We start from the raw sequence: 144179 nt of genomic DNA, 5'->3' as shown, positions 1-144179 counted from the left end.
CTTTGGTTTTGGCCTTCCTAGCCACTGTGCTTCTACACCTGCATTGCTTCCTGTTTGGGGTTTTAGGCTGGGTTTCTGTACAGCACTTTGAGATATCAGCTGATGTACGAAGGGCTTTATAAATACATTTGATTTTATTTGATTTGGTCTATTACAGGTGTAATACAATATTGAGAGTTATTATTTCCCAGAAGTTTGTGATGCTTTTTGTAGATATTTTAAAAACCCAAATAATGAAATCCTCTGAGATTTGTAAAGATGACATCATCCTCAGTGTTTCATAAGCGAGACTTATACTGTGCCAAATGCCAGCTGCCCACCAACCATTACATAAGGTTGACATTATTAACATTTCTAATGAAGTGTTTTGGAAACATTGGGGCTTCCTGAATGTCAAACCATTGAATGTCAATGTGGGAAAACGATTTTAGGTTAAAAAGTTTTAAAGGTTTTATTCTTAACTTTGCCAAATACACTAAATGAGTGCACTCACTCAAGGCACCCATAATCAAGGTACACATTACACATACCGTGCCTGATAGAAGTCACTTATTTTGGCCACTGTTCAAAACAGGACATTTGGTGGTTGGGGGCACTAATGTAGCCTACACAGAGCTGAAACTGCTTTCCAAGTCCTGGGGCCATGTAGGCGTGCTGATCTAGGATCAGTTTAGCCTTTTAAAGCACAATGATCCTAATAGCACCCCTGCTCTGAGACTCTTTGTGAATATGGGCACAGAACCCTTCATTTAGATAGGGAACAAAACCTATTTATCTAATTACATTCATAGTCATTCTTGATTTCACTGAGCAGAAATAACATATGATGTTTAGTTTTGTAATGGCATCTTGACTTCCAAGAGATTTTTCCTATTCTATTTGAATGGTCTGGTGTTGTGACTTGATGCGCTCACAAATAATTTGGGAGCCCTTCTAGACCAACACAGGAAGCTGCCTCCTTTTCCTGTTTAGTCTACCGTGATTGGGCTGTGAGGAGTATTTTCATGACATTTCAGTCATCACCACCATCACTAAACCTCGTCATAACATATATTTAACAATGGCCAAAGAGAGTGCAGCAATAAGTTAGTCCAAATGAAAGGTTGATAGATGCATCATTTTTTACCCTTGCCCCTGTGTATTCCTTCCATCCAATTTTGGTTATAGAAATCTGGATAACAGCATTCCCTGGAAAGCAGTGGCAATTGTTATAGAGTCGATCCTGGTTAAATTACCCATAGCACTTTATAATAACTCATCATGAATTAAATACAACTATACAGTAGGTAGTCAAGGGCCACCCACCATAAAATGCTTCAGAAAAGGTGTTTTTCGTTGTCCAGGAAGCAGAACTGCAAAATAAGGTGTTTTTACTGACCATGTGCCCTCACCAGGAACAACTCTGGACCCTTCTTCTTTGCCTAGACTGTTTCCTTCCTGGTCTGGTCATGTGGTCCACAAGAGAAACTCCTGGCCCTAAATATAGACTGGCCTACTGTGCCATAAGTATATTTCTGGATCAATAGCATGGTCTGGAGCAACATAGCCCACTGTGGGAACATAGGAGCATTGTGATAAGGGAACCATTCTAGAGGCCTTCTGGTGTGTGTATCTGTGTAGGCTGGCGGTTCTTCTCATACAATTGAATGGCCACAAGGGAACCCATTAAAGGACAATTATGATTTATTCTGCTCAAGGCTGTTACATAACAAAAGTCTCTCTCTCTCTCTCTCTCTCTCTCTCTCTCTCTCTCTCTCTCTCTCTCTCTCTCTCTCTCTCTCTCTCTCTCTCTCTCTCTCTCTCTCTCTCTCTCAATAAAATTGCTCCTACCAGAGTTAGGCTACCATAGACCGATGGGAAATGTAATAGTTTATTATTTGGAAAGTTATTTAATAGATGACGACTTGTTCAGGGCAGATCAGGACAGAGCAGTAGAGTAGGCCATGAAGTAACGGAGTGTATAAAAACAGAAAAACAAGGGATTTCTACTGCAGGCCTATTACAAAAAAAGGGATTTCATGTGAAGGAATTCCCCTTAAACCCCTCCTCAAATTACAGTCTAATCTAGTCTAGCCTATTCTATTCAAATGTTGCAACTCCCCCTCTTAAAAACAGTCACCACTTTGTCTGGTAGTCTGGGTGGAAAAATAGGAAATTAGATCATCATGAGCCTGATGTAACCCTGTCTCAAGACGAAGAGAACATAGGCTAAATAGAGAAGAAAAAAAGCTGACATAATCTCACACACTAGTTACTCATTCTCCTCCGCAGACTTTAAACTCTCATCTGTAAACCGTATTAGGAAATGTGTAGTCGTCGTGTCATGTGTGTCACTCCAGTAGCCTACTATAGGGTGCGAGGCAATGAACAATGTTTATTTAGCCCGCCTTCACGGCTCAAGAAGGTCAGGTCACTTCCTGTCTGACACACTGGACTTTCAGAGAGAAAATGAAACAATAACCCAGTGAGTCCTGTTTGGTGAATCTGATCATGAATCCAGGGCCATTTCCACAAAGTATTTGTTGCTAAAATTCTGCCATTGAACAGGCCAAGGTTCTATTGAATTGGCTGTATAGAAATTAAGACTAGGCCTTCTTCCAATAATTATTTGATAAAAGTCTGTGTCACCCATACTGCCTTGACAGGCCTAGCCTATATATAGACTGGGTCCACCTCCACATAAGGCACGAGGTGAAGAATATCTCAAAGAATGCAAAAATGTCTTTACAGATAACATGGACATGCATCTGAATTTGTTGCCATTGAAAACAAAAGGCACAACTGTAAATAGTTGTCAGTATGTATATATAAACATATTAATGAATGTGTATACAGTATATGACTTGATGAAAATTATTTTTCAAGAATATAGGATCTAAGACAGGCCTACAGTTTTACAATGTGAAGTGAAGTTACCAGTTTTGCCAATAGCTGCAACATTTTCAAGAAATGTTTACAAGACCTCCACTTTGCTGATCCTCAACACAGGGGCCCCACAAGGGTGCGTGTTCAGCCCCCTCCTGTACTCCCTGTTCACGCATGACTGCGTGGCCAGGCACACCTCCAACTCAATCATGAAGTTTGCAGACGACACAACAGTAGTAGGCCTGATTACCAACAATGAGACAGCCTACAGGGAGCAGGTGAGGGCCCTGGCGGAATGGTGCCAGGAATATAACCTCTCCCTCAATGTCAACAAAATGAAGGAGCTGATTGTGGACTTCAGGAAACAGCAGAGGGAGTTGACCACTATCCACATCGACAGGACCACAGTGCAAAAGGTGGAAAGCTTCAAGTTCCTCGGCGTACAAATCACTGACAATCTGAAATGGTCCACCCACACAGAGTGTGGTGAAGAAGGTGCAACAGCGCCTCTTCAACCTCAGGAGGTTGGAGAAATTCTGCTTGCCCCCTAAGACCATTTTTATAGATGCACAATTGAGAGCATCCTGTTGGGCTGTATCACCGCCTGGTACGGCAACTGCACCGCCCACAACCGCAGGGCTCTCCAGAGGGTGGTGCGGTCTGCCCAATGCATCACCAGGGGCAAACTACCTGCCCTCTAGGACACCTACAGCACCCGATATCACAGGAAGGCCAAAAAGATAATCAAGGACATCAACCACCCGAGCCACGGCCTGTTCACCCCTCTATCATCCAGAAGGCGAGGTCAGTACAGGTGCATCAAAGCAGGGACCGAGAGACTGAAAAACAGCTTCTATCTCAAGGCTATCAGACTGTTAAATAGCCATCACTAGCCGGCTACCACCTGGTTACTCAACGCTGCACCTTAGAGGCTGCCGCCCCATATACATAGACATGGAATCACTGGTCACTTTAATAATGTTTACATACTGCTTTACTCCTTTCATATGTATATACTGTATTCTGTTCTATTGTATTTTAGTCAATGCCACGCCTACATTGCTCATCCTAATATTTATATATTTCTTAATTCCATTCTTGTACTTTTAGATTTGTGTGTATTGTTGAGAATTGTTAGATACTACTGCACTGTGAACACTACACCCACAATAACATCTGCTAAAAATGTGACCAATACAATTTGATTAGATTTGATTTACTCAGAGGCTGGTGGGAGGACCTATAGGAGGACGGACTCATTATAATGGCCGGAATGGAATAAATTGAACTGAGTCAAATGTGGTTTCTATATGTATTTATTTATTCCATTCCAGCCATTACAATGAGCCCATCCTCCTATAGCTCCTCCCACTAGCCTCACAGGGGCCCATATGATTGCGTTAGTAATGCTGCGTTTGTTTCCAAGAGGGAGGTGGGAATTTACCAGTTGTGAAGTCATATATACCAGTTGGATGCATTCACATGCTTTGAACTAATTGAGAAATGCTCATTGGCTAAACTAAAAACCATAAACTAAAAGTACAGCTATCATGCTTGTAAACAAATTATAGAGTTCAAAAAAACATATTAATAGATGGCTTTTTATAAATAATGTTTTGTTGTTGCATTTAACTGCCGAAATTGCTTTCCTTAGTAGGTATAGGTATGTGGAGAAGTGGGAGCTCAGGATGAAAGATGAGCTTCCACTAGTAATTACCAATTGGAGGGCTGTTCAAGTAGATTTTTCACAGTCGTATGTTGTAAAGTCCCACTTCCTTGTTGGGTTTGCGAACACAGCATTGAACAAAACAACAGAGGCCCCTTGCTATTCCCAGAAGTAAACATTTCAATGAGCCTGCCTGTGATATATGCACGTACAGTAATACAATAGTAGGTTACAACACACAGAACACAGCCAGGGTGCAAATAGCATAGCGACATCCTGAGGAAGTAGTTTTCCATAACAGAGCTTACAGTAAATACCCTTCAAAGGCGGCCATCTTGGATGCAGGCCAGAGACGGGTGTGCAACTAAGTGGGGTTTGAGTGTGTACGAACGATATCGGGAACCATAACAAAGATAACACCCTCTGACTGTTAAATATGAGATAACACCATCTTCTGAGGTTGCGTGTTGAGTGTTTTTGGGGTCCTTTTGAATGTTTTGGACCAATAGGCCTAACATAAAAACATGACAAAAAGTGTTGTGAAACAATGGCTTAAATATCTGCTTTTACGCTCATTCCTCAAGAAGCAAAATAACATTTCCTTTTGGGAAGGGATAAGGAAGTTCTGGGAACTTGGTATTTTGCTAAATGGAATGTTCGGTGGGGCGAGCGGGAACCTTTTGTTTTCTTTAAGAAAGACATCTCAAATATCATCCCTTGGACTGGGACTGGGCATTGTTATCACTGAAGTCAATGTAGAAACTGACTGAGACTAGTTAAGGGGTGGAGGGGACGCGCACACACACACACACCCACACACAGGCACACTCACTACCGGCAAACCTTTCTGATTACTAGGTTATCCTGCATGGCTACCTGGTAACCCGACTTGCACTCTTATCTTCAACAGACCTCGGTGGTCAGAGGCATAATTTGTGTCAGTGGAAGCCTGGGTCACTCAATACCAATGTCCTGTACTACTGTAATTATATCACAGGAGGACTCTGGGATTGGGTTGGCTGATCAACATAGGCATGTGACACCAATACATTTCTAACCCATTTCTCTCTAACCACTCTCCAAATGAAGTATAGGTTTACTGAGGTGTCAAATATACCACACACATATACATATTTATATATTGAACAAAAATATAAACGCAACATGTAAAGTGTTTGGTCCCATGTTTGAGCTGAAATAAAAGATCCCAGAAAATGTTCCATAGCTCAGTGCGATGATGCTGTGACACACCGCCCCAGACCACGACGGACCCTCCACCTCCAAATCAATCCCGCCCCAGACCACGACGGACCCTCCACCTCCAAATCAATCCCGCTCCAGAGTAAAGGCCTCGGTATAACGCTCATTCCTTCGACGATAAACGCGAATCCGACCATCACCCCTGGTGAGACAAAACCACGACTCGTCAGTGAAGAGCACTTTTTGCCAGTCCTGTCTGGTCCAGCGACAGTGGGTTTATGCCCGTAGGCAAAGTTGTTGCCTGTGATGTCTGGTGAGGACCTGCCTTACAACAGGCCTACAAGCCCTCAGTCCAGCCTCCATCAGTCTAAGCACTGATGGAGGGATTGTGCGTTCCTGGTGTAACTCGGGCAGTTGTTGTTATCATCCTGTACCTGTCCCGCAGGTGTGATTTTCAGATGTACCGATCCTGTGCAGATGTTGTTAAACGTGGTCTGCCACTGCGAGGACGATCAGCTGTCCATCCCGTCTCCCTGTGGTGCTGTCTTAGGCGTCTCACAGTACAGACATTGCAATTTATTGCCCCGACTACGTCTGTAGTCCTCGTACCTCCTTGCAGCATGCCGAAGGCACGTTCACGCAGATGAGCAGGGACCCTGGGCATCTTTCTTTTGGTGTTTTTCCAGAGTCAGTAGAAAGGCCTCTTTAGTGTCCTAAGTTTTCCTAACTGTGACCTCAATTGCCTACCGTCTGTTGATTAATTGTTTATGGTTCATTGAACAAGCATGGGAAACAGTGTTTAAACCCTTTACAATATATATATATATATATATATATATATATATATATATATATATATATATATATATACACATACATTCACACACAATTTTCCTCCAGTCATTCAATGCCAAGCATCTCAAACACATCATGAACATAGTATCAAGGCACAAGGTGAGACCCAGATACAGGAGGCAGATGGTTGGAGTCTTACAATGTTCATTAATCCAAAAGGAGAAGGCAAGAGGTTGTGGACAGGCAAAAAGGTCAAAACCAGATCAGAGTCCAGGAGGTACAGAGTGGCAGACAGGCTCGTGGTCAAGGCAGGCAGAATGGTCAGGCAGGCGGGTACAAAGTCCAGAAACAGACAAAGGTCAAAATCAGGAGGACTAGAAAAGGGAGAATGCAAAAAGCAGGAGAACAGGAAAACCGCCACTTGGAAACATACGAGACGAACTGGCAAAGAGAGACAAGAAACACAGGGATAAATACACTGGGGAAAATCAGCGACACCTGGAGTGGGGTGGAGATAATCACAAGGACAGGTGAAACAGATCATGGCGTGACACATAGTGTATTCTGTTTAGGGCAGAGCAAAGTAATGCAACATTACAACAACCTATAGTTTGGATTATAGGCTTTGGTGTCTGACTCACTGACACAGATATTTTTTGCACCACAGGAGGTTGGTGCACATTAATTGTGGAGAATGACTCGAGTGGAATGGTAACAAATACATCAAACACATGGTCTCCAGGTGTTTGATGCCATTCCATTTGCTCCGTTACGGCCATTATTATGAGTCGTCCTCCCCTCAGCAGCCTCCTGTGACACACACCCACCCACCTAGTACAGAACATTTTCTACCAACAGACACTTTAGGATAAGTAAACACATAGGCACTGTATGGCGTGTTGTGAGTTACAAATCATAGTGACTATTGCTGTTTCCATCTCTGAGCCTTATCAAACTTCCCCTTTTCAGTAACTCATTTGTAAGAAAACATACATGAGTCGGGAACATGGTGTGGTGTTTGTGTTAACTGAACCATAACCTGATCCTAGACTGCTATTGGTTGACATGATGACTTTGCTGAAAAGTAGTGTTTGTTTGTCATAAAAGGCTGTTGATGGGTAGGGAAGTACAATGATTAAACTGAGATCATTGATTATCTTAACATGGTGTGTCAATTCACACATCAATCAATGTTTATCTCAAGTCATTCTTAATCAACTGAAATGTAATTACCACATCAACTACTGCCATTATGCCCAGGCCAAATGTATATTCCATTTTGTTTGCAATATTTTTCTCCTGTTCTTTCACAAAAGCCAACATCTGAGAACAAACTTCCACTTGATAACTGGAAGTTGAGTGAATAAAAGGGTGGAGGATGCTCTGATTGTCCCAAGAATGTGGATTTATTAGCCTCGCAAACCTGCCTGATCCTTCGAGCTTGCATGGATGTTGCTGCATGCGCAGCAGTAGTCCGTCTGGATTTACGGGGCTATAGTTTTGTTCCCTTCTGTCAACAATCTTGGCATGTTCTACATGCACTGATGTCCAACAATGTATCGATAGGGGCATGAGATAGCAGCCTACTGGATTGCTGGGTTCACTGCTGCTGCCGTAGGCATCGAAGCGACTCGTGTTTTTATCTACACAGCGTCTTGTTTAACATACTGTTCCACTAGAATGAGATACAACATGGTGCTAAAAGAAAAAGTCTGAGATTTCTTGTTATACCGCCACCTTGTTATGTTCTTCTTCAGAGATGCAGGAAGAAGCGGCTGATAAGAGATGGAAACAAAAACAGAGGTTACTCGTCTTAATTTGACTACAGTACAGACAGGGTCTCAGGATGGATGTTAGCCACCCACCGCAACCAGCCTCAACCAGCAAATACTCTGGTGTGAGTTTCCTGAAAGCTTCGTACCACTAATATCCATCTTTCACCCATTACTTTCACCCTTATTTTTCGGATTGTGAATTCAGAGCCTAGATAGTTCTGCTCTATTTCCCTGATAGAGCTTAAATCCTGTTAGTTTGGTTGGGCGGGTATGAGAGCCAAATAGGCAAATAGGTATACAATGGTAGTTGGCACATAGCGTCATCAGTGCCCAATAATAGTTCCACTTTGCTATGATAGGCAAATAGGCATACGATGGTAGTTGGCACATAGTGTCATCGGTGCCCAATAATAGTTCTACTGTGTTCTATAAGGTACTTTGGTTGGTATGACGTCCAAACCTCAACAGTTCCTGCTGGGCCAAACCCAAATTACGGCCAAACCCAAATTAGACAGGGGCACACTGTTCCCCTCTGAAACACACACACACACACATGGAACCGTTTAGTGTTTTCCTTCATGCCCCCCAACATAAACAGATGAAGAAATAGAACAGAGAAACTAGGGTTAACGACCCTCATTAGCAAGAGGCTATGAGCAGGGTTGTAGTGCTAACCAAGGGCGAGGGAGTGGCGCAATTTGAGAATACACAGAGCTGGTAAAACTATTTCACATAATGATGAGTATTTTACAAAACAGAACCGAATACCTGCCTAATAGCATAGTAGGCACACAACGTTACTGTTACACCAAAAACACCTACTCATTTCTAGTGAGATTTTAGGATGGGAAGCTGAGTAGTTACATTTCTCTTCTCATGCGTCCAAAACTCAACTGTGCGCATCACTAGACAGGACATATGATTTGATTGAAACAAAATACAAGAAAGGCTAATAGTTTGTTAGCGCCATCTGCTCTAATTCGCTCAATAAACAGTCATTCAAGAAGATCTGAATCCATATTCCCATGACACTGAGATCAAATGATTGGCATGCGGATGCCGTTTGGACATTTCACTGGTAAAACGTAAACAATTCTCATTCGCGATTGACAGTGACAAATGAGAGTTGCTAGAAACAATATGTGTGGGCATAGGCAGACTATGCAATTGGAGGATGCATTTTATGCATATTCTATAATAATATTCAATAGGCTACATCTGTCGGTACAAACTTCGATTGAGAAATGATGGCATAATGTGCTTTTTTGCCACTCCCGCACCTAAAGATTATAGCAATACACCACCAGCATTGAGTGACACAATGTACCGATGAGCAGTAGTGGTTTTCAGACGTTCTTGTGGCTATAAACCTAGGCTACTGCAGTTGCTGACAGTGCCTTCAGAAAGCATTTGTACCCCTTGACTTATTCCACATTTTATTAAGTTACAGCTTGAATTAAAAATGTATAATATAGATTGTTTTTCTCACCCATCTACACACAATGACCCATAAATGACAAAACCGAAAACATGTTTTTAGAAATGTTTGCTAATTTGTGGAAAAAATGAAATACATACTGTTACACTCCAAATTGAGTTCAGGCTCACCCTTGATTGGAGTCAACCTGTGGCCATTTCAATTGTTTGGACATGATTTAGAAAGAAGCACCTGTCTATAAAAGGTCCCACAGTTGACAGTGCAGAAACCATACCATGAGGTTCAAGGAATTGCCTATAGATGTTTTATTTGACCTTCATTTAAGTCAGTTAAGTCAGTTAAGAACCCATTCTTATTTTCATGATGGCCTAGGAACAGTGGGTTAACTGCCTGTTCAGGTGCAGAACAACAGATTTGTACCTTGTCAGCTTGTGGATTTGAACTTGCAACCTTTCGGTTACTAGTCCAACACACTAACCACTAGGCTACCCTGCTGCCCCAGAGCTCTGAAATAGAATTGTGATGAGGCCAGGGCCGGCCTGCTCATTAGGCAGGATTAGGCTGCCGCCTATGGTGACATTTTCTGAGCTAAACTGGCCAAGACAACACATAAAACCTCACATAATTCTGCCCCAAAACAATTACAATTTCTCTCAACCAGTGCTTTTTAGGTGAGCACTGATACCGCTCACAGGGATGCAGGGATTTTGCAGGGACGCAAAATATTTCTTGTCCATTCCCAGCACGCCTTTCAGGGTGCTGTTGGAGAGGACGCAGCTCTGCAGCGCTCCACCAACATTCCGTCAAAAATATTTATCGAACATAAATCATGTAGCAGATATAGTGTATGGTAGAAAGAGTATGTGGCCACTTCTGTAGCCCACAGGCTGGAGATAAAATGTATGACAATGTAATGAGACAAACGTTTTTATTTCTTATGAAGGTTTCTCCGATCAAATAGCCTAACCTAAATGAACCGAAGTGTAAAAGTCCTTGAGTGGCCCAATCAAAGCCCAGATTTGAATCCAATTGAAAATCTGTGGAAAGACCTGAAGATTGCCGTTCACCACCACTACCCATCTTACTTAACAGAGCTTGAGAAAATTTGCAAGGAAGAATGGGAGGAAATCATACCCAAGATGACTCAAAGCTGTAATCACCGCCAAAGGTGCTTCTACAAAGTATTGACTCAAGGGTGTGAATACTTATATTTCATTTTCAAGAAATGTGCCCAAAAATATTTTACCATGTTTTCACTTAGTCATTATGGTGTATTGCATCACCAGTCACTGAAATTCAGCAGATCAGTATTGCACACGCCAACGAGAAGAGAGCATGAGTGTTTAGTTCCGAACATTCATGGGTGAGAAAAAATATAATCAATTTTGAATTCAGGCTGTAACACATTAAAATGTAGAGTATGAAGGGGTATGAATACTTTCATAAGGCACTGTGTCCTTGTCACTGAATGGTAGAGCTCCGATATTTATTATAACAAAGGGAGTAGGCAAAGGCAGGTAGGGGACAGACGAGAGTTCATAAACCAGGTCAGAGTCCAAACAGTACCAGACGATAGGCAATCTCGAGGCCAGGCAGGGGTCAGAAACCAGATCTGAGACCAAAAACATTACAACAGGATAGGCAGACTGGTAGTCAGAACAGGCAGAGTGGTCAGGCAGGCAGGTTCGGAGTCAGGACAGGCAAGAGTTGAAACCAGGAGGACTAGAAATAAACAGAGACTGGGAAAAATAGAAGCAAGGAAAACCGCTGGTTGACTTGGCGAAACAAGACAAACTGGCACAGACAAACAGGAAACAGGAAACAGGGATATACACACAGGGGAATAATAAGCAACAACTGGAGGGGGTGGAGACAATCACAAGGACAGGTGAACCAGATCAGAGTGTGACGTTATTTATACTTTTACTTTTGATACTTAAGTATATTTAAAATCAAATACTTTTACTCAAGTAGTATTTTACTGGGTGACTTTCACTTTTACTTGAGTCATGTTCTATTAAGGTATCTTTATATATGGCAGTTGGGTGTTTTTCCAACAAATGGCTAATGGCCTAATTATGTCAAGTTACCATGAATGTGGCTATACTTATGCTAGCAGAAATTAACTTTCTGTTTGTTTACAACACACAGTGACAAAGGTGGTATCCTTCCTTATCCCCCTTATCAAGTCAATGCATACCTTCTATATTAACCCTTAATGTTGCCTCCAGGCACTATTTTTTTCCTGGCCTTGTATTTTCTCCTTGTCTCCTGGGCACCTTTCATTAAGTCACATACACATGCACACTTTATCTTCTTCTATCCTCATGGTGACCTAAAATTAAATTCCATTCAAAATCCTATTTTCCATAACCCCTAACCCTACTAACCCATTAGAAATGTCCCCACACGGGAGAATTGTCCTTGTTTTACTGTCATTGTGGGGATTTTAGCTGTGCACAACGATAGAAGAACCAACCCCCCTCCCATACAAATACACCACAATGCAAACGTCTCCCTCCTGGCCACCTTTGACTCACTCACACGCACACGCACACACTCACTCGCACACACCCCACAAACTCAAATGCTCGTTCATTTGCATCGTAGCCCGAAGGCGCGCCCACGCTGTTCAGGTTCATAAGCGCAGTACGAGGAGGCGTCACCAGTCATTCAAATTCAGAGGATGAGTATTGCTCACGCCAACGAGAAGAGAGTATGAGTGTTTAGTTCCGAACATTCATAGTAGCCTAAATTGTGCCACGTTCTTTGCGAGTTTTAGTCAATTAACATTATTATTGGAATTTAGCGTCAATCTTGAGCAGGCAATGTTGAACGAAGCTTCGGGTCAGAAGTACTTTGATGTTCGAAACTGTACTATTGGAATGTATAATGTAATATCGTCAGTGATGCTGGCTGCTGAGAGAAATTGAGGGTTTTGGTTGGTCTTATTAATGTTATTCCAATACCTATAATAATTGATAAACACCTGTTCATTTGCATCCGGTCAGTTATGAAGACGGGTACTCATAGAAGCGCCAGGACATCATTTGCATGAAACTGCAGCAAGGTAAAATGCGCTACCTTTTTCACTCTACCGACAAACCAGTTTCATGTGACTGTTACAATGATTTTTCAGAATGAATTACAATTATTTGATAATTCGACATTGTTAATCTATTATAGTGGCATTTCCAAAGTACATACGTTTATCATGCGTCAAAGGGTAAGCCAATTCTGTTGCAAAACATTTCTTAAATGGAAGATAAGGGAACGAAACGGGGGCTTACCCTTTTTACGCATGGCATGTTGAATGTGATGCCGAGACTGCTTTTCCACGTTTAAAATGTATATCAAACAAAGCAATGATTGTGAAGTTTAACGAACCATAAAACTCTATGCACAAGGACTACTTTTAACAATTTCCACAAAGATGGTTTGTGCCGTTCTGTTACCATATTTTGCATCTGTTCTAGAAGTAAATGTGTTTTGTAAGATTCGGTGGGAATTGTTAAAAGTGGTCCTTGTGCTTAGTTTGATTAACTTTGCAATTGTTTTTTGTTCGACATTTTTAGGTAAAAAAAAATCTGAGTCTCAGCATCACTCTTATCTTGCAACTGCCCAGCTGACTTTTCGATAACTCATCCTAGGTGCCATCTTTAAAAACAAAACGCTCCACTGAAAGGAAAACCTTGTCAATTCCCACCCCTCTCCAAATTCACGTCTGCACTGGCACACAGACACAGACCTGATTGTCTGCCACTAGGACAGTACATTCGTACCCTACTTCAGATAACATAATCAGGGAGTTTACACATTACTCTATTTACTCACGGACATCTTTGATCCTATTAAAATGCACTCTGACCACATTTTGAACAATGCGTTATGATGGAAGTTGCTGCATGTGTTCCACTATCGTTAAGCTACCTGCTTGTAAACATGCCAAGAGAACTGGACATATTTACTGTGGAAGATTACTTCACCTTTTAAGGAGGGGGGGGGGGGGCGCTCTGTCTGTTATAACACTTAATGTGTGTATTTCTGATGTGTCCCTAGGTCAGTTGAAATCTCTGCTTTATGTGACGCACACGAAACCATGCCATTGTTTTTAGGAGGAGAAATATTTTGTTGTGTGTGGGGGGGGTAGAATGCAAAGCTGTTTCCTGAGAAGTGGGCTCGCCTAACAATGGCCTATCGTCTCGGAACAGTTGGCGGTTCTCGGGCCAAAGCAACATCTGAGGGGGGCGGTAGGATGTTGAGAGATTAGCTGAGAAAAGAGAAAGGGTCAACATAATGACTTGAGACATAGAGGAGTGGTGTTTTTGGGACTTTCTTAAAATACAGTTATGTCCAGCTGGAGGTGTTGTCTAACGGGGCTTAAGCAGTCACATTTGCCCATGTAGTTTCAGCACTAAGTCTCAGACAATTCGATTCAATAACATATGTTCAGTCCACTTCACTTCTTACCACACATGAACTTGCAATACATTTCAAGTCACTTTTTAGAGTTGTAATGTAAAAACATATTGGTTTAAATTAAAGACTACAGTGTCAAATACTTTGTTCACCTTATGGTTGTCATGTCGTTAACTAAGCCTAAAGATCATACACTAGAGGCAAGGGTTAAAGCCTATGATAACTAGGTAATGACAGGTGTTAAGATGGACATTGACACCTCACGGGACTGAATTGTTTAGCTGTTTTAAGTGTCTGTTAATATGGGTATAAGAGTGAGTGGGAAGGGTTTATTCCCCTTCAAGGCACAGTAACTGTTAAATATTTGATGGCTCTGTACTGAATCTAGTGACTGGTGGTAAATGAATATTGTCTCCGACTGCGTCATTGCTGCACCTGATCCTGCCCCCCCCCCCCTTCCCCCAGTACATTATGTCCTAACTGTCCTGTTTAACTATAACACATGTCCAAGTGCTGGTCTCCACTCTGCATAATGTGTTGAAAGGGATAGTTTGCCTCAATCCCAAAAAAATAAGTAAAATATCTGAAAGATATGAGCTGTGTCCATATTCCACATTATAACGTATCTTGTGGTGTTAAAATCAGCAGACATGAATTGTCAATGTTATGTGGCAATGCATTTAACTAAACCCACTTTAACCCCATGTTCTTTTTCTGTCTTGCAGATCAAGACGTTGAGTCCAACTGGACCCGATTTCAAAGAAGCTGGGAAACAAGCCTGGGGAAAAGGACTGAGGACCACGACACCTGTGCCCAGTCTACTCCCAAAACGAACCCCTCCCACAAAAAAAGAAACCTTAAATCTACCATGTCTCTCAACACCTTCCACCTGATGGAGACCCTCAAGAACTCCCCGTCCGTTTTACGCCGCCGCTTCCGCCGTGACCGCACCGAGTCCCTCTCCCACGGCGACCCGCTCTTCAAGGTCCACTACCTGGGCACTGAGAAAATCTTCTCCCTGGATCTACAGCAGGCCCAGGATGCCATAGCCCGGCTGCTCGACGGGGCCTCCAACGGAAAGAAACTGAGCAAAGACCACGCATTGGTGGTTCGTCCACGCTATGTTGAAGTCAAAGAGCTCAGCACTGGACGCCAGCTCACTAAGACGTACCTCCAGGACATCGCCTACTGCGCGGCCGACGCCACCAGACCCAACGTGTTTCTGTACATCTGTAAGCATCACGGGCAACAGCTGCACTGCAGGGTGTTCTGGTGTAGCCGGGCAGAGCGGGCACGGGACATGACGGCCTGCCTGGCACACTCCTTCCAGAGGGCACTGAATGACTGGCAGGGGGACGGGGACGTTGGGTTAGGGGGAAGTACCGACACGCTGACCCCAGAAAAGGACGGGGTGAAGGAGGGAGAGGATATGCCCAGCACCACTACTAACCCCAAAAGCTCCATACAACCAGACAACTGTGGAAGAGGTGAGAACACAGGCCTGACATGCTGAAATATTAATAGAAACCAAATTGTTAAGGGGGGTTGCCTAGCAATAGGGGAAACTGTCAAAGGGATGAATTGATAGTCTTTCGTTCACACATGAATGTCTGTACCTGTATTTCCACATTGCACCTGTCTGCTCTTGAGAGTTGTTTGCAATAAAACCAAGCTCAGCCCGCCTGTCCAACCCCTCTCTCTCTTCTGTTTGTTTGCAGTCCGTTGGAAGAAGAGGAGCTCCCTGTCTCGTAGTCCACTGAGAGCCATGACCAGGAAGGGCTCTGCCTCTGACATCTGGCACTGAGTCCCCGATCCCCAGCATGGGACACGGAACTGACGACATCCCCAGTGGCTAGCTACAGCACGGAGGGAGGGATTGAAAGAACCCACCACTACTGGACACAACAGGATTGAAAAAAAAGGAGTGTGAGGGAGATCACTGCTGGACTTTCTTTCAAATGAGACATTGCCTTGCTTACATGGTGAGTCTACAGTACCGTTCATGACTGGCATGAATGGTAGCCTACAAACTGTGGAAGTTAATGACTAGCTAGCTACCTTGGCTTTTGCCTCTGGATTACTAGAGAACAAGGTGCTAGGTTGATAGCGTTGTACTGTACGCTGTTGGTAGAAACCAGTATTCACCTCAGTGGCCTTGTGACTCGCTTTCACTGTTGGAACGCTTCAAGGCTGAACTGCTAATTTCCAATGCTACTCCAAGTTACTTGTTTTCCACTGAGTGGCCTTGATACTCTGAACTGTCAGTTATGCTTAGAAGAAAGGAGCTCAAGGTCCTGTGTGCCTTTTTTAGCTAGACAAGGATATGACTACAGAGTTTACCAAACCTCAATTTCCTCTCCATACAATGCTGAACACAGCCTGGACTGGTTTAAACTGGTCAGACAGTCATGGCAATGTTACAAATGTTTTTAAAAAAAACAGACGTTTGTATTTATTTTAATGAGAAGTCTTGTTTGTAACACACGGTTCATGCACCTCTTCTCTTCCTGAAACACTAGATAGTTTTTTTTAAAGGGAGGAGGAGCTTAAGTTTGAGCCGAATGTGAGCAGTGTTCGTCTTGGGAGAGGGGTTAAAAACGGAGGTGTGTGTGAGGGTTCATGGGGCATAAAGGGTTCATTTAAATTTAAGCAGACCATAGAAGAACATGGGCTATGTTGACATAATTACACAGTAGTGTGCGTTCATAGGCAGGGTTCTAATACATTTTAGTATCAATTATTCGGTTCAGACTTCACCACGTGTAATTTAGTCCAGTTGTTCCCAACCTTTTTCGGTCACTGTACCACCAACTGAATTTCTCTGCCTGGAGTACCCCTGAAGTACACCCTCATGTGCATTTTACCAGTAGGACTATGGTCTCATGAGTCTTATCAAGTACCCCCTGTGGCTAGACCAAGTACCCCCAGGTGTCCTAGTACTCTTGTTGGGAACCACTAGCCTAGTCAATGCACACTGACTGTTCACATTATTTATTTTTTGTCATAACATATTACTTACTATTCAAGTAAAATGTAATCCTAAATCAAGTAAAATGTAATCCTTAATTAAGTTCCATAAGCTTAATTTGTTCCTATAAGGTGTTAGTGTTTGCTAGAACTGAGTTTTTCTTCTTCTTCATACTGTCACAGGAGGTTGGTGGCACCTTAATTGGGGAGGACAGACTCGTAATAGCTGGCGTGGAATAGTATCCAATACATCAAACACATGGTTTCCATGCTTTTGCCATTACATTTGTTCCGTTCCAGCCATTATTATGAGCTGTCCTCCCCTCAGCAGCCTCCATTGATGTATGTATATATTTGCATTTATGTGGAAAAATCACTCACCCATGATCCTCCTTGTTCCTCATTATTCCCGTGTGGGTGAAGTATAACCCTGGGTGAGTGATTTTGGGGGCATGTGTGGGGCAGGAATGTTGGTTTGGAACTTCGGCAGTGCACCTGCATTCCTATGGGGACATTAAAGTTCTCGTATCCTCCTTGGCTCTGCCCACTCTCTCCCCTCAGTCTGGCTTAACCTAACCTCATGACTCTGCATGTTTCATAGCATTAGTGTGTTGGCGTCCTGGCCCCAAGCTCAAATACCGGTCTACACACAAGCACTCTCCTCACACACTTTCTCATGCCACATCCGCTCATTCCATACAATATACTTCTGACTCCTCTGACCACCACGTCAGGGTTGTATTCATTCCACCACGTCAGGGTTGTATTCATTGGGCACCTCATATCTCCATGGTTTACAGTGAAAGGTGCCTCAGTTATTTGACTTGACAAGATGTCAATGATATCAATGGATAGTTTTTTTTAAAACCATTTTATTTTAAATGACTGTTGTGCATCTCAAACGACAAATGGCACAACCCCATCTTGGGAGGGCAAGTGTCTGGTTTTATGTTGTACTTGTTTTGTACATCCTTGTTTACATATTTTTAAATGCGTGTAAGCTATGGAATAAACTTTCATACAATGATACTTTTGGAAATGTCTTTCTACCTCAACTGACGATGCAGCGCTTCCAAATGGCCAACCTCAAGCTAAAAACAAACGTACCACACTACAGCCTGTGCTGTCTGTTTTAGTACTCGTGCCAAACATTTGATGGAGACTAAACAAGCAGAGGCATATCTATTTAAAATATTATGGGTGGGTCTAACTCTGACTGAAAGAAAACAACATTCCGCTGTGGGGCTGGAGATGGTAGACAGAAGTTCATGGGTTAGGGGGTCATGGGATAGGGGGTCATGGGATAAGTTATGCTGCTTATTTCTCAAGGTACTTTATTCTGACATTTTCCCTTTAGTTTTACCTCAAGCTTCACTGACGGGAGGTACATTTACAGTACCCCCACGAGATTAAGTACCGTCATTCAAATGTGCCCTTATGGTACTAGAGCAAAACATTTCCTGAAATGGAGGGACTACCTGGACTTATCAGATAAGAAACAGTTTTTGGCTGCAAATAGTTTTGCTACAGTGTGCACTAATGAATATGACTCTGGTCACTCTTCCTCTGAGGACTCTCCTGAAGCAGGAGTGGCTGGCCTGGTGCTGCTGCCCTGTTGTCTTTGCACCGCAGTCTGGATATGGAGATGCCTCAGACTTCACCTCTTCTATGAAGGGAGAGCCTCGAGGAAGAGGGAATGAGAGGACAGAGCGCTCAATTAACAGGAAGGCCATTGTCACATACAGTCCAACAGCGCCACCTGGCAGCTATTGACTAGAGCAACATATGTTTATGAATATTATTGGTTAGATAATGCCATTTCTAAACACTTGAATTTGTTGACCTGCAATGCCATGTTTTGGTTCTGTATCCTCACTTTTTGCCATTTCACAACAAAAAGTCCCTAAACCCCAGCCCCTAAGGTCTGTCTAGATTTGGCTCTGGATACAGAGATTAGGCGTATTTAAAAATAGAAAAAAAAATGAGCAGGGCTCTAGGGACCAGGAAGTGCTCTGGGAAGGCTTTTCAGGTTAGTGCATATCCAGGGTGATTGGGTTAGAGGTAGATGGAATGGTGCACAGGCACAGCAGCTCACACGCTACATCTCATAGCCATATTCCTATAAGGAGAGGCAACGGGCGAAATGTATAGCTGATCAGGTAAGTATTGGATTCTGTGTTTCGCTGGACTATTGCTTTGGCGGGATGCAAATTAAAAATGTCAACTGTCGGAACCCTGTGATCCCCATGTCTGTGATGGACTTGAGTTTCTTGGGCGTGTCCTTCACCATTGAATCAGTGCCACTGATGTTGATCAGGCGCTCGTGATTGGACCGTATCCAGGCTTACAGGCGGCCATTCATGGCGTAGCCGGCCAATGGGAAAATTGTGCTTGAATATCATATTTTCCAGAAAAATAACATTTGCTGGTGAAACTTAGACAATTTCACAGGTAATTTTGGAGGGTCAAAATCACATTTCATTAGGAATTCAAGTCCACCAAGTTTATTAAACAGACTGTTAGGGATATTAGACAGACATAATTTCAACCATTTAATTCTAAAAGCACCCACTAACAACTCAAACTCAATAGCCTGTAAACAAACCTCCATGATCATAGTCTTTCACTAATTGTGATTTCTGAATATAATGCGTTTTTTTTTCCTCCAAACAAATGTAAATATAACAATTTACTTTTTGTTGTGTTATTAGAAGAAAGAAAACAGGTCTGACTTGGGTAAATGATTCTGTATTGGACAAAAGAACATGACCCAAAATTGAGATATCACGTTGCAGCCACTGACTTAATGAAGCTCTCATGGAATTAATCACATTATCGATGTTTAAAGATTCTTTATCTGAAACGTTTTTTAGTGATAACAATTCTTAAATATTTAACTTCCTTTTTAACAGTTATGTAGGCAATGTTGACGGAGTCACAGCAATGAATTGGCATGAGATCACATTTGTTTGAGAGTCAACCCAAATTTCTTGATTGTCAATAGCCAAGGGAATAGCTGCCCTGTCCCTTAGAAAAAGGGCTGTATCATCTGCAAATTGACTGATATTTATATCTTTACCAAAAATACGTCTCACTTTGAAATTCTCAGATTTGTTAAGAAAAATGGCTAGTAAATCAGTGGCTAAAATAAATAAAAGTGGGGAGATTGGACAACTCGGTCTAATTCCTCTAGCAATAGAGAAACGAGGAGATGTGCCATTACTCATAGCCACCAAACTGCTAATATCATTATACATCATCCTTATCACTTTACAGACATTCTCCCCAAACCCAAAAGTAGAGAGAGTTCTAAATAAAAAGTTGTTTTCTAAAGTGTCAAAAGCCTTTAAAAAAAACTAAAACCATCTATGAACTATAATCTAAAATGTCTAAAACCAATTGACTATGGTTATGGATACTCCTTCCTTTAATGAAGGCTGATTGAGTTTCACTGATTATATCATCAAGGCCTTTTTTCAGCCTATTGACATAGACATGGGCTAGTAACTTACAGTCAGTTGCCAACAATGTGATTGGTCTCCAATTGTCCAGGTAAAGAGAGTCCTTCTTTGGTTTGGGTATAAGAACTATTAGTCCCTGTTCTCAAAGAAGGAGGTAAGATAGCATTAGCAAAATCCTCTTTGTAGACCGAAAGCAATAACTCTCTATCAGGCCAAAAATGTCGATAGAATTCAGGAGTCAGGCCATCCGGTCCAAGAGATTTACCTATAAGCATTTGTTTAATGGCTTGGTCCAACTCAGTAATATCTATATCAGAATCACAGAGTTTCTTAAACCTTTTGGAGGTATTAACTGAATCAAAAAAGGAACCCAAATCACCTTCTGAAAGATGAGACTGATATAGTGAACTGTAGAAAGAGTGTATTTTCTTATGAATCACTTCAAGATCACCAGATAGTGTCATTTGCATAAATGGATGTAATACTATTCCTAGTCTGCCTACTCTTCTCCAAATTAAAGAAATAAGATGGGTTTTTTCACCTTTTTCAATTCATTTGGCCTTTGAACAGATGAAGGCACCCTGTGCCTTAACGTTGTATATGTCGTCCAGATCACATTGGCATTTAGCAAGCTCTGCCTTTTCATCTTCATTTAAATCAAGTTTATTGCTCAGCCTGTTAATATCAATAATAATATCCATCTGCTTGGGAAGTCTTTTCTGAGCTAGCACTTTACCAGTAGAGATGGCAATTCTACTGGTATTCTGAATTGAATCATTTTCCATTTGTTAGTAGAAGAGCAGAATCGAGACAGGTCTCTCTAAGAACTTTAGACTGTAAACAAAATGGCTCAATCTTTAAAAGAAAAGGAGGTACATTTCCAGTATGCTTTAGAAAATCTTGTCATTCTCAAAACAAAAGGAAAGAATAATGGAACAATGGTCTGTCAGAGGAGCTGAGAAAATACTACATTCACTGACTTCCTGAAGAGATGACAGTCAGAATGGAATATGACTGTTTGATTCCTTATTGAAACTGAGTGGAATACAATGATGACTACTCACAGGAACTGCTATCTCCCTCTCACTGGGGGAGGCTGGTAGGAGATGGACTTCACTGCTGCTCCTGTGGAAAATGATAGTACAATTATTGTGTGAGTGCATGAGTTCAAGTGTTTGTGTTTCAAATATGCACGTGTGTATTTGTGTGTGTAGGTTTTTACTCATCTAGCCCCTTATTTGTGGGTATGGTGGTTGGGCCCCTGGGATGAGTGCTGCTGCTGCTGCCTTGGCATGTGTTGTGGGCCCTGATGAGGCCTCTGGTGGTCCCTGGGCAGGGGGGGGATGGTGTCACTAGCCAGGCTGTCGGTGCTATTGACGGAGGAGGCTGCCGACACCATGAACACAGGGGAATGCCAACCCTGAAGGGGCAGACCAGGGTCATGTTCAGTATGGCACACAACATCAAAAGGTTTGCAACAGAAAATTAAAATCTGTGTTCTAGTTGAACAAGTTAAGGTAGAATTTCCCTGTTCTAAAATGTTTTCTCATTACTGTCCTGGAATAAAAGAAGAATCATAATATAGACTTAATATAGGCTCATTGTCGATTTCTGGATGTTTGAGAAAACAGGATAGACAGAGTTATTAGTTGTACTCTTCATTGACTACATTTACAACCTCAGCCAAGGTTGAAGGTACCGGAAACCATATATGGAGAGACAAGACAGGAGTGCCCTGATGATAATTCAAGGGTGATCGTTCAAGATTGATGCAGAAATTGGACATCATTTCATGTCCTGAGGATGTTGGGAAATGCCTTCAAAACAGCCACTAGGGGCAACAGTGAGTGATATTACCATCAAATAGGCTTGGTGTTTGTGGACATGGGAGGAGGATGGGTGTAATTCCATGTTTCTAGATTTGAAAGTTGTGTGTTCCAGTCATGGACACTTTTTTTTATTTTTTAAACCCTATCTCAAACCATAACCTTTCAGAATGTGTGCCTAAACGTAACCCTTAACTTCGAAATTTGAAGTTTGGAGAAATGGAACGATACAGAGCAGCAGGAGAAACAAAAACACTTTGAAACTGTATGTTTGGAGAAACTTTTACATTTTAAATTTGGGAACATGGATGAACATCTAATTCTGCAGTGAGACTGTGAGAGCTTTTTGCATAATTAATGTTTTCTGGATCTTTAAGTCATTTATACATTGATTGGATGGAGAGTTATCTGGTTCTATAACTATAAGAACTATCCTGCAATGATCCCAATAAGGCCAGGTCTGTCAGAAAGTGCTGCAGTTTCTTCCTCTGCTCCCTCTCTTGCTTGTGCCACACACACACTTAGATTTTTTTCTCAATTTTATACATTCATCTTATTTTGTGAGTTTCATATTTTGGCAAATGTTGTTTTTCTGAAAGGGAGGACCTCATCAGGGTGCATGGAAAATCAAATACCCCCTCATCTCCTAGCAACGCCTTCGCATCAACAGCCTTGACAAGTAGCCTAATATATGGTGCACAATAAATACATCTACTGACATTTAGATGCATGGTGATGAATGCAAAGGAAATATAAATAAAAAAGGTTATCACGAGCTGTGTTTGAATCATTCGATAACATTTCAACTGTGGGTGATTGAATAGGCCTACAGAACACGTTTCATTGTAATCAACCGATTCATAATGATTCATTTACAAAACAGAATAGAGGCCTTGTTTTAGGCTGGTTACTTACACTGCCGCTGCTCATCACTGTAAAAACCTAAACCTAGAACGGTGTATTTTAGCACATTTGCTGTGCGCTAAGTTTCGCTGTCAAACCTACATAAAAAGATGCGATTGCAAACGCACATATTCCTTCCCTCTTTTTTTCATTCATCTTCATTTAATTTATTCAGCATCATCAATTAATGCGTCTTTCTGCGATACAATTAGAAAATGTTTTTTAATTAAAGACAGAGATCTACATTATGGATCTTATTTCGGGAGACACTTGTTTTTCGAGCTCATCTCTCAGGTGTAGTCTAACACACGCAAGGAATCATCTATATATTCCCGTAACAAAGAACGTAGGATAAATGCGGGTCTTGGCATATGTGGACCTGTTGGTAAGGCCTATACATTTAAGCCTATGGTTATTTTAGAAATACGTATGATGGCCAATTAATGAATGGGTTTTGAATATTTGCTTGAAAATTGTCTACTTTTATCATGAGTTGACAGCCAAGTAGAAGTTATTGATTGTGCCTTGTTGACTGGTGGATCTAATGAAAGCAATCAGCTCTCTACCAATTAGGGCATGGACAGGTGTGGCTGCCACTGACAGTCAAAATGGTGCCAATCATGGATGAAGTTTGATGAATTGCAAAAGAAAATAGAGAAAGATAAGGAAATAGAAATTAAGTTACTTTTCACTACACCTTTACACAATACCAAACATGACCATACCTTGTACAATGAAAGTTAGGGCTATCAAAATCATTCTGTGGTGAGTTTTAAGAGGTAAATGTAGTGACTGTGGTAATATCTAGTCACATTAATAGAATAGGTCGTCCATATATACATTTGAATTCCTCACTTCTACCAATATTTCTTCCAGCATACTGTTACTCTGTGCTACACTCAGTACTCCAACTCCTGTACCAGTTGGTAAGTTTGATTTACAGTACTGTTGTTTATTTACTAGGAACCAAACAGAACCAACAGGGGAGGGACCTACTTGAGCTTTGTCCAATGTAAGCTGTCATTTTCATTGTAAAACGTTTTCTGTTGGGACTAAACGGTTTCTGTTGCAAAACGTTTTGAACTAATGGTTACACCCCTGGGGGGTATTCAGTATGCCAATTCTGAAAAACGTTTTGAACTAATGGTTACACCCCTGGGGGGTATTCAGTATGCCAATTCTGAAAAACGTTTTGTAACAAATCATATACTCCAAATGGAAATTGTTTTGAAAGAATAGTTTCTATTGGACAAAATTCAGGTTGGTCCCTCTCTGTTTGTTTCTTAAATGGTAAACTGTCTCCATTGCAGGACGTAATGAATACAGCCCTGCTCTCACCCACCATATTCTCTCACTAGAACTATGTCGTATGAGTGTCGTCCCCTGTTGGCCATTTATAGCATAACCTTTCAGTACAGTAAAGGAGACTTCTGCCAAATAGATTTCTGGGAGAGTGGAGACCCGCACACTTGTCAAATGTGGACCAATCCAAAACTGAGACTCCAATGCAAAAATGGAGAGGATTTATTTGGATATCATCCAATGAAAGACTCACAATAAAAGTCAATCTTAGATTCATGCATATCTAACATGATTTGAAAATAACCCTGAAACAAGGACACAATAAAACAGTACATAATCTGATTATTCATTCACCATGTTGTTATTGTGATTGAATGTGGCTAATTTCTGTGTCATAGAAAGACGGATACGCCATAAACATCATCTGTTCAATAAACAGCATGCCACTGTTTAGTCAGCCTCTTCGCTTTGATGGCTGATTCATACTGAACAAAACGTGTTCTGTGTCAATGAATTCAAGGTAATGATTCCATCTGTCTTGTGTTATAGGAACATTCCGGTCTGAGTGTCATGAGCGTCACTTCTGGCTGTTTGTCAGGTCTGGCTTCCTTGGCATTATGAGCCGATTCGACGTTCAAGGTGCGAGAGTAATATTATTGGTTGAATTATGGATACAGCCATTCTTTTACCCAACTGCCACTGGTGTGTTGTACTTTTACATTTTTATTTAGCTAGGCAAGTCGGTTAAGAACACATTTTTATTTTCAATGACGGCCTAGTGGGTTAACTGCCTTGTTCAGGGGCAGAAGGAAAGATTTTGACCTTATCAGCTCGGGGATTCGATCTTGCAACCTTTCGGTTACTAGTCCAACGCTCTAGGCTACCTGCCGCCCCACTACTTGATAATCTTAAACAGAATTTGTCTAGAATGTGAACGTTTCGGGGAGAACAAGAATGTCATCTGACAGTAGAGTAGACCCATAGAGATAGTTAGAGGACGTAACATTGTATCCGGTCCCATGGCGTCTGAGAGCATGGGCAGTGCCATTGAGGCCATATCCATTTCGAAGTAGTAATTTTTCTTCTACTACTTCTATGAGTTCGTAAACAAACTAACAGGGTGCATACTGCCACCTGGAGTGTGTAGGTACTAAGCCCGGGTTGGGGATTTACTACCACCTGCAGTTATGGAATGTTTGCTCACAAATATAATTTATTGCCTTATCTCTCCTGATGACCTGGATGGAATTATTTGGTCCTTCCTTAACCCATAGAAAGTCCCACCCAGTTGACTACTTGAAAATGGTGAAAGTCCTCAATGGAGCTGCCCATGTTAAAACTGACTTTCTGGGCACTTGAGTCCTCTATCTATCTCTATGAAGACACCATAACCAGCTGCACTGTGAATATTGACGCTTCCTTTAAACCGCTGTCATCAGACCACCAGGGAGTTCACTTCCTGTCCGGCCGAAAGGCCACTGAGTGTGGCTACACCATGCTCTTCAATCCCCATGGAGACCTGGTGTTCCGTGCCTCGTTCCTTGCCTGCCACGTCAACAACCAGGTGAACTCGATTGACCCATAATGGATATATATTCAATATACTGGTATATGCAGTCAAATTCGGATGTGTAATGACTTGAGACAGAATGAGTCGTGTAAGAATCAGCATGTGTCCAAATCAGGAGTCGACTGTCTAGAAGCCAAATGGTCCTTCCATCTAAATGATCAATATAATGAATCCAAGTTAATTAGCTTGACTTCCAGCTTGTTTTCTGATTGAATGGAATTGAATAAGAACCTCTCCTGTGCAGGGGGACTCAGAGTTCCGTCTGAAAGTGTGGTTGGTGACCCGGCAGGTGAATGGGAGGGACCTAGGGTACCCCTTCCTGCTCCACTGCTCAGCCCAGTGGCCCTGGGGCTTCCGGGAGCTCGTCTGCGAGGAGAGCTACATGGAGGTGACTTACAGGTCCATCAGATCACAATAGAAAAGACATGTACTGTCCATCTCCGCATGGAACTTTGCCGAACTTACATGTTTCAAATCGCTTCTGTTTTACACTGCGTCTCTCCTTTAATTGTTCTCCAAGGTGTCCATAAATGGACCGGTCCCAGCTGCATTACACTCTGGGCAGGAGAAAAAGGAGGTGGGAAAGAGCGGCATGATGTTCCACAGACCAGGCCACACCAAGGAGGAGGTTAGACCCAGGACCATGACGGAGGCCAGTGCCCTGGGCTACCACATCTCTGAGTCAGGCTCCAGGATTATCCTGCGCTGCCCCTACTCTTCACCCCTCTCCTACACCATCAAGGTACTTCTGACAAGGGTGTTTACTGTGCTCTGTTTGCATGTGATATGAATATACTGGTGTACATGTTATAGTAACTCTTGTCTTTCACTTGACCACGCCTACACAGGAGAAAGGGGTTGAGTTGGAGGTGGTCAATGCTACCATCCTGTACCCACATCAAGGGAAGGTCCTTGCCATCGATGCCACAGTGGCCTGCTCCATGAGTATGTGGCCTATTTATTAGGGAATACAAATGACAAATCTTAGCTTTGACTTTAATCCTATTTGCAATCCTCTTTTGAACCTACCATCTCCTTATTCTTACCACTTTCGTCCTCTCTCCCCCTTTCCATCCCTTCCTTAACTCCTCCAGATGAGGCGACAGTGGATGGTACCCACCTGCTCTGGCCTGTCCCCCATGTCCTCTCCCCCCTGGTACATGGGAGGTTCAGGGACAGGGGCATGAAAATAGGGGTGGAGACGCTTGCCCTGAGTGAGTCTGTGATCAAGGACAGGGGGTATGAGATAAACCTGAGGGATGGAGTGGTGGAGGTCAGCGTTCCATTCGGAGCCGAAGGAACACACATTAAGGTACACACACACACGCATGCATAAATGCATGCACACACATACACTCAACTGCTCTTTCTTGTCCCAGAGTGGTGTGTTGGAGGGCCAGTACAGCCAGTCTCTGTCTGTAGACCTGTTCTACATGCACCAGTGGGAGGATGACCGCTGGCCCCTCACCCAGCATCGCTCCTTCAGGTTCCTCAAGACCGCCTACGTCCCCCGGACCCCCATACTTACAGACAGTCAGTATCCATCTACTATGAGTATTAATGAGCTCAAGGAATGACAGGGATTGGTCACATCCGAACTCAAATATTAATCTCTGCTTTGAATGAATTCGGACAAATTTGCGATATTACCACAATGGTTGGCCTCTGCTCGAAAACTGGCATAAGTTATAAACCATGCTAGAGGCTGCATATTTATGGGATAGATTGCCACTAAAACCCACAACAGTTAACAGTAATTGCAATAGTTCAATACCAATCTATTTGCATGCTTTGATCATGACTCCACACCCACTTACTCTGTTCCCTCCCCAGACACCATATCGTCCCAGAAGCTGTTCTCTGTCTCCCTGGGTGTGTTCCCTCCTGACGTGTCCCTCCACAACGTCACCGGGGGGAGGGAGGGGGACGCTTTGTCCTGGGTCCAGGTCCCCTACCCCAACGGGTCACATTCCTACCAGCTTCATGCCCCCTTCTCACACTCCTCCGTTCTTCAGAAGGTGAGACTAATGGAGAGGCAGAGAGAAGCACCAATTGTAGAGATGTACACTGAGTATACAAAACATTAAGAACACCTGCCCTTTCCATGACATAAACTAACCAGGTGAATCCAGATGAAAGCTTAGATTTTTTTATTAATGTCACTTGTTAAACCCTTTACAGTCTAAGCTCTGTCTAAACCGGCGGAGGGGAGGTTCTACTAGTTGGAATTGTTTTAAGGTCATACCAAGGATCATTTAGCTATTTGATTTAGAATTTTAAGACCCTTTGAAGTATCCCCAAAAATAATTGAATGAACATTTGAATTTGGCCTTACTTCTATTAGCCCATTCAAACGCATTGAATTACAGATTGTTCCCAAAATACATCTAAAGGACGTTTGTTCTGAAGTATCTGTCCTATATCTGAGAGATATAGGAAAGATCAGGATTTTTTTTTTTTTTTGTCACTAAAAAGTATCCATATATACTTCCATACATTTTTTTCAACTGGTACCGTGGCACATTCAGATGAGTGTTGTGAGGCAGTGGTCTCACCTTTCCACAGAGGGGTCATATTAGATAAACAGATGTCTCTAACTTAAACAGACCGATTATTACAGGGATTTTTTTGTATTATTATGCTAATTAGACTTGTGGGATTAAATCCACTTCAATCGGAGTAACCGTAGGGGAAGATATAGTTTAAAGAAGGATTTTATTTAAAGCCTTGAGACAATTGAGACATGGATTGTGTATGTTTGCCATTCAGAGGGTGAATGTGCAAGACAAAAGATTAGTGCCTTTTGAACGGGCTATGGTAGTAGGTGCCAAGTTTGTGTCAAGAACTGCAACGCTGCTGGGTTTTTCACACTCAACAGTTTCCTGTGTGTGTTTCAAGAATGGTCCATCAACCGATGAGGTGCATGCGCGGACCGATAGGAGGCATGGGGCGTGACTAGCTCTGTTTTGTACCATCAAAACTGTGGTTGTATGTTGAAACTGGACAACATGGTTTAAATTATAGATCAATATATCCCCAAGCAGCCTGGAGAGTGTGAGCGGTCAGTTTTATATACAACAGCGAACCAATCTGTGGGTAAAGCAACGCTGCAACTCAAACCCAACAAGCCAAGGCTTCTCTTAGAGAAGACAAAGAGCCACTTGGAGATTCAAATGAGAGCAATGAACAGCTGAAGGATATCCAGGAAAACATAGCTAAAATGCTCTCAATGCTCCCCAAAACAAACTGTCACAACTTGTTGTTAAAAGTAGATTTGTCGAAAGGACAGTAGTCTATCGTGTTGGATGAACTGGACAACAAAATGAGCCTTCTGGAAACAAAGGTGCAAACCTTTTTAGAAGATGAACTGGACCAGCAATAAAACTGAATGATAAAATAATGAATGTTGTACCTACCGGAATACGAGAAAAAAGGAGACCTTTCCAGCTACGTGGTCAAGCTGATATTGGAGACGCTTGGCATGGATGCATCACCGAAAGATCTCGAGCGACGCCATCGGATCGGCGTGAAACAGAAGAATGCTAAATGCCCTCTCGTGGTAATATTTACGCTGTGGAACTATCAGACCAAAGTTGACATTCTGAAGCCACAAGGGGGAAAGAAGATAAAAAATCAATGGCCACACTACAGACCCGGATTCGATCCCAGGCTGTGTCGCAGCCAGCCGCGACCAGTAGACCCATGAGGCGGTGCACAACTGGCCCAGCGTCGTCCTGGTTAGGGGAGGGTTTGGCCGGCCGGGATGTCCTTGTCCCATTGCGCTCTAGCTACTCCTTGTGGCGGGCCAGACGCATGCACGCTGACTTGTGCCTGTACAACTGAGTCGCCAGTCGTACAGCTTTTCCTCCGACACATTGTGTCAAGAAGCAGTGTGTCAAGAAGCAGTGCAGCTTGCCAGGGTCGTGTTAAGTAGGACACATGGCTCTCGACCTTTGTCTCTCCTGAGTCAACAATAAACTAGGCCTGGGTGGGTAAGAGGGGGCAAGGAAGGGAGGGTGAGACACGCTTGGTTTGGGTGGACAAGGGTGAGTAAAGATGGTTGGGATAAGCTTGGGTTGGGGAGAACTGGGAGGGGGTGATGGATTTGGTTTGGGAGAGCGAGAAAAGGAAGGACTTAATTATACTACAATGTAAATGTATTTTTTTGTGACTTGTAAAGCCACTGTAAAATGACTGAGTTCTGGACAGATTAGGAAAGGATGACGAATCCTTATTCCTTGTCATAACTAAGATTCAATGGTGGTTGTTGGTGAGAGGGGCTTTAGGTGGGAAATTGGTCACTGGGAGGGCATCAGACACTTCTCTGAGGTGTGTGTGTGGGGCTTCCATCATCCCATTTCAGTCTGTGGGCCCGGTCTCCCCAAGTAGACCCCCACCAGCCTCTAGAATTTCTACGGTAACACAAACCGACCACAGTACCTAAGTGGCAGTCTTTCTCCAATGTATTTACAATGAAATAGTCCAGTTTTAGTACGTTAGGAGAGGAGTTGGAGTTTAAAAGCCCTAAGGCATAGCTTCTCAAGTACAAAGATGCACTTTACTTTTTTTTTTGTGTTAAATGTCTGCTCAGACCACACACTCCTATATATGTAATGTATACAATAACTATGTATTTATACTATGATCCTCCCATTCTAAGGAATGCCCACCACCCTCATGTCTGCTAAAATGTTTTATTCGGTTCTTCTACAACAGACGGAACAGAAGGTTAACTTTTTATTTTTTACAAGTAAAGACCAACAAAATCCAATTCATAATGGGCTCTATGATGGGGTTGGGGAGCATATGGTTCTGGAACATTTTAAAGAGATTTTGGGCAGATGTGGTTATCTTGCAAGAGTTAATGGAGAAATTGAATATGTAAAGAAGAGCTGGGTTGGAGAGGCCTATGCTGCAGAATTTAAAGAATGAACAGAGTGCATCTTCTGCCCTGCACTGTATAAGGCACTGCATCGCAGACCCGGGTTCGATCCCAGCTGTATCACAACTGGCCGTGATCGGGAGTCCCATAGGCCGGCGCACAATTTGGTCCAGCGTCGTCCGGGTTAGGGGAGGGTTTGGCCCAGCGTCGTTGGGTTAGGGGAGGGTTTGGCCCAGCGTCATCCGGGTTAGGGGAGGGTTTGGCCCAGCGTCGTCCGGGTTAGGGGAGGGTTTGGCCCATCGTCGTCCGGGTTAGGGGAGGGTTTGGCTGGGGATGGGGCTTTACTTGGCTAATCGTGCTCTAGCGACTCCATGTGACAGGCACCTGCAGGCTGGCCTCGGTCTTCAGGTGAACGGTGTTTCCTCCGAGACATTGGTGCAGCTGGCTTGGGGTTAGGTTTGGTGGGTCACGTTTCGGAGGACACTTAACTCGGCCCTTTGCGTCCCGAGCCCGTTGATCGAAATTGGGCAGAAAAAGGGGGTAAAATACAACCAACAAAAAATTATAATGTTGAGAAAAGCACCAGGAATTGATGGTGTTCCCATAGACTTGTATTTAACATTTTACACATGAGAACACGCATCACTCAATTCAGTACTTCCTAGTTCCATGTATCAAAGTTATTTCAGTTACTGTATATTAAAACCAGGAAAATCTGAGGTCCCATTCTGATTTTCTACACTCATTATTTTAATAAATTGTGACAAAATAAAAAACAAGCTTCTAAGCAATAGAATGACAAAGTCGTATATTTTAATTTGATTTAACTATGCATTTATCAGACTTGATACATATAAATTAAACAGGGTTTATTAAAAAGACACTTACAAACAAGAACATGTTTCAGTTTAAATCCATACTCAAACAAATGATATAGATTTCTCAAGAATGTCTGTTGATGCTGAAAAGGCTTTTGACTGTCTTGAATAGCCTTTTCTATTCAGAACTTTGGAAGCTTTACAACTTCCAGCTGAAATAATAAATATGATAAAAATATTGTAAATGTTCTAAAGCTAATATATACACATAGTACATTATCTGTTGAAATTGCTTTAGAAAGGGGCACAAGACAGGAATGGCTCCATATTCATAGAATATAAAGGAAAGTTTTCCATCTTCCTAAGGCTGAGGGTGGTTTTAACCTTCCAGACTTGGAATTGTATCAACTCGCTACCCAAGGCTTTTACTTGCTACATATAGTTAAATAGGCTACATATTGAAGATGTGCATGGTCATCCCCGGAATATTTTTCCGTGTCTGTTTTCAAAGGATAAAGCTAAGAACATTAATTTCATAGTTAAACACTATAACAATATGGACGAAAACGAAACGTATTCTACAAGAACCAGTATAGCTCCCTAAAAACACAACCTTATGGAACAATGCTTGGATAGCTTTCAAAATTCAACGATTTATTTGTATTTGATTTATTAAAAAAAAAAATGGTCCACATGGAAAACTAAAGGCATGAAGTGGTAATAGGTACAATTATTTCCATGGCAGAATTAAAAATACGTTTTGCACTGACCAATGTGGATATTTTCAAATAAATGCAACTTAAACGTTTTATCACAAAATGTAGCTTTGGACATAAGAGCAATCATGAGGGAATCCTATTTGAGTAAAAGGATATTCATATGATGGGTGAACTATACAAAACCTAGCCAACTGGCAATCTCAAAAATATAAACTATTGGAACCAAGACTTAAAAATAACTGATATTTCACAAGATGGAGGGGTTGTTGGAACATAACTAACGAGATTACAGTTAACGAATGTATGCTTAATCGAGTATAAATGAATGTATTTGGGGGGGGGGGGACTCAATATTAGGAAGGTGTACGAATTTGTCTGGTATAGTCAGTGTACTTCAATCATGTACAGTATACATACCTCACTAGCAGTTTTTTAAACTTTCATAATGTAATGATACAATGTAACTTGCTCTCCCTCTTACGTCAGTATATTGATGGGGGCTATAGGAGGTACACCCTCCCTCTCACCTTTTCCCTGACCATCTCACCCCATGGAGAGGTCTTCTACCATAATGCCACCATTGTGAGTGATGTTCAAGAGCAGACAGGTGATTATATATATACATCTCTTGACAGAGAGAATTAATACCAAATCACTTGAACTAAACTCATGGTTACCTGCCTCCCTGTCCTGTTTAAATCCCTCATTCCTTCACTCTCTCTGACTCTTTTGCCATTCTTCTCCTTCTTCCCCTCTTCTCCATGCATTCTCCCAGCCCCAGAACCTCCCAGGCTGGAGGGTAAGTGCACTGAGAGGGGCCTCCTGGTGCTACTGCACTATGGGGCCCTGGAGCGGAGCTGGGAGCTCTTCATTGGGGACCGCCGGCTGGACTGGGAGCTAGTGGAAATGGGGGGCTTTACCGTGGAAACAGAAGAGGACTACTTTAGTGTGGAGATCCCACTCTATAGTCCGGACATGACCTATGAGGTGAGGAGGGATATCTAAGTAAATGAACTGGAGATTTGGTTGTCCACTCAACTGGCACTTTTCTCATGGCTGTGTTTCTTCCACCTCAGTCAAATTAAAATGGTGATTCAATTGTTGTGCTCTATCCTTCTCTTTATCTATCTCTGAAATCTTTAACCAAGAACATGTCTATACGGTGCATTTGGAAAGTATATTCAGACCCCTTCCCTTTTCCAAATTTTGCTACGTTACAGCGTTATTCTAAAATGTATTAATTCATGTTTTCCCCTCGTCAATCTACAAAAAATAGGCCGTAATGACTAAGGGGGAAAAAAGTTTTTTTTAGAAATTCTAGCAAATGTATTAAAAAATTTAAACAAACATAAATATCTTATTTACGTAGTAAGTCAATATATTGGACACTTTCATTATCAAAACCTCCCCTTCCTCTCTGGCTCATCCCGCTTGTAGGAAGTGAGTTTGCAGGGTGTTGTTGGCCGTCTGGAGGTCAGTGTGGTGGACATAGACACACTCAAGGTGGAGAACAGCCTCATCCATCGCTGCACCTTCCGTGTCAGAGAGTTACTGGGTAACACACCTGTGGTGTACTATTGAAAGGCTTGACCGACATGTCCTCATTCAAACACTGTTAAAACTGATCCCAGATCTCTCTTGACTTCCAGTGTGCTTACCAGAGGGGAGGATGGTCGTAGTGACTGATACGTCACGTACCATCCCGCCCACCCAACCAAAACACACCACCCTTTTGGACCCCAGCTGTGTCCCCCAAGAGACGGACAGCGTCAGGGCCCTATTCAATTTCTCCATGGATTCATGTGGTACCATTGCGACCGTGAGTGTGTTAGCACGTTGATTCATCATGTTACATGCCGTGGTGGAAAAAGTACTAAATTGTCATACTTGAATAAAAGTAAAGATACCTTTTTAATAGCAAGTGACTCAACTGACAGTCACCCAGTAAAATATTACTTGAGTAAAAGTATTTGGTTCTAAATATACTTAAGTAACTGGAATTGCGTATTTAAGTATAAAAAGTAAAAGTGTAAACCTTTCAAATTCCTTACATTAAGCAAACCAGACGGCACAATAATAAAAAAAAAATTTATTGACAGATAGCCAGGGGCACACTCCAACACTAAGATATAATTGACAAACAAAGCATTTGGGTTTAGTGAGTCCGCCAGATCATTGGCAGTAGGGATGCAGGTTAGGTAAAATGTTTGGAGTAAAAATATTCTTTTTTTTTCTCTTCAGGAATGTAGTGAAGCAGAAGTTAAAGGTGGCAAAAATATAAATAGTAAAGTACAGATACCCCCCCCCCAAAAACAACTTATGTAGTACTTGAAAGTATTTTTACTTAGGTACAGTACACCACTGGTTATGTGTTAAGTCAATCATACTTGTTCTACCTCACCTAGGTTGAGGGGGATTTCCTAGTATATGAGAACCAGGTGCTGTTCCCCAAAGAACTTATCACCACGGATGACCCCCCCAGCCACAGAGACTCCCCTTACAGGTAAACACACACACCACGTTTCACACTATTCAAATGTGAATTTCTACGTACATATATATATATTTTTTTTAGGCTGACCATCCAGTGCCGCTACCCTGCCATCGACACCGGCATTGTCTCCATTGAACACCCTGTCCATCCAACCTTTGCCCTCTCACCTATGCTGCCTCTTAAACACACTCAAAGGGAGGCCTCCCGCAGTGGGCAGTATGTGGCAGTGGTGTGTGTGGCGATTGTTGTGATGGGAGCTTTGATTGCTGCTACATTGAAGATGCTCTGTTGCCCAATAAAAATGTAAAACATGTTTGCAAATCTGTGAAATTGGTTCATATCCCTACTATATGTATTTAATGAAATAAGACATTTGCCTAGTAAAAATCATAACACTTGAATCGGTTACTAAACCAATTCACCAAAGAGTGAAGAATTTCTGTACCAAGAAATTACATGTATAAATATCAATCGCCGACTATGTAGATGGGGAAACATCCTAAGAAGGGGGGGGAGGAGAGGAACCTGCTTCAGACTATTGAGATGCACCCCTAGGTTCCGGTAAGCTGCCCAACCATTTGACCCAATTATCTAATTAAGGACATGCACATTGTTAACCCCAACAAGCTTCTAATTGGTCAATCAAAGCACTACCCCCCCCCCCCCCCCCATATCAAAGTGCCAAAGTGCACACCATCTTAGTCAGAATTGGTTAGCCTCCACCCACTAGTCTCTCACCTTGTTGTTGGTCCATATAGGGGCTGTTGAGACTGCGCGTCAGGATAGATACCTGTTGGTAACTACTGACCTCTCATTCATTGGGAATAAACCTCGTGTTGATGCTGTCGGTAAGTAGGCTTTTACAGTTTATTTTGAAACAAAATGGGCTGGAATTCCGGTTTGGTCAGCTCAAGAACTTGAGATGACATGGCATCTTAACAGGTCTTGGCCTTAATGCTGTAGGCCAGGATTTGATAGCTGATGCTGACAGGAAGTCTCTCCTGCAGTATCTCTGGCTCTCACTGTGCCTGTTAAACCAAATTTAAAATCATTTGCTACTTTTTTTTCAATCCCTTTCCCCCCTCTAGATGCTAAGCAGTATGGGTCAGAGTAGTTGAGAATGGAGCGGAAACCACATACACTGTAAATGAAACCTGTGCCTTGGTTCCCCAGAGAAGTCAGCTGTAAGATCTAGATGGAGGTACTGATTCGCAAATCTAAAATGTGTGTCTATGGATCTCTTTAGTGTAGTATCTAGTAGGGCTCTATCTGAACTGTGTCTGGGCCAGTGTATCGTCATAACCGTATAGGAGAATGATTCTTTATGTTCCCCTGTAGGTGTCAGGACATGTCGTTCTTCATTGTCTGGTACAACAGCAAATGACTGGACTGCTGCCCTCGCTACAGAAAGCTAAAGGCTATATTACATTTGGCAAATGCTCTTTTTAGATGAGCTATACACCAGTTTGTGTTCCCAATACCATCCTGGGTGCCCTGTCTGATTTCATGCCCTGTCTTCTGTGTCATCATCAGGCCCATAGCTTTGCCACATCTACCTTGCAGGAGGGGCAGCAGCTGACTGCCATATTCCTCTGAGCCTCAGTGGTGTTAATTCTAACCCGAAGGGAAGAGCGAGATTGTAGATTCCTCAACTTATTCTATTATAAGATTTGCAAAAATGGAGCTGGTTAACAATCACACGACAGGTGCAACAGTGAAGAGCCCAACAAACACGAGTTGGGTCTCTTTTGTCTGTGGCAGTTTAGCAGGTGTGTGAGGTCATAGTGGGAGCATAGAAACAAGTGATAATGGCAGTTTTGTTGCTCCTTTCTGCTGATGGAATAGTTTCTGCTGCTCAAACAACTAGCCTTTTCTCTTCATTTCTCCACACAGCTGTGCCCTTGAAAGATAGGAAAAGAACAGGAAGGACCAAATACCTGGTCACTCTGACAGCCCTTTGTCTTTGGCCAGGTGACTACAGTAAGAAACAGACTATGGAAATTGACAGGTGTAAGTAAGGCACTTACTCCGTTCTTTACTTCTTGGTGGCGGTGGTCCATCCAATACTGTTCTCCAGGCAGGATTGGTAGTCAGGATGGTGGACTTGGTCATTTCTTGCAGCACTGGTAAGTATTTCAGTTCAATATCAGACCCTATCCATTCTAAGATCAGACCTGAAAGGACTGAATAGGCTTAAAAAGATGGCTTGATTGCCAGAATCTCTACTACTTATCAGATTAACTGATGGATACCATCTTTTTTTATGGCTCTGTGTGCAGTTTGAAGTTGCTAACTAGCATTTGCTCAATTGCTAACAGGCGTTTCTACCTTACATTTACCTGCACGCAGAGATCTAAAAATGGTATCCATGAGTTAGTCTGACTATTTGAGTCGTCCATGACTTCTCCTAGGCTGAGCGGGGCGCAAGGAATATATTCTGATCAGTCACTGGAGGAAAAGGGGATCAAGCCTCTGTTCCGCTTCAGGGCAGTGCTGTAGGTATTGAAGGGAACAACGCAAAGATAGAATTCACAAGTGCCGATGAAGCCCTAATCCAGCTACAAGAAACCTTCCCAGTGCTCTGAGAAAAGGACGAAGTAGGAAAAAGAGTGCACTAGGCTACATTGACTTAAGACCAGTTTATTGTAAATTGAGACAATATCCTTTCCCTCTAACCTACTTTCCCCAAATAACTGACTTATCAGTAGAAGTAGCCGATAACAATAGGCTACACGGACACTGAAAAATAAATGTCAAAGGGAAACATATTGCATGCATATCAGAATAGGATGGTGAATACAGGTGTAGGCGTGGCGGCATAAGGTATGTTGGGGGAGAATGATTAAGTGGATACGTAAGGTTGGGACAAGCTTGGTGAGGTAAAAGGAGGTGGTGAGGGATGGGTTAGACTTGGGAAGGACGGATTTAACCATACTATTTTATTTTGGACTTGCAAACCTGCGACATTGAGTTCTGGATAGATTAGGAAAGGATGCCTAGTCATTCCATTCCTTGTCATTCTAAGATTCAATGGTGGTTATTGGTGAGAGTGGAGGGTCTGAGGGATTGGGACGGGTTGAGTGCGCTTAAGGACCCTGCAGACGCCTCCGAGTGGTCGGGTAGGCTGTTTAGTGTTTATCCGACTAGATAATATATATGGATCCTCCCAACTTAAAAACAAGTTGTGCCCCTGAGTTAAAGCATTGGGCATGTTTAGCAATTGATTTGAGACAGCTGTCACCAATGTAGTTAATTCCAATCTGGGTGATCACAGCACAACGTGCATGCAAACTGCTTATGCAAGTCTACACTTGAACGTCAAACTAACTCCCCATTCCATGGAATGCCCACTGCCATGATGTTTAAATTAACCTTGTCTGTTCTAACATTGATTTTTATTGGGGGGGGGGGGGGGGAAGACATGGTTCTTGAACATTAAGATTGTTCGAAGTGGCCTATGATGCTACCTACTGTGGTGTAGGGAAAAATTGTATTAGCCCAGCACATGTACCAAGAAAGTGTTAATGGTGAAACAGTTCATTGTAAATGTTTAAATTGAAGCGATTATACTGACAATCATGATGCAATACAAGAAAAGCTGTACATTTAAATTAGGCTTTCATTGACTTCACATGACTGGAGTACAGACCTTACATTTTCAAACATTTCTAGAAAACCTGTCCAAGTAAGATTTTATCCACTTGTGAACAATGTGGTGAAGGGGTATGAATACTTTCAAATCCACTATATAAAATCAATGGGCATAAATGCCCCAAAAGCAACTGCAGATTGCACCTTAAATTACAAGCATGAGTTAATGTATTGCTGAGGCGACTGCATAACTAAACATGTTTGCTAAAGAATGACAGATTGTCACAATGAGCATGCTAAGGGTTTTGCTATAATGTTGGGTAACACTATTTAAGTGTCCAAGTAGCAGTCATGTAATCTCTGCCCCATTTGACAGCTAATTTTAAGCCTAGAGAAAAGGGCTCAAAACAAGTAAACATTCCTGGATGCTGTAAGTTCCTCAAATTCAAGACTGGAATTTTTGGGACTGATTTCAGACCTGGAACACAAGGTCATTAGCAGAACAAAACCAGCAGGCGCTGGACCTTGTAGGGTATGAGTTGTATACCCCTGAGCAAAGGCTGCATTTACACAGGCAGTCCAACTTGTCTTTATACAGCTGCACAAAACATGGAATTTGCACATCACTAAGTCACTCAGACCAACTCCTTGAAGTCTGCAGTTAAGCTTGGTATATTGCTTTTAAATTTTTTTTTTAAAATTAAAATAAAAAAAAAAGTACTGGAGGAAGTCTTCAAGAGCCAACAATTTATTAATTTTAAAGAGTAACAACATGAAAGTATTGATTCAATGCTAGTTTAAATTGCTGGATGTGGCCAGGGGACCCAAATTAATTTAGTAGATTGTTGTAACAGGATACTTTGTAGTCCGTGTCATCGTCAGAGTCCGAGGCATCACAATGGGAGTCTAGCCTCTGGCAAAGCTAAACAGAAGAAAAAAAAAGTTAATTCATCAGGTAATTTGGAACCCAGCTGTTTACTGAAGACTCAGTTTTCATTGGAACCTGGTCAGCGAGAGTGTGACTGGGTCTCCCTCAGAGCCTGGACTTTCAAACTTCAAAAGCACATTAAGATTGTTCTAGTCAAAAGCACTCATTAACCAGTTAGTCACATTACAATTTGTCATTCAGAAAGTAAATGAAATATCCCATCAGCATACAATGAGGTGAGTGGGACACTGCTCAGTAGCGCAGCCCCTTTAGGACCAGATATCCAATGTTTGACAAATCCGATAGTGTGCACCTTAGACTCAGAGGCGTTACGAAATGTAGAGCCATACCTATAAGATGTCTGATGACAAGCCCGTCTTCGGGTGACTATTGCTTGTAGAACACAATCCCATTCACCACTGGTAGTCCATCTGAAAGGATAGCCAATCAATTTAATCCAAAGATACTATGGGACAAAGCCACTACTAGCCTAGAGACTTTGAACCCTGCCATGACTGTTTTACAGGTGTAGAGTCCAAAGTTCGAACCCTGGTGGGTGTCAACTGTCTCTTGGGGCCTGCAGGTGGAGTCCAGGAGGGAGGTTCTGCACCAATGAGGGCCAGAGTCCTGTTTGTCAGTCTTCACCCGTTCTGTGGAACACACTGGAGAGAAGTGACATACCAGATGCAATATCATCCAATAATCAGATTGCAATGCGTGGAGAAGTCAGATGCTCAGCGCAACTGCAATGAAGAGGACCTGAAACACGACCGACACCAATATGTAGTGACACCACCTAGTCTCGCAGATCAGCTCAGTAGTTGTGATGAGGCAGCGTTTGGTAGAGGCATGCTGAACTTCCAGCGTCTTGGCGTCCCTCTATAGGATTTCAAATGAGCCAGTTTGGTACAATGTCATATCCTGCGATGTAAAGTTGTACCTTCATGATGGAACACTAGCATAAAACCACAGCTACAATAGTTTCCATTAAATAGTGATGTGACCACCTCACCTCAGATGTATCTGGTGGTGGAGAGAAACGTCCATGGTCACTGGTTTCCATAGAGCATAATGTACCTACGATGCATAGCCAGGTCAGGTCCGACACCAACCTCCCACATGTAGTTGAACGGTTGGATGCCCCACTGAAAGCTGATGCCCTCTGTGCAGGTGCCTTTTGAAGGCTGGTGGGAGAGAAGTCATGTTCATGAAAATATTTTGTAGCTGGCTGTGATGGTCAAGGACACATTAAAATGTTTTTGATATGAAGCATGGAGACTTGGCTAGTGGTTGGGTTACTGGGCTCCATCAGTTGCCATAAGGCAGTGTCAGAAACATGAAGGCTAGGAAGATCATTGTGAAGACATTTGCAGCCAAGGTCTTAAAGCCAAAGGTTCAAGTCAACTTACAAATGTCATTGAACCGAGCCATGACCAGGCAGTAGTGGCGTAAGGTAGCCTAGCAGTTAGAGCATTGAGCCAGTAATTGAAAGGTCGCTGGTTCGAATTCGAGCCGATAGGGCAAAAAATATATATAATTTACTGCATGTGCCTTCATTTTCTCCAGGGGCACCATAAAACACATCAACTTTTGTAGGGCACCCAAGGCAGGATTACTGAAGTGTAGTTGAACCCCCCCCCCCCTCAATTAAGTACTGAATGAGGGACTCGTGGCCAACAACTAATGAAATGCATACAACGCATCTAGTAGCCACTGCGGGACATGGCACTCCCCAGTTTCACTAAACAATTTATGGCAATGGTGTTGTTCACTAACTTAGTTCTTGGAACAATGGGGTCTTCGAATGGAACCTGGATGACAGCCACGTCAGTTCTGTTGGCATGGAAAACCCTAGTGAAGGGGGTAGACAATTTGAATAGCCTCTGGTATGGAGTAGTGTCCCTTGAGCTTCACAGCCATCAGGTCATCATAGGGGAAGTTCCCCAGGTACACAAACACATGATTCTCCAGGACTGTCCTCCTCCCACCATAGACCCGTATAGTGAGAGGATGATGACAGTTACGTAGCAACCATTACAAGGAGGCAGATCTTATTTTCATGACACAGGGACAAGATACTTGTTGACATATTGCAGGGTAACTGTTAGATGTATACATCTACAATATAATTAAAATGTAGTGTCCTTACACAGTCCAGTGTTGATGCAGGATAATGCATGCTGGTTAAAGTGGAGAACTCGTTACTCTGCGACAACCTAAAATCCCAACGTGCTACTGCTCAAGGCACCAGGAGGATCAGTTGTCAGGCAAAGGAGACATTTTTGATTGGTTACTGCAGCGCCTTAAGGTTAATGGTGAAGAGTTGTTGGCACAGACTGGGCGTGGCCATGGACCTGTGAAGGGTGAGTCTGGTTTCTACGCCGCCATTGTCCATAAGTGTTCATATTAGAGACCGACGTCAGAACTCATTGCGCATGTTATGTTCCAATGCGTATGGTCAAGTCTGATTTTCAAAGGCTTACACTTCCAATGTCTTGAAACAAAACCATGTCAATAAAAAGGGTTAGAGGTCAGTGTAGGAAGCCCTGTAAGAAATCTTCCCTGTAGTGTTTCTCTAAGAAAGAGTTCCTTCAGATCATTTCACTCTGACCTGCCTTAGCAATAAAATACTTAAGTTCAATACCAGTAAAACTCAATAGGTCAGACACCACAAGGTATCAATCCCAACAGTCAAGCTTAAAGACATTAAGTTACCATTGACCTGAAGTGTATTCTAACAAGTTATAGTTAAGAATTCTTACCCCTTGGAGGCACAGCATCATGTACACCCACAAACACTGTAAGGAAACTAGAGGGGTGAGAATTAAGCAACTGGTAACCAATTAACAGAACACATTGAAGCTCTATTATAGAAGTTTATAAAATATTATTAAACAGTACATTTAAAAATGGAGCTTACCTGTGAAATCCAGCTGACATTTTTCATGAAGCTGCAGATCTTGGAATACAGATTGCAATTCTAGCAGCAAGAGACAAGCAAATAGACAAACATCAGAAGAACTACAGCAATGTCTTTCAATTGTTCTTCCATTATCAGAAGTAAAATGGCAAAGTTGCATAAAGATGGCAAAATTCAGATATTAAGTATTTGTTTTCAGCACTATCCACAGAGTGGTTTTATACTTTCCTATCCTAATGACATAATTGTCAACAGACTTGCAAAAGTTGCCGATCTGCAATTTCACTGATGTACTAAGTGTCTACGTAGTCTTATATCATTGAAAATCGGTGTAATGCATTTAGCAGGAACGTATACAGATCTACAGAGATGATTAAGATGTCCCTGAAATGGCCAGCAGGTGGCGCCTTGGCCATTTACCAAACGCCAATGCTCATCAATTGGCTGTAACACCCTGTGGATCAATCAACAACAAAACTTGTTCCTAAATGTTTCAGTACCTTGAAAACCTATTGGTAATTAATTAGAAATAGGTGAATCTTATGAAACTTACATGATTGTAATGACAGTTTTGGTAGTCTATTTTCATTGCGCACTGTTTTGTGCTTGTCCTTGCAAATGTTGTTGTAGTGAAATATAAAAGTATTGGCAGTGATAGAAGAACTTCCATGTTGTTGCTCATAAGGTCAATGTGGGTTTTCAAGCATTAAACCCTACTGATACACAAGTAACAATTTAGTAGACTGTGAAAAACACGCTATAATTGAATTGCCAAGCAGTTGCCTACAATGAGCAACAACAGAGTAGATGGAGAAGACACAAAAACATTACAATCATCTTGACTAGTTTGAGATATTCAACCTATACCTTTTTATGTCATATACCAATATCTGTGTTGTCTTTCCTCCAACAACAGAGCCCAAGGCAGGTGGTCCTTCCTCCATTCTCCAACCTGACCCTCCACCATCCCTCCTTCCTGCCCCTGTACATGGCAGCCAAGGGGTTGGCCCAGTACCCCTGGAGACTCCATCAACAGCCAGGTGAGTACAGGACAGGGGCACCACCACCCCTCTCAGGTGGGTTAGTGCAATCAGGGATCCTTGGGATGTCCTTACCCTAAACCTTCACCATACGCCCTACCCAACTCTAACCTTAGTCTTAATCATTTAAATGTTCAACTTCAACAGGGTGACGTCAGAGTTGGGACGTCCCAAGTATCCTCTTTAGACTTTATCCTCTCAGGTGCCTACAGTACTTAGCTCTTGTACCCTCTGCTAAGCTTTGACCTTAAGCAATTTGCTACATACCAGCCTGCGTCAAATTTGACAGTGCTTTTACACAGCCAGTATTCAAATGACACATTTTGGGGGTGCCTTGAAAATAGTAGGGCTGTATGTTTGCCTTTTAAACTCTCATCCCTTTTTAATGTTGAATTTGACACTTTTGGCACCTGATTTGACCCTAACCCTTATTGTAAACCTAACCGTAACCTTAGCAAGCAGATGCTTATCAACAGATGGTCTACTATCAACTATCTGTAGAGCATTTACAGATGGACTTTGCAGACTATCCAAATGAACTGTCAGTTTTGTTTTTTGAACCACTTTAACAATTTCATTGGAAGATTAAACTTAAACCCTGTATGGATCATGGATCTTTAACATCTCGGAAAGTGCACTGTAAGTGTAACTATGCCTACGTAACATTTCACTATGTTTCGCCTTGAAAACTGTTCTCATCGGCACACTAATCCCAAAGAATGTAGACCTATGCCATTGCAAAATGAGATCCTTCTAACCGACATTAACCTCTTCTAACTGAAAGAGTCACTTTATAGGCCTACTGTCCTCTTGGAGCTACCCATCCTTAACGTATACTGCACATTGGTGTCTAGCTGTAGGCTAGTTGTCTAGTGATATTGTTGACCATCAGCTGATCCAGGAAAGAAAACAAATATTGATAGAAAATAATCAAGTTAAATGGTCTAACTACTTCTGGGCACGGAGAACGCCAGTACCCACCCGCACCTGAAAAACAAAGCAATGAGCACTCTAAACAGCTGACTGACAAAAAGAATGATAAATCAACGGATAAACCTAATGCGTTGGAATAAAGGCATGGGGTAGTTTTATCAAGGACACATGACAGACACACATAGTGAAGATGAGGAAGTACAAAGGAAAATCTGTGCATAAAGGAGCTCATCAGAGGCTGAAATCGCAATACTGCGTGGACAGTGCCCCCCCATTAAAGTGCTTTAAATCTAAACTGGACATAGGTGGTCGGTCGGCGCAGTCTTTTCTTTTTCCCTCAGTGGGTCCACTGAAGCTAGTAGTTGGATGTATTCCTATCTGGCAAACAGAAGTCAAAGGGTTCGTCTGGGGGACACTCAGTCAGACTCTCTATAACATTGGGGTTCCACAAGGGTCAATATTACTGAACTGTATTGTCTACAGTTCATTCGGAAAGTATTCAGACCCTTTGACTTTTTCCACATTTTGTTACGTTACAGCCCTGTTCTAAAATGTATTACATTGTTTCCTTTCCTCATCTACACACAATAACCCATAATTGCATAGCAAAAACAGTTTTTTAGAGATGTTTTCACATTTATAAAGAATAAAAGACTGAAATATAACATTGACAGAAGTATTCAGACCCTTTACTCAGTACTTTGTTGAAGCACCTTTGGCAGCGAATTACAGCCTTGAGTCTTAGGTATGACGCTACAAGCTTGGCACACCTGTATTTGGGGACATTCTCCCATTCTTCTCTGCAGATCCTCTCAAGCTCTGTCAGGTTGGATGGGGAGAGTCGCTGCACAACTATTTTCAGGTCTCTCCATAGATGTTTGATCGGGTTCAAGTCCGGGCTCTGGCTGGGCCACTCAAGGACATTCAGAGACTTGTCCCAAAGCCACTCTTGCGTTGTCTTGGCTCTGTGCTTAGGGTCATTGTCTTGTTGGAAGGTGAACCTTTGCCCCAGTTGTTGAATCTTGCTATGTTCATACAAATATTTACACCTTAAGTTGGCTGAAAATAAACGCAGTTGACAGTGAGAGGACGTTTCTTTTTGTTGCTGAGTTTATATATGCATGCTATGATCTGAGATATTGCCTCACATGCTGGTCACAAGCAGGAGCTACCATTCTGAAACCAATTGAATCACTCCACAAACAAACACTTTAGAGTTTTGGTAACAAACCGAACAGTTACCACCACTGTCACATCATTCACAAACATCATTGATTTAGTCTGGATAGCTTTAAGCAGAATGTAGATGCAAGCCTTGTCTTTCGGATCCTGCATGGTCTTGCCCCTTCACCTCTATGCCGGCATATCATGCTGAAGGAAAGCACTTCCAGGATAACAAGGGCAGTAACTAGAGGTGACTGCGTTGTCCCTTTCCGACACCGTAAACTCAGTCAATCGACCTTCTCTGTTAGAGCTATAGTATACTTGAATACACTGCCCATGGACTTGAGAAACTGCACTGATTATTGCACTTTTAAATTGAAATTGAAAACATGGCTCAAATCTATCCAAACCTGTACACCTGAGTTATCTGTGGTTCCTCATAGGTAAGACGACAGTTGATGATATTATTGTTGTTGTTGTTAGAATGATATGTTATTGGATGCGTTTGTATTTAGTCTTTTCTTGTGTGAGTATTTGTAGTGTGACTGTGTAATTGCCCTTACCTGCCCTGGGACTACGAGTGCCAATTAGCTTTTGGCTAACCCTGGCACATTTTATATGGATGTTTCATTATTGTAGTATTAATGTGCATGAATAAAATAAAAACACAAATAAATGGTTTAACCCATGACAGAGGTGGGATGAATGTTTGATAAGCTTTTATTTTTTTATATTTAACACTGTAAAAAATATTCACCACTACATTTTAAACAAACAGAAGAATGGTGAAATTAGCATTATTTAGAGACCTCCCTCTCCAAGTTTTGACTTCTGTTGCATTTAGGGAAGCCAATGTCTCATTTAGGGGAGCTGAGATTCAGGTTTACCTAATGCAGGAGAGTAAAGTGCTCTACAGGTGTGTGTCTACCTTGCACACACTGCACACACTGAATATGTTAAATGGGGGTGGCAGGTAGCCTGGCGGGTAGGAGCGTTGGGCCAGTCACAAAAAGGTTGCTGGGCCAACTTCAACCAGTAAAATGGTTCTTTGGCTATATTTTTTGCTACAACCCTATAACAATGAGCGTTAGCATTCTAGCTAACAACCGTTGCATCCAAAATAGTTATTTTGCAAAGATCACAAACAAATATAACCCTAGCTACTGTTCAAGCAAGAATCAGAACATCATTGTAAGCGTATGAGAACTTCTATTTTGTTTAGAAGTAATAAAACCTTAAATCTAGGCTGTGTTGAATGAGCGCAGATAGTGATGGCTTTCTTACTGCCGCCAAGAGTCGCGTGCATCGGGGGGGAAAAGGGTCTATATGATCCACTAATGCAACCCTCAGGAACAACTACATGGACATAACAGAGGAAAGAATGGTACATGGAATGGAAGGAATCAATAGGCTACAAATTGAAGGAAACGAACACTAAAGTGACGGATATAAATGCATGTACAGACGGGTGTCTCCTGATAGTGGCTAATATTTAACATGATACAAATTGTAAAATAAAACAGAGAGAAGCCCTGGCATTACCACAGAGTTTACACCTATGAGTCCTGCTGTAGAATTAATACACATATGGAATCATAATACTAGAGTAGGACTCAACTAGATGTTTCGGCTCTATGTTACCGATATTGCGACTCTACCGTATAATGACGGTCAAATGTATTCAACCCTGTAGTGATTACGAAACCGCAGCATTAGGGCGCACACACACACACACACACACACACACACACACACACACCAAAAAAAAAATGTGTAAAAAAAAAAATGTAAAAAAAAAAATAGGTGTAATTATGTCTGAGGGAAAATACCGTACCGGTTCTCCTAGTCTGCCCGTATCTCAGGTATGTTGGTGTTAACTGGAGTATGTGACTGACTGTGTGTTTGTGAGCATTATGGGCTGTCAATGCATTCCTGTGATGACTACTGTAGGTTAATCATTGTCTGTTGGCAGTGTGTTACATAATGAAGACATTTTTAGCCACCAACCTGATGATATATGTCGTTTTCTATTGTCACATACACCAGATAGGTTCAGTAAAATGTGTTTTACAACGTTAGCCATAGTAGTACGACGCCCCTGGAGCAAATTAGGGTTAAGTGGCACGCTCAAGGGCACATTGAAAGACTTGTTGGCTCAGGTATTCGATCCAGTGACTTTTCAGTTACTGGCCCAATGCTCTAACCACTAGGCTACCTGCTGCCATGGTATACCTGACTCACATATTGTCGCAGGGGCACTTTTCAATTGGGGCTTTCCTTTGGCAGTGTGGGGTTAGGTGCAAGTTCAAACACACACACACACGCACGCACGCACGCACGCACACACACACACACACACACACACTCTCTCAACATTAAGCAAACTTTACGGGGATAAGTATACTAGGTTCAGAAGAAGTTTCTCATCCTTTTCCTCATGTAAGACTACATATCATTTCCTGGTTCTTAAAAATTCCCTAAAGAAACCATATCCCGTAACTTCACCAAATGACTAATTTGAACAAAACAAAACATGCCAATCAAACAATTTGATAAGATAGAGCTCCTCCAAATGCTCCTTATGTCTCCAGCTAAGAGTTCTTCTGGGGAGCATGCATGGCAAGCACTGGTTCACTCTCCCCTATCCAGTTTAATATTCCAGCAACGTTCTAGTGACGTTATGTAAACGTTCGACTGACATTCTGCGGAGTGTCTGTCGATGTTCTCCTGATGTTCCCGTCAACATTACGGGGTAGTCTTGGTCATGTTGTTGGTGACAATGCTGGCGGCCTGAATGACCCGATAGCGTTCTCTAAGGTTCCGCCGCCTCACATGCTCGTTGGTGATCTCTACAGCGTTCTCCACAGGAAACCAACCCTTCTGTCCGTTGGAGAGACGGATCCCCTCGTACCAACCTAGAGGGAGGGGAGGAAGAGGGAGCAGGGAGATAGGATGTTTACATTTAAGTCACGCAAAATAACCAACATCACAAATCAATAAACTGCTAGCAGGTACAGGGTTGAATTAGAATTGTCGGGATAAAGACGTACAAAGAGGAGGGTTGAGGGAAAGATGAGAGTTTAATGTATTACTGTGTTATCATTTTATCAAGTAAAACATGATTTTTTTTCTGGTTTGTAAAATATAGTGCTACCCAGTATCCTAAACTAACCACGGGTCGGGACATTCGTTTCCTGCCGGGTCTTACCCTCGTTGGTCTTGCGCACCACGTTGATGATCTCAGTGGCTTCTAGGTTGAGCTCATCAGCCTGCTGAGCAACATACTGCTCCACACACTGCACCTGAGGACAGTCTGAGGACAGAGACAAGACTAAATATCAACAAACCGAACAATTATAAACCACAAGTGCAAATAGCACAAAGTGTGTCCATGTAAGGCAAACTGAGGATAGATGTCAATGTTGATGGTTGAATTTAGCCCAGTCACTACAAGCTGCCTTACTGCAGCTAATTATAGGTTGTGTGTCACCAAGCTAAACCAGTCGCTCACCCCAGTCCTCATAGACAACCTCCTCCTTGTCCCCATCAGGTTTCATGGGGTCAGGGAACGCTGCTATCCACCGGTGCAGGTCAGACCTGAGAAGAATGGATGAGGGGAAAAGAAAGGCAAGAAGAGAGGAGAGAGAATGGACATGTGAAACAGACCATAGACACACACACACAAATACCACATCTGTAAACAAAAATAGGTGTACTTATGTCTGAGGGAAAATACCGTACCGGTTCTCCTAGTCTGCCCGTATCTCAGGTATGTTGGTGTTAACTGGAGTATGTGACTGACTGTGTGTTTGGGAGCATTATGGGCTGTCAATGCATTCCTGTGATGACTACTGCAGGTTAATCATTGTCTGTTGGCAGTGTGTTACATAATGAAGACATTTTTAGCCACCAACCTGATGATATATGTTGTTTTTTATTGTCACATACACCAGATAGGTTCAGTGAAATGTGTTTTACAACGTTAGCCATAGTAGTACGACGCCCCTGGAGCAATTTAGGGTTAAGTGGCACGCTCAAGGGCACATTAAAAGACTTTCACCTTGTTGGCTCCGGTATTCGATCCAGTGACATTTCAGTTACTGGCCCAATGCTCTAACCACTAGGCTACCTGCTGCCATGGTATACCTGACTCACATATGCTCTTTCACTTCCTCTCGCACTTTCTACCTCTTCTTCTGTCGCTTTCTGTCTCTCTTCAACATCTCTACGGAACCTCTCTCTGCCTTTCTGTACTGTTTCTCTCTCATTATGGGGTATTATGTGTAACATACGCACCATACACACATACACATGGATGTATTTCTCTCTCTCACACACACACACACACACACACGCACACACACACATGCACACACACACACACACATACACACACACACACACACACACACACACACATGCACACACACACACACACACACACACACTGTGCATACTACTCACTGTGAAGGGGCCTTCATCAGTCTCTCCATCATGCGTCCCTGGTGGTTCTCCAGTAGAGTCAGACAGAAGCAGTGTTCATAGCTAGGGTTGGAGACCTGGTCGTCTCCTATTGGCTGAACCTGGACCAGGGTGCGGTGGGCGTGGTCCAACACCACAAAACGCTCTGAACTAACAGGGATGAGAGGAGGAACCAAACACATTGAAGGCAGTCTAGGATGAGTCCTAGAATGTATGAATGTAGAGCCATCCTCTACTCTAGCACAACATTTGCTTATAAATGTGAAGCATTAATGAGGGATAAAGGCCTTAGGAAGGTTTATAAAGGCTTCATAAATCCTTATGAACACCATATGGGGGACTCACCCCTTCTTGGTGGCGATGATGAGCAGGTCGTTGAAGAGGAAGAGGTAGACGGGGGTGAACTTGTGACCCAGGTTGAAAAGGGTGCTCCCTTTGGCCATCTCCTGTAACTCCCCACGCTTCTCCAAGACACGGGTTTGGGAAATGATGGGGATGGCCTGATAGAGAGGGAGGGAAAGAGAGGTGGGGAGGATAGATGGAGAGAGAGAGAGGTGGAGAAAGAGAGAGAGAGAGAAATGTATAAGAATCAAGCTGAAAGGGATAGGGTTCTAGTGTATTTGGGTGGTGAATTAACTGACTGACTGATTAATTGATTACCTTGAGCTTGTCAAACTCCAGCGTCTTGGAGAGGTGGATCAGCTCTTCCACCTGTTTCATCTTTCCCACCTGGGTGTTGCACTCCTCTATGATCTGAGACAGAGGGATAGAAAGAGGAAGACAGAGAGAGACAAAAACAAAGAGAAATTGTGTGAGAAAAAGAACAAGAGACTGAATGAAAGAGACCTCTTGGCAGCTCCTCCACTTTTCCTTTCACACAGACATGTGGAACAATCCACATAACCCTTCTCTCATTTCAGTTCCTCTATTTCACAAGTGTATCACGTTCATCTCTTTTTCAAGAGGTTCCCGCTCTACTTGAATAACATTAGCTGGTACTCCAGTGTCAGACAGTCTTCATCTCTCTCAACCTGTACTTGGTCATATTGTCTGCAGTGACACAATAGGACATCAATCCCACACCAAAGACTAGGGGACTGGCGTCATTGTTCCATAATTCCAGACTGGTGTGGACCACTGCTTTAGAATGGAACAGTCAGAATGTCTGTGGACGGGCAGACGGATGGATGGAAAGACGAAAGGTGCGGTTACCTTAGAAACAGAGTCCAAGGCGTTGGAGGCAGTCTGCTCTTCTTTCGTCCCCAAATGTGTTCTCTTCAGGATGTTCTGATAAACAACAACCACAAGCCATGTTATACAAGACAAACAAACAAAAAAGACAAGCAAAAAAAGCATAAAATCATAAGGTTTATCGCTTTCCCTACGATCACACTCCGTTGTAGTCCACATCACAGCAGCCCACAACAACTACAGTTACCATGATGCCCCTCACCTCGATGAGTATCTTGATGCGTGTGATTCGCTGGAAGGGCAGCAGCAGGAAGGACATGAATGGCAGCCTCTGGCACTGAGGAGATTCCTGCAGACGGGTGATGACCGTGGCAAAGTCCACATTGGTTTTCCTGTGGGGACAAACACATCATTCAGGACCCCCTCCTCCTCTGGTTGAATCAATTGTCAGACCAAGAGGCCTCTGAGTAGGTTTGCAGAATTCTGGTAACTTTCTGAAAATTCCAAAGTTTTCCAAAAATTCCAGTTGGAAGATTCCTGGAATCAGGTTGGAGTAAGCAGAAAATCTGGGAATCCTCCAACAGGGATTTCAGAAAAATCTGGGAATTTTTTTACTGTTAGACCCAGTAATGAAGCCAGTCTTACATGAGGGAGGTGTAAGTCTTATCCTGGTAGATTTGGTTGCGGACGTAGTCGATGTAGACCGGGAAGTTGTGCTGAGCATGGAAATGGATGATGTCACAGATGTCGGAGAACACCAGACTCTCTTCCTTACGGTTCTCCAGGGCCATCAGAAAACTAATGGGGGGGAAGATTTACAAAGGTCAAAGGTTATTTTGATTTCCATTAAGGGGTTTATTAACACAACGAAACAGTGAGGAAGGAACATTTTTATTTATATTAAAGTTGGGCTACAACAAAACCCTCCACATGCTGCTGATTCAAGTCATCACTCCTTCCTTACTCTGACTCCCCACTGTTTTAGCCAAGTACCACTCTTTAGCCATCCCTCCATTCCTCCCTCTCTCTCACCTCTCGCTGACCTCCAGGACTCGCAGGACATTGGAGAAGAGAGTCTTCCTGTCCCGGATGATCAGCACCTCCTCCAGCTCCCGGGATTCCAGGAAGTGTTCATTGAGAACACGTAGGGAACGAACGTACGACGCTTCCGATGTCAACACCTCAAACATACTCTGAGGGGAGAGAGACAATGGGATGGTGAACTTCTAATTCATACAGTACAATCAGCCCATCACTGAAATATCCCAAGACATACAATATGGGCTGATTAATATGGCCACATTTCTGTACTGAATTTTCAATTGATGGTAACTGCAGACATTCAGTCCATTGAGGTGAAACTCAGTCAACTAAAATATCAATAATTCACTTTACTTGATGACTGAAAAACCCAAGTATGGATAACTGTATATGTGGAATGTGTCTGAAAGTGGGCAGGGCAAAATAAATGGGTGGATCATCAGCAAATGGTGGAACTGATTGGTTAGATGGTTTTGATTAAGCTGTGTTGTTTTTCGTTTCTTAACGCATTTTCATTGTTCAGTTCCTGGTGCTTTTTCAGGATTGATGGTTTGTTTTTACGTAGCAGGTTACGAGAACTAATGTAGCAGGTTAGGAGAATTAAAGTAGCAGGTTAAGGTAACAGGTTAGGAGAATGAGGTTAAGGTTAGGAAAAGGGTTAGGGTTAGGCTTAGCTAAAATGCTCTCACAATTGCAGCCACGCAAAACTGCCCTGAGTGGCAACAAATGTGGCAAATTAGTTGTTTGCTTTTTATATACCCACTTCTGTTGATACGCCTGTTTATGTTGACACACCCATGTTCTGGCAGCCATGCCGTTAACCGTGAAAAGCTGAGCCATAAATTGCATTTGCTTCTCTATTCTCATTCCCACCTCTCTCCTCCTATTCTCCCACCTCTCTCCTCCTATTCTCCCCCCTGCCCACCTTACCCCCCCCCCCCCCTCCCCCTCACCTCCTGGTACTTGCACTGTGCAGGGCTGAGGGTCTCCAGCACCCCACTTTTCCGTACTTCTGGTAGATCCTGCCACAGGGTGCTCTGGCCCAGGGTGGGCAACGGAATAGTGGCACTGGGTGCCCCATTGCCATTGCCCACCGCCCCCACGCCCACTCCACCCCGGCGTGCAGTCCAGTCCATGTGGTAGTCAGCGCTGGCCTTGCTGGTATTGCGGCACACCGTCTGGCGCCGGATCTCCTTGTGGAGGACGGTAGCACGGTACGTCTGGTACAGAGGCACTGAGGGGTCAAAGGGCAAAGGTCAAACACCAAAAAGGATGAGGTTTAAATATGTGTGGTATTACTCTATGGGTGACCCTCAAACAATGATGATGGACCAAGAATGTTCTGTTCCTTTGGTCTAATGTTACACCTATAGTTCTGTAACCTGATTCATGCATGACTGATATTTTGGGTGCTTTTTGGTTGTGTCAGGGGTGTCAGGTAACCTTACCATCCAGCTGTCTGGACTCCCAGGCAATAAAGCATCCTCTCCTGAGAGGGGCACTGGGAAGAAGAAGAGCAGGGTGTTATATAACTGACTGAGCTGGACAATGAAGGAGTGAGAAATAGGTCTGGTTCTAACACTTTAAATATGCTTCCTTCCTCTCCTCCTTTTGGTAATCACTGATAAGTGATTGGATAAGTGAAACCCTATCACCGACACCAATCCAACCCTCTCTGATCTGTGGTCACTTACAGGAAGGAAGGAAGATTTTCAGCAGGGCCAAAACGAGACATGGGAGATGAGAGTACCACAGGAAATATGGAGGTCATCATAAGAGGAAGAAATAGAAGAACCTCGGGGATGAGTGAGCTCACCTGTCTTCTTCTGTGTCCTCCTCCTCTCCTTCAGCGCTTCCATCCTCCTCGTGTTCTAGAGGGAGACACAAAAGCATGAACAATATATGACCTCTCACTATAAAAGATGTCAGAAAACAGGTTTATTGTGTGTTTACTTTTATAGTGACCTTTTATAGCTTGCTTGACGGAATGGACGGAGATGCCTGTCTTGGGGGGCTGAGGTGGGGGGACTCTGTTGCCCGCCCGGTGGAGTACTATGGGACTGGCGGAAGGATTGGGGGGTGAGGGGCGCAGGGAGCGCCATTCCTCCGCGGTGGGCTGGGGCAAGGCGATACCCCCCCTGGGAATGGGCATGAGGTTGTGGCCGGGTGTTTTGGACTTGTCCTGGGCGAGAGATACCCGAGGTGGGATAGCCACGGAGGCATCCTCAGCAGTCTGGGTTTGGGATGGGTCCGAATCGGACTGGACCGAAGTGTTGTCCTCCGAGTTGCTGGAGGACAGTTTTGACCAATAGACAGTTTTCTGAACCTTGATAAGGGGAATGTCCAGTTCTTGGCAGATCTTTCTAGGTGTTGGATCCACCATTGGTAGAGTAGTTTCATATATAGACTCTTCCTCCTCCTCTATGGAAGCTTTAAAATGACTTGGGAAAGATTGGGTCTGTTTAGGTGGGGTGGGGGGGCATTTTATGGCCAAGGAGGTCCCCTCCCCTCTACTCTCTTCCTCCTCCCTTTCCAGTTTAACCTCCTCCTCCTTTTCATCTTCTTTCTCTTCCTCATCGATGGGCACCCATACCAGCTTCATGCCGGGCATGTGGAGGTGGCAAACACAGCTGCATTCCCAGTCGAAGCATGGGTTAAGGGGCGTGTCTGAACCGTGCTCCGCCTCTGCTTCCACTCCTCCAATCAGCTGTCGCTCTACCTCCTTTCCGCCAGGTGCTGATGGGAGAGGGAGGGATACATATCACTAAATTAGCATTAACATAACATCATTTTTTACATCCACTGCCACGTGTTTGCTTAGATATTTGCAGTAATGGGAAATTAGCAAAGCATCAGAAATAATCATTTTTGTTTTGTTTTGTTTGGCTTTATTGTTAAAAGGAACCCCAAGAACTAGGGATCACTTTCTCTGTTGACCCTTGAACCTTGGCAGACTTAAACCCTTTATGGCGTTCACTGATCACTGTGAATGTGTCTAGAATGTTCCTACATCTGAATTATATGATAGCAGGGCATATCACTTTCACTGTGTGTGCGTGTGTGTGTGTGTGCGTGCGTGCGTGTGTGCGCGTGTGTGTGTGTGCATGCGTGTGCGTGTGTGTGTGTGTGCGTGTGTGTGTGTGTTTCTCTTTCTGTGTCCTGATTGACCTCAGTTCTCTAGGGAAAGGTAACAAAAGAAAACACCACCCCAACATTTTATTTTGATATTTGTTTAATTAGTCCATTGTTGACATATTCCCACAAGTTTTCAAGACATGTACATATCAAAATACAGAAATCATCCGCGCGTGATGTATTTTGCATCATATGCAGCATCATACAGTAATGATTTCCGTATTTTGAAAGCTACATATCTTGAAAAATTGAGTGCTGACAAGCCAAACATTTGGGGACTATGTCAACAAATGGACTAATGAAACAAATACCAAAAGATAGTTTTTGGGTGGAGTTTCCCTTTAAGCCTTAGGCCTCACAGAAAGAGTGCATCATAACAGAAGAGAGTGAATAAAGGAAGTCTCCAGTGCCTGAACAGTAAAGATTGACGTGGTAGAAGCAGTCTGATGACCGTGTCATAGCATAGTTAAGAGATGAGTGAAATTATGTCACGTGGTCCTGTCTGGCTCAGTTGGTAGAGCATAGTGCTTCCACCTCCAGGGTTGTGGGTTTGATTCCCACGGCCACCCATAGGTCAAATGTATGTATGCGTGTATGACTAAGTTGCATTGGATAACAGTGTCTGCTAAATGGCATATATTATTACTTGGGAATGTGTGCGTTTTGGTTTACTATCTTTGAGGGGACCAGAAGTCCTCACAAGGATAGTAAAGCAAGGACAAGTGGGACAAGTGGGAACATTTCGCCGGTCCCCACAAGGAAAAAGTATATTTTAGAGGTTAGGGTTACAATTAGGGTTAGGTTTAGGCGTTTGGGGTTAAGGTTAGGGATTATGGAAAATAGGATTTTGAATGGGAATCAATTATTTGGTCCCCACAACGATAGAAAACCGATGTGTGTGTTTGTTTTCTTAGCCAAATTAACATCATTCTTATTTTCATAATACACCGTTCTGCTTTGTCAGATAAACGTAGGGAAGTATTATCAAGTTGTTTAGCTTCATGAGCATTTAATACTAACAGGAAACAGCCAAAAATGTGAACCTATTTTGATGTTTGTTTGTTCTTTTTTGTTGTCAGAAATGCTATCAGCTCCTTATTTTCTTTCCCTCTGCAACAGTAGAAACAGTGAGACCCTCTTCAAGGCCTTTAAGCAGTGCAGTCTTAGACAGGGAGCCTCTGGCCCTCTTTCTTTCATTTCCTCTCGCGCTCTCTCCTCTTCTTCTGTCGCTTTCTGCCTCTCTTCGAAGTCTCTATGTAACCTCTCACTGCCTCTCTTTACCCGTTTTTCTCTCTCTCTTTCTCTCTCGCTGTTTGGCACACTCACACACACACACACACACACACTCACACACACACACTCACTTCTCGTCCCAGAGTGTGTTGGAGTACAGCCAGTCTGTTTCAGTAGACCTGCTTTACCTATACAGAACTGTGTTTACCTACTGTATACAGGTGCTTCTGTCTGTTAGGGTAGTCAGATCACGTGGTCTAGCCACACCCGTTTGTCTCTAGGTTAGGTGAAAACAGGTGTCCCCCTCATGGCCTCAGGGACTAGGCAACACACACGAGCAGAGATTCCGCTCTCAAAGGAACATACCACACATACTGCACTCACATGTGACATACGGTGACATATGGTTAACATCAAACTGACAAAAGAAATGTGTAGAGGTACATGAAACCTGTCAATGATTGTTCCATTAAAATTCCAAACATGTTGTTTTGTTAACCTGCCACCCCCAGGTCTAGCTTGTGGGGTTGGGCTGGGAGTGTTGTTAATGCTTTTGGAGGATATGTTATGAAAGTGATTAGGTCACGTGTTACTGTGTTGCTTGACAACACTTGATTAATGAACACCCATGGGATAGCTCATTTGGAAAAAAAAACAGTTCAGTTTGTAGCTCTCTCTCCGTAATGCTTGCCTTGTAGAAAAATAGGCTACATTGGTAATGCTAACAAATTATCAGTCCCTATCCTAACATATTTTTGTGAGAGGACTCATACAAATGAATATTGATTAATTCATTGATTGATATACTGACTGACTCTACCTGATCGACTGACTGTGATGCCATTTCCCTCCTCTCCTCCAGGGGTCTCTCTTTTGGCCTGCCGCAGGATCCGGCTCCTATTCATGGGCAGTGGAGGAGCCTGGTCTGGACCCCCAGACTGCTGGACAGAGTGCCGGGTCGGTTTGGGTTTGACTGTGGGGGCCCTCCTGGGCCCCCGGGTCCGGAGAGTTGGATTGGTGGTTAGTTTAGCATCTCCACTGGTGGTTGGTGTAGTCTCTGGGTGGCTGAACTTACTCACAATGCTGTTGACTTTCCCCCCCGAATTGTGGTCTGTGCTGCCCATCTCTCCAAGCTGGGAGGGGGTGGAAGGGGCTCCATTGGAGGAAGGGGTTTTTCTAGAGATGGGGGGCCGGGGTTTGGCCTCTGGTCTGGGGGGTAAAGGGGACGTGAAGTGTTCCGGGAAAGACATGTTGAGGGGTTTAGACTGGTCTGTATTTTCGGGGTTATTCCAATCTGAGCCCTGACCTATCAGAGGTCAAGTCAAGAGGTCAGTTTGGGCGTGTCATTTTCACCTGAAGAGGAAAGAGAGAGAGACAGTCTGAATACAGCCAATCTGAATGATGGCAGTCTGACAGAGTTTCTCATTATTAGTGTCATTATACTGTTTTATTTTGTTCTCAGGTACGATATCAAATCAGGTCAAAGTTTATTTTGTAGCAGTTTATCGGATGTTATAGCGGGTGCAGCGAAATGCTTGTGTTACGAGCTTCTAATGGTGCGGTAAACATGTCAAACAATTACACAGATAATGTTCCAAAGCTAGAAACAAGAAATATGATGCGCGGCAAGACAACCATTGTATGAATTCATTGTGACAGCAATACAACTTTTCATACACACAGAGCGTCATTCTGCAATTATGTCCTCTAATAGTCTTCCTCTAATCCTCTATTAAGTATTTCTCTGTAGCTGCAGAAGAGATCCTCATGTGAAAGAAAGGAATGAAGACTTGGACTCGAAAGAGGCACACCTTCCGAGACACATTCACAACAGGTTGAATTCCAGAAAATTCTATACCTACCACACCCATAGGATTGAGCAATAACTATCACTTTGAAAAAGCAGCTGAGGAATGATGATAAAGCTATAGGACAGCTTGGCATTATAAAATGCAAAAGGAAGCAGCATTGTCACGATTGTAGGGATTTGTATATCTTGCTTCCCTTGGCGGCAGGTAGCCTCGTTGTTAAGAGCGCCCTGCCAGTACTGATCGGTTGCTGGTTTGAATCCCATAGCCAGCATGGTGGAACAATCTGCTGTTCTGCCCTTGAGCAAGGCAGTTACACCCAAGAACAGCTGCTCCCTGGGTGCTGATGATGTCAATTAAGACAGGCCCCTGCACCTCTTCGATTCAGAGGGGTTGGGTTAAATGCAGAAGACACATTTTGATTAAATGCATTCAGTTGAACAACTGACTTGATATCCCCTGGCCTGTAGGCCTACTTGTTGATCAGTTTCAGGACTGGCCCAGACTTGTAGTTATTATCCTACAGGTGTGTGTGTGTGTGTGTGTGTGTGCGTGCGTGCGTGCGAGCGAGCGAGAGAGAGAGAGCAACCCAGCAAATTCAGTGAGTGACATACCCCCCTAGGTATTAATAGTTGATGACCACACCTCCTATACATACAGTATACTAATACTCTGTCTACAGCCTAAACTGCAAATATGAGTTACAGTAGTTCAACACAGTTTTATCTTGCAAGTATGCCACCTTGAACTTGAACAATTTTACAATTTTCAACTCTCTGACAACAGAGGTTACATAAGTAGGTTTAACAATAGGCAACTCAACAATAAAATATCCTTAATGCCGGAGTCCATTCACCCATCGAAATCATGATCTGGAATTTGGTGTGCAACTATGCAAATACCTGACTACGCTGCTCAGATTGCTGCACCAGTGAGCTTTTTTTAAACCTCCCGCTTTGGGCTGGATGTGTAAATGTGTAGATCATACATGTATAATCTATGAGCAGAATTCCTGTTTTACCTCAATTAGCCACAGAATTCCTAGTTTGAAAGCAACTGTTTTTCAACATGTTCCTCCATGTGAGCCAGCCCCCTAGCAATTTGAGTGAGAGAGAGAGAGAGAGAGAGAGAGAGAGAGAGAGAGAGAGAGAAAATCGGATGAGATTGGGACATTTCTGTACTGTTTTGGAATGGATCATGTGCTTTGGCCAGTAAAAACACATTACAGTTCCATGCATTAATGCACTCTGAACCTAGCTCGACCACAAGTAGTACGTTACAGTAAGAACCCCTTTGCAGCAGAGAGACATGATTTGTTACATTCACTACATTCATACTAAACAGCGGACGGGATTTTTTTATACCACCGTTTTGGTTTCCGACATTCTATAAAAATGGAAAATGATGTCATCAACAAATTATGAATTTCATTGAGACCCAAACTGCAAAGCATCGGTTTTTATTCAGCATATACTTCCGACGAGTTAGCCACAGACGTTGCAATATTCAACCGAAAGAGAGGTTCGGTTCGTCACCATAGCAATGACTTATCATCAACCTGTGTAGGAAAGCTTCTCTTTTTAAGGAGGTTATAATGCCTTGCTCTCTGTAACTTCAGAAATGAGATCAGTTGAGAATTGAGATCATACATTTGTAAAGATTCCAATGGCTCACCTGTACGCATGGTTGGGAGTCAATTCCAGTCAGTTTGAGGTATTAATCCAGTTGTCCATCATTCTCTATAAAGACATCAAATCCATTCAGAAAATATCTATATCGGCAACTACAACATCCTGAATCCTGAGATTGTATTGCAGATGGAGGGTGTTCTGCCTTTAACAGTTTCAACAATGCTGTGTCCTCAGTGTTTGTCTCTGACTTAGTCTTTCTGTTGAAGCGTTCTGTCAAAAACAGCACTGGCTAGTCAGACAGGTTTGTGACGTGGTGAGGTTGTTTTACTTGTATGAACAGTCACTCAGCCTTGTACAAGAGAATGGGGGTAAATCCATTTGAATTCAATCACTTTTTTGACAGAATCCCTTTTGAATTGAAACAAGACTTTATGTACTTGTTTGGAAGAAGTGGTCAGAAAGGTACTTTTTGGACCCGAATGCCAAACTACTGCCATCGGTTGACACACAATGTGCTCTTGAATACAGGGCGTGTGGCATTTCAATCAGAAATAGAACTCACAGAATGGACCTATCCCTTCAGACCACTGCAATTGAAATGTTTTAACTTCAAATTACTACCACAACGATGACCGCCGGTCCACCCACCGTCGAATATCAAATGAAATGGTAATGTCTCTTCTGTTATCTATATCTCTATGATTCCAAAAGGTTTCCTATGGAGGGTTGACATCTCAACTGTTTACCTTTTCCAGTGATGAAGACATGGATGTCTCATGGTAGGATGGGGTGCGCAAAATGTTTCAACTTTGAGCACCTTTATCTTGACAGTCTTGGCCTTCAGGTCCAAAAAGTTACTTTATTCGCTACACGGTGCTGCTGCTTCTGTTCCCGTCCGGCTGCCACCAGTCCATCATCTAACACTCATCTCCTCCTTCCTTCTTTCTCCTATACAAGTTTTGTGGGTACAATCAGCACTGTAGTTGTTGACTGAGTACCCTCTGACTATCTCTAGGGCCGGGACGATACAAGTATTGCGATACTCGTTAGTATCGTGGAAAGAAAACCAAACAGGAACTGGATTTAAGTTATTTGTTGGAAACAAGCGTCATCATGTTGTCATCTAGTCACATTTGTTGATTTTCCAAGCTATAGCACAAAACATTTTTTACATACGTCAGGTTTTTCAAGGACCAAAGAGTTTGGTCTGCTTCGTGTTTTCATTTTTGACATGGAAAAAACATTGTGATACTGGTATGGTCACAGCCCTAACCATCTCATTATATGCTTGGTTAAACGTCACTTATGATTATTTCTGCCTGAACGATTGCCTGAGGCACACTGTCACACTTGAGACCTGAACTCCTTCAGCACATAACACCGACTTAGACTTGTTGATGACTTTCAACTTGATGTGCTGAATAGACAGTGTGTGTGAATTCTGGTTCCAGCTTTAGCCTCAGGTTCTGACTAACAATGGAAGTAGGGGTAGCTGCTTGTGAACATACACAAATAACTGATAGACAACACAGTACTCATTATGGCTCCTTAAATGTACACCCCTCTGCCTGTCTGTGACCAACCATCAACATGGATAACCATTGTCCGCCCTTGCCTTCTGACCTGTTTCAGTCAATAGCAGCCTTCTCCGTGTTTCAGGCAGACAGGCTATCAGTCTATCAGGTCTAGGTCAGTAGGCCAGTCTTTCAGCTGTCCGGGTGGCTCGTCTCAGACGATCCCGCAGTTGGAGAAGCCGGATGTGGAGGTCCTGGGCTGGCGTGGTTACACATGGTTTGCGTTTGCGAGACCGGTTGGGTGTACTGACAAAATCGCTAAAACGACGTTGGAGGCGGCTTATGGCAGAGAAATGAACATTCAATTATTTGGCAACAGCTCTGGTGGACATTACTGCAGTCAGCATGCCATTTGCAAGCTCCCTCAAAACTTGAGATACCTATGGCATTGTATTGTGTGACCTAACTACCTTGTATTGTCCCTAGCACAAGGTGCGTATTGATCATGCTTTTTAATCAGCTTCTTGATATGCCACACCTGTCAGGTGGATGGATTATCATGGCAAAGGGGAAATACTCACTAACAGGGATGTTAACCAATTTATTCATAAAATTTGAGAGAAATAAGCTTTTTTTTTTTTTTTTTTTTGAATTTGACCCCTTTTTTCTCCCCAATTTCGTGGTATACAATTGTTGTAGTAGCTACTATCTTGTCTCATCGCTACAACTCCCGTACGGGCTCGGGAGAGACGAAGGTTGAAAGTCATGCGTCCTCCGATACACAACCCAACTAAGCCGCACTGCTTCTTAACACAGCACGCATCCAACCCGGAAGCCAGCGGCACCAATGCGCCGGAGGAAACACCGTGCACCTGGCCACCTTGGTTAGCGCACACTGCGCCCAGCCCGCCACAGGAGTCGCTGGTGCGCGGTGAGACAAGGACACCCCTACCGACCAAGCCCTCCCTAACCCGGGCGACGCTAGGCCAATTGTGCATCGCCCCACGGACCTCCCGGTCGCGGCCGGTTACGACAGAGCCTGGGCGCGAACCCAGGGACTCTTTTTTTTTTATTGCTGGGAGATTTTATTTCAGCTCATGAAACATGACACATGTTTGCATGTGTCTGAAAATAGCTCTGCAGCGATGCTCCTCATCCAACCTGAAAGAACTTGAGGATCTGCAGAGAAGAATAGGAGAAACTCCCCAAATACAGGTGTACCAGGCATCATACCCAAGAAGACTCAAGGCTGTAATCGCTGCTAAAGGTGCTTCAACAAAGTATTGATTAAAGGGTCTGAATACTATGTAAATATTAACATTTTTTTTACATTTTAGATTGATGAGGGGGAAAAAAACCATTTTAATCGATTTTAGAATAAGGCTGTCATGTAGCAAAATGTGGAAAAGGCAAGGGGTATGAATACTTTCCGAAGGCCCAGGCTGTTAGCCAGCCTGCCAGCATAGTGGAGTCTGCCACTAGCACAGTCAGTGTAGTCAGCTCAGCTATCACCATTGAGACCGTGTCTGTGCCTCGAACTAGGTTGGTCAAAACTAAACATGGCGGTGTTCGCCTTAGCAATCTCACTAGGATAAAGACCTCCTCCATTCCTGTCATTATTGAAAGAGATCATGATACCTCACATCTCAAAATAGGGCTACGTAATGTCAGATCCCTTACTACAAAGGCAATTATAGTCAATGAACTAATCACTGATCATAATCTTGATGTGATTGGCCTGACTGAAACATGGCTTAAGCCTGATGAATTTACTGTGTTAAATGAGGCCTCACCTCCTGGCTACACTAGTGACCATATCCTCCGTGCATCCCGCAAAGGCGGAGGTGTTGCTAACACTTACAATAGCAAATTTCAATTTACAAAAAAAAAAATGACGTTTTCGTCTTTTGAGCTTCTAGTCTTGAAATCTATGCAGCCTACTCAATCACTTTTTATAGCTACTGTTTACAGGCCTCCTAAGCCATATACAGCGTTCCTCATTGAGTTCCCTGAATTCCTATCGGACCTTGTAGTCATAGCAGATAATATTCTAATCTTTGGTGACTTTAATATTAACATGGAAAAGTCCACAGACCCACTCCAAAAGGCTTTCGGAGCCATCATCGACTGAGTGGGTTTTGTCCAACATGTCTCTGGACCCACTCACTGTCACAGTCATACTCTGGACCTAGTTTTGTCCCATGGAATAAATGTTGTGGATCTTAATGTTTTTCCTCATAATCCTGGACTATCGGACCATCATTTTATTACGTTTGCAATTGCAACAAATAATCTGCTCAGACCCCAACCAAGGAACATCAAAGTCGTGCTATAAATTCACAGACAACACAAAGATTCCTTGATGTCCTTACAGATTCCCTCGGTCTACCCAAGGACGCCAGAGGACAAAAATCAGTTAACCACCTAACTGAGGAACTCAATTTAACCTTGCGCAATACCCTAGATGCAGTTGCACCCCTAAAAACTAAAAACATTTCTCATAAGAAACTAGCTCCCTGGTACACATAAAATACCCAAGCTCTGAAGCAAGCTTCCAGAAAATTGGAACGGAAATGGCGCCAGACCAAACTGGAAGTCTTCCGACTAGCTTGGAAAGACAGTACCATGCAGTACCGAAGAGCCCTCACTGCTGCTCGATCATCCTATTTTTCTAACTTAATTGAGGAAAATAGGAACAATCCGAAATTCCTTTTTGATACTGTCGCAAAGCTAACTAAAAAGCAGCATTCCCCAAGAGAGGATGGCTTTCACTTAAGCAGGGATAAATTCATGAACTTCTTTGAGGAAAAGATCATGATTATTAGAAAGCAAATTACAGACTCCTCTTTAAATCTGCGTATTCCTTCAAAGCTCAGTTGTCCTGAGTCTGCACAACTCTGCCAGGACCTAGGATCAAGAGAGACGCTCAAGTGTTTTAGTACTACAGTGCCTTGCGAAAGTATTCGGCCCCCTTGAACTTTGCGACCTTTTGCCACATTTCAGGGGCGGCAGGGTAGCCTAGTGGTTAGAGCGTTGGACTAGTAACCGGAAGGTTGCGAGTTCAAACCCCCGAGCTGACAAGGTACAAATCTGTCGTTCTGCCCCTGAACAGGCAGTTAACCCACTGTTCCCAGGCCGTCATTGAAAATAAGAATTTGTTCTTAACTGACTTGCCTGGTTAAATAAAGATAAAAAAACATAAAGATATAAAACTGTATTTTTTTGTGAAGAATCAACAACAAGTGGGACACAATCATGAAGTGGAACGACATTTATTGGATATTTCAAACTTTTTTAACAAATCAAAAACTGAAAAATTGGGCGTGCAAAATTATTCAGCCCCTTTACTTTCAGTGCAGCAAACTCTCTCCAGAAGTTCAGTGAGGATCTCTGAATGATCCAATGTTGACCTAAATGACTAATGATGATAAATACAATCCACCTGTGTGTAATCAAGTCTCCGTATAAATGCACCTGCACTGTGATAGTCTCAGAGGTCCGTTAAAAGCGCAGAGAGCATCATGAAGAACAAGGAACACACCAGGCAGGTCCGAGATACTGTTGTGAAGAAGTTTAAAGCCGGATTTGGATACAAAAATATTTCCCAAGCTTTAAACATCCCAAGGAGCACTGTGCAAGCGATAATATTGAAATGGAAGGAGTATCAGACCACTGCAAATCTACCAAGACCTGGCCGTCCCTCTAAACTTTCAGCTCATACAAGGAGAAGACTGATCAGAGATGCAGCCAAGAGGCCCATGATCACTCTAGGTGAACTGCAGAGATCTACAGCTGAGGTGGGAGACTCTGTCCATAGGACAACAATCAGTCATATATTGCACACATCTGGCCTTTATGGAAGAGTGGCAAGAAGAAAGCCATTTCTTAAAGATATCCAAAAAAAGTGTCGTTTAAAGTTTGCCACAAGCCACCTGGGAGACACACCAAACATGTGAAAGAAGGTGCTCTGGTCAGATGAAACCAAAATTGAACTTTTTGGCAACAATGCAAAACGTTATGTTTGGCGTAAAAGCAACACAGCTGAACACACCATCCCCACTGTCAAACATGGTGGTGGCAGCATCATGGTTTGGGCCTGCTTTTCTTCAGCAGGGACAGGGAAGATGGTTAAAATTGATGGGAAGATGGATGGAGCCAAATACAGGACCATTCTGGAAGAAAACCTGATGGAGTCTGCAAAATACCGGAGACCGGGACGGAGATTTGTCTTCCAACAAGACAATGATCCAAAACATAAAGCAAAATCTACAATGGAATGGTTCAAAAATAAACATATCCAGGTGTTAGAATGGCCAAGTCAAAGTCCAGACCTGAATCCAATCGAGAATCTGTGGAAAGAACTGAAAACTGCTGTTCACAAATGCTCTCCATCCAACCTCACTGAGCTCGAGCTGTTTTGCAAGGAGGAATGGGAAAAATGTTCAGTCTCTCGATGTGCAAAATTGATAGAGACATACCCCAAGCGACTTACAGCTGTAATCGCAGCAAAAGGTGGCGCTACAAAGTATTAACTTAATTAAGGGGGCTGAATAATTTTGCACGCACAATTTTTCAGTTTTTGATTTGTTAAAAAAGTTTGAAATATCTAATAAATGTCGTTCCACTTCATGATTGTGTCCCACTTGTTGTTGATTCTTCACAAAAAAATACAGTTTTATATCTTTATGTTTGAAGCCTGAAATGTGTCAAAAGGTCGCAAAGTTCAAGGGGGCCGAATACTTTCGCAAGGCACTGTATATCTCTTGACACAATGATGAAAATAATCATGGCCTCTAAACCTTCAAGCTGCAAACTGGACCCTATTCCAACTAAACTACTGAAAGAGCTGCTTCCTGTGCTTGGCCCCCCTATGTTGAACATAACAAACAGCTCTCTATCCACCGGATGTGTACCAAACTCACTAAAAGTGGCAGTAATAAAGCCTCTCTTGAAAAAGCCAAACCTTGACCCAGAAAATATAAAAAACTATAGGCCTATATCGAATCTTCCATTCCTCTCAAAATTTTTAGAAAAGGCGCAGCAACTCACTGCCTTCCTGAAGACAAACAAGGTAAACAAAATGCTTCACTCTGGTTTTAGACCCCATCATAGCACTGAGACTGCACTTGTGAAGGTGGTTAATGACCTTTTAATGGCATCAGACCGAGGCTCTGCATCTGTCCTCGTGCTCCTAGACCTTCGTGCTGCTTTTGATACCACATTCTTTTGGAGAGATTGGAAACCCAAATTGGTCTACACGGACAAGTTCTGGCCTGGTTTAGATCTTATCTGTCGGAAAGATATCAGTTTGTCTCTGTGATTGGTTTGTCCTCTGACAAATCAACTGTACATTTCGGTGTTCCTCAAGGTTCCGTTTTAGGACCACTATTGTTTTCGCTATATATTTTACCTCTTGGGGATGTCATTCGAAAACATGTTTTTTTTTTTTTTTTCTTTTTTAAAAATGTTTTACCCCTTTTTCTCCCCAATTTCGTGGTATCCAATTGTTGTAGTAGCTACTATCTTGTCGCATCGCTACAACTCCCGTACGGGCTCGGGAGAGACGAAGGTTGAAAGTCATGCGTCCTCCGATACACAACCCAACCAAGCTGCACTGCTTCTTAACACAGCACGCATCCAACCCGGAAGCCAGCCGCACCAATGCGCCGGAGGAAACACCGTGCACCTGGCCACCTTGGTTAGCGCACACTGCGCCCAGCCCGCCACAGGAGTCGCTGGTGCGCGATGAGACAAGGACACCCCTACCGACCAAGCCCTCCCTAACCCGGGTGACGCTAGGCCAATTGTGCGTCGCCCCACGGACCTCCCGGTCGCGGCCAGTTACGACAGAGCCTGGGCGCGAACCCAGGGACTCTGATGGCACAGCTGGCGCTGCAGTACAGCGCCCTTAACCACTGTGCCACCCGGGAGGCCCCGAAAACATAATGTTATGTCATCTGCTATGCGGATGACACACAGCTGTACATTTCAATGAAACATGGTGAAGCCCCAAAATTGCCCTCGCTAGAAGCATGTGTTTCAGACATAAGGAAGTGGATGGCTGCAAACTTTCTACTTTTAAACTCAGACAAAACAGAGATGCTTGTTCTAGGTCCCAAGAAACAAAGAGATCTTCTGTTGAATCTGACAATTAATCTTAATGGTTGTACAGTCGTCTCAAATAAAACTGTGAAGGACCTCGGCGTTACTCTGGACCCTGATCTCTCTTTTGAAGAACATATCAAGACCATTTCAAGGACAGCTTTTTTTCATTTACGTAACATTGCAAAAATCAGAAACTTTCTGTCCAAAAATGATGCAGAAAAATTAATCCATGCTTTTGTCACTTCTAGGTTAGACTACTGCAATGCTCTACTTTCCGGCTACCCGGTAAAGCACTAAATAAACTTCAGTTAGTGCTAAATACGGCTGCTAGAATCCTGACTAGAACGAAAAAAATTGATCATATTACTCCAGTGCTAGCCTCCCTACACTGGCTTCCTTTCAAAGCAAGGGCTGATTTCAAGGTTTTACTGCTAACCTACAAAGAATGACATGGGCTTGGTCCTACCTATCTCTCTGATTTGGTCCTGCCGTACATACCTACACGTACGCTATGGTCACAAGACGCAGGCCTCCTAATTGTCCCTAGAATTTCTAAGCAAACAGCTGGAGGCAGGGCTTTCTCCTATAGAGCTCCATTTTTATGGAACGGTCTGCCTACCCATGTCAGAGACGCAAACTCGGTCTCAACCTTTAAGTCTTTACTGAAGACTCATCTCTTCAGTGGGTCACATGATTGAGTGTAGTCTGGCCCAGGAGTGGGAAGGTAAACGGAAAGGCTCTGGAGCAACGAACCGCCCTTGATGTCTCTGCCTGGCCGGTTCTCCTCTTTCCACTTGGATTCTCTGCCTCTAACCCTATTACAGGGGCTGAGTCACTGGCTACCTGGGGCTCTCTCATGCCGTCCCTGGAAGGGATGCGTTACCTGGGTGGGTTGAGTCACTGATGTGATCATCCTGTCTGGGTTGGCACCCCCCCTTGGGTTGTGCCGTGGCGGAGCTCATTGTGGGCTATACTCAGCCTTGTCTCAGGATGGTAAGTTGGTGGTTGAAGATATCCCTCTAGTGGTGTGGGGGCTGTGCTTTGGCAAAGTGGGTGGGGTTATATCCTTCCTGTTTGGCCCTGTCCGGGGGTGTCCTCAGATGGGGCCAGTGTCTCCTGACCCCTCCTGTCTCAGCCTCCAGTATTTATGCTGCAGTAGTTTGTGTCGGGGGGCTAGGGTCAGTTTGTTATATCTGGAGTACTTCTCCTGTCCTATTCGGTGTCCTGTGTGAATTTAAGTGTGCTCTCTCTAATTCTCTCTTTCTCTCGTAGGACCTGAGCCCTAGGACCATGCCTCAGGACTACCTGACATGACGACTCCTTGCTGTCCCCAGTCCACCTGGCCGTGCTGCTGCTCCAGTTTCAACTGTTCTGCCTTATTATTGGACCATGCTGGTCATTTATGAACATTTGAACATCTTGGCCATGTTCTGTCATAATCTCCACCCGGCACAGCCAGAAGAGGACTGGCCACCCCACATAGCCTGGTTCCTCTCTAGGTTTCGGCCTTTCTAGGGAGTTTTTCCTAGCCACCGTGCTTCTACACCTGCATTGCTTGCCGTTTGGGGTTTTAGGCTGGGTTTCTGTACAGCACTTTGAGATATCAGCTGATGTATTTATATAGGCCTTCGTACATTTGATTTGATTTGATTGCCTGATGTGGGTGTGTTCATGCAGTGTTCACATGCTAGTCGGAACTGGGAAACTCAGAAATGTTCGACTTGCTAACTGGTTGTAGTTCCACATGTTCCACATGTGGTGTTTAACCAGTTAGCAAGTCGGAAATTACAGTTTCCTTTAGTTCTGACCTAGGATCCGACTAGCACTTGAACGAGTTATAAAAACACATCCTGCAAATCAAGTGAGCCGCCAGTTTTTTTTTGGAAAGCTGAAAGAACACTATTGGCGTTAAGGAATCAGTCCTATAAATATTTTTGATAAAAGGTGTGATTGAGGACATATGCGACATGTCAGTGACTGGAGAAAGAAATTATACTACCAATTTTTTTATATTTTTTAAAGGAACCAAGAGAAGCGCCTTAAAAGGAGTAACACACGAAGCCAATCCAGTCATAATGTGCACTGTCTATTGGTTTATTCATTTTTTATTTATTTTTTACAAATCAAGAAGATGATGTTATGTAACAGCCTGTACAATGCAACATACAGAACAAAAAAGGGGAAAAAAGAATACAAATTCATTCTCGTAAAAAGCAGCACTGGGCTTTTAAACAACCCCATATATTTTTCACATTTTGATTGAACGTTGCAAGTACATTTTTTCAAACCCCACGTTTGCAATAAGTTAGTTTACACACAGTTTTGTGTGAGGAAAGTCGACAACCTTGAATCTTGACTCGATACCACTGTTTTCCTCACCTTTTTTGTCAAAACAATGACTTGGCAAGATGGCGGGGTTATTTATGCATGTAGTGATGTATGTAATACGTAAGTATCTCAGATTATTTTGTTGCCAAACAAAACAGAATGGTTAAAAGATATGCTTTGAAGAGCTGTCCACATACAAAAAAAAAAATTGCTGAATATTTTAATCAGGAATTAATGAACCCCTGTGTTAATCTATGTAATTATTATGTAAAATAGAGGGAGTTTGTTTTAACATGAAGCAGACAGGTAGAACGTAAACGGACTACAAAAAACAACAAAAACCCTAATGAATCACATTCGCAATGTAAACTCCAGCATCAGGGCCTGCATTTCGTAAAAAAAGACTCAATTTACCAAGAGTCTTTGCATGAACACGCCAGGGTGAAGCCACACCCCTATGATGTGATTGGCTCTGAACATTCCTCCCTGGTAAACGATGACAGAATGGATGGATCATAGAGGGAGACTTAAACGTAACCAGTGTAAACAATGTGAGAAAATGGGCATGTTCAGCAGAGCACAACGTTGTGGAAAGTTCAGGTAGAAATACCTTTAGAACAAACATGCCTCTCTGGTATAGAATCCTGTCAACTCCATTCATGACATTTCTATCTGCAACAATCCACAACGTTTTCCTCCTGAACTAGCTATAGAAAATGAGAGAATGAGGAGAGATCTTCAGGTCCGGGCCCATTTCGATCACTAGTTTAAATGGAATCAGCCTTGGTCTTTATGCATCAAGGTCATGTTCAGTAGGGCACACTGTAAGAATGACTTTTTGCAACAGGACTGTGCATTGGACAAGCGCCGGTAGAATCTCTCCTTTCAAAAATGATTCTCCCTGCTGAACACGCCCCTGGTATTCCCTCTACAAAGCATGTGTAGAATCCCTCTAATCTCCAGTGAAGTGAATATGACACGGGGTAAAGCAGTGATGGGGGAGAATTTGGGAGACGAAGCTTAGCGGCCAGACTGGCCGGTTGAAAAAAACATTTAAAAATTTCTCTCCCACTAGTTCTGACGGTGGTGTTAGTGTCCATCTCTATTGTCCTTCATGGCTTCCTCTCCTCTTCCGCACTGATATGAATGAACCGGAACTGAACGGGTGAAAGTCCCATTAGGCAACAGCCACCTGATCGTTTTCACCTATCCTGTGTTTTCAGATCAGTGCAGTTAGTGTTACACCTGTAAACATTTTGCGCCAGTTTTTGAGTTCCTCCCTCTACAGGTGCTCTCAGGTCCTTCAGTTCACGGTTCTTTTCCAGTCTTTTTTCCTTGTTTGATCTAATGCTCTTTTTCTCAATTTCCTTCTGACCTGCGGTTAAGTCTTTCGCTTAAAAGTAATAATCCAATAGCCAGTGACCGTGTGGCGGCGACGTTGCGAGGTGGTTCAACAAACGGTCCAGGTCTTGGAATGGGGTAAAGGGGTTGATAAAAAAACAAGCTAGAGTGAGGGAGGGAACAGAGACCGGGAAGACAAAACTGCGCTAAAATAAAAATGGCTGTGACAAAAAACAAGTGTTGTATTATGACAAATAAAAAAAATGTAAAATACATGTTAAAATTTTAAAAATAAAAATCGCCCACGAAGTGTCCAAAACAAAGTGCAGGCAGTGTCTGTCTGGTTGTTCTTCTCTGAATCCACCCTAGTCCCTCCCTGTTAAGTGTCAGAAAAAAAAACAAGTCCTAAACAAACAAAACTGAATTGTCAATCAACAAACCGCCCAGCAACAGGAGGGAAATTCCCTAATTCCAAAGACTCCCAAAGTCTGTAATTTGGTTGATGGAGAAGCAGTAGTTTGAGGCACTGCTGGGAGAGAGTAGCTCCCTTTCCCCCCTCTCTCTCCATCCAACAATCTCTTCACTACTCCTGCTATCATTCCACCCGTATGAGCAGGCCGTAGAGGAGGGTGCCCCCCTGATCCTTGGTGATCCACTCGATCTCTGTGTTGCTGAAGCGGGGATCCAGGGGTTCGATGGCTCCCAGGGTCTGGGGACCCACCTTATAGGAGCCCGGCCGGACACACACCTGGAAACCCACCTGGGCCTGGTGACAGCAGTGAGAACGGGGGTCCCGGAATCTGGAGGGAGAGAGTGAAAGGGCCGAGTGAGGAGATCAGGAGTCATGGGAAGAAGAATGAAAGCAAGACAGTGAAAGAACAAGAGTAATCATTTCAATTTGAATAACAGCAAAAGGCAGATAAAGAGAGAAGAGGATGAGAGAGAAAACAGAGAAAGACAGGGTAGAAAACAGTGGTAGTGAGTGACACACGTACTGCACTTTGGGGGCGAACATCTCCAGGCCGGAGTAGCGCATGGTGGGGGACAGCTGAACCCGGGGCACCTCCCTGTCCGTTTCCCTGTCCCTGTCAGGGAGGCTGTTGCTGCTGTTCTCCTCTGGCTCACTGTAGCCGTTAGGACCCTCCGTCTTCACCGGAGACACAGAGAAGATGGACGACGTCCCTGAAACACCAAGACAACACTGTTTAGTTCATTTACAACACCCTCAACTAAATCATGAGTGGAAATAGTTCTGGAAATCAACCATGTTTTTCAAAAGGCTAGAAATGCAGTCATTGCATTCGGAGAGAAACAACAGTTTGAGGTGATATGCTCATCAAAATAAGCAACCTGTGGTCAATTCACAATCGTTTGTTGGTCCAAAAGTGGATAAGGAAATAAATGTTGTGTCGTACCAGAGAGTAGCTGGGCATGGTCCAGTGTGCGTCTGAGGGCCCCTACGCTGGTGCCGTGGTAGGCTATGTGCCACTGCTTAAACGAATTGGACACATCACAGTGGGGCTTGATCCTGCAGGCAGGAGAACACACACACACACACACCAAGATGTTAGATAACCCCTCTACCAGAGTCCTATGACATTGATACTCAGACAGTTTAATGCTTTCCTGTATACAATTTTTTTACTTTCATTCTCCCCTTCTCTCGCCAAAGTGAAAAATAAGTAATTAAGTCATTTGTTAATTGAACTAGATAAAACTAATTCAGGCTGATTAATTGGACTTGAAGAGCACTTTGGTTGAGTAATTGGTTGAACATAGTTCACACTACAGTGTGATTGGATGAAGACAGTTTTTGAAGCCCACTGATTGGCTGTCTGTAACTTCTGACCTCAGAGCGAAGCGGCACCAGCCAAAGGGCAGGGCGTAGTCCCGTGGGGGCTCCCCTCTCTTGTAGTAGGACTCGTCCCCCCGCAGCTTGTGGCACGACTCACAGTAACACAGGTTATACTTGGCATCCTCGTTGAAGTAACCATCTGAGAGAGATGATAGGGGGAGGGGGCAAAGGGAGGGAGAGAAAATCTAAATATGGGAGAAGTTATGATTAAGTCAGAGCGAGAGGGCAGTACACAAAGACAGTGTGTGTTCCTCACCTGGCAGTGTCAGCAGGTCCTTGAAGCGCGAGCACAGGGCCTGGTACTCACAGGTCTTGTTGGGGTTGACCTCTGCATGGGGCATCCAGCAAACACTCTCTTTGATCCCTAGAGGTCAGATGTCAAAGGTTAGCATTTTTTCAGCCCAGAGCCACAGATTTAAAGGGTCTGTATAGAGTTGCCAAAGTCATAATGCTCTCCTCCTCTCACCATCAACCATGTCCGCTTTCTCCATGTCGCCCTGGCAACGCGCCTTGACGCTCTCGCCTCCCACGGTCGCCACGTTGTTGGTCACTATGGTAACCTGCCACGACATCAGAGGGTGTCACTGAATTCTCTCGGCCCCTGGTGCCACACAGATAAAGTAGTCCCAGGCCAGGTAACTGAGATTATTAAACCGGTCTGGTGGGAGGGCTGGGATCCCGCAGTTAAATACCTACCCAGGACGGAGCGTCTAAATGAGCTTATGACTGTTCCACTGTGTAACGTTAGCCAGATGGAGATATTTCAGGATTAAAAGTCATAGAGCAAAAGACTAGCAGATTAGAGTTTCTAGCTACTGATCTAAAAGTGGCCCTGAGTAGGACCGAGTCTCAAATCAAACTTTGTCACATGCGCAAAATACAACTAAATTGGATGCAAAGTGTAGACCTTACAGTGAAATGCTTACTTACAAGCCCTTAACTCTTCTTGAACTGCACTGTTGGTTAAGAAAATATTTACCAAATAAACAAAAAGTAAAAAATAAATAATAAAAAGTTATACAAAAACGAGGCTATATACGGGGTAGAGGTCGACCGATTAATCGGAACGGCCAATTAATTAGGGCCGTTTTTATAACAAATCGGAAATCGGTATTTTATTATTTAATCTTTATTTAACTAGGCAAGTCAGTTAAGAACACATTCTTATTTTCAATGACGGCCTAGGAACGGTGGGTTAACTGCCTCACTCGGGCAGAACGGCAGAATTTTACCTTGTCAGCTCGGGGGATTCAATCTTGCACCCTTACAGTTGAGTAATCAGTCCAACGTTCTAACCACCTGCCTCTTGCACTCCACGAGGAGCCTGCATGTTACACGAATGCAGTAAACCAAGGTAAGTTGCTAGCTAGCATTAAACTTCTTATAAAAACCAATCAATTATAATCCCTAGTTAACTACACATGGTTGATATTACTAGTTTATCTAGCGTGTTCTGCGTTGCATATTATCGATGCGGTGCGTATCGTTGCTCCAATGTGTACCTAACCATAAACATCAATGCCTTTCTTAAAATCAATACACAGAAGTATATTTTTAGACCTGCATATTTAGCTAAAAGAAATTCAGGTTAGCAGGCAATATTAACCAGGTGAAATTGTGTCACCTCTCTTGCGTTCATTGCGCGCAGAGTCAGTGTATATGCAGTTTGGGCCGCCTAATTTGCCAGAATTTTACGTAATTATGACATAACATTGAAGGTTGTGCAATGTAACAGGAATATTTAGACTTATGGATGCCACCCGTTAGATAAAATACGGAACGGTTCGTATTTCACTGAAAGAATAAACGTCTTGTTTTCGAGATGATAGTTTCCGGATTCGACCATATTAATGACCTAAGGCTCGTATTTCTGTGTGTTATTATGTTATAACTAAGCCTATGATTTGATAGAGCAGTCTGACTGAGCGGTGGTAGACAGCAGCAGGCTCGTAAGCATTCATTCCCACTGCACTTTCGTGCGTTTGCCAGCAGCTGTTTATGACTTCAAGCCTATCAACTGCCGAGATGAGGCTGGTGTAACCGATGTGAAATGGCTAGCTAGTTAGCAGGGTGCACGCTAATAGCGTTTCAAACGTCACTCGCTCCGAGACTTGCAGTGGTTGTTCTCCTTGCTCTGCATGGGTAACGCTGTTTCGAGGGTGGCTGTTGTCAATGTGTTCCTGGTTCGAGCCCAGGTAGGAGCGAGGAGAGGGACGGAATCTATACTGTTACACTGGTAATACTAAAGTGCCTATAAGAACATCCAATAGTCAAAGGTTAATGAAATACAAATGGTATAGAGAGAAATAGTCCTATTATTCCTATAATAACTACAACCTAAAACTTCTTACCTGGGAATATTGAAGACTCATGTTAAAAGGAACCACCAGCTTTCATATGTTCTCATGTTCTGAGCAAGGAACTGAAACGTTAGCTTTCTTACATGGCACATATTGCACTTTTACTTTCTTCTCCAACACTTTGTTTTTGCATTATTTAAACCAAATTGAACATGTTTCATTATTTATTTGGGGCTAAATTGATTTTATTGATGTATTCTATTAAGTTAAAATAAAAGTGTTCATTCAGTATTGTTGTAATTGTCATTATTACAAATAAATATTTTTTTATTTTTTCAAAACGGCATCGGCTTTTTTTGGTCGGCATCAGCTTTTTTTGGTCCTCCAATAATCGGTATCGGCGTTAAAATCATAATCAGTCGAACTCTAATATGGGGGTACCGGTATCGAGGCAGTGTGCAGGGGTACAGGTTAGAGGCCATTTGTACATGTAGGTAGGGGTGAAATGACTATGCATAGATAATAAACAGCGAGAAGCAGCAGTGTACAAAACAAATGGATGGGGGGGCTCAATGTAATGCAGTGGCCATTTGATTAATTGTTCAGCAGTCTTATGGCTTGGGGGTAGAAGCTGTTAAGGAGCCTTGGGTCCTAGACTTGGCACTCCGGTACCGCTTGCCGTGCGGTAGCAGAGAAAACAGTTATGACTTGGGTGACTGGAGTCCCTGACAATTTTATGTGCTTTCATCTGACACCGCCTAATACAGTTGAAGTCGGAAGTTTACATACACCTCAGCCAAATACATTTAAACTCAGTTTTTCACAATTCCTGACATTTAATCCTAGTAAAAATCTTTGGTCTTTGGTTAGTTAGGATCGCCACTTTATTTTAAGAATGTGAAATGTCAGAATAATAGTAGAGTGAATGATTTATTTCATCACATTCCCAGTGGGTCAGAAGTTTACAGACACTCAATTAGTATTTGGTAGTATTATCTTTAAAATGTTTAAAGTGGGTCAAATGTTTCAGGTCGCCTTCCACAATCTTACCACAATAAGTTGGGTGAATTTTGGACCATTCCTCCTGACAGAGCTGGTGTAACTGAGTCAGGTTTGTAGGCCTCCTTGCTCACACATGCTTTTTCAGTTCTGCCCACAAATGTTCTATAGGATTGAGGTCAGGGCTTTGTGATGGCCACTCCTTTGTTGTCCTTAAGCCATTTTGCAAGTATGCTTGGGGTCATTGTCCATTTGGAAGACCCATTTGCGACCAAGCTTTAACTTCCAGACTGATGTCTTGATGTTGCTTCAATATATCCACATAATATTCCCTCCTCATGAGGCCATCTATTTTGTGAAGTGCACCAGTTCCTCCTGCAGCAAAGCAAAACACCTCCTGCAGCAAAGCAAAATAAATAAATAAAGTAAGGAAAGAGGTAGTTGTTTGGGCTTAATTATAGATCGGCTATGTACAGGTACAGTAATATGTGAGCTGCTCTGACAGCTGGTGCTTAAAGCTAGTAAGGGAGATAAGTGTTTCCAGTTTCAGTGATTTTTGTAGTTCATTCCAGTCATTGGCAGCAAAGACCTGGAAGGAGAGGCGGCCAAAGTAAGAATTGGTTTTGGGGGTCAACCAGGCAGCTATACCTGCTGGAGCGCGTGCTACAGGTGGGTGCTGCTATGGTGACCTGCGAGCTGAGATAAGGGGGGACTTTACCTAGCAGGGTCTTGTAGATGACCTGGAGCCAGTGGGTTTGGCGACGAGTATGAAGCAAGGTCCAGCCAACGAGAGCGTACAGGTCGTAGTGGTTGGTAGTATATGGGGCTTTGGTGACAAAACGGATGGCACTGTGATAAACTGCATCCAATTTATTGAGTAGGGTATTGGAGGCCATTTTGTAAATGACGTCGCCGAAGTCGAGGATTTGTAGGATGGTCAGTTTTACAAGGGTATGTTTGGCAGCATGAGTGAAGGATGCTTTGTTACAAAATAGGAAGCCATTTCTAGATTTAACTTGGATTGGAGATGTTTGATTTGAGTCTGGAAGGAGAGTTTACAGTCTAACAAGACACCTAGGTATTTGTAATTGTCAGAGCTGTCCAGAGTAGTGATGTTGGACAGGCGGGCAGGTGCAGGTAGCGATCGGTTGAATAGCATGCATTTAGTTTTACTTGTATTTAAGAGCAATTGGAGGCCAAGGAAGGAGAGTTGTATGGCATTGAAGCTCGCCTGGAGGGCTGTTAACACAGTGTCCAAAGAAGGGCCAGAAGTATACAGAATGGTGTTGTCTGCGTAGAGGTGGATCAGAGACTCACCAGCAGCGAGAGGTACATCATTGATGTACACAGAGAAGAGAGTCGGTCCAAGAATTTAAACCTGTGGCACCCCCATAGAGACTGCCAGAGGCCCGGACAACAGGCCCTCCGATTTGACACAATGAACTCTATCAGAGAAGTAGTTGGTGAATCAGGCGAGGCAATCATTTGAGAAACCAAGGCTATCGAGTCTGCCGATGAGGATGTGGTGATTGACCACAACCTTGGCCAGATCAATGAATACGGCTGCATAGTATTGTTTCTTATCGATGGCGGTTAAGATATGGTTTAGGACCATTAAAACAAGTCAACAGCTTTCTTTTTCCAGGTATTCGTTTCTTAACTTCCTCGACCTCTAAAATTATTCTGACGGTTTGGAATGGGGGTGGGACAGACGTACCTGTTCACACTGTCCGTATAGGTCTATGAGGGGGTAGCATGGAGTAGGGATATCCTGGGCTGCTACTCCCTGGTCCATACCGTTCACATAAAGGTGCAGACAGCTGTTCCCATCCACCAGCAGACCCAGGACTGTACCCTCTGGACATGTGTCCAGGTTAGGACCATAGTTCTCACAGATCTGATGGGGAAGAGAAGTGATGGTGGGACAGAGAGAAGAGGGAGAGATCTCCATTAAGCTTTGTGTTGCGTTTGTCTTGCTATCTGTACCGTGAGTGTGTGCGCAGTGTTTCCCCTAGGATTTCATTCAGTAGCTGTGGCAGAGATAGTGCAGGGGACCTTCTCACAGTCGTACAACAAAACTAATGGTGACTTTTTTTCCCAACTCAAATGCATGAAAATTAAAAAATGCCCTCTTTCTTAGAAACTCAAGGACAGTTGAATTGTATCTCTTGATCTCAATAACGTCACCAGCCACTTCTATATTAACCGCAAAAATTATTTCACTGGCGTAAGGTTCCTGTATCTTAATAGGGTTGGTTACACTTCCAGGATAACAAGCACGTTAGCTAATTACGGTCGAGGTTTCTCGGATGATCTGATGAGAATGAGGAAGATATGGAATTTGTTGTACTTCGTCACGCTGATCTTAAAAGCTCATCTTGGCAGAATGTTAAAAAATATATATATTTGCAGTGGCGGCAATGACTTAGCAGCGGCGGTATGCCACTGCGAAATGAACGTAGGGGAAACACTGACGTGTGTGTGCAGTACCTTCAGTGAGTTGTGGAAGACAGAGTCTCTCTGCAGCAGCCACACAGAGCGTTTCAGACAGCACGCAGTGGAGGGAAAGTTGAGGCGGTCTGGGGAGTGGCCGATCACCCCTAGCGACAGGGACGACGTCCACGATGCGTTCAGGCGGTCGATCTGAAACTATGGCAACATTGATAGTCAAAATGTCATTCACAAACTATGGTGACAGAATGCAGTATTAAATATTATGTGTCCCTATACAACAATTAAACACCCCCTTGGCTACCCCAATCAAATCCTGACACACAGACCCCTAACCCCACCACTCACACACAGTACCTGGAACAGTTGTTGTCGGGGCAGGGGTTGTGCTGTGACTAGGAGGCCCTGGTTGTAGCTGGAGACGCGGGCTGCCGTCAGGTTCTCATGGGACAGCTGGATGTTCTTCCCATGGTTCTCCAGGAAGGCCATGACTGTGTTGGGCACCAGGGCCGGCTCACCACCCTCAACCTGGTGGATGGGGGAGGAGAGATGGAGAGTGAGATGGAGAGATGAAACAAACAGTATTTTTTTAAACTTCTGTTGCCTTAGATCAATTCACATATATACACTGAGTGTACAAAACATTAGGAACACCTGCTCTTTCCATGACACAGACTGAGCAGGTGACTGCTATGATCCCTTATTGACGTCACTTGTTAAATCCACTTCAATCAGTGTAGATGAAGGGGAGGAGATCAGTTAAAGGATTTTTAAGCCTTGAGACAATGAGAAATTGATTGTGTAGGGTGCCATTCAGAGAGTGAATGGGCAAGATACAAATATTTAAGTGCCTATGAACAGGGTATGGTAGTAGGTGTCAGGCAAACTGGTTTCTGTAACACTGCTGAGTTTTTCACGCTCAAGAGTTTCTCGTGTCTATCAAGAACGGTCCACCACCGAAAGGACATCCAGCCAGCTTGACAACTGTGGAAAGAATTGGAGTTAACGTCGGCCATCATCCCTGTGGAATGCTTTCGACACCTTGTAGAGTCCATGCCCCGACAAATTGAGGCTGTTCTGAAGGTAATAGGAGCTGCAACTCAATATTAGGAAGGTGTTTCCTAATGTTTTGTACACCTACCTATGTACAACCACCTATGGCGCAATTTCAGGTTTCCTACTGTACTTTGAGATGCTTGCATGACAAAAGTGGAGAAATAAAAATTCCACACATTTTCTTACTTTAGACAAAGTCTAACATTGTTGTTGTCAAGCTATAATCACAAAAGATCCCGGCGAAAGCATATCATCCATCGGTCCCCCCTTCCCTCCTATCCTCCTTCTCCCTCCATCCCCACACCCGTGTCTCACCGGCGTGCGGTCCTCCTCTCCTTCGCTACAGCTGTCTGAGGAGAGGGAGGGGGCCTTGACGCTCCCTGCGTCCTCCAGCACCGACGAACTGACGATGGACACCGCTGTCACACGACCATACAGGTCCAACACTGCATACACGTTCTATAGGTAGGGGAGAGAGGTGGGGTGGTAGTAAAACAAGGAAATAGACTATTTTAGGCTTAGGTTTACAATTAGGGTAAGGAGTTAGGGCTAGGGTGTTAAAGTAAACAGGATTTTGAATGGGAATCAATGTTTTGGTCCCCACAAGGATAGGAACATAATTGTGCGTGTGAATTGAACAAGTATGACGTGTGTATGAGAGAACTGTTGTTCATGAAGTGTGTGTACCTTGGCCACAGCGGTGGCGGCTGGTCCCATGTCCTCTCCGTCGATAAGGACGTGCATGGTGTCATCGCTGCATCTCTTCACCCCGACGCGGTTACCCACCTAGACACACGCAATACAACTCAGGCATCAAATGTAGTACCTACTTATCTATTCATCACAATCCGTCTTTCCATTCCATATGCACTAATGTTTGTCGTCTCCATCTTTCAATCCCAACCAGTTGTTCCCTCCCCCTCTTTCATTGTTTCTCTCTGTGCAACAAATTACAAAATAAGTACAAAGTATTGATTCAACAGAGCTTTGGAATCCCACGCCCTGTCTCTCACCGTCAGTCTGTCCAGGGAGGCGCCGTAGTTCTGTCTCTGCAGGAGCCCGTTGCGTCTGACCTCTGACCCGGCTACCAGCCAGGTGACCTTGGACCGGAGCTGTGTGAGGGAGGGGGACAGGCCTGACATGGGGCAGGAGGGCAGCTCTGGAGGGGCTAGGGTGGTCAGACCCATGTGGAGGGAACCAGACCACTGGTCATCCACCTCGTCTATCTTCACCTGGAGGTGGGTGGAGAGGACAATACTACAACGTCAATAGTGAATGTTATGCGCGAGCATATATAAGACAACAGATGACTCAAGTGTTATGAAAATAGAGCGATCTGATTGCGTCTGGGTAGATAACAGAGCACTACTCACCTCAAACAGTTCGTCTGTTTTGAGTTCCTTGGCGCTGAAGACGATGCCGTGTGCGTATCCTCCCACCCTGACGGCCTGGCAGCCCTCTCCCAGTAGAACCACGTTCTTACCATGCTTACTGTGGAGCCGGTGGGCCACGCCTGCCACTACGCATGTAAGGAAGAAGGAGAGACGTTGAACGACAGACAGGCTCATGATTTAGATTCATAGCCTGAGAGAAAAAAATCACACGCGGTCAGTACCTGGGGAGTGTATGGGGAAACTCTTCTCTGTGATGTTGCTGGTACACAGACTGTTATCCTGAGGGCCAGAGGAACTGGTGATGGACACCTGGACACACTGACCATACAGGTCTATCACCGCATACACCTCTGATGAAAGGAGGGAGGGAGAGAGGAAAGAGGGGTTGTCCAAGTTCACCATATATTTGGAAAATGTAGATGCTTGACAAAGATCTCAGTGAGACTAGCCTTGGTAAATACAAGTTGAAATATTAAACAAAATAGCAGTGAGATTTGAGCTGTTAGGTAGATTTATTCAGAGACACTTCTACCATCTAGCTACAAGGTGCATAGTACACACCCATCAGCTCCATTTCAAAATCAGTTCATGAGCCTTTTGTCCCCGACCCCTTGCCCATGTATGGGGTCGTAATAACAGGTTTATGATCACTGGTTCCATTCACCTTTACCTGGCGGCAGCCCGGTGCAGGCCACCCCCTGGTCCACACCGTTGATGTAGTAGTGAAGGTCGCCGGTGGCCGAGCGCATCATGCCGATCCTACTGCCCGTGGTCAGAGTGTCCAGGTCACAGCCATAGTTGTTACGCATGGTGTTGCCGTCCTGCATGATGGCCGTGCCACTGAGGGTTTAGAGAGGGAGTTCAAATGAAACTTGGTTTATTTCATGCACAAGGCAGAGGAAGATATTCCCTTAGATGCTTCTTAGTGAAATCCACTGTAGCAGATGGATACAACAGTAGGATTCGATAACAGTTGACTGAATCTAATCTGTTTCAAAATCATTCATTTAGAACAGACCTAAGCATCCAGGTATCGTAGTCTATATCCGTCATGGTGTTGGGAAACTCCAGCTCTTCTGGCCTGATAGCAGTCACACCTGGACAGAACACACACACGGACAAACATGTATCACTCCACTGCTGTGTGTGTGGATAGGGCTGTGTGAGAAGGTCGAGAGGGGTAAAATAGAAACGCCTTACCTGCCATTATCTTACCTGCTTCTATTGACCCCGACCACCGGTCCACCATCTTCTGAATGACTATCTCAAAGAGCTCTCCGTCTCGAAGGCACCTGACAACAGACAACACAGTCAGGACACGCACAAGCACATGATGTGTGTGTCGACCTTCTGACCTGTTGGAGATGACGCAGGTGTGTGTGTGTGTGTGTGTGCGCGCGTCACACTGACCTGTTAGAGATGACGATGGCGTCGTTGAACTCGGATCGACAGTTCTGTCTGAGGGCAGTGCGCCCCCCATTGGTGATTACCGCGTTAGTGCCGTGCAGCTGGTGGAAGCGCAGGTCGTTGGCACTGTTGCCCCCGGCGACCGAGCATGGGCTGCCGGGCGACATGACGGTGGGGCCCTCCGAGCTGTCCTCGGGGAGAGGGGGGAGGTCTGCTAGAGGGGAGAAATGTTTGAGGAAGGTTGTTGAGGCAAAGCTAGTTGGAGGAGGATATTCACATACCATATACAGACACATTCCATGTCTTCAGTATTGTCTTCAGTGGTTCCAAAACCTTTTTGATCTGACACACTAGAAACTTCTGGAATCGCCTTAGGCACCTTTAACAACAACCTTCCTCCACCCCCCCCCACTCACCCACGTCGTCCATGATGGTTGCCTGTGCGGCCTGGCCATAGAGGTCCACCACGGCGTAGACGCTGGGTGGGACGTTCCACGCCGCCGGGCCCTGTGCCACCCCGTTCACAAAGAAGTGGAGGCTCCCGTCCTCCTTCCGCACCACGCCCACTGTGTCCCCCGCCTGGATAAAGAGACAGAGATGACAGTGGTCAGAGAGAAAGAGATGAAGCACACAGCAACAGGTGATAAGTACGATAGCATGTAAGTGCTGATGGTGACTGAGAAGGAGTGGAAGACAAGAGCAGGAACAGGACAGAGCGAGAGGGTGGGAAATGGAGAAAGAGAGAGGGGGGGGGTAGAGTTGAATATTCTAAGGACGACTGTAAAGTAGGGTCTCCCACTCACTTTGAGTCGGTCCAGGTTGTGTCCGTACTCGTCCAGTATGGTGGTTCCGTTGTGCATCACCCCGTTTCCTGTCATCATCCAAGTCCCTGGGACACAAAACCAGAACAGTCAACCTACAACAAAACATCAGTCAACCTGCAGTACCAGTCAAAAGTTTGGACACACCTACTCATTACAATGTTTGTCTTTATTTTTACTATTTCTACATTGTAGAATAATAGTGAAGAAATCATTACTATGAAATAACACATATGGAATTTTATGTAGTAATAGAAACAAAGTGTTAAAGAAATCCAATTACATTCTGTATTTGAGATTCTTCAAAGTAGCCACACTTTGCCTTGACAGCTTTGCACACTCTTGGCATTCTCTCAACCAGCTTCATGAGGTAGTCACCAGGAATGCATTTCAATTAACAGGTGTGCCTTGTTAAAAGTAACATTTGTGGAATTTCTTTCCTTCTTAATGTGTTTGAGCTAATTAGTTGTGGGATACAGAAGATGGTCTTTTACTAAATAAGGCTAAGTCCACATTATGGCAAGAACAGCTCAAAAAAGCAAAGAGAAACGACAGTCCATCATTACTTTAAGACATGAAGGTCAGTCAATAGGGAAATGTCAAGAACTTTGAACATTTCTTCAAATGCAGTCACAAAAACCATCAAGCACTATGATGAAACTCTCATGAGGACTGCCACAGGAACGGAAGACCCAGAGTTGCTGGTGACACTGTCAGTGATTTTTTTAGAATTCAAGGCACACTTAGCCAGCATGGCTCCCACAGCATTCTGCAGTGATACGCCATCCCATCTGGTTTGCGCTTAGTGGGATTATCATTTGTTTTCAACAGGACAATGACCCAACACACCTCCAGGCTGCGTAAGGGCCATTTGACCAAGAAGGAGAGTGATGGAGTGCTGCATCAGATGACCTGGCCTCCATAATCCCCCGACCTCAACCAAATTGAGATGGTTTGGGATGAGTCGGACCGCAGCATGAAGGAAAAGCAGCCAACAAGAGCTCAGCGTGTGGGAACTCCTTCAAGACTGTTGGAAAAGCATTCCAGGTGAAGCTGGTTGACAGAATGCCAAAAGTGTGCAAAGCTGTCAAGGCAAAGGGTGGCTACTTTGAAGACTAAAATATTTTGATTTGGTTTAACACTTTTTTGGTTACTACGTGATTCCATGTGTTATTTCATAGTTTTGATGTCTTCACTATTATTCTACAATTTTGAAAATAGTAAAAATAAACCTTTGAACGACTGTACAAACACCACATCAGTCAACTTGCAACAAAACCAGTACATCAGTCAAACGACAACAAAATCATCAAAATCAGTCAATCCACAGCCCTTTCCAAACATTGTTTGAGTATGGAAAATTAGATTAATCAAGCCCCCATCCTCTCATCCTGGGAGGATTAGAAGGGTGTGAGGTGGAAACTCAACCTAGCCTAAAAGAAGGCTAGTTGGGCCTACTAGTATATTTCTTTCAGATCTACAAGTAACCCTGCTAGGGGGGCAGGGGTAAGAGGTTGGTATTACCTGATTGGTTGGTATTACCTGAGCGCAGGTTGGTCATGGTGGAGGGCAGCTGCAGGTAGGCGGGGTTGTGCGTGGTCACGCCGATCTCGATGGAGCCCGCCCACTTGTCCACCATCTTGTCGATGCGCACCTGGAACACCTCGTTGGAGTGCAGCGGGCGGCCGCTCAAGACCACGCCGTGATTGAAGTCGTCCGTAGCACTGCCCGAGGAAAAATACACACAATCAAATGTATCTATAATATACTGTACATTATAAACTGGGTGGTTCAAGCCCTGAATGCTGATTGGCTGAAAGCAGTGGTATATCAGACCGTATGCAATGGGTATGACAAAACGTTTATTATTGCGGCTCTAATTACGTTGGTAACCAATTTTTAATAGCAATAAGGCACCTCTGGGTTTTGTGGTACATAGCCGATATACCACGGCTAAGGGCTGTGTCCTGGTACTCCTTGCGTTGTGCCTAAGAACAGCCCTTAGCCGTGGTATATTGGCCATATACCACACCCCCTCGTATATTTATGCAATAAGGCACTAGGACCATGGATACAATACATACTGAGGGCGAAGAGCCGTCCTGCCCTCGCTGATGATGGCTGCCTTTTGGCCACAGTTGGAGTGAAAGAGGAGGCGGTCGGGAGTGTCGGGGTCCGGCGTGAGGGAGTGGGCAGGCCGGGGGCGACCAACGTCTGGCGACAGCGCCCGCATGATGGCGTTGTTGCGGCGGAGGCGGTCGCTGTGGTTGTGATTGTGGACGATGGTCACCTTGACAGCCATGCCGTAGAGGTCGACCACGGCGTAGACTACGGCGGGCGTCTGGGCCGCTGCCACGCCTAAGGGGCAGGGTCAGAGGTCAAATTGAGGTTATGGACAACTTGGATGAAATGTGGTGCATAATGATTTACAATTGTACGTGTTTCTCGAACTGACATTGATACACTGTATGGGGCAAAACTCCTCTGCATGACAATGACGTAAACAGTCCATCAAATGACATGTAAAACATAGCAAGCGTTAACGATGTGCCCATTAATAAATAATATACTTGCATTTCTGCTGCCTTTTCAGTATTGCCATATTAAATTGCAGCATCATGGTTTGCCTGTCCTTCACACTGCAAGGTTAATAACAGCTGGTGCACGAAATCTAAAGAAGTCTCTAGATTTTGCCCACCTGAAGTAGAGTATCTTATAAGCTGTATACCACACTATTTGCCAAGAGAGTTTTCATCTGGCTGTTCATGGCTGTTTATTTACCACCACAGACAGATGCTGGCACTAAGACCGCACTCAGTCAGCTGTATAAGGAAATAAGCAAACAGGAAACCACTCACCCAGAGGCGGCGTTCCTAGTGGCCGGGGACTTTAATGCAGGGAAACTTAAATCCATTTACCCAATTTCTATCAACATGGTAAACGTGCAACCAGAGGGGAAAAAAAAATCTAGATCACCTGTACTCCACACAGAGAAGCATACAAAGCTTCCGGGATTCCTCCAATGGCATTGAGGAGTACACCACATCAGTCACTGGCTTGATCAATAAGTGCATCGAAGACGTTGTCCCCACAGTGACTAAGTACATACCCCAACCAGAAGCCATGGATTACAGGCAACATCCGACAGAGCTAAAGGGTTGAGCTGCCGCTTTCAAGGTCCGGGACTCTAACCTGGAAGATTATAAGAAATCCTGCTATGCCCTCCGACAAACCATCAAACAGGCAAAGCGCCAATACAGGGCTAAGATCAAATTGTACTACAATTTGACGAGCTAAATCACTTCTACGCTCGCGTCGAGGCAAGCAACACTGAGGCATGCATGAGAGCATCAGCTGTTCCGGAAGACTGTGTGATCACGCTCGCCGTAGCCGACGTGAGTAAGACCTTTAAACAGGTCAACATTCACAAGGCCGCGGGGCCAGACGGATTACCAGGACATGGGCTCCGGGCATGTGCTGACAAACTGGCAGGTGTCTTCACTGACATTTTCAACATGTCCCTGATTGAGTCTGTAATACCAACATGTTTCAAGCAGACCACCATAGTGCCTGTGCCCAAGAACACTAAGGTGACCTGCCTAAATGACTACAGACCCATAGCACTCACATCCATAGCCATGAAGTGCTTTGAAAGGCTGGTCATAACTCACATTAACCCTAGACCCACTCCAATTTGCATACCGCCCAAACACAGCCACAGATGATGCCATCTCTATTGCACTCCACACTGCCCTCACTATGTGAGAATGCTATTCATTGACTACAGCTCAGCGTTCAACAACATAGTGCCGGATGCTCCTGGCGTGTCACTCTCACCTTGGTCGATGCCATTGATGTAGAAGTGAAGAGCTCCGCTGGCCTTGTGCATCAAGCCTATGTGATCCCCCTCCTGGAATGGAAGTCAGAGTGTCATGGTTAAGATGTTAGAGATGAGAGTGTGTGTGTGTGTGTGTGTGTCACTGACCTGCAGTTCATCCAGGCTGAATTCACAGTACTCCCGACGTGTTCCCTTGCCATTCGTCAGGATCCCACAGCCACTCATCATGATTGTACCTGGAAGAGCAAGAGAGAAAAAAAAAACACAGCAAGATGTAGCCTTGTGCGTTGTAAAGAACAAGATTGAACAGTCCCTCCAGGATTCCGCTGGGATTTATTTGTGATATTTGCAGGCAAAACTACATCTTTTTTTCAGCAGCAATTCTGACATTTTGCATGGCAATATGCAATGACTGTCAATTTCCTTGCGAAAATGCGCTGACAAAGGAATTGGTTCGGGGAAGTGTTGCTTGATTGAACCATATTATGTGGCAACTGTGTGGTGATTGGTTGAAAATGCTATCCTTTTTGTACTGTGTTGACCGGGTCAGTTTTATGCGATAATATTGCAATGATTTGACTGTTTTATAGCAAGCCCTCGCATAACATGCGGGAAATTTTTGATTTTGCCCCCCAAAAATAATTGTGATGCAGAATCCTGGAGGGATTGATCGAACATGCGTGCAGTTTGTTGTGGAATGAATAGATCTAGTTGTATATTGGGTTAGAGCAACACTACGCTAGTGTGCGTATACATGCATGCGTAACGTACCTGAGCGCAGATTTGTCATTGTGGCTGGGTAGTCCAAGTTGTTGGGGTTGTGTGTTGTCACGCCGATCTCGATCGACCCCGACCACTTGTCCACCAGCTTATCTATGCGGATCTGTGGCACAACAGAAACCAGGGGCGCATTCAGAAACTAGAGGCGCAAAAGGTTTCACAACAGAAACAAACGTTTCTTATTGGAGAAGTTCAGACAGTCCTTTCCCTGCTTTGGTCTATTTGGTTTCTAGTGAATTCTCTCTCTTTTAGAATATAGAAACACTTACTATTTTTCCATTATTAATCTCAAGCTGCAGTCCATCGGAAATGTTATTATCTATTCATTCACACCCTGTGGCTGTAACATATGAATATTCGGTAACACTTCACTTGACACTCAGCGTCAACACGATATGACAGTCATAACCATGTCATAACAGCTGACAACCTGTCATATGGTCATAACACTCATGACCTATATATTTAATCATGTTTTACGGCTGGTTATGACACCTACACCACATAAGTGTCAAAATCCACATTTATTCAAATGTATTTTTTCCCTGACAGTTTTATTGCTTCTTTAAAATCAGGACAACAGGTTTAAGCTGTGCTAAAATAATTGCAAGAGTTTAATGATCAATTAGCCTTTTAAAATTGCAAACTTGGATTAGCTAACACAACTTGCCATTGGAACACAGGAGTGATGGTTGCTGGTAATGGGCCTCTGTACGTCTATGTAGATATTCCATTAAAAAAAAATCAGACGTTTCCAGCTACAATAGTCATTTACAACATCGACAATGTCTACACTACTTCTTATCAATTTCATGTTATTTTAATGGGCAATTTCTTTTTACTTTACTTTCAAAAACAAGGACATTTCTAAGTGACGCCAAACTTTTGAACGGTGGTGTATGTCAAAAACAGGTCTAAATATGTGTCATGAGTGTTATGACCATTTTATGACCGGTTATGTCAAGGTGTTATGACATATTATGACTGACAAGTAAAGTTAACGAATATTCATTGGCTAATCTGAAAGATTCAACTCTACCATATGGAGATTAGAGGATTAGGTTCAAACTCTGACATGTCAACTTCAGTGGTGATATTTACTTGACCCCTCTGTCATTAGAGGTCATGAAAATGAAAGTAAACAGTTATGACAGCTGTTATATTATTACTTTGACAGCTGTTATGTCATTACTATGACAGTGGTGTGTAGGCTATTTCTTATGAGCATTCAAATTAAGAATGACCAAATAAATGTTATTAAACACCTTGATCTAAGCCCCTCGTTTCAACCCCTTCCAAGAATTCACATATCTCAGTATCGGAGCCAGTGATTGGCCGCACCTCAAACATCTCGTTGTGTCGAAGCGGCCGGTTGGTCATGACCACGCCGTTGTTGAACTCGTCCAGAGGCCGCCGCCTCTCCGCCGTCTTGTTGTTGTTGCTCAGCTTGATCAGTGTGCCGCACTTCTCGTGGAACAGCAGCGCATCATTGGTCAGCATCCCGCCCGTCACTGCCCCGAGTCTCGCCCCTCCGCCACCTGCAGGGCTGTTGACGCTTCCAGTATTGCCGGTCCCGCCCCCGCTGTCACTACTGTTACCGTTAACGGATCCCCCACCGCTGCTGCTCCCCCTGTCCCCTCTACTTCCTGTTCCTGAGTCTCTCCCTATTCCACCTCCTCCCAGATCTCCCCCTCCATTGTCCTCAGAGCGGTAAAGGGATACAATGGCATTGTTTAACACGTCAAAGAGCTGGTGCTCCGTCAGAACTATAGGGGAGGGAGAGAAAGATGGAGACTTACATTTGGTCAATGGTGCAACTGAGATTGGGGTAGAGGTTTTGATTTTCTTACCTGTCTCAGGCTCAAGGTTGTTGGGAAACTTGTCAGGTCGGTTATGAGTAGGAGGGAGCTCAGGCACTGAGACAAAACAGGAATGAGAAGACAAAACAAAAAAGAGAGAAGAGTCCTTTCCCTCATTACTACACCCTTTTACACAACAAACCCTCCATTTCAATAGACAAACAAAAACATCAACAAGTCCTACCTTCCTCTAATGTCCCGTTTGTCGCCGCCGCCAGGTTCACCGCTGACGTCAGACCCCCGAACTCCCCCTCCCTGACCCCGCACACCACCACCTCTTCCTCCTCGTCTTCCTGCTCACGCTCCTCCACCGTCTCCCTCTCAGTGTCTCTCTCCGCCAAGGACGGCGGCTCGCAGCTCACCACAGTCACTTGCGTACACTTGCCATAGAGGTCCACCACCGCCCAGAGGCCCGTCGGGAGACCACTGGCAGCCGCGCCACAGTCCTGCCCGTTCACCCACAGGTGGAGCTCGCCATGGGTGCTCCGCTGTACAGTAGAACAGAAATAAGAAAAGTGATCATTTGTAAATTTTTTGCTTAGCCCATCTAAACACAGAATTGAGACGAGCAGGGTCAGCCATGAAGCAGCGCCCCTGGATAGAGAGTATTGTAGAGATTGTTACCAATTTAGTGCCTGGCCCAGGGCTTGAACCGGCGACCTTCCGGCCACTAGTCTGCCTTGTTAACCCACTAGGCTACCTACCTGTATGCCCACACGGTCGCCCTCAGACAGCTGGTCCAGGTCTCGGCCGTACTCCTCGAGGACGGAGCGGCCGTCACGTAGCACCGAGCAGCCAGACACGATCCAGGAGCCTCCCTTCAGACCCGTAGCGCTGCTGGGGAAGTCGAGACCAGCCGGGTCCAGAGAAGTCACCCCGATCTCTATGGAGCCGCTCCAAGAGTTCACCTGTAGCAGGAAGAGAAGGGTGAGTTTATCTACATTTATTTATTCATCTATTCATTTGTCCATTTTTACATTGTCAGTTATGTTCAAAACATTGTATATCTTCGTAAGCCTACACGTCATTCCAAATGAGTTAATTTACTTTTTCCTCTGTTAGACAGGTTGGTTGTTTCGCAACAAAAGCATTGGGTGTGCAACTATGGGGCAAAACAGACACGGTTGGCTTAGACTGACAACATGTAAACTATATTTAGTCTCCAAATGTTTATTGAAAACAAATACATTCCACAATGAGCACTTGTCTCAAATACATTTTTACAGTTCTTGGATAGCTAGCAAAAGTTTTGCCATATTAGCATAGACATCAGTCAAAACAAGACATGGTATCAATAACAAGACAACAAGCTGAAACGAGCCACCTACAATTCCCCACATGGCAGCTTCTTGTCATGTCATTGTGGCTTTTTCAAGCAGAAATTTGCCTCCTTCAACTCAAAAAAGTTCTGGGACACTAAAGTCCATGGAGAATAAGAACACCTCCTTCCAGCTGCCCACAGCTCTGAGGCTAGGAAACACTGTCACCACCGATAAATCCACTATAATTGAGAATTTCAATAACCATTTTTCTACAGCTGGCCATGCTTTCCACCGGAGTACCCCTACCCTGGTCAACAGTACTGCACCCCCCACAGCAACTCGCACAAGCCTTCCCCATTTCTCCTTCTCCCAAATCCAGTCAGCTGATGTTATGAAAGAGCTGCAAAATCTAGACCCCTACAAATAAGCCGGGCTGGACAATCTGGACCCTTTCTTTCTAAAAATGATCTGCCATAATTGTTGCAAGCCCTATTACTAGTCTGTTCAACCTCTCATGTCGTCTGAGATTCCCAAAGATTGGAAAGCAGCTGTGGTCATCCCCCTCTTCAAAGGGGGGGGGGGGCACTCTTGACCCAAACTGCTACAGACCTATATCTATCCTACCCTGCCTTTCTAAGGTCTTCGAAAGCCAAGTCAACAAACAGAATGCCGACCATTTCGATTCCTACCGCACCTTTTCCGCTATGCAATCTGGTTTCAGAGCTGGTCATGGGTGCACCTCAGCCACGCTCAAGGTCCTAAACGATATCTTAACCGCCATCGATAGGAATCAATACTGTGCAGCCGTATTCATTGACCTGGCCAAGGCTTTCGACTCTGTCAAATCACCACATCCTCATCGGCAGACTCGATAGCCTTGGTTTCTCAAATGACTGCCTCGCCTTGTTCACCAACTACTTCTCTGATAGAGTTCAGTGTGTCAAATCGGAGGGCCTGTTGTCTGGGCCTCTGGCAGTCTATGGGGGTGCCACAGGGTTCAATTCTTGGACCGACTCTCTTCTGTGTACATCAATGATGTCGCTCTTGCTGCTGGTGAGTCTCTGATCCACCTCTACGCAGACCACACCATTCTGTATACTTCTGGCCCTTCTTTGGACACTGTTAACAGCCCTCCAGGCGAGCTTCAATACCATACAACTCTCCTTCCATGGCCTCCAATTGCTCTTAAATACAAGTAAAACTAAACGCATGCTCTTCAACCGATCGCCGCCTGCACCTGCCCGCCTGTCCAACATCACTACTCTGGACAGTTCTGACTTAGAATATGTGGACAACTACCTAGGTGTCTGGTTAGACTAAACTCTCCTTCCAGACTCAAATCAAACATCTCCAATCCAAGTTAAATCTAGAATTGGCTTCCTATTTCGAAACACAGCATCCTTCACTCATGCTGCCAAACATACCCTTGTAAAACTGACCATCCTACCGATCCTCGACTCATTTACAAAATAGCCTCCAATACCCTACTCAATAAATTGGATGCAGTCTATCACAGTGCCATCCGTTTTGTCACCAAAGCCCCATATACTACCAACCACTGCGACCTGTACGCTCTCGTTGGCTGGCCCTCGCTTCATACTCGTCGCCAAACCCACTGGCTCCAGGTCATCTACAAGACCCTGCTAGGTAAAGTCCCCCCTTAGCTCGTCGGTCACCGTAGCAGCACCCACCTGTAGCACGCGCTCCAGCAGGTATATCTCTCTGGTCACCCCCAAAACCAATTCTTCCTTCGGCCGCCTCTCCTTCCAGTTCTCTGCTGCCAATGACTAGAACGAACTACAAAAATCCCTGAAACTGGAAACACTTAACTCCCTCACTAGCTTTAAGCACCAGCTGTCAGAGCAGCTAACAGATTACTGCACCTGTACATAGCCCATCTATAATTTATCCCAAACACCTACCTCTTCCCTTACTGTATTTATTTAGCTCCCCATTATTTCTCTCTACTTCGCACATTCTTCCACTGCAAATCTACCATTCCAGTGTTTTACTTGCTATATTGTATTTACTTCGCCACCTTTTTTTGCCTTTACTCCCCTTATCTCACCTCATTTGCTCACATTGTATATAGACTTATTTTTCTACTGTATGTTTGTTTTACTCCATGTGTAACTCTGTGTTGTTGTATGTGTCGAACTGCTTTGCTTTATCTTGGCCAGCTCGCAATTGTAAATGAACTTGCCTATAGGCCAAAGCCAACACCGGCACCACAAACTATTCTGTCCTTGGGAGCCCTTGAAAAGTGTGATTGATCACGATTTTATTCATTGCAGAGTGGAACTGCACACTCAAATATGTCATTTGAGGAAACATTAAACATACAATTCAAATATGTAAAAAAAAAATGTTTTTAAAGAGCGTTTTTTAAAACCACTATAGATTCTTCTCACCATGCCCATCTTTTACTCGTACCTCCCCACCCATCTGCTCGGTCTTTCAAACCATTTTTGAAACGCTCTCACCATCTGTCTGTCTTGTTTCTCTCTCACCAGCTCTCTCCTGTCTGTCCCCCAGTTGAGTAGGGTTAGGTACTAGGGCTAGGCTTAGGTGCTAGGCTATGTAAGAGAGTTACAACAGCCCAGGAATTTGAGATACAGATCTGGACTAGGCCTAAGACTGGCAATGCCTTACCGCGTGGAAAGCGCTGAATTAGGAATTTGAATACTAGAATGGACATGAACCTTCTTTTGATGGTATACTCAGAGTCCATATTCACATAGTAAGGTATTCCCATTGACCACGCACACAAAGTTGGGAAAACATGATTTCCTATTGACCCCCAATGTAAAGGAGCCAACTTCATTGTTGATTATTTGTTATACAGAAATAACAAAATATGCCCGAAAAGCTGCTGTGTTCAATTTATTGTATTTCACCTTTATTTAACCAGGTAAGCTAGTTGAGAACAAGTTCTTATTTACAACTGCGACCTGGCCAAGATAAAGCAAAGCAGTGTGACAAACAGAGTTACACATGGAAAAAACAAGCGTCCATCAATAACAAAATAGAAAAAAAGAAAGTCTATATACAGTGTGTGCAAATGGCGTGAGGTGGTAAGGCAATAAATAGGCCATTGTAGCGAAGTAATTACAATTTAGCAGATTAACACTGGAGTGATAGATGAGCAGATGGTGATGTGCAAGTAGAAATACTGGTGTGCAAAAGAGCAGAAAAGTAAATAAAAACAATATGGGGATGGGGTAGGTAGATTGGGTGTGCTATTTACAGATGGCCTATGTACAGCTGCAGTGATCGGTTAGCTGATGTTTAAAGTTAGTGAGGGAAATACAAGTCACCAGCTTCAGCGATTTTTGCAATTTGTTCCAGTCATTGGCAGCAGAGAGCTGGAAGGAAAGGCGGCCAAAGGAGGTGTTGGCTTTGGGGATGACCAGTGAGATATACCTGCTGGAGCACGTGCTACGGGTGGGTGTTGTTTTCTTGACCTGTGAGCTGAGATAAGGCGGAGCTTCACCTAGCATAGACTTAGATGAAAATGTACATGTAACCAGGTCAAAAATACCAAACTACGGATTGCAATGCTCCCACGTAGGGAAATAGAGCCTGCGACAAGAGCCCTGTGGCTTCAGGCGTGGGAAACGTGGGGACCCGGTGTCCAAGTAGGCTACAAAACCATCTTTATCTTTACCCCTCTCTAACACAGCTACAATGTAGCTATATTTGTGGAAAACATTTCAACCCAGGTAAGACATTAAACTTGTTTAGTATAGTCTGTTGTTTGTAAGTCCACTCACTACTTGTAGCTGTTTATAGTCCGTTTGTTTGCATTGTTGGTCTTGGCTAGTTAGTTACTCGCGTGGATGCTAGCACGGTCATGAAAAGGGGCATGCGGGAAGCCCTACATATTACGTTTTTCTAAGTAGAAAGAACGCTTGGGAGCAGGCAATGTTGAAGGTCAACTTTAGACACGTTGTACTTAAAAGAAACATTGACAAGAATATTGCATTTGAAAAAGGTACTAGTTTTTGCTGTGAGTCAATGGGGTAACCTAGGTAATCACAGGTTATTTTCCCCACAGTTGGGAAGGGCAGAAACATTCTAATACTGACTGGGTCTATAAAGGTCAACCATTGTTTGCCAGTGCTGTAATAATGTAAAATAATCAATTTGAAGAATTTACACTACATGACCAAAAGTATGTGGACATCTGCTCTTTGAACATTAATTCCTAAATCATGGGCTTTAATAGAGAGTTGGTCCACCCATTTACAACTACACTACCGGTCAAAAGTTTTAGAACACCTACTCATTCAAGGGTTAAATTCTTTTTTACTATTTTCTACATTGTCGAATAATATTGAAGACATCAAAACTATGAAATAACATACAGGAATCATGTAGAAACTAAGAACGTGTTAACCAAATCAAAATATATTTTATATTTGACATTCTTCAAAATAGCATTTGCCTTGATGACAGCTTTGCACACTCTTGGCAATCTCTCAACCAGCTTCATGAGGTAGTCACCTGGAATGCATTTCAATTAACAGGTGTGCCTTGATGCAAAGCTGTCATCAAGGCCAAGAGTGGCTACTTTGAAGAATCTATATATTTAGATTTGTTTAACACTTTTTGGTTACTACATGATTCCATGCGTGTTATTTCATAGTTTTGATGTCTTCACTATTATTCTACAATGTAGAAAATAGTACAAATAAAGAGAAATCCTGGAATGAGTAGGTGTTCTAAAACTTTTGACTGGTAGTGTATGACAGCCTCCACTCTTCCGGGAAGGCTTTCCATTAGATGTTGGAACATTGCTTCCATTCAGCCACAAGAGCATTAGTGAGGTTGGGCACTAAAGTTGGGCAATAAGGCCTGGCTCGCAGTCGGAGTTCCAATTCATCCCAAAGGTGTTCGATGGGGTTGAAGTCAGGGCTCTGTGCAGGCCAGTCCAGTTCATCCACAGAAATGTCGACAAACCATTTCTGTATGGACCTCGCTTTGTGCACAGGGGCATTGTCATGCTGAAACAGGAAAGTGCTTTCCCCAAACTGTTGCCACAAAATCGTCAGTACAGAATTGTATAGAATGTCATTGTACACTGTAGCGTTGACTTCCCTTCAATGGAACTAAGGGACCTAGCCCAAACCATGAAAAACAGCCCGATACCATTATTCCTCCTCCACCAAACCTTACAGCTGACAATATGCTTTCAGGCAGGTAGCGCTTCTCCTGGCATCCACCAAACCCAGAGTGATCTGTCAGACTGCCAGATGGTGAAGCGTGATTAATCACTCCAGGGAACGCGTTTCAACTACTCGGGAGTCAAACAGCGGCGAGCATTACACCACTCCAGCCGACGATTGGCATTGTGCATGGGAATCTTAGGCATGTGTGCGGCTGCTCGGCCATGGAAACTAATTTCACGAAGCTTCAGATGAACAGTTATTGTGCTGACGTTGCTTCCAGAGGAAGTGTGGAACTTGGTAGTGAGTGTTGCAACCGAGGACAGATGATTGCTACACGTTTCAGCACTCAGAGGTCTTGTTCTGTGAACTTGTGTGGCCTACCACTGCGTCTGAGCCGTTGTTGCTCCTAGAAGTATTCACTTCACAATAACAGCACTTACAGTTGACCAGGGCAGTTATAGCAGGGAAGAAATTTGATGAATGTACTTGTTGGAAAGATGGCATCCTATGTCGGTGCCACGTTTAAAGAGTCACTATTCTCTTTAGTAAGGCTATTCTACTGCCAATGTTTGTCTATGGACATTGCATGGCTGTGTGCTCTATTTTATACACACTGTCAGCAACGAGTGTGGCTGAGATAGCCGAATCCACTAATCTGAAGGAGTGTCCACATACTTTGTATACATAGTGTATCTGCACTGTATGTTTGTTAGCTAGCCAGACAGTTTTAGAGGACTTAAAATAAAATCTTTAACCTTTATTTAACTTGGCAAGTCAGTTAAGAACAAATTCTTATTTACAATGATGGCCTACCCCGGACGACACTGGGCCAATTCTGTGTCGCCCTATGGGACTCCCAATCACGGCCGGATGTGATGCAGCCTGGATTCAAACCTGGTACTGCAGTGACGCCTCTTCCACTGAGAAGCAGCGTCTTAGACCCCTGCGCCACTCGGGAACACGAATGATTCCATAAATGTGTCTAAACTGCCAATGTGCCATTCAAACAATGCAGTCAATACCCAGCCATACACTGGCTGAAATCAGTTGATGATATTGCATTAACAACTCGTCTAAGTACTTTTATTGTCTCATAATAGCACTCAAAGCTTTCCAATAAAACTAAGACTGTCTGTTTACATATATTTTAGATGATATTTCTACAGACAATTGGTATAAAACCCATATAAACTATTTATATGACAATATTTTTATGTTGAAAATTCAATTACACAATCTCTCATACATCACATGCCTTTAATGTCCTGCATAGGTAAAATCAGGATTATGCCTCTACTGCCATTCATTCCAATTAGACTGGTTTAGATTTGTCCCTAAACAAAATGGCTGCCATTTTCACCCCTTTCTGGAAGTTTGAGGGTTTATGACATAGTCCAAGGTTCCCCAACTGGTGGCCCGCACAGTGATTTTATTTGGCTCCCAAAGTTCTCTGTTGGACATAAAAGACTAAAAAACACCAGCACTGTTCCAAAGTATTCCCACGCATAATAGCGAGATATATTTAATCGCGTACAAATGTAAGCAAGGTTGGAAATGATTATGTTTTAGTCAAATACTATGTGTGTTTAGGCTTCTTGCAGTCAATTTGAAGTACACATTTGTAAATATATTCCTGCCCCCTGACCACCCACTCAAGAATAAAATCTAACTGAGGCTGAATATAGTTGATGATCCCCTCTAGTAATTTAATAGGATCGATATGGTGGAAAGACAAAGTTATCTTCCATCATCCACTTACATGGACCAACCAAGTCCATCTCTAAACACAACACAGTATGTAAGATGTGTAAATTCAAAATGTTGCAATCTTGGCCCTCTCTCAGTCTCTCTCATACACATACAATCAAACACAAACACTCATATCCATCTCGCTCTCTTTCTAATCATATGCACGCATGGTATACATCGTCCAAGGAACTGCATTTCATTGGACGATGTGATGTAGACCATACATATCCCGTACAAACGACGAACAAAACTTGAAAACACACATCTGCAAACGAACGCATACACAAACACAGAAACAGATCTGTGAACAATCCACTGCAGCTCCTCATCTCTGACAGACACACTACAAAGACAGCAATCGGTGGAGAGTTAGGCAGGCACATACTAGTGTTTACCAAACTACTGTCCCGCATTTACTCTACCGTCAACATTACCAACACCATAATATTCCACCCAGAGCAAACTGATGGGTCGTTCCACCTCAAAACACAACAAAGAGGGTTGACATTCACCATCTCAGATTGTAACCAACAATTTCAGAACAAACAGATATTAGCATTCCTGCTAAATGATTGTTGAATATAAATTTGAGCTGAGAAAATAAACTCATTGATTAAACTAATTGATTGCACCCAAATTGGACATTTTAAATGTATAGAATTCATATAACATTCAATATAGTATCTAACATCCGATTTTAACAAACTTTTTTCTAACATGAGGAACACAAAAGAAAGTCAAAAGCCACCCACGGACCCCCCACACCACCGAGTATATAGCATCAGTTCCGTTTGAACAGTACGGAGCTGCAGCTCAGAGTATTGTTTCTTCATCCTATTTAATGAATTCTCAGTGAATTTGAAAAATGTTTTCCTGTTCAGTGAAACTAGCTGGGTTTATGTCCCATCCTACATCCTGATATTACCAAGTTCTAACCACTAGATGGTGCGGTTCCTACGATTAGGTGATCATTTTTTTAAAGGACCCCCCAAAATGGTTAATTAAAGGGATAGTTCACCCAACTTAATTTGTGGTTTTCTTACCCTGTAAGCTGTCCATGGACCAGGTATGACAGCAACCCATGCTTTGATTGTTTACCTAACCACTGTTTCAAATGCTAACTTTTTAGCATTTGTGTCAGATATCCAGTGCAAGTTAATGGTACCTACATTGGCATTTTCACATCTAAATCATCCTAAAGAATTTAAAAGTTGATTGAGTTGCACAATGATGTTACTTATAAAAAAGGTACCAGTCAAAAGTTTGGACACCTACTCATTCAATGGTTTTTCATTATTTTCTACATTTTAGAATAATAGTGAAGACTAACAAGACTAACCCATGAAATAACATGTGGAAGCACGTTGTAACCCCCCCCTCAAAAGTGTTAAACAAATCCAAATATGAGATTCTTCAAAGTAGCCACCCTTTGCCTTGACAGCTTTGCACACTCCTGGCATTATCTCAACCAGCTTCATGAGGTAGTCAACTGGAACGCATTTCAATTAACAGGTGTTCCTTGTTCAAGGTTTGTGGAATTTATTTCCTTCTTAATGTGTTTGAGCCAATCAGTTGTGTTGTGACAAGGTAGAGGTGGTATACAGAAGATAACTCTATTTGGTAAAAGTACATATGGCAAGAACAGCTCAAATAAGCAAAGAGAAATGACAGTCCATCATTACTTTAAGACATGAAGGTCAGTCAATACGGAACATTTCAAGAACTTTGAATGTTTCTTCAAGTGCAGTAGCAAAAACCATCAAGCGCTATGATGAAACTGGCTCTCATGAGGACCACCACAGGAAAGGAAGACCCAGAGTCACCTCTGCTGCAAAAGATAAATTCATTAGAGTTACCAGCCCAAATAAATGCTTCAGAGTTCAAGTAACAGACATCTCAACCTCAACTGTTCAGAGGCGACTACGTGAATCAGGCCTTCATGGTCAAATTACTGCAAAGAAACCACTACTAAACACCAATAAGAAGAAAAGACTGCTTGGGCCAAGAAACACAAGCAATGGACATTAGACCGGTGGAAATCTGTCCTTTGGTCTAAATTTTGAGATTTTTGGTTGCAACCACCGTGTCTTTGAGACGCAGAGTAGGTGAACGGATGATCTCCGCATATGTGGTTCCCACCGTGAAGCATGGAGGAGGTGGTGTGATTCTATTCTACTGTGTCTTAGTCTATGCTGCTCTGACATTGCTCGTCCATATATATTTATACATTCTTAATTCCATTATTTAAATGTGTGTATTGTTGTGAAATTGTTAGAAATTACAGCACTGGTTTGCGCTTAGTGGGACTATAATTTGTTTTTCAACAGGACAACACACCTCCAGGCTATTTGACTAAGGAGGAGAGTGATGGAGTGCTGCATCAGATGACCTGGCCTCCACAATCACCCAACCTCAACCCAATTGAGATGGTTTGGGATGAGTCTGACCGCAGTGAAGGAAAAGCAGCCAACAAGTGCTCAGCATATATGGGAACTCCTTCAAGACTGTTGGAACGGCATTCAAGGTGAAGCTGGTTGAGAGAATGCCAAGAGTGTGCAAAGCAGTCATCAAGGCAAAGAGTGGCTACTTTGAAGAATCTCAAATATATTTAGATTTGTTTAACACTTTTTTGGCTCCTACATGATTCCCTGTGTGTTATTTCATAGTTGATGTCTTCACTATTATTCTACAATGTAGAAAATAGTAAAAATAAAGAAAAACCCTTGAATGAGTAGGTGTGTCCAAACTTTTGACTGGTACTGTAGATGATTTGGATATGAAGCGTGAAAATGCATTGCATATATGAATCTACCAGCTTGGTTTTCGTGCATTTGGACAAAACACAAGAGCAAGCTCAATCAATGTGAATTCTCTACAAGCATTACTGTAGCAACAATGCCATGTTTGTTGCACTAATACAGATATTGATATCCCTCATGCAATTACAGATATGGATCCATTATAGCTTCGATACATGTGATGATACTACCCATGAAACTATAGTCAGTGAAGACATATCGGGTAAGGCCTAATCGGTTAATGCTATCTGTCTAGTTAGCTATGCTTTTCATGTGCGAGTTCGGTATCAATGTAGCTAGCTAGTGATCTGTTCCATTACACATAACAGTCATTGGATTAAATGGAATAAATGTTGTGGATCTTAATGTTTTTCCTCATAATCCTGGACTAACGGACCACCATTTTATTGCAATTGCAACAAATAATCTGCTCAGACCCCAACCAAGGAGCATCAAAAGTTGTGCTATAAATTAACAGACAACACAAAGATTCCTTGATGCCCTTCCAGACCCCCTCTGCCTACCCAAGGACATCAGAGGACAAAAATCAGTTAACCACCTAACTGAGGAACTCAATTTAACCTTGTGCAATACCCTAGATGCAGTTGCACCCCTAAAAACATTTCTCATAAGAAACTAGCTCCCTGGTATACAGAAAATACCCGAGCTCTGAAGCAAGCTTCCAGGAAATTGGAACGGAAATGGCGCCACACCAAACTTGAAGTCTTCCGACTAGCTTGGAAAGACAGTACTGTGCAATATCGAAGAGCCCTCACTGCTGCTCGATCATCCTATTTCTCCAACTCAATTGAGGGAAATAAGAACAATCCTAAATTTATTTTTGATACTGTCGCAAAGCTAACTAAAAAGCAGCATTCCCCAAGAGAGGATGGCTTTCACTTCAGCAGTGATAAATTCATGAACTTCTTTGAGGAAAAGATCATGATTGTTAGAAAGCAAAATCACGGACTCCTCTTTAAATCTGCGTATTCCTTCAAAGCTCAGTTGTCCTGAGTCTGCACATCTCTGCCAGGACCTAGGATCAAGAGAGACACTCAAGTGTTTTAGTACTATATCTCTTGACACAATGATGAAAATAATCATGGCCTCTAAACCTTCAAGCTGCATACTGGACCCCATTCCAACTAAACTACTGAAAGAGCTACTTCCGGCTCTCTATCCACCGGATGTGTACCAAACTCACTAAAAGTGGCAGTAATAAAGCCTCTCTTGAAAAAGCCAAACCTTGACCCAGAAAATAAAATAAAAAACTATCGGCCTATATCGAATCTTCCATTCCTCTCAAAATCTTTTGAAAAGGCGGTTGCACAGCAACTCACTGCCTTCCTGAAGACAAACAAGGTACACAAATTGCTTCAGTCTGGTTTTAGACCCCATCATAGCACAGACTGCACTTGTGAAGGTGGTAAATGACCTTTTAATGGCGTCAGACCGAGGCTCTGCATCTGTCCTCGTGCTCCTAGACCTTAGTGCTGCTTTTGATACTAATCGATCACCACATTCTTTTGGAGAGATTGGAAACCCAAATTGGTCTACACGGACAAGTTCTGGCCTGGTTTAGATCTTATCTGTCGGAAAGATATCAGTTTGTCTCTTTGAATGGTTTGTCCTCTGACAAATCAACTGTAAATTTCGGTGTTCCTCAAGGTTCCGTTTTAGGACCACTATTGTTTTCACTATTTAATTTTACCTCTTGGGGATGTCATTCGAAAACATAATGTTAACTTTCACTGCTATGCACTGCTAACTTTCACTGCTATGTACATTTCAATGAAACATGGTGAAACCCCAAAAATGCCCTCGCTAGAGATCTGTGTTTCAGAAATAAGGAAGTGGATGGCTGCAAACTTTCTACTTTTAAACTCAGCCAAAACAGAGATGCTTGTTCTAGGTCCCAAGAAAAAAAGAGATCTTCTGTTGAATTTGACAATTAATCTTGATGGTTGTACAGTCGTCTCAAATAAAACTGTGAAGGACCTCTGCGTTACTCTGGACCCTGATCTCTCTTTTGACGAACATATCAAGACTGTTTCAAGGACAGCTTTTTTTCCCATCTACGTAACATTGCAAAATTCAGAAACTTTGTCCAAAAATGATGCAGAAAAATGAATCCATGCTTTTGTTACTTCTAGGTTAGACTACTGCAATACTCTACTTTCAGGCCACCCGGATAAAGCACTAAATAAAACTTCAGTTAGAGCTAAATACGGCTGCTAGAATCCTGACTAGAACCAAGAAATTTGATCATATTACTCCAATGCTAGCCTCCCTACATTTGCTTCCTGTCAAGGCAAGGGTTGATTTCAAGCTTTTACTGCTAACCTACAAAGAATTACATGGGCTTGGTCCTACCAATCTCTCTGATTTGGTCCTGCCGTACATACCTACACTTACGCTACGGTCACAAGATGCAGGCCTCCTAACTATCCCTAGAATTTCTAAGCAAACAGCTGGAGGCAGGGCTTTCTCCTATAGAGCTCCATTTTTATGGAATGGTCTGCCTACCCATGTCAGAGACGCAAACTCGGTCTCAACCTTTAAGTCTTTATTGAAGACTCATCTCTTCAGTGGGTCATATGATTGAGTGTAGTCTGACCCAGGAGTGTGAAGGTGAGCGGAAAGGCTCTGGAGCAACGAACCGCCCTTGCTGTCTCTGCCTGTCCGGTTCCCCTCTTTCCACTGGGATTCTCTGCCTCTAACCCCATTACAGGGGCTGAGTCACTGGCTTACTGGTGCTCTTTCATGCCGTCCCTAGGAGGGGTGCGTGACTTGGTGGGTTGAGTCACTGATGTGATCTCCCTGTCTGAGTTTGCGCGCCCCCTTGGGTTGTGCCGTGGTGGAGATCTTTGTGGGCTATACTCGTTGGTTGGTCCTAAGTTGGTGGTTGAAGATATCCCTCTAGTGGTGTGGGGGCTGTGCTTTGGCAAAGTGGGTGGGGTTATATCCTTCCTGTTTGGTCCTGTCCGGGGGTATCATCGGATGGGGACAAGTGTCTCCCAACCCCTCCTGTCTCAGCCTCCAGTATTTATGCTGCAGTAGTTTATGTGTTGGGGGGGCTAGGGTCAGTTTGTTATATCTGGAGTACTTCTCCTGTCTTATCCTGTGTCCTGTGTGAATTTAAGTATGCCCTCTCTAATTCTCTCTCTCGGAGAACCTGAGTCCTAGGACCATGCCTCAGGACTACCTGGCATGATGACTCCTTGCTGTCCCCAGTCCACCTGGCCGTGCTGCTGCTCCAGTTTCAACTGCTCTGCCTGCGGCTATGGAATCCTGACCTGTTCACCGGACGTGCTACCTGTCCCAGACATGCTGTTTTCAACTCTCTAGAGACAGCAGGCGCGGTAGAGATATGGCTATGAAAAGCCAACTTTACTCGTGAGGGGCTGACTTGCTGCACCCTCGACAACTACTGTGATTATTATTATTTGACCATGCTGGTCATTTATGAACATTTGAACATCTAGGCCATGTTCTGTTATAATCTCCACCCGGCACAGCCAGAAGAGCACTGGCCACCCCTCATAGCCTGGTACCTCTAGGTTTCTTCCTAGGTTTTGGCCTTTCTAGGGAGTTTTTCCGAGCCACCGTGCTTCTACACCTGCATTGCATGCTGTTTGGGGTTTTAGGCTGGGATTCTGTACAGCACTTTGAGATATCAGCTGATGTACGAAAGGCTATATAAATACATTTGATTTGATTAAAAATGTATTCTGCACGGGGGTGTTTTGTTAAGAGCCCCGACACTCAATCTGAACATTACCTTGTGGTAAGGTATTGGAAGCATTAGGATCGTATCTTTCATATCAGCGAAAGAACAAAAAGGTTAAATTGATAGTGATACACACCTTGATAGGGTTAGTGTCCTCACACGGCCATATCTCCATGTTAAAATGCTTCTTTACGAAAAACAAGAGGCAACCACCTGCACTAAATAGCCATCTGGCTCTGAACGTAAGCGTCACTTAGGAAGTGTGGCAGGAGTGTAGTTTCGTCGGATGGAGGCTCCATAGCTGTATGGATCTTTCTGTGCAAAACTGCTACAGTAAGCGTCTTTTTTTATTTGACGGATTCTTTCTCGCTGATTAAAGATACGGAACATATGTTCGGTTGCCCTCTGTGTTCACTGAGCTGTGTGCCACCCCAGTTGACACCAAGGCATTGGAGGAAACAGTACTATTGCCCTCTGCCAACAACCCACACAGGTTTGAGAGGGACAATGACTGCTGCTATGTTGTTGACAAACCATCAGGCCAGCAGACCAGTAATCATGGCAACAGGCCGGCTATCTGACATTATAATTGGATAACAGGCAAACTAGTTGCTGCGGTCGGCATGGAGATAAGGAATCTAAATGCTGCACAGGCAGGTAGACCTATAACAGTAACTAACCCTTAGCCTAAGACTACATGATGATAGATTAGGGCTCAAAACAATGTGCATCACATAGAAACTACAGCTATGTTTTTCAGGAATAAGCCTGTGCAGAATAGGGAGAGGTTTTCCCCTAGCCACTGACACAGACCGTTCAGTTGTTTTTGTCAACATTTGTAAATTATCTGACCAAAGAGCTGTGGTGCACCAACTAGGATAATACTGAGATCTGCTTTGCCCTTTACCCACCGTCTTTTGCTTAACAAAACCACCAAGAACATATTAAATGGGGTTCTACTGTATGCATCCATTGTCAAGACCACAGTAGTGACATAGGGGCTACCTGGCAGACAGGTTAACTTGAATCAACCAGTATGCTTCTCTCGTCTAGATGTTATTAGGTAGACGTCCTCTGACTACTAGCTAGTACTAGCTGGACATGTCACCAACTGGAATGATGCTGTCAACCAAGTGACTGTGGCTAGCTTAGCTAGTTGGAGTGATGCTGTCAAAAATGACCTACCTAGCTAACGTTAGCTATACCTTGCATGTCAACCAAGCAAACTCATGACTAACGTTAAACGAGCTAAGTTTTCTATTCAACTGAACCTACCTGGCTCAATGTTGGTCGTGGTAATAATAGGCAATTGACTTAACTAGTCTAACTAACTAGTTAGCTAGTTTTCAACGGCTTGCTACTAGCTAACGTTAACCTATCGTGTTGACAGCGATGCACCTACTGGTTCGATCAACACACAAAAAAAAGCTCGCTAGTACGGCTAACGTTAGCTATAACTCAGATAACTACTGTAGAGCTAGACTGGCAATCGGTAGCAAAGATAGCTAGTTTAGATGGCTAACAAGCATAACGTAGCTAGCCACCTTCAAAAACATTAACGGGACCACACAAACTCCACCCCATGCTAACTCGCTAATTATGGTAAACACTTTCAGTTGTCAATAGAACATTAAAAAAAACATGTTAGTGCATTTTGGACAGGATTTAACTAAAATTATAGCTGTAAATCCCGTACTGCTTGATTGTCATACAGCGCACGCCCAAGCACCACTGCGGACAAGAGACCCCGTCCCCACTGGCACTAACGCGTTAGCTGCACTCTCCCCCTTCCGAAAGTGACAGTTCTATTTACCTTCTTGTCAATACGGACGGTGAATACATCACGGTCTTTCAGCGGCTCTCTGCTTAGAACCAACCCGTGGTTAAACTCCTGGACTGGTTGGTTCCGCTGAGCGGTTCGGTTCGAATTCGACAGTCCGATTAGCTTTCCGCTACACGGGTGCAGCTCAGCCGCCATCTTCACACGGGCGGCTTGCTTCGCGACACACGGGTTTGCGACAATATAAAGCTCCGTTTTTCTTTTGCAAGCAATTCGAAATACACGCCCACTTTTTTAAAGGTGAACTGCATAAGGTCAAGCGAGCAAAATTGCTATATGCAAGTGTGGTAGCGCGCTTTCTCTCCAGAATCAATCCAATCAATCAACAGAACAATTGTCACTGATTTCCGAGAATGGGCCTTGATTTATATGCATACGTCTACCATATACCACAACTTAATATAAACGCTTTGAAACTAGGAATTTCCATGGGTGAAAAAAGTACAAAAAATTTAACATACTTGAGTAAAAGTAAAGATACCTTAATAGAAAATGACTCAAGTAAAAGTGAAAGTCACCCAGTAAAATACTACTTGAGTAAAGGTCTAAAAGTATTTTGTTTTAAATATACTTAAGTATCCAAATTAAATGTAGTTGCTAAAATATACTTAAGTATCAAAAGTTTTTACAATAAAAAAAAAAAAAATCCTTATATTAAACCAGAAGGCACAATTTTATTTTATTTATTTTTATTTGCGGATAGCCAGGGTCTCACTCTAACACTCAGACAGAATTTAAAAACAAAGCATTTGTGTTAGTGAGTCCGCCAGAACAGTGGCAGTAGAGATGACCAGGAATGTTCTCTTGATAAGCGAATTGGCCCATTTTCTGTCCTGCTAAGAATTCAAAATGTAACGAGTACTTTTGGGTGTCAGGGAAAATGTATGGAATAAAAAGTACATAATTTTCTTTCGGAATGTAGTGAAGTAAAAGTAATAATTGTCAAAAAATATAAATAGTAAAGTAAAGTACAGATACCCCTCCAAAATACTTTAAAGTACTTTAAATAATTTTTACATAAGCGAAAATTGGAAAGAAAGGGGCGGATCTGTACATTACACCACTGGGAATTTCAAACACAGATAACTTACAGTTAGTTTCTGGTTCATTCAGCATCCAGACAGGTAGCACTATATAAGGCATGCATTATGTTACAATGACACTGTTCATTAATAATGCATAAATATTAAAATAGAGAGCAATCAATGATTGCAGTGTGTGAGTCAGCTGGATATTGCAAATCCAAGTCATTATGATGACTCGACAGGGGTAGATGCCTTGGTCACTGAATGGGACATTATCAGTTGCTGTGTATTGAAATATCACATTATTTAATGGAAACAATTTTGCCCAAAATTGTGCTTATGAAGAAAATATTTTTACAGTGAAAGACTCCATTATATAGTACCACAGTATGAATCATATTACCTATAAAACATAGCGGTCAAACAAGGAAATAGATCCAATCATTATTCTAATAGGGGATTTTAGAAACACTTCAAATTAAGGGCTGTGTTTCGTGTAGGCTTACCCTGGTGTGACGTTTTGATAACCATGTAAATCTCTCTAGGACATGGTGACTTTTGTATTTACCCTCAAAAATTAAATGCTAATTAGCTGCTAATGTGGCTACAAAAGCCATGATGACCTGAACGAGACTGACAAAACGAGGCAAAGGTAAGCATCTCTGCATTAGCTATCTAATGTTAGCTACATGTAGTAATAAATAAATTGGCTACATTTCATTAAATTGACAATTCTGTGAACTGTCTTGTGAAAGTTTTCAATTGACACAATACCTGTTAGCAAAGGTGTCAGCTGGAGAAGATGTGCATGAACTTGCAGGGATGATGTCAACTTCAATACTAATTAACATTTTAGAATCCAGAGTAAATAGAACAGAATATATTAATAAAAGTCACCTTGTCCGAGAGAGATTACATGGTTACCAAAACATAAGCCTACACGAAACACATCCCTTATTTTAAGTGTTTCTAAAATTCTCTATGGGAAAAATGAATGGTTTAAAAATGATTGGAACCATTTCCCTGTTGGACCGATAGGTGTTATATGACGCCTCCACTACTCTATTTTCTTCAATGTTTTGATGGAAAATTTGCAGGGCTCATGTTACAAGATGGTGGCCTAGCAGTTAAGAGCGTTTGGCCAGTAACCAAAAGGTTGCTGGTTCAAATCCATGAGCTGACTAGGTGAAAAAAATATCATTTTTTATAATTGTTTTTATTTTAAGTATCCTTGAGCAAGGCACTTAACCCTAATTGCTGCTGTAAATCGCTCTGGTTAATGGCGTCTGCTAAATTACAAAAAATAAAGATGGACCACTAGAGGGCGCATGAGGCTGTTGGAGGAGGGACTAAGTTTTGACATCCAGTACAGCAGGTGGCAGTAACGCACCTTTCTCTGTCATGTCAAGCTGGCAGAGGATATATCTACTGTACTGTCGTTGACATATCTGTGTGTTCAATTTCATCCGTTTTTTTGTTAAAAATTTAACATAGCGGTTCATAATTAACTACCAAATTCAAGATGTGGCAGCCCGATCCTTTCCACAATGAGTTGGTCTCTATTATGGATGAATTAATCATGTCGTTGGAGGAGGAAATTTGCACATGTTTGGCGTTGTCGGTCTCCTCAACACAATACAGCACAGACATTGATGCAGGAGAGACAGGGGAAATTGAAAGAGAATCCAAGTTGCTAAAAGTAAGTGGCCGACTTTACTTCTACAAATACGAAATGTTATCTTCCGTGTTAATCATTTGTTTTATATAACCAGCTTGTTGTTGAATGACAAATAAGTATCCTGTTCTCTTATTGTAGGTCGAGTTGACATGTGTGATGAAAAAGTTCGTGAAACAGACTCTCGCCAAAATCAACCAGTTGATCTCTAAAGGCACTGAAGCACTGCGTTCAGAGATATGCCAGAGTCAAAGTGAGATGAAATCTCTGAAAATGAAGCTATTGGAGATGACTGTTAGTAAGGAAGTACCTGAAAATACAGTGGAAAGAACCCCAGGGACAGAGGAAGAATGGACAGAAGCATCATTATCACCAGAGTTTGCAGGGGATTTTCAGGTTTGTTATATTTTACATGTTTACAAGAATTGTGGTGTTGACGTTATCTGTGAGAATGAGACTTTTACTATTGTTATCCTGGGTGGCAGGGAGCCTAGTGGTTAGAGCATTGGACTAGTAACCAGAAGGTTGCAAGATCAAATCCCTGAGCTGACAAGGTAAAGGTAAAAATCGTTTGTTCTGCCCCTGAACAAGGCAGTTAACCAGTTCAATTGTCATTGAAAATAATATTTTTTTTTTAACTGACTTGCCTTGTTAAATAAATCCTGGTACTGCCGTTGTACCCTTGGGCGCTGCTCTGCTACTGAGTTACAATTCAAAAAAATTGCAATGCTTTTTTCCCCCCAGGTTGACGTGCCAACTCCCAGTGGTGAGGCTGACAACACTACAAATGTCAAGAAGGAGACCACGATCAGAGCTAAAACCATAGCGTTGGAACAGTCATTTATATCTCTAGCTAAAATACCTTCCTCCTCACTCATTGAGTCTATCAAACAGGTGGCTATTATAGACAAACAGGCAGCAAGCAGGCCTACAGACAAACAGTCAGCGAGCAGGCCTACAGACGATCAGGCCCCATGTACAGACCCCCAAACTCCAGGTGGGGACTCTGTGGTGTCCACCAGACCCAGGAGGAAGAAGAAGAGAATAGAAGCGCAACCCACAGCGGCAAAATCAGACGGAAGTGAGGAAAACGCTGATGACCAATGGGAGGAGGAGAATGCTAAAGCTGGTCAAACCTCGAATGACGAATATGTTCACAACATAAAGCCAAGGCCCAACATAAAGAAAAACCAGACTACCACCACCAGGAAAGAGCACCACTGTCTGGACTGCGGTAAGGTTTTTAAGAATTCAAGTAATTTAAAACTGCATCAACAGACTCACACAGGAGAGAGACCTTATTGTTGTGAATTGTGCGGGAAATGTTTCCCGACTGCTTGGAAGCTCAGAATACACCAAGCAGTGGTCCACAGAAGAGAGAAGCCACTTGAGTGTCCAACATGTGGGAAGTGCTTTGCAACAAAGAGTTATTTGGACACTCACGCAAGCGTTCATTCAACAGAGAAACCGTTCCGATGCCTCGTGTGTCAGAAGTGTTTTAAAAGTAAAAAGGGCTTCAAGGAACACACAACGATGCACAATTCAAATTCAGATTCATATGCGTGTGACAAATGTCCAAAAACCTTTGTTAAGTTGAAATACCTCAAGAATCACCAGCTAACTCACAGTGGAGGAGGATCTCACCGTTGTGAATTGTGTGGGAAAGGTTTCAAGACTCCTTCTCAGCTCAAACAACACCAAGCATCAGTCCATAGGGGAGAGAAGCCATTCCAATGTCCCACATGTGGGAAATGCTTCGCAACAAAGACAAATTTGAAAATTCACACAAGTGTTCATTCAGGGGAGAGAGCATTCCAGTGCCCTCAATGTCAGATGTGTTTCAAAACCAAGTATACTCTTAATGCCCATAAGAAGACGCACACGGATTCCAAGCCGTATTCTTGCGACAAATGCCCAATGACCTTTATCCGGTCACATTACCTCAGAAGGCATGAGATCTCGCACCTGACCAGCAAGCCATTTGTGTGCAGCCACTGTGGGAAAGGCTTCAAAGGTGAACGTGGGCTCAAGGGACACGAACGCACCCACACCGAAGACCCAACTTATACCTGTGACGAATGTGGCAAGGGTTTCTATCAACACGAATCGTTTCAAGTCCATGCGGCCTTGCACACCGGAGAGAAGCCGTTCACCTGTGATTACTGCAGTAAAACCTTTGCTCTGGCGTCCTACCTTAAAACCCACATCGCAAATCATCACTCTGTCACCAAACCCCACGTCTGTGGGAAATGTGGCAGGAAATATAAGGATTTCACCCATTTCAGAATCCATATGTTTCAGGGTTGTCAAGAGGAGGCTGCAGCGTTGGTTTGACGACTTAGTGTTGTTATAAGGTGTAATATGTTATGTTTTCACTACAAACATGCATGTTTCCTTGCACAGTACCAATAACATTTGTTTTGAATAGATTGTTTTTTTTATGTCTACAGACTTGGCCAGTAATACAACCATACCAGGGGATCTATAACTCTTAAATTGCACCTCTGGTTGGATGCAGGTTAAACTTTCATTCTGACAATGCTTTGTCATTCATTGTTATTTTGGAATTGTGATTAAAGTTGTAATGTTCTTGTTTCACTACAAACATGCATGTTTCCTTGTTAATCAATATACAACCTTTAGACTTGGCTATGATAGAGCGCAGTACTACACATTTGTTTTTAAGTAATTTGTTTAGACAGATTATTAGTATTGTTGAATAGATGAACATCTGAAAAAAAATCATATGTTGAACATGTAAAATATAAGGCTATAATGATAGCCACTACAAAACATGAATAAGAGACTTTCACCCAGTAACTACTCAATGATGACTCAAGCCCCCAATAGGTTTATTTCACAGTAATACTGTAAGCAGACTTGACACCCTCCCTGAAGTAACACATCTCCGTGTTTAGAAGTCATCGAGATCATGCAGGGCTGTAGTCAATGATGTGAAACATTCTGACAGTTGCCTATAGAATGAATAAAGCTGACATGATTCCTTATTCTAACAACCAATCATATCTGTTCTACACAACATGTTTCTGAATGTAACTTTCTGTAACAACATCTCTCTGAACAGGCCCCAGTTGTGGCCCCTGTAGCTTGTGGTTAGGACCAGGAGTTTTCACATGACCATGTGACTTCATCAGGAAAGCACCGTCTACAGACCCTTTAGCAAGGTCATTGCACTATCTAGTAGTGCACAACAGGTGGCGGTATATACTTACCTCTTAGAAAGGGAAACGCGTGGAACCAGTGTCTGGTTCATTCAGCATCAAGACAGGCATCGCTATATAAGGCATACATTATGCTTCAATGATACTGTTCCTTAATACGTAGACATTAAAATAGAGAGCAATCAATGATTGCAGTGTGTGAGTCAGCTGGATATTGCAAATCCAAGTCATTATGATGACTCGACAGGAATAGATGCCTTGCTCACCGAATGGGACATTATTCGTTGCGGTGCATTGAGATATCACATTATTTTATGGAAATAATTTTCCCCGAATGTGTGCTATGAAGAAAACACCTTTACAGCGAAAGACTGCATTATTTCCTTCGTTGTTTCGATGCGAAGTTGCAGAGAACGTGCTACAAGACCGACCATTAGAGGGCGCACGAGGCTGTTGGAGGAGGGACTACGTGTTAACATCCAGTACAGCAGGTGGCAGTAACGCGCCTTTCAATATAATATACAGCAATGTCAAGCTTCTCGTAGAAGAATACATCCGTTGGCGTCAAACGGTCTGTGGTTGTTGTGCTTAACATTTTAACGTTAGCGGTTGATAGCTAATTAACTATCAAATACAAGATGTGGCAGCCTGATCCTTACCATAATGAGTTGGTCTTTGTTATGGATGAATTAATGACGTCGTTGGAGGATGAAATTGAGAAATGTATGGCGGTCTTAGTCTTTTCCACACAAGACAGGACAGACATTGATGCAGGGGAGACGGGGGAATTTGAAAGAGAATCCAAGTCGGAGGTTAAAGTAAGTGGCTAACTTTGCTTCTACAAGTTCAAACTGTTAACGTATGTGCTAATTAGTTTGCTATTGATAGTGCAGGTTGGCATTTATTGAGAAGACTCATGTACTGTAGTTTAAATAAAGGTTAAATAAATAAATAAAATACTGGAGGCAGCTCTGCAGAGTGGTCACTAGCTGGCACAGCCACAATGTCATCAAATCTGATTTTAAACATAACACTAACCACACTGCTAACCCTAATGCTGTATTTTCATACATTTTTACGATAAAGCCCATTTTTACTTTGCTGCTGGCCCGTCTAAAGGAAACTGCATCCAGGGTAGAGTTGCCAGGTTGTGCTAATATTTCTCAAAACCCGCCCACATGCCGGGAAAACTAGCCCAATGTCTTTTTTTCTGGCAGCCAAGAGAGCTGCCACATTTGAACCAATAAACAGTTTCTCCATTAAAAAAAAATCTGAGAGCAGCTTCTAGTTTTGTGCCAACATCCATCAAATTCCTTAATATACGTTTTTTTTGTTGTTGTATTGTACTGTAGCCTACATGTTTTTGTGTTATGTTATGTGTCTTGTATGTACCATTCTTCACCACACATGAAGTCCCCTCCCAGGAAATAAAAATTATTTTAATTGAATAACATTATCGAGTGAATTAAGAATGATTATACAACGGGTGGGTCTAATCCTGAATGCTGATTGGTTAAAACTGCATTCCAGCCAGTGTCTATTCCACAAGTTACCACTGGCTAAATCTATGACTTTAAAATGAATGCCTTAACAACCATCCATGTATATAAAAAAGTGATAATACCCTCGAAGCTGGTGTTTTTGGGTGGATATATTGGCACGGTTTGCCGGCCCGAGACGAAACAACACCCGTGCCAATATATCCTCCAAACACCGGCTTCTCTGGCATTATCATTTAAATATCGAAGTAAGACAAAAAAAAAACGTTATAGCGAGTTAACGTGATGTAATAAAGGAATCTGAATATGTGCAAGAAAAAAAACATAATTCAACCTTATTTTTTATTTTTTTATTTCACCTTTATTTAACCAGGTAGGCAAGTTGAGAACAAGTTCTCATTTACAATTGCGACCTGGCCAAGATAAAGCAAAGCAGTTCGACACATACAACGACACAGAGTTACACATGGAGTAAAACAAACATACAGTCAATAGTACAGTATAAACAAGTCTATATACGATGTGAGCAAATGAGGTGAGATAAGGGAGGTAAAGGCAAAAAAAGGCCATGGTGGCAAAGTAAATACAATATAGCAAGTAAAACACTGGAATGGTAGATTTGCAATGGAAGAATGTGCAAAGTAGAAATAAAAATAATGGGGTGCAAAGGAGCAAAATAAATAAATTAAATACAGTAGGGAAAGAGGTAGTTGTTTGGGCTAAATTATAGGTGGGCTATGTACAGGTGCAGTAATCTGTGAGCTGCTCTGACAGTTGGTGCTTAAAGCTAGTGAGGGAGATAAGTGTTTCCAGTTTCAGAGATTTTTGTAGTTCGTTCCAGTCATTGGCAGCAGAGAACTGGAAGGAGAGGCGGCCAAAAAAAGAATCGGTTTTGGGGGTGACTAGAGAGATATACCTGCTGGAGCGTGTGCTACAGGTGGGAGATGCTATGGTGACCAGCGAACTGAGATAAGGGGGGACTTTACCTAGCAGGGTCTTGTAGATGACATGGAGCCAGTGGGTTTGGCGACGAGTATGAAGCGAGGGCCAGCCAACGAGAGCGTACAGATCGCAATGGTGGGTAGTATATGGGGCTTTGGTGACAAAACGGATTGCACTGTGATAGACTGCAAATTTGCCAGATCATTTTACATCAATGGATGTTGATTTGACTGAAATTATTAAGCATTAAGGCCAAAGGGGGTTTGGTATATGGTCAATATACCACCACTAAGGGCAGTTCTTATGCACGACGCAACGCAGTGCCTTATTGCTATTATAAACTGGTTACCAACATAATTAGACCAGTAAAAATAAATGTCTGACATACCACGGCTGTCAGCCAATCAGCATTCAGGTGTCAAACCACTCAGTTTATAATTGTAAATAAATCGCCTTTGCACATGTGCATAACTATAGATAAATCCAACAGTAGAGTTTGAGTGATGAAAGTTGGACAGAGGATCTCGAAGTCTCTGCGCAAGAATCACAATTCGTTTGGCTATTTTCTGGCAATTGTGCCATTATGTGCCAGATGTCAAGACCACAAACTGCTAGAGGTAATGAGTGGAGAACAGGAGGGCTTCTTAAAGAAAAACTAACAGGTCTGTGAGAGCTGGAATTCTTACTGGTTGGTAGGTGATCAAATACTTATGTCATGAAATAAAATGCAAATTCATTACTTAAAAATCATACAATGTGATTTTCTGGATTTTTGTTTTAGATTCCGTCTCTCACAGTTGAAGTGTACCTATGATAAAAATTACAGACCTCTACTTGCTTTGTAAGTAGGAAAAACTGCCGATTTTGCAGGTTATCAAATACTTGTTTTCCCCACTATGTTTTTTTTATATATATATATTACACAATCACAAACAGGCAGCAAGCAGGCCTACAGACAACAAACAGGCAGCAAACAGACTCTCACCAAAATCAACCAGTTGATCTCTAAAGGCACTGAAGCACTGCTTTCAGAGATATGCCAGAGTCAAAGTGGGATTAAATCTCTGAAAAGGAAGCTTATATACAGTATATAAAGTAGCCCAAAAACGCAAAACCCGCAACACGATTTTCAAATAGGCTAATTTGGCAAGAGAACCGATGACATGGCAACCCTGCTCCATGATGACAAACATCAACAGCTTGAAAAAAGGTTGTTGTGGAATGAAAAATAAGTGTATATCTGTTCTCTGATTCTAGGTCCAGTTGACATGTGTGATGAAACAGTTTGTGAAACAGACTCTCACCAAAATCAACCAGTTGATCTCTAAAGGCACTGAAGCACTGCGTTCAGAGATATGCCAGAGTCAAAGTGAGATTAAATCTCTGAAAATGAAGCTATTGGAGATGACTGTTAGTAAGGAAGTACCTGAAAATACAGTGGAAAGAACCCCAGGGACAGAGGAAGAGGAGGAATGGACAGAAGCACCATTATCACCAGAGTTTGCAGAGGATTTTCAGGTTTGTTATATTTTACATGTTTACATGGGGTTGACGTTATCTGTGAGAATGAGACTTTTACTATTATTATCCTTGAATCCCAGGACTGACTGCTACTGCCGTTGTACCCTTGGGTGCTGCTCTGCGACTGAGTTATAATTCAAAAAATTGCAACCCTTTTTTTTCCCCAGGTTGACGTGCCAACTCCCAGTGGTGAGGCTGACAACACTACAAATGTCAAGAAGGAGACCACGATCAGAGCTAAAACCATAGCGTTGGAACAATCATTTATATCTCTAGCTAAAATACCTTCCTCCTCACTCATTGAGTCTATCAAACAGGTGGCTATTACAGACAAACAGGCAGCAAGCAGGCCTACAGACAAACAGGCAGCAAGCAGGCCTACAGACAAACAGGCAGCAAGCAGGCCTACAGACAAACAGGCAGCAAGCAGGCCTACAGACAAACAGGCAGCAAGCACGCCTACAGACAAAAATCCAGTAAGCAGGCCTACAGACAATCAGGCCCCAAGTACAGACCCCCAAACTCCAGGTGGGGACTCTGGGGTGTCCACCAGACCCAGGAGGAAGAAGAAGAGAATAGAAGCGCAACCCACAGCGGCAGAATCAGACGGAAGTGAAGAAAACGCTGATGACCAATGGGAGGAGAATGCTAAAGCTGGACAAACCTCGAATGACAAATATGTTCACAACATAAAGCCAAGGCCCAACATAAAGAAAAAACAGACTACCACCACCAGGAAAGAGCACCACTGTCTGGACTGCGGTAAGGTTTTTAAGAATTCAAGTAATTTAAAACTGCATCAACAGACTCACACGGGAGAGAGACCTTATTGTTGTGAATTATGCGGGAAATGTTTCCCGACTGCTTGGAAGCTCAGAATACACCAAGCAGTGGTCCACAGAAGAGAGAAGCCACTTGAGTGTCCAACATGTGGGAAGTGCTTTGCAACAAAGCATTATTTGGACACTCACGCAAGCGTTCATTCAACAGAGAAACCATTTCGATGCCTCGTGTGTCAGAAGTGTTTTAAAAGTAAAAGTGGTCTCAAGGAACACACAATGTTGCACAATTCAAATTCAGATTCATATGCGTGTGACAAATGTCCAAAAACCTTTGTTAAGTTGAAATACCTCAAGAATCACCAGCTAACTCACAGTGGAGGAGGAGCTCACCGTTGTGAATTGTGTGGGAAAGGTTTCAAGACCCCTTCTGAGCTCAAACGGCACCAAGCATCAGTCCATAGGGGAGAGAAGCCATTCCAATGTCCCACATGTGGGAAGTGTTTCGCAGAGAATAAAAATTTGAAAATCCACGCAAGTGTTCATTCAGAAGAGAGAGCATTCCAGTGCCCTCAATGTCAGATGTGTTTCAAAACCAAGTATACTCTTAACGACCATAAGAAGACGCACACGGATTCCAAGCCCTATTCTTGTGACAAATGCCCAATGACCTTTATCCGGTCTTATTACCTCAAGATTCATCAAGCTTCGCACCTGACCAGCAAGCCATTCGTGTGCAGCCACTGTGGGAAAGGCTTCAAAGGTGAACGTGGGCTCAAGAGACATGAACGCACCCACACTGAAGACCCAACTTATACCTGTGACGAATGTGGCAAGGGTTTCTATCAACACGAATCATATAAAGTCCATGCGGCCTTGCACACCGGAGAGAAGCCGTTCACCTGTGATCACTGTGAAAAAACCTTTGCTCTGGCATCCTACCTTAAAACCCACATAGTGAAACTTCACTCTGTCACCGAACCCCACGTCTGTGGGAAATGTGGCAAGAAATATAAGGATTTCACCCATTTTAGAATCCATATGTTTCAGGGTTGTCAAGAGGCTGCGGCGTTGGTTTGACTATAACAAGAATTGCCTATCATTGGAAATGACCATTTCTCTTCTTTCTAATGTTGGAAGGGATAAAAATATATATTGGAAATATATTGTACATGGAAATCAAGATATGGAGGTAGGTGGGATGGGCTGAGAGTAACTGAGGGGTGGGATTAGAAACTCATAATCTGTGTAATAGTTAGGACTGAAAACACCATATCATGCATACCGGAAATGCCTGAGTACCATTTCAGGTGTAATGTGTATATCAAACTATTTCTGACATGTAATACCTTGTATAAAAAATACTGTGTATGAATAATGTGCATGTAACAAAAATGGAAAACAAAATTACTTTTTTTCATACAGGGGATAGATTGGCCAGTAATAAAAATAATAGTAAATCAAAAAATTGGAGGAGACCTACAACCCCCCCCCCCCCCTCCCTTAAATTAGCCCCCTGGTTGGATGCAGGTTACAGGCACAACCTGTAACTTTCATTCTGACAATGCTGTCATTCATTGTTATTTTGGAATTGTGAATAAAGTTGTAATATGTTCTTGTTTCACTACAAACATTGTTATTCAATATACAACCGTTAGACTTGGTGATTATAGAGCACAGTACCACACATTAGTTTTGAAAAAAATATCTACACAGATGTCAGTATTGTAGAACATCGGATCAAATCATACTTTGACCATGTAAAATATAAGGCTATAATCATAGTCACTACAAAACATGAATAATAGAGTTTTTCACCAAGTAACTACTCAATGATGATTCAAGCTCTCAATATGTTTATTTCACAGTAATACTGTGAGCAGACAGATGCATCCCTGAATTAACACATCTCCATGTTTAGAAGTTATCAAGATCATGCAGGGCAGTATTCAATGATGTGAAACATTCAAGAATGGTGTGATTGTGGCCTGTGGAAGAAAAAAAACTCATACTTTTATTTACTTTTTAACCCACATTTTCATCGCTGGAATGGTATAACTCATGGAAACCATGTGTTTGATGTGTTTGTTATTCTATTTATTCAGTTCGAGCCATGCTAATGAGCCCGCCTTTCCCAATGAATCTGAACATTCTGTAACAACATCCTTGGGTGGATTCGATTATACTGAGCTGCGGGGCAGCGGGCAAAGGCCCATCAAATCACTGGCCGAAAGGAGTATCCTTCTTAATTGGGTCACTTTTGTTTTGGGCCGACTTCGCTGTGAGCTTTAAACAGGACACCTGGCTCATACCCGGGAGGCAGCCCCATTCCAAATCGAATGCAATCAACTTTCAGCCAATGTAAAACAGTCCTACATGGGCGCCCGGGCGAGATTAATCGAAACCCTTCCTGAACAGGCCCCAGTTGTGGCTACTACAGCTTGTGGTTAGGACCAGGGGTTTTCACACAGTGAGGAACCGTCAGGACCCTCTATGCCCTCAGAGAGTGCCTAAGGATAGATACAAATCTGTATATATTTTTATATATTATAATGTCATTTAGTTTTAATTTATTTAATATTTATTTGTCTTAATTGTAATGATCTTCCTTTTGAATTTCTTCAGTTTGTATTGGAAAAAGAAGGGTTAATATCCAAGAGAAAAAATATCCAATCAGAATTTTTCTTTGGTAGTCCCTTAGTAAAAAATAATCTAGCTGCGCTCAATGCTCATTGGCCAGACCCTCAGGCTTTGAATAGAAAGTACCAGCCAATGTCGTTTATATCGACTTCAATTAGAGCAGCATTTTGGAATGACAGTAAAATCAACCAATCAGAAATTGTCTTGTAATAGGTGGGACAATTGTATGATGTATACGTCACTAATTCAGAGCCAATAGCGAGCCGTATCTTGTTTTCTCACACTTGAACCTAGCTAGCTGGCTAGTTTTTTGCAGTGAGTGTATGTAACGATGGCAACTGCAGAGAGAGTAATCAAGGACGATTAGGTGGCTACATTTTTAGCATCGCCCTTTTCAAGACTAACTTTGAATTAAAAATGTAATCTTGTACAGACCGGGAGACCAACTCCTGCACTGCCTGATTTAGTGGAAAGAGTTTTGAAAGGCATTTTCAAGTTAATAATTATGAGCACTATCCGTGGCTGTGAGCCAACAAAAAAAGCTTTACTGTTGGAATTGCCTACTCTTCAGCACTGATAATAGCTCAACCTGGACAATTGGTTTCAAAGATTTAGACTGTTTGACAAAGTCAGCACGTCGACACAAAAACTCAACTTCACACCTGCGAGCTACAATGAGTTACATTTTTGGGGGGGGGACACAGATCTTGAGAAAAATGCTGCTAGGCCACCAAGATGAGAGAAAAAAAATCTTGCATTCTTTTAGTTTTCCAGCACCTTGTGACATCACCAGATTAAGAGAGTGCGCATAGCAATGAATGAACAGAGTTTGCTGGAAGTTTCTTTCACCTTGGTTTGTACGGCGTTTATTCCAGAGGCCATGACTGCGGCCCCATCATAACACTGCGCCACAATTTAACGAGTTGAGTTTCTTCTTAACGAGCGGCGGTGCAATGAGACACTTGCTCGCAATGATAAAGTCAGGCACAACAGGGAGATTCTAAAGCGACTTATTCATACGGTTGTGTTTTTAGGCAAGCAATAATTAGCATTCAGAGGTCATGATGAGGGTAAAGAATCAGCTAATAAGGGAAACTACTTGGAAACACTGGATTTCTTGGCTGAGTATAACAGCACGTTAAACTGCCATTTGGCTATGGCTACCGTGTTCACAGGCACTTCCAACAAAATCCCAAATGACCTGATACACACGGTCTCAAATGTATTGACTGATGTCACGAAGGAAAATTTTAAGTAAACCCCCTTTGTAACCATCATGGTTGACGAGACGACAGACATCAGCAATGTAGCCCAAATGTCTTATGTGTTGCGTTACTCTACCGATGGTGGTGTGAATGAAAGGTTATTCAAATTTGAGGATATAACTGAGGATAAACGGGCAGAACCGGTTGCTGTCCGAATTATCAGCTTTCTAGAGGAGTGTGAATGCACGGTCAAAGTTGTGGCAGTGTTACGATGGGGCCGCTGGACAATTCGAGGCCGAAGGAAAATTCGATTCCATCTACGAGGACACTGTGAGTGAGACCGGAGTTCCGACGGGGGCGCAGGACACATATACAAGGAGACGTTCGCGGGCAGTACCAACAGCTACACAGTGCGATCATCGACAACATTGTCAGTCAGCTAATAAACAGGTTCAATGACCATGAAAGGCTAATGTTCCTTGCCCTCCTTGACCCACAAAAGTTATCAATATATAGGGAAACACCAAACTTTCCAAACGTTGCATTCTCAAGTCTCGAGGAAAACTATGGCCCTAATTTTGATTTGCCGCGGCTTAAAACAGGACTCACCGTTATATACTCACTGTCTGACTTCGAGGGTAAGAGCCTGGCTGATCTGCTCCACTTTCTCCAGCAGAAGAGACTAATTGATAGTATGCACCAATTGTATCTGCTTACCTGTCTAGTTTTCACCATTCCAGTGTCCACTGCATCAGTAGAAAGAACATTTTCAAGACATATTCCAGGAACACCACTGGACAGGCCTGACTGTCAGCCCTGGCTTTGACCTCAATCGAAAAATAACTTCTTTCAGATTTAAAATCAAAAGACAAGCTATATGAACCTGCCATTGCCCATTTCATAAAGAAGGACAGGACAAAGGACTACGTTTTTAAATTATAGTCATAATGGTGAAGGGACTTTTTGTTTTTATCTACAGCTTGCTTTTTGTTGCTATCTCGTTCATATCATTTTGAATACATTGTGTAAAATATTACTTCAACTTTAGATCACTGATTGTGTGGTTAAAACTAAGGTAATGACGTTGCAATTGGAAGTACTGGGTACATGACATTTCGTGTTGTGCATTTTTTTATTGTTGCATGCTGGAGATAGAACATCGAATACAGCGCAACTTTTTCTCTCTCTGACAGCGTATACTGTCCGTGGTCTTGAAACAATGTGAGTAGTTGTGTGGTTGAATTTATTCGGCTACTATTTGAGTGACTGTTTGTTCTGGCAAATGTTTATTTGAAACGACCCAATCATATTTTATTCTAACGTGGTTCCTGCTATTGATATTTGCAACCGTTGTGTACGTGTGCTGCTTCTGTGAACCACAGCCGAGGAGTGGTTTAGGACCGTTTGACTCTGTCATCAAGTAATTGCTTCCCCTACATAGGTCTGCAAAAGACAGGTCTCATGTCATGCTCTGTATACACAGGCATCCAAGTTCTCTATATGTATGACGTCAGATCTTTTTCCTCAACTAAGGGCCTATCTCCAATAGTCATGTTTCGCCACTGTTTTCACATGACCATGTGACCACCAGGAAAAACTTGGTCTGCAGAACCTCCTGCTACAGAGCTATAGGTAACTACCAAAATATACTTGAGTAAATGAGAGATACAAAAGCCTTGCTCAGACTGCAGGCCTTAATCCTTAAAGAGCAACTGCCCCTAAAAAGCAACTAATCCCTTTGAAAACAATAGTGTGCAACGGCAGCCCTTAATTAGGGGCGTTCCTCCATGTTCCTCCACACCCCCCTCGAGCATCCCATTGGTTCCTTCATGAATATTTTAAAAACATTTATTCCGATTTTTTTTTTTTTTCATGTGAGCTGTATTACCCTCAGAACCCCTACTTCTCGCAACTATGGAAAATATATGTTGTATGTTTCTGGATGATGCACCATGATGCCTTGTTGACAACATGGGCTCAGGTGTGCAACTACCAGTGGGGTGATACTGGAAAGACCTTTCTGGTAACCACAAGGTAGCTAACTTTTGATAAAGCGAGGCAGGCTAGCTAACGTTTTAGCTAGCATTAGCGTAGCTATATAGCTACCTCATTACAATTTAGGGCATAGCTCATATAAGTTTGAATTGTTATTTGAATTGTTTTACCTTTATTTAACCAGGGTAGTCCATTTAAGAACCAATTCTTATTTACAATGACGGCCTACCCCGGCCAAACCATAACCCGGACAATGCTGGGCCAATTGCGTGCTGCCCTATGGGACACCCAATCACGGCTGAATCACAGCCTCGAATCGAACCAGCCTCGAATCGAACCAGGGTCTGTAATGACACCTCTAGCACTGAGACACAGTGCCTTAGACCGCTGTGCCACTCGGGAGCCCCGGGTAAAGTTATCATTTGATAATGCTAGCGAGGCTGAATAGCTCGTTACAGGCTAACTGATGTTAGTCTACAAATCAGATTTGCATGTTAATTAGTAGCTAATACAAGTGTATTCTGTATTGTCTAGGGCAGGTATTCCCAAACTGGAGTATGTACGCGTAATGCCGTCAGGGGTATGCCAAATAAAAATGTGATTCACATTTAAAAAATATATATAAACTCAGCAAAAAAGAGTCCTATCACTGTCCACTGCGTTTATTTTCAGCAAATATTTTTATGAACATAACAAGATTCAACAACTGAGACATAAACTGAACAAGTTCCACAGACATGTGACTAACATAAATTGAATAATGTGTCCCTGAACAAAGGTGGGGTCAAAATCAGAAGTAACAGTCAGTATCTGGTGTGGCCACCAGCTGCATTAAGTACTGCAGTGCATCTCCGCCTCATGGACTGCACCAGATTTGCCAGTTCTTGCTGTGAGATGTTACCCCACTCTTCCACCAAGGCAAGTTCCTGGACATTTCTGGGGGTAATGACCCTAGCCCTCACCCTCCGATCCAACACGTCCCAGACGTGCTCAATGGGATTCAGGTCCGGGCTCTTCGCTGGCCACGGCAGAACACTGACATTCCTGTCTTGCAGTCAGTCACACACAGAACGAGCAGTATGGCTGGTGGCATTGTCATGCTGGAGGGTCATGTCAGGATGAGCCTGCAGGAAGGGTACCACACGAGGGAGGAGGATGTTTTCCCTGTAACGCACAGCGTTGAGAATGCCTGCAATGACAACGAGCTCAGTCCGATGATGCAATGACACACCGCCCCAGACCATGACGGACCCTCCGCCTCCAAATCGATCCCGCTCCAGAGTACAGGCCTCGGTGTAACGCTCATTCCTTCGACGATAAACGCGAATCCGACATCACCCCTTGTTAGACAAAACCGCGACTCGTCCATGAAGAGCACTGTTTGCCAGTCCTGTCTGGTCTGGCGACGTTGTTGCCGATGATGTCTGGTGAGGACCTGCCTTACAACACGCCTACAAGCCCTCAGTCCAGCCTCTCTCAGCCTATTGAGGACAGTCTGAGCACTGATGGAGGGATTGTGCGTTCCTGTTGTAACTCGGGCAGTTGTTGCCATCCTGTACCTGTCCCGCAGATGTGATGTTCGGATGTACCGATCCTGTGCAGGTGTTGTTCCACGTGGTCTGCCACTGCGAGGACAATCATCTGTCCGTCCTGTCTCCCTGTAGCGCTGACTTAGGCGTCTCATAATACGGACATTACAATTTATTGCCCTGGCCACATCTGCAGTCCTCATGCCTCCTTGCAGCTTGCCTAAGGCACGTTCACGCAGATGAGCAGGAACCCTGGGCATCTTTCTTTTGGTGTTTTTCAGAGTCAGTGGCCTCTTTAGTGTCCTACGTTTTCATAACTGTAAGCTGTTATGTCTTAATGACCGCTCCACAGGTGCATGTTCATTAATTGCTTATGGTTCATTGAGCAAGCATGGGAAACAGTGTTTAACCCCTTTTATAATGACGATCTGTGAAATTATTTGGATTTTTACAAATTTTCTTTGAAAGATAAGGTCCTTAAAAGGGGATGTTTATATATATATATATAAACAAACAGTACATTTATATTTTCCAACAGGGCTATACATTTGGGTGAGGTTTTTTTATCGCCTGAATAGCCTAGTTTCACTGCCAAAAATAAAAATTAAACCATCTAGTGGTCAGCGAAATAACAACACAATGTCAAGTACAGGTAGCCTAGTCAAATAATTAACATCCAATCACATTAACCGTTACTCTCTGACGGGAATCCTTCACTCTTGTGCAGGCATTTAGAAACAAAACATGACAATTTGAAAAATAAGCCAAAAATTAGCATGACCTGAGTTACTGCCTGATGACAGATGGCTTTATCAACAACGGTAATGTCTTTATTGAAGACTCATCTCTTCAGTAGGACCTATGATTGAGTGCAGTCTGGCCCAGGAGTGTGAAGGTGAACGGAAAGGCACTGGAGCAACGAACAGCCCTTGCTGTCTCTGCCTGGCTGGTTCCCCTCTCTCAACCTGGATTCTCTGCCTCAAACCCTATTACAGGGGCTGAGTCACTGGCTTACTGGTGCTCTTCCATGCCATCCCTAGGAGGGGTGCGTCACTTGAGTGGGTTGAGTCACTGACGTGATTTTCCTGTCCAGGTTTGCACCCTCCCTGGGTTGTGCCCTGGGGGAGATCTTCGTGGGCTATACTCGGCCTTGTCTCAGGATGTCAAGTTGGTGGTTGGAGATATCCCTCTAGTGCTGTGGGGCTGTGCTTTGGCAAAGTGGGTGGGGTTATATCCTTCCTGTTTGGTCCTGTCCAGGGATATCGTCCAACGGGGCCACAGTGTCTCCCGACCCCTCCTGTTTCAGCCTCCAGTATTTATGCTGCAGTAGTTTGTGTCAGAGGGCTAGGGTCAGTCTGTTACATCTGGAGTATTTCTCCTGTCTTATCCGGTGTCCTGTGTGAATTTAAGTATTCTCGCACTCACTCACACACACACACACACACACACACACACAGAGGACCTGAGCCCTAGGACGATGCCTCAGGACTACCTCGCCTGATGACTCCTTGCTGTCCCCAGTCCACCTGGTTGTGCCGCTGCTCCAGTTTAAACTGTTCTGCCTGCGGCTATGGAACCCTGACCTGTTCACTGGGCGTGCTACCTGTCCCAGACCTGCTGTTTTCATCTCTCTAGAGACAGCAGGAGCGGTAGAGATACTCTAAATGATCGGCTATGAAAAGCCAACTGACATTTACTCCTGAAGTGCTGACCTGTTGCACCCTCGACAACCACTGTGATTATTATTATTTGACCCTGCTGGTCATCTATGAACATTTGAACATCTTGGCCATGTTCTGTTATAATCTCCACCCGGCACAGCCAAAAAGAGGACTGGCCACCCCTCACAACCTGGTTCCTCTAGGTTTCTTCCTAGGCTCTTTTCCTTGCCACCATGCTTCTTCACCTGCATTGCATGCTGTTTGGGGTTTTAGGCTGGGTTTCTGTACAGCACTTTGTGACATCAGCTGATGTAAGGGCTTTATAAATACATTTGATTGATAATGTCTTGTCATCTAAAAAAAATACCCGGGTTGATATAAACAAAAATATAAAAACAGAAATAAACGCAACATGCAACAGTTTCAAAGATTTTTCTGAGTTACAGTTCATATAAGGAAATCAGTCAATTGAAATAAATAAATTAGGCCCTAATCTATGTATTTCACATGACTAGGAATACAGATATGATAGGGGTGTGGATAAGAATAGCAGTCAGTATCTGGTGTGAGTGTGACCACCATTTGCTTTCTGCAGCATGACACATCTCCTTCGCATTTAGTTGATCAGGCTGTTGATTGTGTCCTGTGGAATGTTGTCCCACTCCTCTTCAATGTGCGAAGTTGCTGTATATTGGCAGAAACTGGAACACGCTGTCATACATGGGTGACATATCTGGTGAGTATGCAGGCCGTGGAAGAACTGGGACATTTCAGCTTCCAGGAATTGTGTCCAGATCCTTGCGACATGAGGCCGTGCATTATCATGCTGAAACACGAGGTGATGGCGGCGGATGGATGACACAATGGGCCTCGGGATTTTGGGCTGTCCATACCATAACCCTCCTGCCACCATGGGGAACCGCTCGCCCACACAACGCCATACACGTGGTCTGCAGTTGTGAGGTCAGTTGGACGTACTGCCAAATTCTCTAAAACAACATTGGAGGCGGTTTATGGTAGAGAAATTAACAATCAATTCTCTGCAGTTAGCATGCAAATTGCACGCTCCCTCAAAACTTGAGACATTTGTGTCATTGTGTTGTGTGACAAAACTGCACATTTTAGAGTAGCCTTTTATTGTGCACCTGTGGAATGATCATGCTGTTTAATCAGCTTCTTGATATGCCACACCTGTCAGGTGGATGGATTATCTTGGAAAAAGAGAAATGCTCACTAACAGGAATGTGCTGGCTTCTGATTAAATTAGCTTTTTGTGCATAATGGAACATATCTGTAATATTTTATTTCAGCTCACCCGGAGGCTTCTAAAAAATCCTGCTATGCCCTCCGACGAACCATCAAACAGGAAAAGTGTCAATACAAGGCTAAGATTGAATCGTACTACACCGGCTCCGACGCTCTTCTTATGTGGCAGGGCTTGCAAACTATTACAGACTACAAAGGGAAGCACAGTCACGAGCTGCCCAGTGACACGAGCCTACCAGACGAGCTAAATCACTTCTATGCTTGCTTCGAGGCATGCATGAGAGCATCAGCTGTTCCGGACGACTGTGTGATCACACTCTCCGTAGTCGACGTGAGTAAGACCTTATAACAGGTCAACATACACAAGGCCGCGGGGCCAGACGGTTTACCATGACGTGTGCTCCGGGCATGTGCTGACCAACTGGCAGGTGTCTTCACTGACATTTTCAACATGTCCCTGACTGAGTTTGTAATATCAACATGTTTCAAGCAGACCACCATAGTCCCTGTGCCCAAGAACACGAAGGCAACCTGCCTAAATGACTACGGACCCATAGCACTCACATCCGTAGCCATAAGGTGCTTTGAAAGGCTATCAAGGCTATCATGGTCCAAACACACCAAGACAGTTGTGAAGAGGAGCACGACGGCACCTTTTCCCCCTCAGGAGACTGAACAGATTTGTCATTGGTCCCCAGATCCTCGAAAAGTGACCGGTTGCATCCTGACCGGTTGCATCACCAACTGGTATGGCAACTGCTTGTCATCTGACCGTAAGGCGCTACAGAGGGTAGTGCGTACGGTCCAGTACATTACCGTGGCCAAACTTCCTGACATCCAGTACCTAGGCGGTGTCATTGGAAGGCCCAAAAATGGTCAAAGACTCCAGTCACCCAAGTCATAGACTGTTCTCTCTGCTACCGCACGGCAAGCGGTACCAGAACGCCAAGTCTAGGACGAAAAGGCTCTTTAACAGCTTCTACCCCCAATCCATAAGACTTCTGAACAGTTAATTAAATGGCCACCCGGACTACTTACATTGAAAACTGTTGAGCGTGAAAAACCCAGCCGCATTGCAGTTCTTAACACAAACCAGTACGCATTGGCACCTACTACCATACCCAGTTTAAAGGCACTTAAATATTTTGTCTTGCCCATTCACCCTCTGAATGGCACATAAACACAATTCATGTCTCAATTGTCTCAAGGCTTAAAAATACTTCTTTAACCTGTCTCCTCCCCTTCATCTACACTGATTGAAGTGGATTAACAAGTGACATCAATAAGGGATCACAGCTTTCACCTGGATTTACCTTGTCAGTCTATGTCATGGAAAGAGCAGGTGTTCATAATGTTTTGTACACTCAGTGCATGTAGGTAATACATTCACTTAGAGATAGCGTTATAGTATTATACAAAGGAAAAGAGTTAAAAACCACGGAATGATACCACTGCTCTCCTAAAGAAGAATGTGTGTGTGAGTCCAACGTTTCATACATGGAAGCCTGTGCATAAAATACAATTACAGCAGTGGAGGCTGATGGGAGGAGCTATAGGAGGACTGGCTCATTGTAATGGCTGAAAAGGAATGATGGAACGGTATGAAACACATTGCACATATGGAAACCACATGTTTGACTCTGTTCCATCTATACCATTCCAGCCATTACAATGAACCCATCCTCCTATAGCTCCTCCCACCAGCCTCCACTGAATTACAAGTATATGTGTACAAACCTGTGAAATACAGTAAGATGTTCCCAGGAACATGGCATGAAAGAAACACTTATGTACAGCATGAAATTGCATCCTATTCCCTATCTAGTGCACTACTTTTGCCCAGGGCTCATAGGGCTCTGGTCAAAAGTAGTGCATTATGTAGGGAATAAGGTGTCATTTTGGCCGCACTCAAGTTATTATAATACAGTAGATTCAAACATAATACTATTTTGGCCTACAAAGCAAAGGCTATTTTTACTGTATTCATACAAACAAAGGCATATTGCAGTTATCTTGTCTGTGGCGTAAGAAAATAGAAGAACAATACTTTTTCCCACTTCTAGTACATTTACACATAGGCTCTCACTGTGCTCAGGTGTCAGATGCTTTTTTTTAACCTCTTGTCTAAAATGCAGTCTTCAGCTTTTGACATCTTAGACTACAGCGAGTTCAAAGTTTGTGCACACCCACGTTTCATGGCAAGGAGAGGTATTCTCCAGATAAACTCCTCCCACACGTCAAGTCAAAAAGATGGACTCCGTCTTAGGGTGAACAGAACACTACGGGATGTATCCTCATCTAGAAGGAAGGAGGGTGGAAGTTCGCCAACATGGATTCCACTAGGCAGGCTCTATTGGTGCGTAGTTGATATTCTAATCTTGCACCTTAGTCCTGTCACCAAGTCGTTGTAGCAAAAAAGCTTTACAATAATAAAGCACGGCAGTCTCTTAGTTCCTCTCAGTTGGATGCTTCCTGGGCCTGGAGGGATTATTATTGCTGTGATACAAAGACTACTTTGGTCTGTCTATGTCCAACCTGACATTCATGTGCTTTTAATTTGACATCACGCGTGTCCAGCTTCTCCCCTGTGATATGTATGTGTTACATATTTGTATCTCTACGCCAAGGAGTCTTTCTTGAAAGAAGCTTTACTTGCTGATCATAAATGTCTGAGCGCTTGAGGCGAAGGTGGAGGTATATTTCAGAAGTGAAAAGTAGGTAAACTGGCTGCCACCGAGGTATGCCACCAACGACCTTATATCCCAAACAGTCACAACCAATCACATACAAAGCACTGTTAGAGTGGTGTTGTGTAGCAAAGTGTGCCTCATCGTAGAATATGTCACCGGCCCTTACCCAGCCCTACCGCCCTATACAATCTGGGCCTTGTGGATGAAGGAGGCGTGTGGTGATGAGGTGAGGAGGATGCCATTGGGCTGGTATTTGGGGAGCGGTTTGGGTCTCAATGTTCCATTGTTCTGCTGGAAGTGAGGGTTGAGTCCACATTCTACTTCTGAGATCTGAGAACTGTTGGTCTTGCTGTCCTGGTCTTCTGACCTCCCCTGATCCAACGGACTCATCCTCGGGCACGTTTCCCACTCCCCCTCCACACCTTCATCCTCGTCTTCGTCGTCTGTGATGGGCGGGTTGTTGCAACTGAGAGGGGAGTGGGTGTTCCTGCTACCGGGCCCCTGTCTTATATGTAAACCCCACTCCGTTGGGATGATGGCACTGCCGGTCAGGGACCTCAGCAGCTCGACGGACTGTTCCATGGGGAAGGGAGAGGGTTGGAGAGGGGGGTGGAGATGGTTTGACTGTGAGACAAGTGGTAAATATGTGGTTAGATAAAGGAAAATACGACTCATCCATAACTATAGATCATTTGAGTATCTCTAGCAATCTCTACTAAACCTATGAGTTTAAAAGGTTTACAAGAAATTGAGTATGCCATTTGTGATGCCTCAAGTCTAGCATTGCATCAGAAATTGCAACCATGATTTCTGAAAGAACAGTGAATTTATACAAATTATTCTGAATTTTGCACCCCCCCCCCCCCCCCCCACACACACACACACACACACACACACACACACACACACACTTACCAAAGACATGGTGCTGTTCTGCTCATTTGACTCCACCCTAAGTCTGTTCTCCTCCTCTCTGTCCATGGCTCTGCTCTCCCTCCCTCTTCGTGAAGAATTGTACAGAACAGGTCGACCCAGGTAGTCTAGCCCCCCGCCCCCTACCAGAGTAGATCGACTCTCCCTAATGCGCCCTTGCTCCTGTGTGTGAAGGAAAGGGAGAAAAAGATCACTTTAAACAAATGTTAAAATTAGAATGAGATTTGCCTGCCCTGCGCAGCTCAGAACTTAGCGGCCATGCATCTGGAGGCTAAATCAGAGGTCTCCCTCACATGCAGAGAAAGAGTGAAATGGAGACTGACCACTACGGAGGACAGACTGGTCCGCAGTGTCCCCTCCACTCTGAGAGGGATATCCTCCTCTGTCTAAAAGAACAGGGGATAAGAAAGAGAGGGAAGGGAGAGAGGGAGGGAGGGGGGAGAGAATGAGACAGGGACATAGAGTGAGGGAGAGAGAGAAAAAAATGACCATATTAACTTCAAGCAAATAGATAATGCTCATGGAAGTGCCAGTATTTATTTACAGAATGACAGCATGCCTAGACCACAGACCAGTGGAGGCTAGTTGGAGGAGCTATAGGAGGACGGGCTCATTGTAATGGCTGGAATGGACTAAATAGAACGGTATCAGACATGAAAACCATATGTTTGACTCCGTTCCATTTATTTAATTCCAGCCATTATAATGAGCCCATCCTCCTATAGCTCCTCCCACCAGCCTCCACTGCCACATACTGTAAGATATGGTGATTTAATATCCTACCTGTCCTCTAGTGTCCATACTGACTGAGTTCATTTTCCTGAAAGATGCCTGTCTGGAGAGAGTACTGATCTCCTCCCTGAGAGACAGAGGCATTGTAAAATATTCTGAATTACTGTTTCGGCGTAACATTTATCCTTAAGATTCTATAACGATTTTAGGGGAGTTACTGTAAAGTTTGAAAACATACTTCCTCACAGTGAGTTCCCTCGACAGTTTCTTGTTCTTGCGTTTGTGGTGACGGGTCACAGAGATGACTATGATGATCATGACTAGAAGCAGTACTCCGGCCACTCCTCCCACTATTACCATCAGGAGACTGTCGAACGACGCCTGCTTCTGAGGCAACTCTGAGGGAGAAGGACAATAGGAAGTGATGTCATATTCAAAGAGATACAGAAATACACATCATTTTGAAAATGTGTGTGTGATTGTATAAACTGGCTTTGTTAGCTAAACTTCTTTGTTTAACAGAACAAAGGTATTTCACAGAATTTTGTTTCAGGATACAAAAATAAATGAAAAATAAAATACAACATATATATCCAGGACTAAAGTAAGACAATTATTACTCATTCAATATCACTCTCTAACATGAGTGATAGCCCAACCTACCTGTCACAGTGATCTCCACCTCTGCGTTATCCACCCCCACAGAGTTCATGGCCACACATTGGTAGATGCCAGCGTCCGTCAGGACGAGGGGCCGATTAAACAGCAAGGATCCATTCCCTGTGGTCACGCCCTCTGGTAAGTCTCTGCCCTTTCTGCACATAACAGAAATACTATAGCACTTAACATTGGGTTTAACAGAACAGTACTGTTTATATCTTACAATAATGGTCTGAATGCCATAACTCTATAAACACCCAACAACACCACAAGGTACTTAATTGAACCTGAATGCACCCCTTTAACACACCCATCAGTAACGCACAAAACATCGCATTCAAAACAACAACACTAACCGCAATATCATAGCAACACAGCCCAAAATAATATTGACTATGGATCACCAACCACACTTCCCTGAAAGGACCACAACAGTGATATAAAGAAAAACATGACTAAGAATTTGTGGGCGCAACAAATTCATTAAAATGGCTTTTTCTGACCACTACTCTAGCTTTGAGCTGTGTTTTGGACCTTTTGAACATACCCCCATTTGAGCAGGAGGAACCAGAAACAGGAACCGTACAGTTTTGCATATAGATATAGATCACACAGCATGATTATGTTCCAAACAAATCCAATTCCTTACCCCCATACCTCCCCACTCCTTCTTCCCCTTCCCCAGTTCCTTGTCTTTCATCCCTTCTTTTCGTGGCCCACACTCTTCCCTTTGCCCCCCCCTTCCCCTCCCCTCCCTCTTGTGAAACTGTCTCCTCTGTCTGCCCTTGCACAAGCTGCAACACGACACTATGACAGCAGGGTTATTACTTCTGCTGCTGCTTTGCATTGACAAGTACAAAGAAGGAAACTGGTTTTCCCACTGCAACGGGCGTGTGTGTGTGTGTGTGTGTGTGTGTGTGTGTGTGTGTGTGTGTGTGTGTGTGTGTGTGTGTGTGTGTGTGTGTGTGTGTGTGTGTGTGTGTGTGTGTGTGTGTGTTAGGATAAGTATGAAAGTTTGTGATCAAGTAAGGAGAGATTGAATGTAAAAAAGAGATCTGGGTCTTAAGTATAAAAGTGTGAGATAGAGGTGAGTCAGTGTGTGTGTGTGTTTGTGGGGGGGGGGGGGGGGGGGGTTGTGGGTGTCTTGTGTCTTTGTACTTTCGTGTGTGTGGTATATATCTGTTACTCACACGCAAACACACCTTACTGTAGGTGTGTTCATGTGACTAACAGCTTTAGACTTGGTGACAAATTTCTCACACGATCTAGTAAACCACATATAAAAATATAGAAAACATAATTAATCATACTCAATCATAACTTCTATAAATCTAACCAGACATACAGCCTGACACACATGTGTCACTTTCCCTAAAGGCCCATCTGTAATTTTATTAAGAATTATTAATTTTCAATAGATGGTTAGTTTTACCTCCACCCTCTACCACACCCAGAGAATGGTTTAATCCACCTAACAGCAGGATGCCTTCCAAACGCTGCCAGAAAAAGTACTCAAGTGAAAAACCACAAGAACTTCAGTCGGCTCTCTCTGCCTTCATTGGATTACTTTAGCACTGTCGGCAATCACCACCGTGAATGACAATATATCTGAGATAGATGTTCCATTTGAACTGTCCCTGAACCAAAAGTGTATTACTATTTATCTAACCTTTATTTAAAAACCTCACAGGAGGTTGGTGGCACCTTAATTGGGGAGGGCGGGATCGTGTTAATGGCTTGAGCGGACTCAGTGGAATGGTCAAATACATGCCATCCATTCCAGCCATTATTATGATCCGTCCTCCCCTCAGTAGCCTCCACTGTACTACATGCTCCGGGAACTTTGGCAACTATTGAAGGGGTATTTCACCTTGACATATAGTCATTACTATATCATCAACATCACATTTATCCAAACTACAAGCTAGAACATTTTCGTTTCACTGGTAGAATCGGGAAGTTTCGACTCCCTGTGTATTGGTCTGCTCATAGTGAACCTCAAAGTCCGGCATTCATAGTGAATACTGATACCGCACGCTAGGTAGAGGAGACGTGCACAAAAACTTGAATAATGGTGTTGTTTACTTCGACCGACCAACACACAGTAATCTCAGGACTTCTTTAGGCAAGATTTTTTTTTAGAAAACGTTTATTTTTCACTGTTTGTCCTCATGCCCGTGTGATGTTCTATGCCTGGCTGTCCTAATTACAAACAAGCGTCATATTTCACCATTCTACCTACAAGACTGATTCTGCGGCTATCAAGAATGATGCGGTGACCTAAAGATTATCAGGATGAACTGATGGGGAATCCATTTCGATGACAGCTGAGAAGTGATGCGATACCATCAATTTTTTTCCCCTTCAGAACAAAACAGAATATTCTCAATTAGAGGTGACCTAACGTTAGCTAGCTTGCTAGCCTAGCTGGATAAGTTAGCTAGCTAACGTTGCAGTCCTGTATTGAACTCTGAAAGCCAATCAGCTAAATCATATAGCTATCTACAGTATCTTTCAGTATACACACGGTCAATCAATTTCGCCTATGCCATGGTGGTCACTGCTGGACTGGTAACTTAACTACCTTCAGCAGAGTAAACATGTTTGTTTATTTGTTCTATTTTTGACTGACGTTAGCTGACGTAAGATAGCTAATGTTACCAAATAAAGTATCTCAATTTGGTAGCCATTTATTCCACCCATGTCTGGAAAACACTCCGTTACTAAAAATAGAATTGTCCATACAGCTAACTGTTGGTGGCAATGATGAATCTGTATAAATCTATGGTTGGTTCTCAGCCAGTCTCAGCTGGCTAGCAATCTTGTTGTCAATTTTGTGACGCTAGTTAGATAACAGCAAGCTGACAGTATTGGAAGGTCCATGTTAGGTATGCATAGCTAGCCAGTCTAATAGAGATCAATGCAATTAAGTGTAGTGGTTAAATTGTGTATTGTTGTGCATTTTCTTGTAGGTGGTACTTGTAGTGGAGGCTGCTGAGGGGAGGACGGCTCATAATAATGGCTGAAACATAGCAAATGGAATTGCATCAAACCCCGTGTTTGATGTATTTGATACCATTCCAAAAATTCTGCTTCAGTCATTGCCACAAGCCTATCCTCCCCAATTAAGTTGCCACCAAACTCCTGTGGTGCAGAATCTCATTCCACCAAGATGTGCTTCCAAACCCTAGCTCTGCACAAGGTGAAAGTAAATTGACAAAAATATTTACAAGGTGATGTCTAAAATAGCTAAATTTCCAGTAAGCATGGTATAAACATGAATTGGGTAGTGTGTTATGGGGTTACAGGTGGATAGTTAGCATGAGGACCACAGAATACCTTCCAGGCCATGTAATCAATTTAGTCTACACCTCTTCTCTTTTTACCTTTTCTTTTTGTAAAACTCAGGTTATCTGGAGTCATTTCACAGTGGCCTGCTGAAAAATACCCCAAAGTGGAGGCATTTTGGGTACACAAGCATGAGGAACGGAACACACCTTGCAGTTATGGAGCACAGCAAGATTGTGGGACAGAAACCAGCAAGGGACACTGAAAGATATAAAATCAAGACTACAACAGTAATGACACAATCACCTCATTATTCTCTCTGCAGATTCTCAAAACCTAATACAAAGACATCCACAAAATTCCCCTCCAAAGGGCTTCTGTTGACAAGGATGATCTGTCAATGGACTGGGGGAGGTTTACAGACAGCTCTTTGAGATGTGTAAGGGGTTTTTGGTTGCGCAGGGTTGTGCTTAGACAGTACATTTATTGTTGTGTATGAGAGCGATTGAGGTGCCATTTCTCCTCAATCTCCCATACACAACAATTCATACTGTGTACGCACTGCCTTCCTAAGACTTTTCACATCTTTAGCCACCCAGCCCATTCACTTTATTGATTTATCTTTTCTCTCAGAAGCAGCTCCCAATGTCCCCTCATTAAGCAATACGCTAGCCGGTCCCATTCGGTTGATACCTGATACCTTTGTCCCTTCCACAAAAAGTGTAAAATGCTAAGACCACAACCATATCTTTCCAGGAGATGTGCAGTACCAGCAAATCTTCTACAAGAAGACCAAACATTTGGTGGTTAAGAAGCCCTACACCACTTTTGGCAGAGTCTTATCCAGCTGGCCGTTCACCGCAGACAGTTCAGGCCCATCGCAAAGAGTCTTAGCTTCCCAAGCCAACCATTGCCAGTGTACCGAAGCCTGATAAATAAAATACAATTGCATTGGTCGCATACACATATTTAGCAGATGTTACTGCGGGTGTAGCAAAATGATTGTGTTCCTAGCTCCAACGGTGCAGTAATATCTAACAACAATACACGCACATCTAAAAAGTAAAAGAATGGAATTAAGAAATATTGAAATATTAGGATGAACAATGTCGGAGTCCAGAGTATATCAGTGGAGCCTGCTGAGGGGAGGACAGCTCATAATAATGGCTGGAACGAAGTAAATGGAATGCAATCAAACCATGTGTTTGATGTATTTGATACAACTCCACTAATTCTGCTCCAGCCATTACCACGAGCCCGTCCTCCCCAGTTAAGGTGCCACAAACCTCCTGTTGAACTCTTGGCTTTCTCTCAACTAGCTTCATGAGGTAGTCACCTGGAATGCATTTCAATTAACAGGTGTGCCTTGTTAAAAGTTCATTTGTGGAATTTCTTTCCTTAATGCGTTTGAGCCAATCAGTTGTGTTGTGACAAGGTCAGGGTGGTATACAGAAGATAGCCATATTTGGACTAAGACCATGTCCATATTATTGCAAGAACAGCTCAAATAAGCAAAGAGAAATGACAGTCCATTACTTTAAGACATGAAGGTCAGTCAATACGTAACATTTCAAGAACTTTAAACGTTTTTTCAAGTGCAGTTGTAAAAACTATCAAGTGATATGATGAAACTGTCTCTCATGAGGACCGCCACAGGAAAGGAAGACCCAGAGTTACCTCTGCTGCAGAGGATAAGTTCATTAGAGTTACCAGCCTCAGAATTCGACAATTAACTGCACCTCAGATTGCAGTCCACATAAATGCTTCACAGAGTTCAAGTAGCAGACACATCTCTACATCAACTGTTCAGAGGAGACTGTTAATCAGGTCTCCATGGTCCAATTGCTGCAAAGTAACAACTACTAAAGGACACCAATAAGAAGAAGAGACTTGATTGGGCCTAGAAACACGCGCAATGGACATTAGACCTGTGGAAATCTGTCCTTTGGTCTGATGAGTCCAAATTTTAGATTTTTGGTTCCAACTGTCGTGTCTTTGTGAGATGCAGAGTTGGTGAACGGATGATCTCCGCATGTGTGGTTCCCACCATGAAGCATTGAGGAGGAGGTATGATGGTGTGGGGGTGCTTTGCTGGTGACACTGTCAGTGATTTGTTTAGAATTCAAGGCACACTGAACCAGCATGGCTACCACAGCATTCTGCAGAGTGTTCAGGATCTCAGACAGGGGCAAGGTACACCTTTCAACAAGACGATGACTCTAAGTACACAGCCAAGACAATGCAGGAGTGGCTTCGGGACAAGTCTCTAAATGTCCTTGAGTGGTCCAGCCAGAGCTCAGACTTGAAACAAATGGAACATCTCTGGAGAGACCTGAAAATAGCTGTGCAGCGACACTCCCCATCCAACTTGAGAAGAGCTTAAAAAGATCTGCAGAGAAGAATGGGAGAAACTCCCCAAATACAGGTGTGCCAAGCTTATAGCATCATAACCAATAACACTCTGTAATCACTGTCAAAGGTAGTGCTGAGTAAAGGGTCTGAATGCTTATGTAAATGTGATATTTCAGTTTTGTATTTTTCATATATTTGCAAAAAAATCTAAAAACCTGTTTTTGCTTTGTCAAAATTTGGAAAAAGTAAAGGGGTCTGAATACTTTCAGAATGCACTGTATGTACAGTTGAAGTCGGACGTTTACATACACCTTAGCCAAATACATTTAAACTCAGTTTCACAATTCCTGACATTTAATCCTAGTAAAAATTCCCTGTTTTAGGTCAGTTAAGATCACCAGTTTATTTTAAGAATGTGAAATGTCAGAATAATAGTAGAGAATTATTTATTTCAGCTTTTATTTCTTTCATCACATTCCCAGTAGGTCAGAAGTTTACATACACTCTGTTAGTATATGGTAGCATTGCCTTTAAATTGTTTAACTTGGGTCAGACATTTCAAGTAGCCTTCCACAAGCTTACCACAATAAGTTGGGTGAATTTTGGCCCCTTCCACCTGACAGAGCTGGTGTAACTGAGTCAGGTTTGTAGGCCTCCTTGATCGCACATGCTTTTTCAGTTCTGCCCACAAATGTTCTATAGGATTGAGGTCAGTGCTTTGTGATGTCCACCAATGCCTTGACTTTGTTGTTCTTAAGCCATTTTGCCACAACTTTGGACGTATGCTTGGGGTCATTGTCCATTTGGAAGACCCATTTGCGACCAAGCTTTTACTTCCTGACTGATGTCTTCAGATGTTGCTTCAATATATCCACAGAATTTTCCTACCTCATGATGCCATCTATTTTGTGAAGTGCACCAGTTCCTCCTGCAGCAAAGCACCCCCACAACATGATGCTGCCATCCCCGTGCTTCACGGTTGGGATGGTGTTCTTTGGCTTGCAAGCCTCCCCCTTTTTCATCCAAACATAACGATGGTCATTATGGCCAAACAAGTTCTGTTTTTGTTTCATCAGACCAGAGGACATTTCTCCAAAACTAAGATCTTTGTCCCCATGTGTAGTTGCAAACCGTAGTCTGGCTTTTTTATGGCGGTTTTGGAGCAGTGGATTCTTCCTTGCTGAGCGGCCTTTCAGGTTATATCGAAGCAAAGAGGCACTGAGTTTGAAGGTAGGCCTTGAAATACATCCACAGGTACACCTCCAATTGACTCAAATGATGTCAATTAGCCTATCAGAAGCTTCTAAAGCCATGACATCATTTTCTGCAATGTTCCAAGCTGTTTAAAGGCACAGTCAACTTAGTCTATGTAAACTTCTGACCCACTGGAATTGAGATTGTTACACCTTGCAACTAGAGATTGACATTTTATGAGACTCCTACTCTGTTGCACAGTTTTAACAACAGTTGAACCGTGCCAGCATGACATCAACATGAGGGTAGACTATTTTAACATGCATACATGTGCAAAGGCACAGAGATTACATGTACAACAACACCTAGCCCAATAGAAAGAAATATGGCATAACACTCATACAAATGAGCTTAAGTAGGTAGGCACACAGTATCTACCTGCAGCCATGTCTATCAGGCATGCTTAGGCAAATATTATTGTTATTATTATTTTAATTGTTTAACTTTACCCTTATTTTACCAGGTGAGTTGATTGAGAACACATTCTCATTTGCAGCAACGACTTGGGGAATAGTTACATGGGAGAGGAGGGGGATGAATGAGACAGTTGTAAACTGGGGATGATTAGGTGACCGTGATGGGATGAGGGCGAGATTGGGAATTTAGCCATGACACCGGGGTTAACACTCCTACTCTTACGATAAGCTAGCCATATCTAAGACTAAAAAGAGAAGAGGTTTTACAATTGAGATACAAAAGATCTGATTGTAAAACCTTTTCTATTTTTAATCATAGATATGGCTACCAGTAGTTGTTTAGCTAGTTTAGTTAGCTAGCTACCTAGTCAAGTTGGCAAACAGACAAATAATTACATGTCCCCCCCACTGTAACACACAGTGGTGGTGTGTGGGTAAAATCACTGTGGAAGATGAGCCAGGGGAAAAAATGCCATATTAGAACCTATATGTTGTGACCATTGCATTGTTTGCTCTATAACCATTTCATATGCCTTGCCACTGTGATATATAGGCCTAAGGCTGAGACAATAAGAAGACACAGTGGCAGAATCATTTCAACCACACCTTTGTTTCATCACAAAGCCAGAGAGTAACCTCCACAAAGCATATTGCATGGAACAAGCAGTTACATAACTTACAGCATGGTCAAGCAAGTTAATGTTTCCGTCGTTTTCGGACCACTAAACAACTATTGATTTAGAACCACGGAGAGTTACCGCAAGTCACAAAGAAAACAGGAGCTGCCTCCACTGTTCCAGCACTATTTCAACTTCAACATTTCAACATCATGTAATCACCTCTGCTTAGTCCAATACAGTTCGAACTAAAAGATACCAAAAACAATTTAGTACAATCAATGTAAGCTAAATATAATGTGGATGACCATGGCTCTGATTTGTGTGCGTGGGAGTGCTTTGCAACAACAACAAAAAACATGTTGACTCACACTACTTGTAGTGAAATGCCAATGCCATCCTCCTCTCTTTCATGTTGACAAAACGTTCTACCACGCTGTCATACAGTACATGCTTAAATGTTTTGTTGTCCTAGGCTACCTGGCTAAAATGCTTGCTCGCTAGCCTAATGTCCTTTCATGGGCAACGTTAACTAGTTGTTTTTTTGTTTTTTTAATTAAAATTTCATCTTTTCATCTTTAAGTTCAAATTTCATCTTTAAGTTCTCATTTGCAACTGCGACCTGGCCAAGATAAAGCATAGCAGTTCGACACATACAACAACACAGAGTTACACATGGAATAAACACAACATACAGTCAATAATACAGTAGAACAAAAGAAAACAAAAATTATATATACAGTGAGTGCAAATGAGGTAAATTAAGGCAATACATAGGCCATGGTGGCAAAGTAATTACAATATAGCAATTAAACACTGGAATGGTAGATGTGCAGAAGATGAATGTGCAAGTAGAGATAACTGGGGTGCAAAGGAGCAACATAAATAAATAAATACAGTACGGGGATGAGGTAGGTAGATAGATGGGCTGTTTACAGATGGGCTATGTACAGGTGCAGTGATCTGTGAGCTGCTCTGACAGGTGGTGCTTAAAGCTAGTGAGGGAGATATGAGTCTCCAGCTTCAGAGATTTTTGCAGTTCGTTCCAGTCATTGGCAGCAGAGAACTGGAAGGAGAGGCAGCCAAAGGAAGAATTAGCTTTGGGGGTGACCAGTGAGATATACCTGCTGGAGCACGTGCTACGGGTGGGTGCTACTGTGGTGACCAGTGAGCTGAGATAAGGCGGTGCTTTACCTAGCAGAGACTTGTAGATAACCTGTAGCCAGTGGGTTTGGCGACAAGTATGAAGCGAGGGCCAACCAACGAGAGCGTACAGGTCGCAATGGTGGGTAGTGTATGGGACTTTGGTGACAAAACGGATGGCACTGTGATAGACGGTATCCAGTTTGTTGAGTAGAGTGTTGGAGGCTATTTTATAGATGACATCACCGAAGTCGAGGATCGGTAGGATGGTCAGTTTTACGAGGGTATGTTTGGCAGCATGAGTGAAGGATGCTTTGTTGTGAAATAGGAAGCCGATTCTAGATTTAATTTTGGATTGGAGATGCTTAATGTGAGTCTGGAAGGAGAGTTTACAGTCTAACCAGACACCCAGGTATTTGTAGTTGTCAGAGCCGTCCAGAGTAGTGATGCTAGACGGGCGAGCAGGTGTGGGCAGTGATCGATTGAATAGCATCCATTTAGCTTTACTTGCGTTTAAGAGCAGTTGGAGGCCACGGAAGGAGAGTTGTATGGCATTGAAGCTCGTCTGGAGGTTAGTTAACACAATGTCCAAAGAGGGGCCAGACGTATACAGAATGGTGTCGTCTGCGTAGAGGTGGATCAGAGAATCACCAGCAGCAAGAGCAACATCATTGATGTATACAGAGAAGAGAATCAGCTTGAGAATTGAACACTTTCGCACACCCATAGAGACTGCCAGAGGTCCGGACAACAGGCCTTCTATCAGAGAAGTAGTTGGTAAACCAGGCGAGGCAATCATTTGAGAAACCAAGGCAGTCGACTCTGCCAATAAGAATGTGGTGATTGACAGAGTCGAAAGCCTTGGCCAGGTCGATGAATAGGGCTGCACAGTAATGTATCTTATCGATGATGGTTATGATGTCGTTTAGGCCCTTGAGCGTGGCTGAGGTGCACCCATGACCAGCTCTGAAACCAGATTGCATAGCGGAGAAGGTACGATGAGATTCAAAATGGTCGGTAATCTGTTTAACGTGGCTTTTGAAGACCTTAGAATGACAGGGTAGGATAGATATAGGTCTGTAGCAGTTTGGGTCTAGAGTGTCACCCCCTTTGAAGGGGGGGATGACCGCGGCAGCTTTCCAATCTTTGGGAATCTCAGACGATACGAAAGAGAGGTTGAACAGGCTAGTAATAGGGGTTGCAACAATTTCTGCAGATAATTTTAGAAAGAGAGGGTCCAGATTGTCTAGCCCGGCTGATTTCTATGGGTTCAGATTTTGCAGCTCTTTCAGAACATCAGCTATCTGGATTTGGGTGAACGAGAAATGGTGGGGGCTTTAGCGGGTTGCTGTGGAGGGTGCCGGGCAGTTGACCGGGGTAGGGGTAGCCAGGTGGAAAGCATGGCCAGCCGTAGAGAAATGCTTTTTGAAATTCTCAAATTATAGTGGATTTATCGGTGGTGACAGTGTTTCCTAGCCTCAGAGCAGTGGACAGCTGAGAGGAGGTGTGCTTATTCTCCATGGACTTTAAAGTGTCCCAGAACTTTTTAGAGTTAGTACTATAGGATGCAAATTTCTTTTTGAAAAAACTAGCCTTAGCTTTTCTAACTGCCTGTGTATATTTGTTCCTAACTTTCCTGAAAGGTTGCATATCACGGGGGCTATTCAATGCTAATGCAGAATGCCACAGGATGTTTTTGTGCTGGTCAAGGGCAGACAGGTCTGGAGTGAACCAAGGACTATATCTATTCCTAGTTCTAAATGTTTTGAGTGGGGCATGCTTATTTAAGATGGTGAGGAAGGAATTTTAAAGAATAGCCAGGCATCATCTACTGACGGGATGAGGTCAATGTCATTCCAGGATACCCCAGCCAGGTCGATTAGAAAGGCCTGCTCGCAGAAGTGTTTTAGGGAGCGTTTGACAGTGATGAGGGGTGGTCGTTTGGTCGCAGACTCATTACGGATGCAGGCAATGAGGCAGTGATCGCTGAGATCTTGATTGAAAACGTCAGAGGTGTATTTGGAGGGCGAGTTAGTTAGGATGACATCTATGAGGGTGCCCATGTTTACGGATTTGGGGTTGTACCTGGTAGGTTCATTGATAATTTGTGTGAGATTGAGGGCCTCAACCTTAGATTGTAGGATGGCCGGGGTGTTAAGCATGTCCCAGTTTAGGTCACCTAGTAGCACGAGCTCAGAAGATAGATGGGGGGCAATCAATTCACATATGGTATCGAGGGCACAGCTGGGGGCAGAGGGAGGTCTATAGCAAGCGACAACAGTGAGAAACTTGTTTCTGGAAAGGTGAATTTTTAGAAGTAGAAGCTCGAATTGTTTGGGTACACACTTGGATAGTAATACAGAAGTCTGCAAGCTATCTT

At 43.3% G+C, this 144179-nt stretch overlaps 7 protein-coding genes and 1 long non-coding RNA gene across 31 annotated transcripts in view; 4 read left to right on the top strand and 4 right to left on the bottom strand.

Annotated features, from left to right (window-relative positions):
- The first annotated feature begins 12392 nt into the window (after positions 1-12392).
- LOC110531702 (uncharacterized) lies at positions 12393-18154 on the top strand. Its single transcript, XM_021615030.3, has 4 exons — positions 12393-12455; positions 12751-12809; positions 14884-15645; positions 15877-18154. The coding sequence occupies exons 2-4, from the start codon at positions 12794-12796 to the stop codon at positions 15960-15962; spliced, it is 864 nt and encodes a 287-aa protein (XP_021470705.2). The 5' UTR covers positions 12393-12455; positions 12751-12793; the 3' UTR covers positions 15963-18154.
- Positions 18155-23849: 5695 nt separating this feature from the next.
- LOC110531700 (uncharacterized) lies at positions 23850-35421 on the top strand. Its single transcript, XM_021615028.3, has 16 exons — positions 23850-24080; positions 24192-24241; positions 25167-25256; positions 26057-26181; positions 26432-26575; positions 26708-26929; positions 27036-27132; positions 27282-27499; positions 27567-27720; positions 28021-28205; positions 33093-33213; positions 33382-33593; positions 34044-34161; positions 34256-34425; positions 35012-35109; positions 35182-35421. The coding sequence occupies exons 1-16, from the start codon at positions 24031-24033 to the stop codon at positions 35405-35407; spliced, it is 2280 nt and encodes a 759-aa protein (XP_021470703.3). The 5' UTR covers positions 23850-24030; the 3' UTR covers positions 35408-35421.
- Positions 35422-39515: 4094 nt separating this feature from the next.
- LOC110533004 (uncharacterized) lies at positions 39516-42429 on the bottom strand. The gene is made up of 6 exons (XR_016483161.1): positions 42382-42429; positions 41396-41470; positions 40632-40803; positions 40168-40498; positions 39970-40050; positions 39516-39613 (listed from the first exon to the last, which is right to left on the bottom strand). It is a non-coding gene; the product is annotated as an uncharacterized LOC110533004 (long non-coding RNA).
- A 3949-nt stretch (positions 42430-46378) lies between these two features.
- LOC110531699 (rho guanine nucleotide exchange factor 15) lies at positions 46379-60464 on the bottom strand. Of its 2 annotated transcripts, XM_090183760.1 has the most exons (17): positions 60241-60447; positions 59588-59659; positions 57579-58111; positions 54356-55126; positions 54207-54261; positions 53839-53891; positions 53344-53624; positions 52382-52542; positions 51995-52147; positions 51612-51741; positions 51371-51445; positions 50819-50911; positions 50504-50658; positions 50141-50308; positions 49188-49273; positions 48885-48989; positions 46379-48591 (listed from the first exon to the last, which is right to left on the bottom strand). In XM_090183760.1, exons 3-17 carry the CDS (start codon positions 58006-58008, stop codon positions 48422-48424), a joined length of 2886 nt encoding a protein of 961 aa, XP_090039886.1. In that variant the 5' UTR covers positions 58009-58111; positions 59588-59659; positions 60241-60447; the 3' UTR covers positions 46379-48421. The 2 variants fall into 2 exon arrangements, with proteins under 2 accessions (XP_090039886.1, XP_021470702.3); XM_021615027.3 differs by lacking the exon at positions 59588-59659 and having other exon boundaries at positions 60241-60464.
- A 9425-nt stretch (positions 60465-69889) lies between these two features.
- LOC110531697 (neuralized-like protein 4) lies at positions 69890-107106 on the bottom strand. 23 transcript variants are annotated; one of them, XR_016483158.1, is made up of 30 exons: positions 106769-107106; positions 90950-91153; positions 90430-90733; positions 90237-90302; positions 89728-90152; positions 88378-88489; positions 87754-87842; positions 87606-87678; positions 85853-86126; positions 85311-85492; positions 83751-83836; positions 83364-83526; positions 82951-83161; positions 82741-82832; positions 82559-82637; positions 82211-82380; positions 81762-81890; positions 81520-81665; positions 81160-81403; positions 80834-80932; positions 80462-80605; positions 79448-79618; positions 79130-79288; positions 78357-78536; positions 73807-73900; positions 73597-73704; positions 73335-73479; positions 72901-73013; positions 72481-72667; positions 69890-72285 (listed from the first exon to the last, which is right to left on the bottom strand). XR_016483158.1 is itself a non-coding variant. In XM_090183750.1 (30 exons), exons 1-30 carry the CDS (start codon positions 106931-106933, stop codon positions 72081-72083), a joined length of 4800 nt encoding a protein of 1599 aa, XP_090039876.1. In that variant the 5' UTR covers positions 106934-107106; the 3' UTR covers positions 69890-72080. The 23 variants fall into 23 exon arrangements, 15 of the variants coding, with proteins under 15 accessions (XP_090039876.1, XP_090039880.1, XP_090039883.1 ...); XR_016483160.1 differs by having other exon boundaries at positions 82205-82380; positions 82756-82832; positions 82951-83158; XR_016483156.1 differs by having other exon boundaries at positions 82205-82380; positions 82756-82832; positions 82951-83158; positions 85293-85492; positions 106769-107011.
- Positions 107107-109197: 2091 nt separating this feature from the next.
- LOC110531696 (uncharacterized) lies at positions 109198-112100 on the top strand. The gene is made up of 3 exons (XM_021615016.3): positions 109198-109519; positions 109637-109891; positions 110240-112100. Exons 1-3 carry the CDS (start codon positions 109343-109345, stop codon positions 111827-111829), a joined length of 2022 nt encoding a protein of 673 aa, XP_021470691.3. The 5' UTR covers positions 109198-109342; the 3' UTR covers positions 111830-112100.
- Positions 112101-113211: 1111 nt separating this feature from the next.
- On the top strand, positions 113212-119049 carry LOC110531695 (uncharacterized). The gene is made up of 3 exons (XM_021615015.3): positions 113212-113495; positions 116376-116636; positions 116807-119049. Exons 1-3 carry the CDS (start codon positions 113316-113318, stop codon positions 118496-118498), a joined length of 2133 nt encoding a protein of 710 aa, XP_021470690.3. The 5' UTR covers positions 113212-113315; the 3' UTR covers positions 118499-119049.
- An 8518-nt stretch (positions 119050-127567) lies between these two features.
- Positions 127568-144179, bottom strand: part of LOC110531693 (nectin-4) — a 25544-nt gene continuing 8932 nt past the window's right edge. The window contains exons 7-12 of the mRNA XM_036987527.2: positions 132733-132884; positions 132308-132467; positions 132121-132196; positions 131661-131723; positions 131320-131499; positions 127568-131028 (exon numbers count right to left, since the gene is read on the bottom strand). Of these exons, the coding sequence (XP_036843422.2) occupies positions 130585-131028; positions 131320-131499; positions 131661-131723; positions 132121-132196; positions 132308-132467; positions 132733-132884 (1075 nt within the window). The 3' untranslated portion in view covers positions 127568-130584. The remainder of the gene's footprint in view (positions 131029-131319; positions 131500-131660; positions 131724-132120; positions 132197-132307; positions 132468-132732; positions 132885-144179) is intronic.

The sequence above is a fragment of the Oncorhynchus mykiss genome, chromosome 9 (assembly GCF_057628025.1).
Source record: "Oncorhynchus mykiss isolate SJ-2025 chromosome 9, ASM5762802v1, whole genome shotgun sequence".
Taxonomy (NCBI): Eukaryota; Metazoa; Chordata; class Actinopteri; order Salmoniformes; family Salmonidae; genus Oncorhynchus; species Oncorhynchus mykiss.
Note: the sequence above shows the minus strand (reverse complement) of the source record. Positions and strands in the feature narration are given on the sequence as shown.

What these genes read in the sequence shown, in the direction of transcription:
- LOC110531702 (XM_021615030.3), top strand. An exon ending in ACCAGACAACTGTGGAAGAG is followed by an intron (nt 15,646 to 15,876) that starts GTGAGAACACAG and finishes GTTTGTTTGCAG; the next exon opens with TCCGTTGGAAGAAGAGGAGC.
- LOC110531700 (XM_021615028.3), top strand. Translation starts at nt 24,031, where the DNA reads ATGACCATACCTTGTACAATGAAAGTTAGGGCTATCAAAATCATTCTG. An exon ending in CCTGCCACGTCAACAACCAG is followed by an intron (nt 26,182 to 26,431) that starts GTGAACTCGATT and finishes TCTCCTGTGCAG; the next exon opens with GGGGACTCAGAGTTCCGTCT. An exon ending in ACTCCTCCGTTCTTCAGAAG is followed by an intron (nt 28,206 to 33,092) that starts GTGAGACTAATG and finishes CTCTTACGTCAG; the next exon opens with TATATTGATGGGGGCTATAG.
- LOC110531699 (XM_021615027.3), bottom strand. Translation starts at nt 58,008, where the DNA reads ATGTCTTTCCCGGAACACTTCACGTCCCCTTTACCCCCCAGACCAGAG. An exon ending in CGTCAAGCAAGCTATAAAAG is followed by an intron (nt 54,262 to 54,355) that starts GTCACTATAAAA and finishes GTCTCCCTCTAG; the next exon opens with AACACGAGGAGGATGGAAGC. An exon ending in GAGGACACAGAAGAAGACAG is followed by an intron (nt 53,892 to 54,206) that starts GTGAGCTCACTC and finishes TCTTCTTCCCAG; the next exon opens with TGCCCCTCTCAGGAGAGGAT.
- LOC110531697 (XM_021615024.3), bottom strand. Translation starts at nt 106,933, where the DNA reads ATGGCGGCTGAGCTGCACCCGTGTAGCGGAAAGCTAATCGGACTGTCG. An exon ending in CCCGACAACAACTGTTCCAG is followed by an intron (nt 79,289 to 79,447) that starts GTACTGTGTGTG and finishes ATGTTGCCATAG; the next exon opens with TTTCAGATCGACCGCCTGAA. An exon ending in TCTTCCACAACTCACTGAAG is followed by an intron (nt 78,537 to 79,129) that starts GTACTGCACACA and finishes CTTCCCCATCAG; the next exon opens with ATCTGTGAGAACTATGGTCC.
- LOC110531696 (XM_021615016.3), top strand. Translation starts at nt 109,343, where the DNA reads ATGTGGCAGCCCGATCCTTTCCACAATGAGTTGGTCTCTATTATGGAT. An exon ending in GAGAATCCAAGTTGCTAAAA is followed by an intron (nt 109,520 to 109,636) that starts GTAAGTGGCCGA and finishes CTCTTATTGTAG; the next exon opens with GTCGAGTTGACATGTGTGAT. An exon ending in AGTTTGCAGGGGATTTTCAG is followed by an intron (nt 109,892 to 110,239) that starts GTTTGTTATATT and finishes TTTTCCCCCCAG; the next exon opens with GTTGACGTGCCAACTCCCAG.
- LOC110531695 (XM_021615015.3), top strand. Translation starts at nt 113,316, where the DNA reads ATGTGGCAGCCTGATCCTTACCATAATGAGTTGGTCTTTGTTATGGAT. An exon ending in AATCCAAGTCGGAGGTTAAA is followed by an intron (nt 113,496 to 116,375) that starts GTAAGTGGCTAA and finishes CTCTGATTCTAG; the next exon opens with GTCCAGTTGACATGTGTGAT. An exon ending in AGTTTGCAGAGGATTTTCAG is followed by an intron (nt 116,637 to 116,806) that starts GTTTGTTATATT and finishes TTTTTTCCCCAG; the next exon opens with GTTGACGTGCCAACTCCCAG.